This window comes from Leptinotarsa decemlineata, unplaced genomic scaffold, assembly GCF_025532065.1.
Source record: "Leptinotarsa decemlineata unplaced genomic scaffold, Ldec_3_MD MMD2_tig00000035_RagTag_RagTag, whole genome shotgun sequence".
Classification (NCBI taxonomy): domain Eukaryota; kingdom Metazoa; phylum Arthropoda; class Insecta; order Coleoptera; family Chrysomelidae; genus Leptinotarsa; species Leptinotarsa decemlineata.
In genome coordinates this window covers 332091-476269 of record NW_027412540.1, presented here as the reverse complement: position 1 = coordinate 476269, position 144179 = coordinate 332091, and the positions used below count along the sequence as shown (strand labels likewise).

Here is a 144179-nt window from a genome sequence, read left to right as displayed (position 1 = left end):
GTGAAGCCACAGCAATAACCGTTCAACGGCTAGAGAGCGACATGTTCACTCCACGACGTGTGGCAGAGTAATGCGTATTCATCGGTCTGCTCTCACCTCCCTCGATGTAGTGAAGGATGTGACGTAACGGATCGCCCTACCCTCGCTATTGATGGTGACACGCAGGCGGGCGAGGACTGTGCAAACGTCTGCCCTCTCCGAGAGCGCAACGACCACTGCTTGCTCGTACCGGCAACTGTTATCGCATCAAGTTGGGAGATGGGCTTGGCTGTGACGTCAGGCATCTCTAGTGGATAGCAACTAGCAATGTGAACCTTTCACGGTTTCATGGTGGGGGTGACTCGCACTGTTTAATATGAAAGAAATGCCTGGCACACTATGAAATCAGTAGACGAATATATCTGCAGCAGTTAGCAATTGGTAGAGTGTTATTTAGTTCGTAATAGAAGGAAGACGGTGAGTGTATTTGTTTGTTGGAAATTGTTTATATTTTCATATATATTTTCATCATGTCCGTTTCAAAAGTAGACTTGAATAAAATTAATAATTTGATTGTACAGGAGGTTGAAATACTAGAGCAAAAGGCCTTATCATCATTGACAATTGATGAAGTGTACATAATTAAAAATATGTCAACTTATTCTACACGATTTGGTAAATCAATTTTATTAACTTTGCAAGATGTGAGCAATGATAAATTATTTAAAACATGGCTACCAAAACGTATTTCGTTGCAATTCAGTGATGACGATATATCTTATATCAACTCATCAGGTGGTAAATATACGATGATGTATTTAGGACAGAGCCAACAAAGTTTTGCTGGCATGAAAACGCGATCTCTGGTCAAATTCAATATGATTGAATAATAATAGTAATAATTTATAGTGAATTTCTTTAGGTCATAGCTTACATAGTTTTTTGGAGTGAAAACGCTAACTCTAGTCAAATTCAATATGATTGAATAATAATAGTGATTATAATGAATTTCTCATTGTTTTATTAATATTCATATATTAGATGATAATTATATGGAAATATAAACATTACTAACTTAGTTGAATACACTCACTTTGTAACTACAAGTAAAATGGGAATGTGAGTATTATATCACTGAAAAATTGGAGGTTGCTCATTGTTTTTTTTTATTCGATTTTAGTTCCACCATTTAAAGATGTGGATGCAGTACGCAAGTCAAGATTGGGTCGATGTTGTAGATGTCAAATCATCGGTTCAACATTTGTCGTCTAAATTGAAGGTGTTGGGTGATGGAGCCGAACATGCAAGCAATTATGATATGAGTGTATGCTATGATGAAAAACAAATCGAATTATATCTTCGTGATGCTGAGAACTATTGGAGTGGTGCAGAAGTTTGTAACAAATTTTTGGATAATGAATTGGAATTGTGGCAACTTTGTGAGGTTATGATTGAACTGAACCTAAGAAGATTCCTGTATAGCCTCCAACCATAATTGCCAGAATGGATTATTCATCACTTTGAATTGAATGATGAAAATCGAGAGGAAATTGAAGATGGTCGGGAAAATGATGATTATGGGGAAGAAGTTATTTTAGATAGTCTGTATGTTCCTGTAAATCATAAATAATGTCGAATAAAAAACTTTGTATTATTTTCATGTTTTATTTATTTAAATCTCATGAAATACAATAGAAAATGATTACAAAACAATAAATATGATATAAAATACAATACATGATATAAGTCAGTTACAAATAAAGAAAAAATCATAAAACAGTACATGATGAAGTGAAAAAAAAGTGTCAATATCTGCTATGAACTTAACCATCCAATGCATTGTATGTTAAAACTGTGTCATGCACAATTGATGCATATACTTTAGTGTTGTCTGGAAACTTGATCTTCCTCGTCTCAAACTCAATCTTTATATCAATAGTTGATGATTTTGTTGCATTCGGTTGATGGGAACAATCGATGACGAATAGTGGATTCTCTCTAAATTGTCCAATGTCCATCAGAGGTTCACTCATATCTTTATCATAATAACTTCGCTGGAAACTCTCAAAAGCATAATAAGCAGGAGCATCAAGTTTTTTACGAAATTCAAATTCCAACGCTCATATGGATAAACTTCAGAATTCAAGTATACTCGAATACTATTGATATCAGCAGTTGTGGATTTTGTAATATCCTGTGTTCTATCTTCAGATGTGGTAGTACTTTGGAATGCGATGATGACAAAACGAGGAGTTTCCAATGCGTTAGTTGTTTTGATGGCCCATATGTCTGAAGAAGTCCCACGTAATGATGGTAGTTCATAGAGGTCCCACATACGATACGCCAACTTGATTTTGGCATTCAGACCGCTTTTGTTTATTCTACTCAAAAGTTTGAGCTTGTGTTTATCATCTGGTACAATATGTCTTATTTTCCATTCAATTTTATTTATTTCCAAATCAGCATCAACCTCACCTATATATGAGTTTTTGAATGATCGAGCGATAATCAAAATCAATTCCTGTTTGGCATTCAAGATACTTTTGTTGTAATCTTCAGCAAAACCCATCAAATATTTCAGTGGTAATTTTCCACTAAAACATGACTGTCTGTATCCAAGATATCTTGCTTCAATTGTGAAAGCCCCCAACCAGATGTCAATAATGTGTTAGCATAAGATTGTCCAAATGATATCATGGTTTTCATTGTAGATGTTATGCCAGGTTTTCTAACAACAGCCACTTGTTCACCACCCATTTCATAACGAATTTCGTCAAAGAGAAATGCAATTGCATTATTCGAAAGATAGCATGTTTTCGCTACATCTTTGGGGGTGAATTTACCTTCTATGTAAATGAAGCTCTCGGCAATATCAAGTATAACATCTTGATTATTGATTGCAATTCTGATTTCATCCAAATTCCTGAATAGCGGTGATCCATAGGGCTTATATGTGTGCTCATGTAAACTTATGAGAGAATGATCGAGCACTGGTTCATTGAATATATTCAACTTTTCACTGTTTGTTTCGAGCACCATTGTTATTTTCTCACTTTCAATCCAATCGATTTCAAAAATTTAAGATCACTCACAGACAGAGCGTTATGTGCTAACTGTTTAGCATACTTTAAGATCACTCACAGACAGAGCGTTATGTGCTAACTGTTTAGCATACACTAGTGGAATGAGCTTCTTTTTATGCAAACCTTTTTTTTTGATAGTGCAACTCGTTTGGGATTGTTCAATGCGATTTTGTCTATTATAAATGAAACCCATAACAACAGTTATTCGATTTTCTTCAATTCCAAAATAATGAAAATCTCTTCTTCACTTCCAAAATCGATAAGGTTATTTTTTTCATCCAAAATACGCACTGTAATGTTGTGAATCAATTGACGACCTTCTGGACTGACAGGCATATATATAATACTGTGTGGTTCTTTAGTAAGATTGTAGCCAGGTTCAACATCAATATCGAATGAGAAAAGAATGTGGGATTCTTCACCATTTATATATGAACCAGATATTATATTGCAATCTAAGCGGATAAGTCTCACAGTTGTAATGTTCATTGATAATGATGATTCATGTATCTGATTAGGTGGAAATATTCCATGAGCGAACCCCATCATTTCTGCTATAGAATTTGGATGTGTCAGATCAATTTCATATTTGGATCGCATTTCACATTTGAATGTATTACTATTGGCGTGTAGATAGAAAATATCATCTGCAACGACATCATTTGTTTTTTCATCATGAAACAATCTGAACATGATATGTTTCTGTATGACGGCATTGATCTCTTCTATTTCGTAAGCACCACATGGAATTTCAATTGTCAACTTTTGGGGTATCGATGAGTTGTCATTACTGATTCTAAAACTGACTAAGTTATTAACTTCAGTTATATTATTGATTGTATTGCATCCATAGAATCCCAAAAGTCCTAATCCATAACGACTGTTCCTATCCAATTCAATTGATGGAAAAAAATCCGCACTCAAGACACTTGTCCCGACAGCTTGTAGTTCGAACTTTCGTGACATGACTGATTAATATTTTGAAACACATTTCAATTTATTATTGTACACAGCAACAGCACATTTGAGACAATTTACACTTTTTGGAAGGTGTTGTATTGTAATAAGAATCATTTTTATTGATACCGATATTCACATCCTCTATATTACAAATACAACACATAGATTTTCGAGGTATTGGACCATCATTAACATCAGAATCTGAATTTTGATCGTGGTGGTGCTCATAACAATATGTATGTTTCATTATATCGATGTCATCTTGCAGATGCTTAGGCAACTTTTCCCAAACATATGCAATCTCATGTGCAACACATGCAAGTATCACTTCCTTAGGCATATTTGCAAGCATCACTTTACCCATTTTTTTCAAAGTACCATATTTTGAAAACATTCTAAGTGAAAACCCCATTCCCTTGATAGCCTCCCGATCCAGTTTTGGTGTTGAATTCCTCGGATCGTGACACCTCACCTGATATGAATGAAAGTGGTGAAGATGTTTTGAAGAAACATTTGAATAATGTAAAATCTAGAAATCCAGCATATGATGGAACAGTTGGCGGACGTATGGATCCTATTACACAAAAGATGAAAATGGGAAGTCTAGTGGTGCATTTCAAAGATGCAAACATTTCATTTTGGGATGCTAATAAAGTGAAAAAATATGAATGCGCAGGTACTCCAGAATTGTATGATATGATCTTTTTGAAGAATCCACAAGATGTTGATAATAAAGAAACTCGTCAAGTATATTCCAAAATATTGAAAATAACGAATGCTCCATATAAACAATATCATCTGAAGAATGGTTTTAAAGATACAAATTCTAAAAAATTTCGTGAAGTTATCAAACCTTTATTAGACTCACGACAATATGCAATAAGAAGTAGAAGTAAAATTGGTGGAGCACTCAAACGAGTGAAAATGGAGAAATTATATAATTCTAAACCTGTGAATTATGTGTACTGGAATTCACCGAAAGAGTTAGTTGCTGGCACGACTATTGGTAGCTTCATAGTCAGCTGGACATACCGGACATGATAATGAAATAATTTCAATAATTGAAGAATTACGTGAAGAATATATAATATATTAATATATATCTATAAGTAATGATCACTGTCATATCATCATTCAGTGCAGTAACATTATCACTTTTTTCCTCTTCAATCATATTGAAATAGAATGACGAATGAAATGAGTGATATCAAACGACAAGTTGTTAATGAATTACATAGACCTGCAAGACGTAATTTTCGTAGAAGAATAACCACCATCAAAGGTTTTGCAGATTTATGGCAAATAGATCTAGCTGAACTACAACCTTATGCAAAAAGTAATAAAGGATACCAATATATACTTGTAGTAATTGATTGTTAGTCAAAATATCTGTGGACTGTGCCAGTTAAAGATAAAACAGTTAGTACAATAACTAATGCAATGAAATATGTACTGAAGGAAGCCAAATTATCCCCCAAACATATACAAAGCGATCAAGGGAAAGAATTTTTCAATAGAAGCTTCTCATCTCTCATGCGAGAATATAAAATCAATCATTATTCAACATTCAGCACAAAGAAGGCAGCTATAGCAGAAATAGTGATTCGTACAATAAAGGCATGGCTGTACAAGGAATTTTCGATGAGAAGTCACCACAAATGGCTTGATATTCTTCCAATTATAACTAGTAGATATAACAATAAAGTTCATCGTACAATAGGTATGGCACCCATCAATGTTGATTCAACAACAAAATTGAAATTCAAAGGTATCAATGGAATCGGAGGAGAACAAAGTAAACCCAAATTCCAATTGAATGATATTGTACGTATAAGGAAATACAAAAATATTTTTGAAAAGTCTTACACTGCGAATTTTACCACGGAGCTCTTCAAGATTGTTAAAATTAATAAAACCACCCCAACGACTTATAATCTTGAAGATATGAATGAATAACCGATTAGAGGATGTTTTTACGAAGAAGAGTTATTATGAACCGAGAATCCTGACGTATATCTGATTGAGAAGGTGTTGAAGAGAAGAAAAAATAAAGTATATGTGAAGTGGTTAGGCCTTCCTAGCGAACAAAATTTTTGGATTGATGAATCAAATATGGTTTAAATGTATCTAATAGTGTATTTATGAATAAAGTAATATTGAAGTTCATTATTGTTTTCATTTCAATTATAAGTATGTGAATTGAAAAATATTGCCCCAGCCATTCGCAACGTTCTGTGTATACCAAACCAAATTAATTGTATACTCCATTTCCGCTTATATTTTTCAACTCACGATATTGAAAACACATTCATCATTCCCAAAACTAATCGCCGTCACTTTGAAATGCAGTATCCAACTCTTTTTGCCAATTATCTCTCACTGATAATGCCGTCTCATAAAGCTTAGTCGACTCCTCAAGCTCAGCCTGAGCTTGCATTCTCGAACGTTGATGGAATTGATTATCTTCACCAATTTTTGAACGGAGTTCATCAGCATCTTTAGACATTCTAGCCAATTCAACCTTCGCTAATGCAATCTTGGCATCTAATGCTTCAAGAGTTTCATTATTAGCATTAATAGCTCGCTCACTCTTTTCAAGTTCAGCAATAGTCATCTGTGCCTTCACAAGACGGCATTTTGCTTTCCGTTTCATTTCTCCAAACCGATGGAGTGGACTGAAAGAAGATAGCGGTTCAGCTTTCAAATCACTCTCCATTTATTTAGGAGTACCTTTCGGCTTCCTCTTCGATCTGTCACTTTTCGTTGCGGGTTTTTTCTGTCGCACAACACTTTTGGATTATTTCTTTTCTTTAAAGTCAGTGACAATCGATAAAGATGCATTAGTAACCTTCCTCTTGATTGTTCTAGATTTCTTATCAACACCAAGAGGAATGGTAGAAGAGTGTTTGAGTGATGATAATTGCGAAACGATAGGTTTTTCAATAATAATTTGCTCATTTGGTTCCGGCACATCTGCAAAGTTAACGAAGTCGTTAATATCAAAATCATTTATCGAATCTCGGCTCGATAAATGTAATACTGGAATATTTTCAAAATCAGTCTGATCGATATCAACAAGTGGTGAACCATCTTCAGCAATCAATAGCGGCATAGAGCTCATGATAATGATTATTGAGGTCTGAGAAATGATATGTGATAGCAATAAAATGTGGATAGGAAAGGTGATGATGTTACTGAGACCTCACCATTTATAGAAGTAAATAAACTAGCGCATGCGCTCTTTCATCAACTGGCACATGCGCTCTTTCACTAAACTATTCACGCATGTAACAATCTCAGTCATTTGAGAGGAAAACTTTGTGTTGCATGCATGTATTTTTAAATGTGAGAAAATAATACAAATAAACTCAATATATATATATATATATATATATATATATATATATATATATATATATATATATATATATATATATATATATATATATATACATATATATATATACATATATATATATATATATATATATATATATATATATATATATATATATATATATATACATATATATATATATACATATATATATATATATATATATATATATAGTTATTAATAATAGAGGACAATAACGATAATAAAAAATATTAATATGTCTCTGTGGATGTGGAACGTTCTTTGACTCTATTCCTCAATATTTGTTGCTCATGCGTCAGACACCAAAATGAAATGAAAAAAATGAATTCTCCTATTTGGGTAGAGTTGACCAACCTTCTCACACTGATCCCAAGTACTTTTACATGTATTGCATACATGATTCCAACAATTCATGGAATATGTATCACAACGCAGACAACGTTGCAGTGTAGCTGGAACGGCAGCACAGGTACCACAAATATTTCTACAGATACCTATATTATTAAATATTATAGGTGCGGAACACTTCAGACACTGTAACTGTTGTTGACGATAATCCGATTTTGTTCGCTTCGGCGGATGAGAAGGAGGCGATAGTTGAATCCGCGACACACAATCACTACACATACCAGTACATGGATTGATTGAATCCTTACGTCTACTTATTTGGCAAAAGTAGGCAATCATTGGGTAGACACACACTTTTGGGTTTTCATTCCACTTTTTTGGAAACGGCATTTCACTAATTCGATTAGAAATATTAAGAGATGACTTACAGAAACTCTGAATGCTCTCTCCTATACCGACGATCTCTATTTATACAAATCAACATCATGTGAAAGGATAGTGGGATAACTTCTCCTTCTTTTCCACTCTAAACGAGTCAAGTGGGAGTCGCACTACCACCACTACCTATATAAGTCGACTTGCAAACCTAGAGTTCATTCATTCACTCTGCATCTGTGAGAAAACGTTAAGATAAATACTCAAAAAATAGTTGCTGCATTGAACAGAATATCTGCTATTGATACTAATAATTGGATAGACAAGACAGATGATGAGGATGTCAACATTCCGCTAGAGGAAGTGATAGTTGAAGAAGGTGTTGGAGTCGATGAAGTGGAGATTGACCTTGAAGTCATTGAAGTTGAAATTGAGGCTGAGAGCGATGAAGATGAAGACATGGTCGTTGAGCTAGTCGTGGATGGTGAAGGTGAAGATGAAGGGGTTGTAGCAGATTCATCTGAAGGTGATAGCGCTTTGAGAATCGGTCACCGATTGCTCAACATCACCGATACCTTAGAAGATCCTGCCGATTTATATTGCGTGATGAATGCGCATGTGCAGATCGAAACGATTGATGGCAGCATAAAAAAGTTATGTGGGTGCTGTTTCCGATTTTATTCAATAAGGAACAATAACGGTGGCTGGTATCAACACGTTAATATCCACGATACAGTATCTATGATGGAGATGGGTCAATATTGGTGTGAGGCATGTGAAAGACCGCTTACGAATTTCACGAGAGTATCAGCTTGCGTGATATGCAATAATGTGAAACCTGTGGCAGAATAACCCTGGACCTATTGGTCAAAAAAAAACAACAGCCCTTTTCAGGGCTACATTATTCACACAAACAGTAGTTAGTTGTATTAGTATTCATAGATTATATGACAAATGAATACTTTGACTAATAAAAAGTCTAAGTTGGAAATTTGTTAGTCTTTGAATATCTATACATTATATGACAAATAAAGGCAATGATATGGACTAACGCTCCTCATCATCAGAAACAATAATTATGGTATCGTCATCTGAATCAGACGATATTCTAATGATATCATCCTCATAGTCATCTGAATCACATGATATACTCATGATGTCGTCGTCGTCATAATCATCTGAATCAGATAATATACTAATCACATCATCCGCATAATCATCTAGATTGTTATCGTCAACAGCCATCTCAAACTCTGCATCTATGTCCTCCTGAATACCTTGTTCTACTCGTTCTGCGAAATCATCAGGAAGATCATAGATTCGCTGCAGAAATTGAGCGAAGGTTGTACTCAAATGATCAGACGTTGAATCTATTTCATGTACTTGGATGGGTCCTGTACTCGACATTTTGGAAGAATGATATAGAACTGGGATTGATACTATATTTATATTGAAAAAAATGAAACGGAGGGGGTGAAGTGTAAATGTAGAACAGTGTTTGAGATTCGAAAACATTAAGAATGACGATCTTCATGGAATTCTGAGCGATTATTATGAGAAATTCTAAGTGATTATTATGAAAAAACTAATAAGAGAAAGGGAGGAAGACACTGCCCCAGCCTCGCAGTGCCTCGTGTACACCAACCAAAAAACTGTGTACTCCGTGGAAGGAAAGGTAAGGAAAGGATGGAAGAAACGAGGAAATGATTACAAATCATCATCGGAATTGAGGACATTATCATCGATCAGGATGGGGGATGGTGGAGTACTATCCTCGATGAGGATTGGGGATGATAGATGTCTGATATCGCCAGCGTCATCGTCGTCGTCGTCATCGTCATCATCGGTGGTGTCTCCAGGCGGTGGGTCATCCCATTCGTCATCCCATCCGTTGGGATCCGGATAATCCCCGTCCGATAGGTCAGCTTCATCACTCCCAGTGACATGCTGAACCTGCATCCTGTAGTCGTTATTCATGAATCCATAGGGCAGATAGTGCGGTTCTGTGGTGGAAATGACTCGTGGTACCTGGGTGATGTCCTAGTAATTGAACTGATACCCCGGGTCCGGGCAGCTATAGAGTTCAGAGGTTGAATCAATTTCCATCTCGATGCTAGCTGATCAACTGAATGTTTCATCAGATGATTTCTACTTTTATACTTTTGAGAGGGAGTGGGAGAGGAGTGGGGATTGAGTAGGGGTAAATTGCAAAGTGACATAAGACATATTCAATGAAAGAGATACTTGGATGGATAAAATACAAATGAAATATACTTGTCGATTTCATTATGAAATATGTCTATTTTTTTAATTTTTTTGAATTTTCTTCACATGAAATCAGTTACAAGTGATTAGAGAACACAAAAATTGATGTGAGGTATTTGTCTAGAAGAACTTGGAATTAAAATAAAAAAAATCAATAATAATATGAGGAAGTGAAGAAAAATGCTCCAACCATCGCATTTTTCAATGTGTACCAAACCAAAAAAACAATGTACACCCTTTATTTCACTTCCTTTTCCTATATTTAATATAAACTTAATACTACCATAATTAAATATTCCTAACTAACCTAAAACTAATCTAATATTATACTTAATCTGCAAAAAAGGGTCCATAGCAGTCCACAACCTTTTGTGTAGCTCTATCGAAGAGGTCGCCGCTTCACACCTTTCTTCCAGAGATGTAATATCACGATCTAGTTCGGCCATTTCTTTCTCTAATTCCCTACGTCCCTTAACCCTTTCACCCTTTAGGCGGTTCATGTTAGCCAACGCGGCCTCACTAGATCGGGCAGCATGTTCTATTTCTTTGCACCTCTGTAGTAAAGTATTCATCTTTTCACTCACCTCTCCGATAGGCTGTCGCACTTGTGGCACCAACACCAGGAGAAGGCAGCCCGAAGTGGCTGCCTTCTCCTGGTCACTGGACACCGGCATGATGGATGCCACAGCATTATTTGTCTCCTGGGTATTGGTTGCCATTCTGAAAATGAAAAATAATACAAAGTTAGTTGATATAAAAAAAATAACATTGTTTACTTACTCAAAATTCAAGTTGGTCACTGGAAGATACTGCGCTATACTGGAGTGGACTGCTCTCGATGAGATGACTTGTTATACTGAATGTTGTGGAATGCTCTCCGGAGGGTATCGACATCAATGCGCGAGTGGTGGGAAAATGGTGGGAGCGCGCATGCGCGTTGAGGGTAGGGGTGTGCATGCGCAAGTGTTGGGAGTTGGGGGCGGGGCTTCGGGAAGGGGGCGGGGCTTCGGGAAGGTGGGCGGGCTCTCTGAAAAGTGGGTGGCGACGGGGGGGGGCTTTTCGGGCCACGCATACCGCCTGGGCTCCGGCCCCTGGTAGGTGGGACCTCTGGCCTCTAGTAAACGCGCGCTTCGCGCGCGGAATGCTTTCACCAATCATTCCCAACCTAACATCTAACCGAACACCTAACCTACCGTATGTGTGAACCTACCTTAGCCTAACCTAACATCTAACCTAACGTATGTATGAACCTACCTTAGCCTAACTTAACACCTAACCTAAGGTATGTATGAACTTAACCTACCCTAACCTAACACCTAACCTAACGTATGTGTGAAGCTAACCTACCGTAAATAATAACCTAACCTAACCTAACACCTAACCTAACGTATGTATGACCCTAACCTACAGTATGTATTAACCTAACCTAACCTAATCTAACCTAACCTAACCTATCGTAAGTATTAACCTAACCTAATCTAACCTAACGTATGTATGACCCTAACCTACAGTATGTATTAACCTAACCTAACCTAACGCGGGAGTAAATTCACCATGTTGGTTCAATTAATACGTCATCTATTGGTTTTGGTTCTATTATTCTAACATTTGGATCAATGTCCAGTCCTGGATATCCCAGTCTACCTGATGGCCTGACTTTATGGTTTTTCTCCAAAACTTCAACTCTCTGTTTCAGTACATCATACTTTTTCATTGTAGTCGCTGTTATGTTAGACATAGCATCAAATTTTTTATTTGTAGACGCTGTTATGTCAGACATTTTTATGTCTACATCATTTGTAAGTTTGTCAAATTTACGAGTGCAAGTTATTCGAGCCTCTGCAATTTTACCGTCAAATGCTTGACGGGCATCGCGAGCAATATTGCCTATTGTGGATTTTATTGCAGCTTGTAGGGCTAGAAGTATAACCTCCTTTATTCCGTTAATGTCCCCCTCAAGATATGATACAGTTACACAATCACTCTTGTCAATTGGCTCACTTGTATTTTTCAATATTTTTCATAATGACCATCTTTTGTTAATTTAAAACCAATCCCGGGAGGACCTCGAATGACCTTACCACCCAATTTTCTTTTTCTACCAAACTTATCGATTGTTTTAGACATTGTGCACTCTATGATGATTCTTTTCAAACTGATATTTCTTTCATTTACATTATGCTATATACTTTGCAGTAATTGGTTAGGAAAATAGAAATGAAACAAATAATATTTTTATCATTTTTTATTCATCTAAGTAACTTGGTGAAAGTGATACATATACAATACATAATACAATAATCACAAATAATCACAAATAAGAATGTTCCGGTTTGGAGGAATAAGCAATAATACTTCGAATTATAATTCAATTATTCATCTCTACAGTCAACAAATTAATTAGTTGGTTTGAGGCGCTCTCTTGAGAAAAAGAATGAACGATTTCAGACATCCAACGAATGTTATCATTGGGATCATTTCGATAAAACTCTATATCGCTATGACCCCATGGAAGAGTTCGAGTGGTATTCGGAATGATGAATCTCTTGTCGTCATGATACGATAAAGCGACTTTATTTTTCAATTCAGTGTAAATATCATGCAATACGCTTCTGAACGAGTTCATCTTCCTGAATATCATACCTCCCTCTTCAATGATTTTTTCATAGTCTTCACATGTCAATTCATTCTTTATAACAGATCGTTTCACACCTTTGGCCTTCTTCAGTTCACCATCAACAGATTTCACGTAATACGCTTTAGCACCTGTACCGTAAAAGCTGATTATTGGATCATTTGGGAATTCATCTTTGAAATTACACAGAACTGACTTCGTCACTGGAATATTGAATTGATTTCCTATTTTATAATTAGATGTATCGAACTTATTTATATTATTTTTGATAAATTCATAGAAATTGTCTGTATTTACTTTGAGAATGAGGGAGTCGGTATCAGTGTAGAGTAAGGACGCATCTTCTCCAAACTGTTGTTTGATACATCCATAGAAAAAATCATACATAACTGTTTTAGATAATTCTAGAATGGAAAATCCTAAATATAGTGGTTTATCATAATGAACTTTTACTCTAGCCAATTGAATGGCAACAAAATTTTCTGTAAAAATAGAGCATTTTTTTAATTTTGGTCGCGATATGAAACAACTAGCACCTATAGTTCTTTTTATATTTTCCCAATGTGTAATGAGTCTAACATCAATTCTATTGTCTACGTTTTCCATTGTTTTTACATAGACTGCATTATTCATTAGTTTGTAGAAATCTTTTTCAGATTTGTTATTAGACCTATTACGAATTTCAGTATTTAAATCTATATAAGGCTTCATCCAACATGATTGCTTAAACCTCAATACTCTCTGTGTGTTCATCACTATCAAACCATGATTGACAGCTTGCTGTAAGTTTCATAGTGAACAATATATTTTCTTTTGTCGTTTAAATTTGGAATTAATTTGGGAACTTTCGATTTTGCATATGGAGGTATCAAACGTTCAACTAAGAATGGTAAATCGGAATGTTTATCATGGAGTTTTTTTTTTGTGGCCGTTGGACGCATAGTCCATAATAGCCAGCAACTAAACGTTAGTTTTTCTCTCAATTTTTCGAAAGCAAGGGAACGGGCTTTAGGATATTACTTTTTACACCCAGGGGTCGATCAGGGTGACTTTCCACAGAAAAGGTAGACCACGGAAAGAAAGGATTTTGGGGATGGGAACATGAACACATAGAATTCACATCAAGTATCCTCTACAACTTCAGGTTACAATCATTCACGAATTTCATCATAGCATCTATTACTTGTGGTTTGTTCAGTGCCAGTAAGTGCAGTATATTTAAGGGTGGTATTATTTTTTCCCGTCTTAATGTTTCCATGAAATCTTTGGTTTGTTCCTGATGTTCAGAACAGTTAAAAAATATATGATCAATATCAGATATTACATTACATGTGGCACATTTGTTTGACTCAACGATTTCTATTTTGTAAAGATGAGCTGGATAACATGCATGTCCAAATTTCAGTCTGGTTATTGTAACAATTGTTTTCCGTCCATACTTCATTTTTTTGTGTCATATTTCCGCAGGGATTTTTGGTACTAACCGGGTATACTGCGTAGCAGAGTTTTTACAATACTCTTTCCATGCTGTTTCCCAATTTTCCTTGAACCTACTCTTTGCTAAGATTAGACATTCCTCAGCGCCACTTTCATTCTCAAGGCGTTGTCCTGTTCTGATGCCTGTCTTTGCCAGTTCATCAACTTTCTCGTTGCCTATTAAGCCTGCATGAGCTTTGATCCACATTAATTTGATATCAAAATTAGCTTCATAGAGCCTGCTGATAAGAATTTTCAATTCCAGAATATGCGAGCTGAGTTGATATGTAAGTATGTCAATAGGTTGTGATATTTTTGATAGTACAGACAGTGAGTCAGATATTATTATTGTTTTTTTAATACACTGTTGTTCTATATATTCAAGTGCTCTGGTTATAGCAATTGCTTCTGCTGAAAATATGGAAGTGAGTTGGTTCAGTTTGAATATCTCACTCACATTCGCAATGGGAATATAATATGCACAGCTAGTTCCTTCACATTGTTTGGAAGCGTCTGTATAAATGCATGTGTACTCTGGAAATTTATTTATATAACTCTTCAGGATGCAATTGTTTAAACTTGGTTCATCACTATATACAGGGATTGTGATAGAGAATGAATTTAGGGCATATTGAAATTCTTTCATGTTATTTATGCTACCTTTATTCGGGTTTTCCATTATATTATGTGTGTTTCTATATGCAGTACATAGCGGCGGGGATGGTTTTTTCTCCCAATATTTGTTGGTTAGGTCACACATGTTCAATTGGGCTACTTTTTGTATGATACCAGGATTTTTGATTTCCGATTTAATGATGAATTTTTCTGCCAAAAATTGTCTCCTTAATACAAGTGGTGGTTCTAACGCTTCTACACGTAACGGTTCGATGGGTGTTGAACACATGGTACCTAGACAGAATCTTAAGGCAGAGTTTTGCACAATGTCCAATTTTTTAAGAGTTGATAAGCTAGCTGATCCGTATAGCGTATTGCCATAGTCAATGATGGAACGAATGTATGCTCTGTAAAAAAGCAGGCAAGTCTGCGGGTCAGCCCCCACCATGTCCTTCGTATTAACTTTAAAAAGTTGATTCCTTTTTGGCATTTTGTTGCGATGTGTTCAATGAAAGGTTTCCATGTGAGCTTTTTGTCTAAAATGATTCCAAGGTACTTAATTGTTGGAGACACTGGGAGATCGGTATTGTTAACTGTGATGTTATTCATGTTTGGTAAATTGTGCCTGGTAAAAAATGTAATATAGGTTTTTTCGGGGGTGAGGGTGAATCCCAATAAGTTAAACTTCGTAATCATCGATGCGATGGAAGATTTCAAAGACAATATGCAGGTTTGTAATTTTTTTCGGTGTTATATACTACAAAATCGTCTTCGTACTGAATGAGTTTATAGGAAGTATTTTCCTCGTATATATTACTTGTAAAAAATATTAAACAGTAATGGTGATAGGACGGATCCTTGTGGTAATCCCATGGAGACATATCGAGGTCCTATAATCGAATTATTTGCTGTTCTAATGTACACTTCTCTTCGCGATAATGTTTTATATATTAAATTAGCAACTCTTTCGGGGATTGCAGTTTCTATTAATTTTTGTCTCAGCATATGGATACACACCGAATCGTAAGCCCCTTTTATATCCAAGAAGGCAGCACCTAGGTAATGATTTTTTGAAAAACATAACTGAATATCGGTTACAAGATGTGAAACTGCATCAATGGTTCCTAGTCCTTTTCTAAAGCCGAACTGTTTTGAAGGGAGACTAGAATTGCAGGTCAAGTAAAATTCTAATCTGTGTTTGATGATTCGTTCGAATGTTTTGTATATACATGATAATAAAGATATGGGTCGGTAGGATTCATGTAAGTTAGGGTTTTTCCCTGGCTTCAGAATTGGTACCTCAATGCTTTTCTTCCAGTCTTCAATCTCTTCGTTTCCAGTCCAAACATCATTGAATATTTCCAATAAAAATTTTTTAGCTGTAGGTGGTAGATTCCAAAGCATATCATATGTTATTTGATCGAACCCAGGTGACGATTTGTTTGAGTGTTTCAACACAAAATCCAGTTCGTTTAAGGAGATTGGTGCAGATACTATATCTCTATGTGATGATCGTTGGCTGATATTTGGGTTCACTTCGAAATCTGTTTCCTTGTTTACCCAACATGGTGTGATTCTTTCGAAAAACTGTTCTATCCAGTCACTATTATCGTAAGTTGTGCTTGTGGAAACAATTCTATGCATTCGTCTTGCTTGTTGCCATAAACTTGCGGAGGGTGTGTTTTCATTTAAATTTTCACAATAGGATATCCAATGTATTCTCGCTTTTGTTTTTGAGCGTTTTTTTGTTTTTGCCATTTCTTTTTTGACAATCATATAATTTTCAATTGTGCTGTTTCTTCTGTACTCATGTAAAGCTTTTTTTCTGTCTTCTATTAGTCTGTCGCAGTCTGCGTCCCACCACGGTGGAGGTAGGTGCCTTCTTCTTTTGAACGGTTTGTTTTGCGGTATCGAATATGTTCCTGCTTCTCCAATACCTTTGATGAAAATTTGGTATTTTTCATTCACTGAGTAAGAATTTTGTATATAGCTAGTGAGATATCGTTCTAATAAACTTTGATATTTTTGCCAATCTGCTCTCTTTGTGTTCCACTTCGTTTTTGGAAAAATAACTTCGTCAGTTTGGGTCTTGCGTATCTTTGAATTCATGAGTATTTGGAAATGGTCCGATCCCAAAGTGTCATTTATTACTGTCCATGTGACTTTGTCAGCGATTTCTGGTGATGCAAGCGTTACGTCTACAGCTGATTTATTTGCTGTCCTAGATATTTTCGTTGGAGATCCGTCATTGAGCAGTATTGCATTCGTGTTGTTCAACGCATTTACCATATTGTTTCCAGAATTATTGTTTTTGTAAGAGCCCCATAATTCATGATGAGCGTTGAAATCTTCTCCAATAATCGTAGCATTATGAATGTTTCCAAATAGCTTCTCATAGGTTTGGGTTTTGATTGTTATATCTGGTGGACAATAAACAGTTATGACATTTATACTAGATATGTCGTCATAAATGTTTACAGCACATACTTGGATTTCTTCAGGAATATCTTTCAGTGATATTTCCTTGAATTATATGTTATTTTTTATTAGGATAGCAACTCCAGTTTTTCCATCACATCTGTCTTTCCTTATTACCGGGTACCCATAAAAATTGTACTGCTTGTTTGGTTTAAACCAAGTTTCAGATATCATAGCGATGTCAATTTTAGCTTGGGATAATGCCTTCATTAGACTATTTTTATTCGAAACTACAGAACGTGCATTCCATTGAAGAATATTTAGCTCTTTAAAATTCATCATCGACATTTTCGTGGTGATTACCGGGTTGAGTAAACACGATTTTTTTTATGTTCTCAATATCTAATGAGGCTAGTTCTTCAAATGAATCAACTACGTTGTGTATTTTTTGCAAGACTGAAAAAAACCCTGCTATAAATTCTTCTCGTTCATTGTTTATGTTATTTTCTGTGGGAGGTAAAGAAATGGGATTCTCTGGTCCAAATCTGAATGGAAACATAGGCGGGTTATCTACATTTGTAAGAGGTGATGACGCTTTTCGTTTCTTTTGCACGTTTCCTATTTCCGCAGTGGTATGGGTGTTGTTGGGAATTTGTGTTCTTGTTGTGGTTGTATACTGAGTATTTAGTCTTTGTGATGTGGTCGGTTGAGACATGAATATACGTGGTGTATAATTTCTCCTCGGTTGGCCACTGTGAAGAGGTGGAAAATCTTGATCTGAATTTAAATCTAAAATCTGACGACTATTGTTTGTTTTTAATGTGGAAGCATACGTATTGCGACTGATAGTTTTTGCTTCGAAAAAAGTAATATTTTCTTCGGCCATTTTTTTCTTGATTTCCTCTTGTTTTTTAAACATTGGACAGATCCTGGATATAGATTTATGACCATTCGTTTTACAATATATGCAACAGTTGTCTTGCGGATCCCGGCAAAGATGTGATTCATCCTTTTCCTTTCCGCAGTTTATACATAATGTGATGGTGCTTCGGCATTGTTTAGAGACATGCCCGTATTTCAAACAATTGAAACATTGTGTGACTTTATGTACATACTGTTCAACGTTGCATGCGACGGAATTAATAAATATTCGAGATGGTAAAATATTACCTTCAAAAGTTACTATGATAGTTTGTCTCGGTACTACTATGTCTTCTCCATTCCTATTAATTTTTCTACTGATTCTTTTCACTTCAATTATAGTAATAGGGGATAGAAAATTCGAGAAAAGATATTTTTCATCAAAACTGGTGTCTACCTGTTTGATGACTCCCTTTCTGTATAATAAATTATTAGGAATATATGCCTTTAAATTTTCTTTTGGAAGTTCTGTATTCATAACTAATTTATTAGCATCCCTGATGCTGTTCATTTGCACTCTTATTCTATTTTTGCCTACTCTATCAATTTTTTTGATGTTTTGTAATCTCAGTTTTTGATGGAGTATATGACCACGGCCATGGGATGTAATTTACCAATATTTTGGTCATTGACCTTCTCAATGAAAACATATGCCATGTCTGAATAGACGTTGGGTTTTTGTAAATTGAATACCTTACTTTTTTGTTGTGTGTTTTCATGTGTACTATCAGATTCAGTGTTTAGTTCCAATTGTTGACTGGTTGATTTTGGAAACTGCGATTGCTGAATCGATGAATGATCTTCGCTGTTTGGACCCCCTCCATTGGGTGGTGGTTCGTTGTCCATGTTGGGTACACTGACACTTCACAATTTTAATGTATTTTATAATCAACTCACTTGATTCTATAGTAACACTTCGTCAGAAAGACGAGGTAAAATAGCACATCTACACTGTATGAGGAACAGATGTTGACTGTTGTATCATGGAGTTCTTGGGGATAATGTATATCCACTTCCAATACATATCAATAAGGACTATCAATATCCACATTCATTATATCAAGATTGAGAATTTCATGAGGTGCTAACCATGAAAATTCACCTGTTGGTAATGGTTGCGACATGCTATGACCATATAGATTTGTTGCATCCAAATATGAAATGAATGAAGATGGTTCATTTGGATTATAATTCGGTAAAAATTTATTGTTTGCTTTATGTTTTCTTTCACTACATTGACTTATTCCACTACGAATACCTTTTTGAAAGAAGTGAACCATATCAATATCAGTTAGTAATTCCAATTCAATATTAATATATTTCAACATGGCATCCCACGATAATCCGGGTGCAGTGAAGTATTGTGCCGGATCCAATTTATATTTATCAACAAATATATTTCTAAAGTTTTCAAAAATGTCACATAATAGTAACACATCTGACTTTGAATATAAATCAGAGTATTCACCCAAATCCTGACATTCGAATAATTTCCAAACAAGTTGAGCTCTCCCATAATCATTATCTGATATATGTTCACAATTGAGTTTATCATAAAATTGATTTTTGGTTGGAAGTCTTTCTTTCTCATCAAATTGAAATTTTCAATTTGTGGGAAATGTTTGCGCATCTCGATACACTGATCAGATGTTAAATTTGCACCTAAATTCTCCAAATTACTAGGCATGAATCTGAAAGTATCAAATCTCATTTTCAAATAATTCTTCTTCACCCTGCCATCTTTATCCGTATAGGAGTGTCTAAAGAGATGTATTGTGAAAGATATATATTTCTCATTAGTTTGTGGGATGACATCCACTTTATCTTTGTTTTTATACAATTCCTTTATGAATAAATGACAATCATATCCACTCAGATTGTGAAAAATTATAGGAATGGAATTTGGTAATTTAAAATTCAAATTACAAGATGAATGAGCAGCAGGGGACCTTTTTTTTCCTGTGAGGTGACAATGATCCCTCACTTTGACTTCGCCATTATCAAATCGTTCAGAACAAATGCCACAATTTGTGGCAGAAGCAAACTGTTCCTCTCCCTCAGGAGTTTGTACATCCATAGGAATAGGAAACCTGAGATGATTTTCATAAATATTTTTCAAATCATCTTCGATTTTGCTAACGAATTTCTGGGGTGCATCCACACCCCTATACGAAACAAATTTTGATAAATCATCATTGTATGAACATTTAATCAAATAAGCAAATGAATAAGGCTCATGTTTGAATGTCTTGATCGAATACGAGTATTCAGGATTTGGTTTAGTGGTTTGAATCGGCTTCAGTACTGATTCAAAATCGGCATACACTACAAATGGTACCTTCATTTGTTTCTCAAAGTTTTCAAAAGTTAGTATATTTTCAGGTTCCGTTTTCCCATATTTATTGACTTTGAAATTGGTTGATGGTGTTGTAGTACTCAAGTGATTACAATCATTTATCTTATGACGCAATAGTAATTGTTCATTAGAAAAATATAATTAACAGTCATCACAAAAATATTTCTTATGTTCATGAGCCGATAATTGGCTTGAAACTAATCTTGAAAGATCTATGATCCAACAATAATGATTATTACCGAAATCATCTGTGATAAGTAACAAATTGACATGTCTTCTAAGTCTTCTCTGAGAGTAACGTAATGGTCCAATTATTTCATACATTATTTTACCCTTCTCGAATTTACTTTCTAAACCGTTCACATTAACTGAAATATCATTCTTGTCTTTAAATTTCACAATATCCTTCAACTTTACCGGAAAATTCATACCTGTTAAATCTATGACTGTACTGAAATGTGGATACGATGAAACTTCTGACGTTCTATCGATTGCAGGATGTAGTGCTGAAGTGATAGCCCATGCAAAACAATGCTGATCTTCATTACGGACATTAACCACGGCCTTCCTACGCTCGATACATTCAGGCAGCTTCACATATGAACATCCACTGAGCGGGCTGAATTTATTAATGTTCAACTCCAGAAACATGATTTTAAATACAAAACAAAATTACTAATCCATCCAATTGAAACTTGGTAGAAATGCTTACCTGAATCACGTTCCTGGAATTCTGTAGTTTGAGCGATAATCCCATTTCAAAATCCATCAAATAAGGAATTCAAATCAGTAGATTGATCAACTTTTCTATTCTGTGAATTGAATGATTTGGTTTCCTTCAGATCTAGTGTTTCTAGAATATAACTCCCAAATACTTCCATATTCACTTTGATGATTTTGTGAAGCCTGATGGCCGATTCCCATAATTCTATAACTTTCTGCCTTAAAGAATAACATGTGATCGGTGGAAACAATGGAAGTCTGCACCCTGTATGTCGCAATCCGACGGCGCTCTTTATAATTTGAACACCATCACTGAATTGAACACATATATTATTCTTATGTTGTAGAGTTCTATTGTGAGAATTTACTTGAGTCAATGGAATCATCACATCACAACAATTACATGTGTACATAGGTGCTGCAGCGTCATCTAATCTCACTCGTTTCACTGATGGACCTCCTTGGCAACTCTGGAGCTGATGACGACGAAGGTTGTCACTACGACTGAAAGATTTACCACATTCACAAGAATACATTTTCTATGATATGTTCTCACTAACTCACTCGATGAAAAATGACATAATCAACACTCACCCGTTTCTTAAATACCACAGTCCACGCTGCCTGCGCATCACCGTCGAGAGTGAGGGTAGGTAAAGAGATGCCTTACGTCACAGCCAAGCCAATCTCCCAACTTGATGCGATAACAGTTGCCGGTACGAGCAAGCAGTGGTCGTTGCGCTCTCGGAGAGGGCAGACGTTTGCACAGTCCTCGCCCGCCTGCGTGACACCATCAATAGCGAGGGTAGGGCGATGCGTTACGTCACATCATTCACTGCTTCGAGAGCGATACGAACAAGCAGTTGTCGTTGCGCTCTCGGAGAGGACAGACGTTAGCACAGTCCTCGCCCGCCTGCGTGTCACCATTGATGGCGAGTCTGGGGCGATGCGTTACGTCACATCCTTCACTACATCGAGGGAGGTGAGAGCAGACCGATGAATACGCATTACTCTGCCACACGTCGTGGAGTGAACATGTCGCTCTCTAGCCGCTGAACGGTTATTGCTGTGACGTCACTCCACTACTAACTTGGTACCCTCACACCGATGGAGCATTCATTACTTGGAGGATCTTCGAAGTATGCAGACGTATGTTTGTACATAGACAAACAAGCACATGATGAAACCCTGTACCGGGCATTCTCTTACACACACACACGCACATACACACACAAAATCTCTTATGAAAAAAAAATCTGAACGATCCATACACCAGACACTTCAAGGTCACAACGCCTTGACTTCACTGCACAACAAAAAAAAGCAAATAACAGGTCGTATTGGTGGGGGGAGGATTAGAACCGGGAAAAAATTTCTGAACGATCCATACACCACACCCTTCAAGGTCACATCACCTTGACTTCACCAAACAACAACCAATAAAAAAGCAATTAATACGTCATAGTGGTGGGGGGAGGCTTAGAACCGGTTCAAATCTCCTACTGTCTATAATACAACTGACATTATAATATTTATGCCTAAAAGACATAGGCAATTTTTTTCTTATGGAATCCTTATCTAATGCAACAATAAAAGGTTGCATCAAACTAGCTATCTGTGGTCGGAGAAATAGAAAAATCATCAGAAAGCTCTCTGAAACTATTATTTGATTTACTTTTTTTCAAGCACATTAGTATATGGTGTGTGGGAATATTTAACTTTGTTTCAATAAAATCTATTGAATAGTAACAACTTTCAGGAACTCCAATGTAAGACTGCGGGTTATTCACTATTTTCTGCAATGTATATCCCAAAATTCTTGATGTCTCTTGTTTCTTATCATCTTCAATTAGTTCGCTGCAGTCTGAAGACGACGGTGATTCATTATGTGCCACAGATGGTGTGTATGAAATATCACTGTAAGAATCTGCCTGTATAGCAATTAATTTCTTGGTACATTTCTGTAAGGCGGATGTTGATGGTTTGGCAGTTTTGCTTCTTTTGATTTTAAATGGTGAAGTGAAAGCAGACTGACAAAAAGGTCTCAACGGTGATGTCATCTGGTCTAATTGATTAATTTCTGTTTAAACAGCTTCACTTCTGAATTTATTTGTAATGTATACTTGCATGGATGTATTTGCCATCTTAGGTGCATCTTGTGTATTTTCCTGCATGACTGATGTTTCGGGTGAAGGGTATTTGAGTTCTAACTGTTCTGTAGCAATAGTTGTAGTTGTAATTTTTTGTAATTCCTGCTCAAATTCTGCAATTACTTCTTTTCTTTGTTTTTTCGCAATGTATTCTGTTTCGTTAGAATCGGAAATTCGTTTTCTTCTGTCGGGTTGACAATGAGATTTTAAGGGAACGCACCCTAGTTTCATGCAAATCTGCGACACTGACCCAATCAAATGATATTCCATGTAATTTTCCATATCATTTGGAAACTGAAATTGAAATAATATACTTTTATAATAGCTCATTGAGGATGTAAGAGATTCCTAACATCTAAAGAGTTTGTTTCTCAAAGTTTACATCATCTAATACTGGTCACATTTATTTAGTATCAACATGAAATCTACAAACATAAAGTAAATACTTATGTCAAAGTGATCTTCACAAAAATAAAGCTGAGTAGTGGGTAATATTACTTTCAAATCACGTCTTGCAAGTTCAAACCACTTATTTCGTAGTGTCTAGTTGAAAGAAACGAAAATAAATAGCTTCTCGGAAGTTTTTATGGACGTGTTAGTACACAGTGGGACGACACACCACCTATACGCTTTCGAAATCATGTTCCCAGCTGCAATTTCGAAATTAATCAAGAGCGTCTCAATGTTGACAACTGTTGAGTGGACCTTATACTCTAATATACGTTGATAGAGCTAGTTAACCAAAAAATCCATTTCTTATGTATTTATAGGTCTCCTATGGGTGACACTGATATCTTCCTGAGTGCATTAAATAAAGTACTCGATACGATACCTTATAATAATTAAGTTGTTGCGATTGGCGACTTCAATTTAAATTTCAACAACATAAATGTAAACGATTGTATAAATATTTTCCTGTCATACAATTTAGAGGAAAAAGTTAATGAAAATACACGAGTAACCAGCACTAGAGCTACAAAAATAGATTATCTGTTTACTAACATAAACGACTTGATCCCGGGAGTAATTGAACCGCATATGTCAGACCATAAAGGCATTTTTTTCTCTATTGTAACAAGTTCCACATCTAAAGATAAGTATATTTCATGCAGACCCATGACTGAACATGGTAAACAACAGTTCATAGAATGCGTGAATAATGTAAAGTGGGAAATATTTTACGAAATAAACAATCCTGATGAATCTGCAAACTTCCTGGTGAACACGTTATCCAAATTGTATAATAAATGTTTTGTTGAGAAAATTATAAAAATATCCAAGCAAGATGAAAAAGAGTTTGTTTTCGATAATGATATGCAACAATTAAAACGCACCTTGGATGTTGTTCATGTAATTGCTTGTTCAACTAAGAATAATGAAGATTTTCATGTAAATAAATAACACTTCGAAGAAGGACTAAGTACAAAAATAAAATTAAACAAAGAAAATTGAATGCAAATAGTAAACGACTCCTAACTGCTGATAACAAACAAAAAACAGCATGGGACATAATTAATGAAAATATAATTAATAAAAATTCTAATGTAACGTCTAAATTGACAGCTGATGATTTCTCGGATTACTTCTCTGATGTTATAAATAATTTAATGAATAACTTCAACAATGTAGACAAAGCAAAGTTTTCAACATTTTTGAATCAAGCACCTAATGCAAATCAATCATTTTTTTTTTTGCAATTTGTGATATAGGAATTAAAACCAGATTATCACAATTAAAAAATAAGAAATATAAAGACAATTTCAACCTAAATAGTGAGGTTCTGAAAATGGTAGCTGATTCACTTGCTAAGCCTAGTGCACATTTGATAAACACATGTATCAAGAGTGGAACTTATCCTCAAATATTCAAAATAGCTCTAGTTACTCCTATTCATAAGAAAGGTGAGTTCAACAACACAGACAGTTACCGGCCTATTTCCATTATACCTGTTATCTCAAAAATATTTGAAATTGTACTAAAAAATAGATTATTACAATATTTTCAAAAAAAGAACTTATTAGGCAGTGCTCAATTTGGTTACAAACAGAGGAGATCTACTATCGGTGTAACCTGCGAAATGTATAATAATATTCTAGAAGTTTTTGAGGAGCATGAATTGTGTTGTGCGAAATTTTATGACATGTCCAAAGCGTTTGATACGGTGGACCATGGTGTATTATTACAAAAATTAGAATATTATGGGATCAGAAGAAAAGCTCTAAATCTATTTACATCCTACCTCGCAGACCGCCAAAAACGTGTTAAATTCAACGGTGACATATCAAAACCTTTAAAAATCAATTATAGAGTACCACAAGGTTCAGTCCTGGGTTCTGTATTATTCATTATCTACATTAATGATATGACTTTCAACGTAATGAATGTGTCTCCTATAATGTACGCTGATGATGCAACTTTCTTGTTGAGTGACACTTCGCCTCACAATCTACTTTCTAACGCTAATGCATCTGAAACCTTTTTAGCAAGCTGGTCTAGAAGCAATTATCTCACTATAAATGATGATTAAACCAAAACTTAGATTTCTCAACTAAGAATAATATAAAAAATAATGAACCAGTTGTTTCCGCCACGCCTACAGTCTGCGCCGGTACGAATCTACCCCCCGATCGCCGTGTCTGGAGCGAGAAGAAGAGTTTCACTATTCTATCAGTTACTTCACAACAGAGTCTAGCATTGAGTGTCGAACTATAAGGACCATCGGTCAACGGCATTCAACTCATTCAATATCAATATATGTATTGAGAGTATTTTATTGTAAATAAATCTGTTAAACTCAGTGCTCAATATATACAGTCCACCTATACCACTCATACGAAACAACGAAGGATAAACATGGTTCTTCGAGCCGGATATTCAAGAAATCCAACTACAAAAATAGCAACTCCACACATTCGAAGTCATTACGGCCAATATTTGTGTACCTCCAGCCCTACCTGCCTTGAAGCCGGGCAATCGTTAATCCTTATAGACGACCCGTAAACGCATCTTCTACGAAGGAAAAATTGGGAATTACCAGGATTATACGTAGTACTACTAAGAGAGTGAGTTCATTCCATTTTAACCATATTTCACATATAATTAGTATCCATAAAATTGCCTCTAGCGTATTTTTTAAATTTACAAAGTCCAAAATGTCTGAATTAGCCACGTTAATAAGAAAGCGAGAAATGAAAAAAGGCTTGTTAAATTCATTCAAGAATCATCTTGACAAAATATTAATCAAACAAGAGATAACAATTCTCGAATTTTCTATTCTTAAAGACAGGTTAGATAATATTCTAAAACTATTTAGCGAGTTCCGCAATTTGCAAAACGATATAGAAATGGCTTGTACATTAGATACTTTAACCCAACAAACTGTGGAAAGAGATGCTTTTGAGGAGAAATATTACGAATTAACCAACAAGGCTAAGATATTTTTGTCAAAACATGATTCTAGTTCACAAATGATTGCCCCGTCTTCCGTTAAATACGAATGGAGCGGTATAAAGTTGCCTGAAATTGTTTTACCTAAATTTAACGGCAATTTTGAAGATTGGCTAGAATTCAGAGATATATTTGATAGCTTAATTCACAAAAACGAATCTCTAACAAACATACAAAGGTTTTTCTATCTACGGGGTGCGCTAGAAGGTACTGCTGCAGCGTCAATAAAAAACATACAGTATACCTCAGACAACTATTCAGTAGCGTGAGACACATTGTGTGGGAGGTTCAATAATACTAAAAAATTATTACACGATCATTTAGCTGCATTAGTATTTTTTGAACCGTTTCAAAAGGGTTCAAGCGATAAATTGCAACAAGTAGCTGACAATATCACGCGACATTTAGGAGCTATAGAACAACTAGGTCAATCTGTAAATAACTGGGATTGTTTACTAATATTCTGGATCTCACAAAAAATCGATAACCCCTCTCTAAGTGACTGGGAGCGGCAACAACGAAACAGAAAAGAGTCACCCAGTATAGACGATTTCCTAGGATTTTTACGCGAGCGAGCTAATTTTGTTGACTCCCTAGACTATAAATGTAATCAGTCGCGCGATAAATGTTCCAATAAACCAAATAGGGTGTAAGAAGGAAAACTACAGCTTTAGTTTCTAACCACTATACGTGTACTTTTTGTCGGGGAAATCACTCTATATACACAAGCGAGGAATTTCTGAAGTTATCAGTAAAATACAGAAATAAATACGTTAAAGAAAATTCATCTATTTGCGCTAACTGTACAGGAACACTCTGTACATAAATGTAAATTAGGTTTTTGTAAGAAATGCAGAAATCGTCATAATTCTCTTTTGCACGAGGATATCAGGTCGGTGCAGCCCACTGAAATTATTAATGAGTCAGTTACTAGTGCTAATGCTCTTAGCAGCGGCGTGCTTCAATTTTCGATAGGGCAAACAATATTGTTCACGGCTCGTGTATTATTATCAGATAACAATGGTAAATTCCACTCAATAAGGGCCCTTCTAGATTGCGGTTCTCAAACGTCTTTCATTACGGAGCATCTACAGAAAAGATTAAAGATTACTAGCCACGCTAGTAATCTGTAAAAAGAAAATGTGACGATCAGATTAACCACATGATCACCAATTTTCTGCAAATTTGATCTGCTATATTTTACCTGTAATAACTAGCCATATACCCAACACGGTAATCAAAACAGAAAACTCGAAAATTCCTTCTCACATTATCCTAGCCGATCAAGAATTCTATGAGCCCGGTCCTGTCGATATGTTGATCGGTGCTGATCTATTCTGGCAGCTCCTAGGCGACGATTAAATCGTCCTAGGCAAGTGCGGTCCCTATTTACAGGAAACGAAACTTGGCTGGATCGTTTCGGGTCCACTTGGTGCATGCAGCCCAAAGACAGCCTCCTGTAATCTGAGCCTCAATCAAGAACTGCTTCAAGCCCTCTCGAAGATTGAGGAGATTGAGAAGCTGTCAAACAACAAAATACTTTCTCCAGATGAGTCTCTTTGCGAAAAGGTATTCTCCGAAACCAGTTCTAGAGATCACAATGGGCGGTTTATAGTCAATATGCCGCTCAAACAAGAATCTACCATTTTGGGAGAATCGAGGTCTCAGGCGCAGGTCAGATTTCAAGCGTTGGAGAAACTTCTATCTAGAAACGAAAAACTTCGAAACATGTACACAGGTTTCATGGACGAGTATATTGCTCTTAACCATATGTCAATAGTCAATAATCCAACTGCTGACCAAAGCTACTATATGCCGCATCACGGTGTACTAAAGGAGTCAAGCCTCACTACAAAGCTTCGAGTTGTATTCGATGCTTCGGCCCCAACTAACAATGGAATCTCACTAAATAATATCCAAGCTATAGGGTCGGTTTTACAAAATGAATTGTTCTCCATAATTATAAGGTTTCGTCAATATCAATATGTCATATGTATGTACCGTCAGGTATTGATTAATCCTGAACAGCGGCCACTACAGCGGATACTATGGCGCGATAACCCTTCCAAACAGCTATGCACATATGAGCTCAATACGGTCACTTACGGCCAAGCTTCGGCTAGCTTTCTTGCTAAAAGATGTTTATTTGAACTAGCAAACGAAATTCAAGACACCAAACCAACCATAGCTCGTATTATAAAGCAAGATTTCTACGTGGATGACATGCTTACGGGTGCGGACCTTCCTTTCGAAAGATTTTTTAGCTTCAATAAAATGCGCAATGTTACGGCATATATATTACGCTTTAAGGAGAATAGTTTCAAAACCAAAAACAATAGACCTAAAGGTAGTCTCACATCCCGGGAACTAGGTCTCGCTACCAAATCGTTAATTGCAATATGCCAACATCAATGTTTCTGTAGCGATATGCAAGAATTACAGAAAGAAAACAAATTGAAATCATATAATGAGCTTTCGGGTCTCAACGACGGTATTCTACGTGTAGGAGGGAAACTCAAATACTCCAGCTATGATTTCGGTAAGAAATATCCTATATTGTTGCCCGCGAAACATCAGTATACTAATTTATTATTTATTAGGGAACATTATCGGTTATTACATGCAGGACCCCAGCTACTTCTCAGTATAATAAGAAATAGCTACTGGCCTATATCAGGACGTAATCTAGCGCGTTCCACAGGACGAAAGTGTATACGCTGCTTTAGATTTCGCGCCAGTACTATAAAACCTATAATGAGCGATTTGCCAAACGACAGAGTAATGCCTTCTAGCCCCTTCTCAATAGTGGGAATCGATTACGCTGGCCCCTTTTCTAATCAAAGACCGCAAGTACGCGGAGGTAAAATAACAAAATGTTATATGGGATTGTTTGTTTGCTTCTCAACTAAAGCTGTTCATCTGGAACTGATCTCTAGTCTCTCTTCCGAAGCCTTTCTCCAATCATTAAAGCGCTTCATCTCACGAAAAGGTAAACCTAGTAAAATTTATTCCGACAATGGAACTACTTTTGTAGGCGCCCAGAAAGATTTAGGAAATTTTCTAAGGTCTGCGCACAGCATCAACAATATTAAAACATTTTCCTCTAAAGAATCTATCAATTGGCAATTTATACCGCCCTATTCGCCTCATTTTGGGGGACTCTGGGAGGCCGTAGTGAAAAGTTCAAAACATCACCTCAAAAGAGTTTTATCCAAAACACATCTTGTTTATGAAGAGTTATCCACTTTATTATGTCAGGTGGAGGCAATTTTAAATTCCCGTCCATTATCCCCCCTAAGTTCTGACCCAAATGACCTTAGTTCTCTTACCCCTGCTCACTTCATAATCGGCAAGCCCTTAGTAGCTGCTCCTGATGAAGATGTTACGGACATTAAGGTCAATAGGCCAAACCGTCTCCAATTGGTTCAGCAGATGTCGCAGCATTTTTGGAAAAGATGGCAGACCGAATATATCTCCGAATTGCAGCTCCGCCGCAAATGGCGAGAAACCCAAGGCAGACTTCTTGAAAATGCCTTAGTTTTGCTCAAGGACAATCAGACCCTACCCACCCAATGGCAGCTAGGAATCCTCCATTTACATCCAGGGCTTGATGGCGTTTGTAGAGTTGCTACCATAAGGACTTCCACCGGAATCATCAAGCGAAGTTTCCAGAAAATCTGCCCTCTGCCTCTAGAAGTTTGAAAGAGGGTTTTTTCAAGGTGGGGAGTATGTTTCCGCCACGCCTACAGTCTGCGCCGGTACGAATCTACCCCCCGATCGCCGTGTCTGGAGTGAAAAGAAGAGTTTCACTATTCTATCAGTTACCATCACAACAGAGTCTAGCATTGAGTGTCGAACTATAAGGACACTCGATCAACGGCATTCAACTCATTCAATATCAATATATGTAAATAAATCTGTTAAACTCAGTGCTCAATATACACAGTCCACCTACACCACTCATACGAAACAACGAAGGATAAATACCAGTCAAGCTTCTCGTAGTGTATTTTGACTCATCTCCGAATTTCTCTTCACATATTCACAAATTATCAAAGCGACTATCTACGTGTATATACATGATAAGACAACTTAGAAACATAATAACAACGGATTGTTTAAGAGTAGCTTATTTCGCCATTTTTCACAGCATAATGACATATGGACTAATAGTTTGAGGTTCATCATGTCATCTAGATATAATATTTAAACTACAAAAAAAGCAGTAAGAATTATGGGACAGGCTAAATATGACGATCATTGTGAACCTCTTTTTAAAAATCTCCGTATATTAACTCTGCGATCTTGCTTCATATATGAATGCCTGTGTTATGTTAAAAATTTTAATGGGTGAAAATAAATTGACTAAGCAGGAGGATGGTAGTGTATACCATGATACCAGGGCCAAAACAAATGTATGGCTGCCCAAATATAGGTTAGGTAAATCGCAAAACTCTTATTTATATATGTCTTTGAAATTTTTTAACGTGTTCCCATATGAGTTTCAGACTTTGGACATGAGTATGAACACTTTTGAAGTGAAAATTAAGAATATTCTTTTACAGAATGCCTTTTACACATTCGAAGAATATTTTAATTATTTCGACTCATCAACAAATTTTTTGCGTGTCTAATAATATATTTATATATTTATACAACAATATTTACGTATTTATTTGACCGTATTGTGTTACATTTTTTATACATTTATATACAATGTATCCCATTGACGTATGCGACTACTTCTCATGTATGCATTGCACGAATAAATTCTATTCTATTCTAACGTGACGTAGCAAGTAGCAAGTAGCAAGTTATGTTTTTCGTAATAAATATATAGTTCTGAACATTATAAAACAGTTTCTCAAAATTTGTCATCATGCCTATTGGGGCAAAGTTGCTCATTTACCTGACTAATAATATGCCGTTGAGAAAGTTCTGAAATTCCAAATGTATCCGGAGATATCCAAAAAAAAAACAGAAATTTCGGAAAATGGTTTTAATTTTTTTCTGGTTTTATTTTTTGAAGGATTCGGAAATGAATTGCACTTCAACATTGCCACTTTTTCCCTGCTACATAATGGTGTTTTCAGATGTGCTATCCCACGTTTCATCTTCCGGCCACCATCATCAACATTATTTTTTCTAATTGGAGCTACTTTGGATTCTTTGTGTTTTTAATAGAACCAGATTTTACCTTTTCAATGATGTATCATAAGTTATCATTGCTTTTCGAATGATAGGTATATCAATCGTATACATATATTTGACCCGAAGGTAAACCAATTCACAATTGAACTTAACGAATGAATCATCACCCGTTTTCCGATCTGGATATAAACAACTAAAATAAATAACAATGTTCTCGCCTAGCTCGTTTGAGTTGACTGACTTAATTTCCATCAATTCTCTCGGGCAGCGTGTTTTTTCGGGTATCGCGTTTTTTTCGACCCATGTCGATAGTGGTTTCTTACATGAAGATATTGAAAAAAAATAATTCTTATCATAATAGGCTCTGATTTTAATGTTTCTAAATTTGACTTTCAATTCGCTACACTTAATGACATTTTGTTATTGTACAAGTCATTGAATTTTTGGCAAAAATGGCTTTCACGAATGAATAAAAAAGAGATATGATACAAATTTATCACAAATACAATAAAAACAGTGTTAGGACATCGGAAATGTATTTAAACTTGTATCCCTGAAGACGACAACCACGACGAATTATGTTCAAGTTATTGAATCAAAATCTCACCGAGTTTGGTCATTTTGAAAAGCCAATGAAAAAATATGGAGACAGAATCAACAATTAAAATTTGATAAATGAAAACAGAACTTTGAACAAATAACAATAATTAACTAAAATGTAAAAACAAAAGTAAATCACAGCAAATGCTCAAAATGCAGGCCTTGTTCACGATAACACAACTGTGTCCTTCTTCGAATATTAATTGTACGATTAATTTCCCTCCTTCTCAATCTTCCGAACTCTCTAACAATGCTTTGTGTTGAAGGTCCTCAATATTTTGATATTCCCTCTAACCATAAACTCTATTTTTCAGTGTACCTTATGAGAATGTATCCAATACACTTATGTCTGGAGACCTTGCTGGTCACCTCACCGACCCATTTTTCCCTATCTATTTTCTGTCAGCAAACTTTTCAGTCAGGTAATTAGAGACTTGTCTGGTAGTATGTGGTGGAGCACCATCATGTTGAAACCAGATGTTATTATGGTTAGCCAAAGGTAAATCATCCAAATAGTCTTTGAAAATTGACATTAAAAATTGGAGATAGGTTTCTCCATTCAGAATTCCGTCTAATAAATGAAGACCCACAATTTTATCTTTGTAAATTCCCGCCCGCACGTTAATACTAAATCGCACTTCGTTATTGAATATCCCACAATTCGTAAAAGTGCTTTCATCTATCGAAATAACATTTTACAGGAAAAGAGGAAAATCAGGTCTTCTTATTAGCCAATTATGAAATTCTAATCGCCTTTCGGGATCACCTGGATGCAATTTTTGAGATATGTGCATTTTGTAACATTTTAAACCGCTTGAGATGTCTCCAAGCACGTGTATGACAAATAATAATTTCGGAGGAAATTTGACATGTAGATTTCCCCGGGTTCATGGCTTATCTGCAAATTAATAATTTCCATTGAAAAGGACACAATGTCAAACTTACCTCATACATACCTCACTTATCAAATTTTCTTCAGTTTCCTGGTGCATTCTGTCTCCGTATTTTTTTCTAGACTTTTCAAATGAACCATATTGTAAATGGGATGGATTCTTATTCATTTTATCGTTTAAAAAATAGGTTTTGAATTTTCTCGTAATGACTTATTAATATTATATCAACAACTGAACTCAACTGGATACAATAGATACAAAACAAATCAGAAAACAAAATTATTCATATAGGGAGAAAAAATATTAATATCAAAATAATATAATGAACAATTTCAGCATTCTCTCCCCATTTTGCAATCTGATTGCAAAATTATTCCAACCCAAAACGCTTCGATATCTTCACTTTTCTTCTTGGTGTCTTCTTTCATATTCATTTTCTCCCTCTTCATCTTATTCTTGCTGTGTTACATTCTCATAAGTGCTATTGTTTTCTCTGCCTTGATTTTCTGGTACCTCGTTAGTATCCACTTCTCCAGTCTTTTCTAATTGGTTCGCCGTGTCTGCTTCAATTTCTGATGGAAACAATCGCTGCAGAAGACGAATCACTTTCTCTCGTTCTGTTTTAACTCGTGATATTCTTTCTATGCCATCTCTTCCTCGAAACAGTTGTAGAATTTTCACTAATGGCCATTTCAGTCGTTTCTTGTTGTTACTTCTAATGAGTACAATATCTCCACCCTCTTTGACCAGTATGGACTAAATCTGCCAGATATTCCTTCCTAAATAGACTGCGAAGGCTCTCTCAAAGTTTTTGCAGATATGTACTTGTGTACCTTTTCAGTAGATAACCTCTGTTAACCTTATCGAACTCGGGAGTATCGATGCTTGAGTTTGAACTAATAAACATCATGAGTACTTCATAATTCAACGATGATTTTTCCAAATTACGATGCAATAGATCCTTTATAATTCTGACTATTCGCTTCCACCATCCTCCCCACTAAGGAGCGGTCGGAACATTGAAAATCAATTCAATAATAAGTTGATCCATTTCTTTTTCAGAATCAAAATTACATAAACAGTTATCTGCATAAAACGATTTTTTCAACAAATTAGGTGTTTCTTGGAATTAGATGAACAAGGCGGGAACGAGACCACTTCAAGGTCGTGCGTCGCTGGTGAGTATTTCAGAGAGAAACTTTAGTGAGTGGAAGAGAGAAACGTGTGACGTCATCGACGCAGGATAGAACGAGTATCGTAGCGATTCAAGCATGGAACTCGGCCCCCTTGGTACTCCGCCTCACCTATCAGCCCCCTTAGGACTCCGCCCTCGGTCCCCTTGGGACTCCGCATCACCGCTCAGGCCCTCTTGAGACTCCGCATCACCTCTCGGCCCCTTTGTCTCGTGCCAGTCACGTGATTCTAATTAAAAAAGTTTATAGTTATGAGATTGGAACCTGGATCGTCCGCGCAGTAGACATCGTCCTTAGCATCTACACTAACGTAAGATATTGAAAGTAACTGCGAATGTTGGGTATTTACAGCGTAAGATTTGTCGGGACCAAAATTGACTCATTTTATATACTTGACAGCATTTTTTTTATTTCCGTAGAATGTAATTTTCATTATCATATTGAAGATAGGAAAATATACTCAGATTTGGGAAATAATTAATATTTCATGTAAAGATGTGTATGTGTGTGTAAGAGCGAGAGACGCGTGTGACGTAATCGATGGTATCGAGATTTACCGGTTGCTAGTGCAAGCAGGTGTTGCCAGTTGTACAATAAATCATTGTTTATGGAGTTTATACGACTGTGTACGGGATGTCCCACAAATACATCATTTAAAGAAAAAAACATGACGTCGAAGTGTACAGGGTGCGTCAAAATATACCATTTAAGAAAAAGCATGTCAGTTTAACAGAAGTCTTGCATACCAACATGCCAAAAGGGCACTAATTCTCGTATCTTTGTTAACCAAGTTAGCATCATCAGGAGAAAAAGGACACCCAAGAGTGTCAAGGGGTTACGCGTTGTAGACTCAACGTGCGGGCAATGGGGGGGGCGAAGTATTCGACAATGACATTTCAAAATACGTGGTTTTCCATAATTTTCGACCGTTTTCCATGCGTTTTCGATCGTTTTTCGTGCGTTTTCGATCGTTTTCGAGCGTTTTTCGTGCGTTTACGACCGTTTTTCGTGCGCCCGTTTCAATTGTTTTTCGTGTGTTTTCGATCGTTTTTCGTGCGCTTTCGATCGTTTTTCGTGCGTTTTCGATCATTTTGCATACGTTTTTTTTCTTGTTGAGGGTATCATAAGGTGGTGAATATTACTGGAGTTTTTCCCCAACACCTCGACACGTGTTTTGATCACCAAGTGATCATCTTCAAAGAGGAAGATTAAAACTAAGGACTAGTGCGAGCTAATCCTATTTATGCTATAAAGGTAACTCATACAGGTAAACCATCCAGGCATACCAACCTAAATTAATTTTACAATTTTTCCTTATCTATTATTTCTCAATATATGTTTACATGAAATCATTTTTAGCTATATAAAAATTAATTTCACAATATTGCCTATCCAAATTTATTTTTTCAATGTGTCCTTATGTAGTAATCAGTAAACCCAACATTATTTTAATTTTAACAAGCTATATAGTATGCTCTTTGGCATAAGCCGGTGAAGGTAGATAAAAACGAAAAAATGAATTCGAATAAAAGCCACAAAGCCAGAGGAATACCTCAATCCGTGAATGTTTCGCTCCAACTAACAGGCGGTACGACAATCTTCTTTACTCTTACTGGAAAATGATCTGTTTGGCAGCAGTAAAAAGTTACTACACTGAATTCCAATCCTGATGGCTATTTCTTCAGGATGGAGTTTTTGCTCGACGGTGAAGCCTTGAATATCTACAACAGCTATTCTCATGTTGACTCTTCGAATGATACTGAAGCAAAATCACATGTTCAGTTCCATTTTTTGATCATTTCGCTAAGTGGGAGGTTCTATGACAGTGCCATGCACATTTATGCAATAGGCTATAGTATTTTGAGGAAATCCCTCGGATGCTTCGATTTCAAGTTTTATATCAACACTGGAACTTTTGATGCTCTCATCCCTTCTGGAACAATCGATGACAGAGAGAGCTTTGTCCGTAAAGACGGTGGAAGTGAGAAGAGGATTATGTTGATTGGTCATTTTGTAGCTGAGACCAAATTGTGAGTAGTTGAAATAAGCTTGCGAAAAATTCCCTTTTGCAAAATTCAATTGCATATTTTCCTTGGGGTAATTCTCACCGTTCAGAGTGAGCGTTATATTGGTGATGTTCAAATGATAGAATATTGTTGGATCATTGTTGACTTTAGTGTAGTCACGATTTTTTTGGAAACATACAATCACATAGCGACGGCTTTCGAGGAACGAAGAAGTCTTGACGGCCCATATTCCATTTTTTGCACCTTTTGTGAGAGCAGGCAGCATATGAAGTTCCCATTTTCTGAACGGTATGAGAATAGGAGTGTCTGCTTGGATAGCTTTCAAAAGTTGCAATTTAATTTGATCATGCGTTCGTTCAACTTTCAGTTCAATATTTTCAATTTCCAATTCAACTTCCATTTTCGGCGTAAGTGCAACAGGAGTCTCTTCTATTTTGAAACAGTTGCTATCATCTTCAGCTAGTACTAATCGAATGGTATGTTTACCGTAGGAAACACACTGATAATCGTTGAATATATTCAAAAAATGTTTGATGGGTATGAGCATGTTGAATGTTAGATGAGTTGTGTTGATGACGCCTGTATTGTTGGGAAAAGTCCAACCGGAGGTGGCCAAGTGTTTGATATCTTCGTCGGCGTAGATGAGAAAGCCTCTAACAGTACTAACAATTCCAAGTTCACGAACTGCTTTCAATTCCTTACCACTCTGCTCATAACTAGCAGATTGAAACATGAAAGCACCAGCATTTTTTACGAATGACACCTTACCGTCCCCTTTGGTCTTCTCAACTTTTCCACTTATGAACAGCAGACTATCGTCTGCTGTTCATTAGCATAACATCATAATAACATCGTTGTTGCGAAAAGATTTGACATATGGATAGTAGGTTTGCCATTCTACCTTCTGTATGGACTCATCGATTTGCGGTCTTCGGAAAATGTTGAACACTTGATTGGACAACATGATAACCAAGAGATTCCAGAAACAATTTATTTTCCGTTGTCAATAGTTGTCGACTACAGAAGGTCTTGGTGAAGACTGACTTGGGGTACGGAGGTGAATTATTTTCATAAATATTCAGCACCATACTTCCGCTTCAATTCCAAACGAATTATTATTTCTTCGTTTCGGAAATCAATGAGCCTAGAATGTTGGTCGAATACTCGCAGAGTAATATTGTTTATTTCGTCTCTATGTGCAATAGGTAGGTAAATGGGGTGTAAAATAGGTATTTCGTCAATTGCATACCCAGGATCAACACCAACAGCAAATTCGTATATCATATGAGTCGGTGTGTCATTGTAGAAGGCTCCAAACGTAATGTTGCTATCTATGTGTATGGTGCGTACTTTAATGATATCCACAGGTAGATCGGATTCGTAATGTTCGTTTGGTTTGAGAAGAGTAGATGAAAACCCCAGTATTTGAGACAAGCTATTTGCAGGTCGAAAATCAATCGAGTGCTTTAGACAGAATATTTCACTTTTCAGCGTATTATTATTCGGTTTTAGATAAAGAAAATCCTCAGGGTTTTCCTTGAACGTTTTAGGCGTGATGTATTTGTTTAATAATTCTTCAATGTCACCAATTTCGTAAGATCCAACAGGGATATCGATGCTTTTTTGTTTATTTTTGTCAGCGTTTTCATAGTAGCAGAATTTCGTACCTTCTTCAATGTTGGGTATACTGTTGTACGAATGGAAACCGAGCAAAGACAACGTATATTCAGGATCAGAATCTAATCAAATGGGTGGATTGAAATCGATGGAGAGCGTCGAAGAACGACTCGTTAACGTTAATATCATAGACATGACTGATATAATGTCAATATGACATCTCCTTAAATAATGATTGAAACAACAACAACATTTTGAATAGAAATGATTTATTTCTACAATGATAACATTCCATTTGTGAACTCACAGGACCATAATACATTGCATTTTGTAGCGATGACGCAGCTGATGTAGGTGGTGGTACCTCATGTCGGTAATGGATGAAACATGGTAAACCAATCTGCAAAGCAAATCGATGTTGGTAGTCCTTTGGTAATCTATGCCAAACATCCAATAATTCCCAAAAGCTGCAGCTTTTTCACCAAATCTAACGTCTTTCGATTTAAAGCGTTCCCAAGCTGTATTTTCCAACACTTGATCTGCTTTATGACAATCTTCTAATGAGTCGCTTTGGGAGTACGCGATATCGTGATCTTTACGATATTCGTCCAAAGGATTTACACCGGTGTCACCATGAACGTAGAAAAATGAATGGACTCAGTTATTTACCTCATTAAATGAAGCCGGTGAATGGGAGCATTCTAAGATCACGATGTGGATATGGACGTTGCCATATTGAATCCGTGATAATTCTTTAATGCCACCAATGCTGTGCGGAACTTCAAAACTAGCAAATTACATTCAACAGCATGAAGTTATGACCTCTATCATGAGGATAAAATAGACATCAAACATTTCAGAACCTAAACTAGTGCCACATTCACCTCGAAAATATTTATCATCACCATATAAATCGGCACAGTTCGTTACAATTCAACTCGTGGCAACACTGTCGAATTTGTCGTTTGGAAGCCTACTACCTGCCTTTCAGTGATGCCAATCTGCCAGTAATTACTGCATTTGCAAGTAATCCGATTATTCAGAAATCAAAATGCAGTAATAAAGATATGCAAGGAATTTGTAAGGACTTTCGATATTCTGCAAGGATTTTGGATATCTCTCTTTATATTGATATATTTAGTGAGAGAGAGAGAGAGGGAAAGAGAAACAGTTGATATAACAGAAATAGAATAATTACATCGGCGACAGATTGGTATGCATTTTGTACAATTCCCATTGGCAACACTGCTGCCTTGTTCTGTTTGTCTATATTATCCTCGAGGGTTTACTGTTTCCCTCCACTTCGTGTTGACATAGTTTGGTTTGTGATATTTATTGAAAATAGTGAATTTGTTACTGTGTTTGGTTTATATATAGTTAAATAATAGATAGAAACTAATAATGGTGCTTTGCAAGCAATCCCAATGTTCAAACCAAAAATTGACCTTACACAGGTGAGTGAATACAGGTTTTTGCTCATAGGCGTCACAATGAGTTTCGAATTGCTATAGGTAGGTACTTCAAAATGAAACCGAAATTCATTTTGCATGGCACGCAGTGAAATGCTATGTTTTCAGATGAAAACATTTTAAATATACAAATTCTAATAATTTCTATCTAAAGGTGCCCGTCCTTTGTCTTTTAATCAAGAGTATATTCCTCCAACTTCAAGGTATAGTAATCATTCAACAGTTATCATTTTCTAACAATATTTTTTTCGTAACATAAATTAACTTTTTTCAGAAAGGATGACTCATCTACAGATTCAACAGTAGATGGTATTATGCTAATAATCAAATAATGATCTTTTATGCTCACGGAATTTTGTACTCTTAGTGCTAAAAAAAATATCAAAGGAAAACTGAATTGGTTCCAATGTTTCCTGTGGGATTTTGAAACTAATTGTGTTTTCTATTTAGAAATTGGTCTAATCTGAGCATTCTATAATTTTTAGATTAAGAATCAATGTGCAGACTCATCAGACCGAAATATCTCATACTCTGACTCCAGAAATGGGCACATATTCAAAAGGAGAATATAAAAAGTGTATTGATTCTAGCTCAGAAACATTGACTACATCAGAAAGTGAACTAATCCATAACTTAGTCACAGAAAAGGAAACAGACTCGCCCACAAATTTGCAGAAGAGAAAGTAAGTGAAAAATAATCTAACAGAGAAATAGTTTTAAGAAGTTATCACAAGCAATGGGTAGCAGTATTTGTAAGCTAATTTCAACCACAATTCCCAAATCTGTATCCGTCAATAGTAACAATATGCGTTCAATAAAAATAATAATGATTTCAGTTCATTTTGATATTTTAGGCCAGTATTTTTCTGCTTGTCATTCCAATGTAAATTAATTATTGTTGATATTTGCAGTCAAATCTTATAGTTTTCCAGAATATTCAGAATTCATGTTCTTTGACATGTGTCTGCTTGTGAATACAAATAACAGCTTGAACATTATTATTATTATTATTCTTTATTAATCCCAAGAAACATGAACATGTTCATACTAAGGAAATAATACTAAATTAATAAACTTCAATATAAAAATTTAAAAAAAAGATGAACAGTTTTTGAAAAAAAAACTGAATTTTATTTATATTCATTTCAGAGCTCCTGATGACCTAGCTACCAGTGATTTTTCAACTCCTCGTAAGGTCAGAAGAAATCTGAAAACAATGAAAAAAATCTTGACAGGCCAGAAAACTAAAATTAGAACTTTACAACAGTCAGTGCGGAGACTGCGGTCCAAGGTGACAAACTTGAATTCACTGATAAACCATTTGAAAGCTAAATCTTTGGTCCGTGGAGATTATGGAAGTTCATTGAGAGTGAGTTAATAAGGTTTCAATCCGTTTCACCAATGAAAACTCATTTTAATCATCCTGTTACGAAGGAAAAGGTATATTTATTTCTGGATCCATGTCATATGATAAAATTGGTAAGAAATGGTTTGGGATCTTAGAAGAACTTGCAAGACTCTGAGTGAGTTGGGATTATTTTGACAAATTAGTTAACATTCAATATAATGAGGGGTTGTTACATGCTGCAACAAAACTGCGAAAACGTCACATACTGTGGACTAGAGAAAAAATGAAAGTCAAAATCGCCACATAAACGCTAAGTAAAAGTGTAGCAGATTCTTTGATATATCTATGTAAAGATTTATTACTGCCTGAATTCCAAGGAGCGGAAGCAACTGCATTGTTCGCCCGTTACTTCAATGATTTATTCGACATTTTCAATGCATAAAATAGATTTGCTAAATATAATTATAAAAAACCTTTGTCTCCTGTAACGAGTAAGCAATTTTTCGACTATCTTGACATTAAGGAATATATATTGCATCTGTCTACAGGAAAAGTTGAGGTATTGAAATCGAAGAGAAAAACTGGTTTTTTAGGATTTCTTATTTGTATAGAGGCCTTTACAAATCTAATGTCGAATCTGGAAAACTGAAATATATTCTAACTTATGATATATCCCAGCATCATGTTGAATTGTTCTTTGGAGCAGTTAGAAGTTGTGGGGGATTCAATAACAATCCAACTGCTAGACAATTTGAGGCAGCTTATAAAAGGTTGATAGTTCATTCAGAAATAAAAGCTGGAGATATGGGAAATTCTTTGAATTCAGATGCAACCTCGATATTATTTTGTAACAGTGGTCGAGTTACCATCAGTCAGAATGGGGAAGATCTTTCTTCGACTACTGACCAAGCAATATTTGAGAATAAACTAGGTGAAGACATACGAGCGTTGGATTTCCTCCATTCTTTTGCTTGGTGTTTAACAGATTATGTTAATGATATTGTCTGTTATATGGCGGGTTATGTGTCGAGGTGGCTGGAAAATATTGTTTCATGTTTTAGGTGTAAGTCACTTTTATTTGATGAAAATAATGAGACTACCTCTACACTGCTTATAAGAAAGGAATATCGAAACCTCACTAAAGCATCAAAGTTAGTAGTAAAAGTTTGTGTTGTTGCTGAAAAGTATTTAGATTCTTCCATAAAACTATAGTCTATTTCAAAAGAGTGTAGAGTAATAAAATCTCATTAAGTATTCAAAAGCGCTACAGGGTGATCCGTCAATAAATTCTGTCACTTCCCTAGTCCGCATTGCAAAATTATGTCGTTTCATAAAGAGCAGGTAGGTATCACCCTGTTTTAAGGGATTTGTCCATTGTTATCGACGGATAAATACTGAGCCAGAGGCGCGCTAGTGGGATAATTGCCAAAAGAATATGCATTCATAAAAATTATATTAAAGGAAATAAAAATTTAATACAGCAGAACAGTGTTATTAAAAAAATATAAAATGTAACAATAAAATATATACGAACCGAAATCGGGAAATACTCACAAACACACACGAACGAACTTTACGTATTGAAACACTTGTGGGGACTTTAAATCAATTTATTCACAAAAACGACAAGAACTTTACTGGATACGTTATTACAATTTGACACTTGAACAATACTAAAACTGTGAACTTCCCTTAACGTTTAACAACACTCTATTTATACCCTAATTGAATGTTCTAGAGATTACTAGGTACAATTTTCGAGAACCTTCCGAGAAAATAATTATTCAGACTACCCTTAATTCTAAACCCTAACCTAAGCAAAAGTGTCACTGTCACTGATACACTGGTCTCTGTCCAGATTGCTTATCCCACTACAGTATATTTACAATTCAATTAAATTATTCTACATCAGTATAGTCTTCATCCGAAGAACTGTCATCATCCCCTGGTGTTATAATTATAGGGTCAACCACCTGATCGACCAAGTTGTCCAGTTCCCACATTTTATCTTCCTCTTTTAAAACATGCTGGATTGCTTTTTGCCAGTTTTCTGATGTGATTTCCATAATGGCTTGATCAAACAATACCTTGACATCTTTCATTTTAAATGTGGTATTGTGCCTTGCAACATATCCTTTAACTTGTGCCCATATAAGTTCTATAGGATTTAATTCGCAATGATATGGCGGTAGGCGCAGCACAGTTACTTTATACTTTTCTGCTACATCTTCTACGGCATATTTCATGAAGCGAGATTTATGTTGTTTTACTATGGCTAGTAGTTCCTTCTTTACTGAATTCTTCTCAAACTGAATACCTTTATTTGACAGCCAGTTAATAATTTCTTGCTTTCTCCAAGCTGAAGTTGGTACCTTCTCTAAGCGCCTTGAATGGTAGCTTGCATTATCCATAACCACGACCGAATCAGCTGAAAGAAATTTTAACATTTCCCCGAAGTAGTCTTCGAAGACATCCGAATTCATGTCCTCATGATAATCTCCCGTCCGGCACGACTCAAAGCTTAACAAACCTTCTTTTAAAAATCCGTCTTCGCTTCCAATGTGAGCAATTATAAGCCTCTTCCCTTTTCCCGAAGGCACTTTAATACCCGTCGAAAGGCCTTCTATGAAAGCTTGGCGAGAACTTGTTATATTTTTATCTTGCCACATTTTTTTGACTATATAACCTTCGTTTATCCACGTCTCATCAAGATAAAAAATTTTCTTTTGCTCTCTGCGGTACTGCTTTATAGTTGTCAAATATTTTCGTCTCCAGCAAACAATTTCATCACTTTCCAGTAATAGTGCCTTTCGATTGTGCTTTTCCCAGGCAAAATTCATACTTTTTAAAGTTTTCCATAAAAGTTTTCTGGATATCAAAGGAATATCGTTATCTTGGCTTATCTCGATAAATATTTTTTCAAGAGTGGGTATTTCCTTTTTAAAATAAAACGAATGAACTTTTCTTCGAATGTCACATTTGGTGTCTTCATCTAAGATTTTTATTGGTCTTCCTGATTTTCTCTTGCATGGACTTACCTGGCCTGATATCTTTCTTTCTCGCAATAATTTAAAAATCGTGGACTGTCCAATTCCAGTCATTCGGGCACATCGCTCAACACTTTCTTGCACAGACAAACTAGGGTGATTGTGTTTTATGCAATCATATACATTTAAAATTATAACTTTTTCGCAAACAGATAGCGGAGAATTTTTTACACTTCTTTTCTTTGGAGTAAATGTCCCCATTTTATAACTTTTTCACTATTTCTATATCACAATATCACTGTACGTTTAATTGGTGTAGTAACAATTACTATTATAACTCGAATGTTTAAGACACCATTACAATATATTTAAACCCTTTTTCTTAATTACCTGGGTTTAATAGGTATTGCATGATTGGTGGGCAGGGTCAAAAAGGGATTATTATAATGACATGGCACCTCGGAACTAAGTGTTAACCCTTTTTTGAGAAATCATGCTCAAGTATATGAACCCAAATTGCATATTAAATAAGTTTACAAGAACCACTAAAATTAATCTTAATCTTTTTTTAAGAAATTTTACTTACCTAAATACATGTAGGTACTTAGTTTTAGACCAAATTACTTCCCAAAAATGGCCTTTTATTATTATCTATGTCTGTAATTTTTAATTTACTTTAATTATTAAGTTTAATAATCCTAAGATTTGCCTACGCCCATGGACGACAACGAAATTCAGGCAAATTTTATGACACTTCATGATTTATTACTCTACACTCTTTTGAAATAGACTATAACAACATATTCAGTAATAGAATAAAAAACCTAATGAATGTTTTGGTGAATAATACTCTGAAAAACATGCCACCAAAAATATATGATTATTTTGGTGATCACTTGTATGATGAAGATGCCATTGGTGGTCATTCATTGCAGCTATTGAAACTGATTTCAAATAAATATTTCAACATTGGAATTCATCATGAAACATCCTCTAAATTGGATTCATCAACAAAACGAGTTAGGAGTACTTATATTGACAAAAACTGTTTTGTTTCGAAATCAATAAAACTCTTAGAAACTTCGGAGATGAAAAACCAAACACCAAACTGGAATCACTCGCACTCGACGCCCGTTTCACTAACCAAGTTAGCGCTAACTTGGTTAACGAAACGTATGTAGAGTGCGAGATTCCAGTTTGGTGTTTGGGTTTTCATCTTCTTCGAAGTTTCTAATTTCAAACAACTATTTCTGAAAAATATTTCCATTCATATTATCGAGTGGGTTATTTATCAAAATTATTGGGTAGTTGTTTCAATACGATTATATAATACTATATAATTGTAAAAGCTTGATTTTTAATTGACTAGTTTCAATTGTGAACCGACACTATTTTTCATATAATATTATTCGGTATGGATTCATGGATATATTTATATTTGGTTCCTTTTAAAATTGTAATAATTTTTTTTATTGTTGTTATTTTCGTTTATTTTGTATTTTTTCATTTGTTTCATTACAGTTATTCTTTAAACTCGAGTTGTTTAATTTACAATCCTACCTCAGAACAAGAAAAAGATGCCATCTGACATGCAAACAAAGACTTCCTCTTCGTGCAGGAAGCCGAATTCAAGCTTTTGCGAAAGCCTTATGAAGTTGATATAGTTGCAAAATATATCTGGTGATAGCACAAAAATAATAGTTGATGTAAAATCTAACAATGAGTTTTGATTTCAAAGAGAGGCAATGACACTTTTGATGATTTTCGTTGTTAGAGAGAGAAACTCTGCTACGACAAAATAATGGTGGGTTAAAGAAAATTAGACAGTCAAATTGTAAATTCAATCAAAAGGTGAATATTATCTTCTTACTAATTACTTTAGTAACCCATCTACTCCTAAAATTATAAAGAAATACCGTTTTGTGATTGTCATTTTGTACCTTCAATATGATAGAACTAGAATAGATGAAAATACTCAATTCAAAACATTGTTCCTTTTTCCTCTTTTTTCAAATAATCAATTTTCAACAGTTTTTTAAAAGAACCTACTTTTTCGAGTAATTATATTTATTTCGAATACAATGAAGTTTTCCTGTAAATGATATCGGAAATATCTCTAATCTCTAACAATAATTGATGAATAGATCTCTGAAGTTCTCATTAGTATATAACATTTTGCATATTTTCGTTTACATTGCCCATATTGAATTTATTGCGTGCGCCACTGTCGTTGGAGGGTATGTCACAGTCTATCGTAAGATTCCTCCTTCCCCGTAACCCGCTCGCCGCCGAACCGAGCGGCTTCAAAACTTTCTGTGTTGAAGGTATTGGTTTGCCGAGTCCATTTATTTGTCTACGTCCATGGGTGTCACCGCGTTCCAATCTCTTTCTCAATTTGGTGCCTGGTCCGCAAAACTGATAACCAGGTAGATGTAATTCGAACGGAATCTTATTGATAATCGAATTGACGACACCTGCACCGGAGTAAGTCAACATTGAGAATGATTGGGTGATGACTGTGATGTTTTTATTTATAACCGGAGCGCACTCATTGTCCAACATCACATCATGGAAGTCGTTCAACAAGACAAGACATTACCTATTGAAAATTTAGACATTTTGAATGAAGCCAACAATAGTAGTGTAATTGGGAAGTGTCATGTATTCAGTAGAAGCGGCAACACGGCAGCGAATCCAGTTGTCAATCACCCATCACGATGGTGTGCACCTATTGTATACAATCACTATTATTATCCATTATTAATAAATAAAGTACATCAAGGAAGTGATATAGAGAGTTGTCAATGATGCCCTTATTAGAAACAATTATTATTTCACATGGTGACAGCGGTAAAGTGCTCTAAATCACTTGTTTTTGTGTTTGTGCTGCCAGGTTTGGAAATTATTAGGTCAATTGTTGTTGAACAATAGATGTTGCCAAATTTATCCGTTGAAGTCGGCAGTTGATAATAAAAGGGGATTTTAGTAAATTCCTAAAACAAAACTATAAAAGTTTTAACACAATAGGTGATCAAACCAGAGCTCCGGAAGAATTCAGTTTTAGTGGTGATCTCAGTGGAAACTGGAAACTTTGGAAACAAAAATTTGATCTTTACCTAATTGCGAGTGGAAAAAACCTCCAAAGCAGATCCTGTTAAAATAGCTATCCTGTTAAATTTACTTGGAGACGAAGCTATAAAAATCTATAATACTTTCGAGTACGAAGAGGATGAAGAAAGAGAAAAATTGGCCACTATTTTATTAAAATTTGAAGCTCATTTCAATCCGACAAAAAACCTTGTTTACGAACATTTCAAGTTTTTCAAACGGGAACAACTTTCGTGTGAAACGATTGACCAGTTTATCACAGCCCTAAAGCAACTAGCATCTACATGCGACTTCAAAGAAAAAGATGTTCTAATTCGTGATCGGATTGTATTGGGTGTAAAAGATCCACGTATCCAAGAAAAACTTCTTCAAAGCCCTGACCTTAAGCTAGCGGAAGCGATTAATATTTGTAGATCCATGGAAGCGAGTGTCGCCACTCAAAAGGAAATATCGAAAGATACGGTGAGTGAAATAAAAAGGCGTGATTGGAATAACAGTAGAGGTGACAGTGCAGTGTCCTCTCATAGATATAGTCAAGAAAGGGGTTATCAGAGACGTCCAGGCAGCCAAGGCCGATATAGGGGTTCATGTGAAGAAGCCGGTAGCAGTCAGACTATTAAGAATAGAGGTAGTATAACTTGTAGATGTTGTGGCCAACAACATGAACAGGGTAAGTGCTTGGCGGCAAACCGTTTCTGCAATTTTTGCACTCAAAAAGGACACTATCGCAAGTATTGCCCTCGTAATAAAAACCGAGTTTATGAAATTGTAGAGGGTGAATGTGATGAAATTCTTGAGCAAAATGATGTAAACTATCGTGAATGTAGTAATGACTCTATTATTTGGACTATTAGGAGCTCAGACATTAATGCAATTGAATGGTTTGAAAATATTTCAGTATGCGGTGTCAAAACTAAAGTTAAAATGGATAGTGGTAGTATGGTTAATACCCTCAATAAAAATGACTTTTGTGCTTTGAACATACCGTTAGAAAAACTTTCAGACCCTTCAACTCTGTCCTCTTATTCAGGACACAAAATTGATGTATTAGGACAAATTTATCTTGATTGTCAATATGGTGAAAAAATTGGAAAAATTTCATTCCATGTATTGAATTCTAAAATTCAAAGTTCAATTTTGGGACTTTCTGCCTGTCAACTTTTTGGAATTCTTCCAGAAAAATCCCATATTATGTCCTCCATAACTAATAATGAAAATGTTGAAATATTATTGAGTTCATACAGTACAGTATTTTCGGGTATAGGGAAAGTTAAAAAACATTATGATATAGTTTTGTCAGAAAATGCCATACCACATATTAGCGCCCCTAGAAAAATTCCTTTGGCTTTGAAAGAGAAAGTTAAGCTAAAATTGGACGAAATGGTAGCTCAAAATATTATTTCACCTGTCACTGAGCCAACTGACTGGGTACATCCAATTGTTGTTGTTCCAAAACCCAATGGCGATATTAGAATTTGCATGGACCCAAGAAAACTTAATCAGTACATCAAACGGGAAATTTTTGAAATTCCCACACAGGACGTGTTATTTTCCCAATTAGTTGGTGCCAAATATTTCAGTCTTTTAGATGCTTCATCAGCCTTTCTTCAGTTGCCATTAACTTTAGAAAGCACATTTCTGTGTAAAATTACTACCTGTTTTGGTAAATATCGATACCTCAGACTTCCATATGGAATATCTTCAGCTCCAGAAATTTTTCAAAGATGTATCTATGAAATTTTAGATGGCATTCCAGGACACGTAGCATATTTTGACAACATTTTGGTATATGGTCGTACACTTGAGGAACACAATCTTAACCTTAAAACTGTATTACAGAAAATCCAAAGTAGTGGACTTACGCTTAATCGTGAAAAATCACAGTTCTGCGTCAGAAAAATACAGTTTTTAGGACACATCATCAGTGACAAGGGAATATCCCCTGATGATAATAAAACCCGTGCTATCCGTGAGATGAATCCGCCAAAGTGCAAAAAGGATTTGCAACGTTTCTTAGGAATGATAGTATACCTTTCAAAATTTATTCCTAATCTCTCTAATGAAACAAATACATTAAGAAAACTCTTGAGTGACAAAAATGAGTGGGTCTGGACTTTGAACGAACAAAAATGTTTCATTCGTTTAAAACAATTGATTTCTAATGCAACAACGTTATCCTATTTTGATCCTTCGAAAGATGTAGTACTTTCCGTTGATGCTGGACCATACGGTCTCGGTGCTTTCATTAGTCAAGATAATCAGCCTATCGAGTTCGCAAGTATTTCGTTGACTCCATCTCAGCAACGATACAATCATATCGAAAAAGAGCTCTTGGCCATTGTTTTTGGTTGTGAGCGATTCAGATACTATTTATTTGGCTTGAGTGGATTTAAAATTGAAAGCGATCATAGACCACTACTAGGACTTCTAAAAAAACCTTTCGATGACATGACACCGCGAATTCAAAGACTTGCTATGAAACTACTGCAATACAGATTCACACTTACGTTTGTTCAAGGAAAAAATATGCTAATTCCTGATACATTGAGTCGTGACCCAACCGAAGAAACTATAAATACAGACTATCTAGAAACAAATTTGAAGGTATTTTCTGTAATAGTAACCAGACCAGAGAATCAAAAAAGATTACAAGAAGCAATAAATGATGATCCTGAACTCCAAAAAGTTAAATATTATGTCTTGAACGGGTGGCCAAAACACAAAGCGAATGTTCAGTGTGAAATAAAAAAGTACTGGGATATCAAAGATGATATTTTTTCACACAAAGATGTGCTTTTTTATAAAAAGCGGATTATCATTCCACGTAGCCTCAGACAAGAGTTTTTGAACTTGATGCATCAATCTCATCAGGGTGTAGTTGCCTGTAAAAAACGAGCGGAGGAGGCCATTTACTACCCTGGCTGGTCTAGAGATATTGAAAAGCTTGTTCTTTCTTGTCCATTATGTCAATCATATATAAAGTCTAACCCTAGAGAACCTTTAACGCCACACGATATTCCTAGCCTCCCATGGCAAAAAATTGGCATAGATTTTAAATCTATTGGTTCCCAAGATTTTCTTGTCGCCGTAGATTACTTCAGCAAATTCACTGTTGTACATAGAATAACTAATAAGACAGGAGAAACTGTGATTTCTACTTTGAAAAATATATTCTCAGCAAACGGACTACCTCAAGAAATTTTTTCAGACTGTGGACCTCCTTTCACGTCATATGAATTTCAACAATTTGGTAGAAAATATGACATCGTATTGTCAACATCTAGTCCATACTACCCAAAATCTAACGGAATGGTTGAAAGAGCCATCCAAACTGTCAAGAGCTTACTTACTAAAACCATTCAAGATGGAGGGGATCCATTCTTGGCGATTCTCAATTATAATATCACGCCAAAACAACATTTACCTGCCCCTTGTGATCTTCTCATGGGACGTAAACTAAGAACAACATTGCCAGTAAGCCAACAAGTTCTTGCTCCAAAATATTCAATTCAGGGTATAAGAGAGAAACTAAAGTGTCTTCAAGAAAGCCAAAAGACTTACTATGATGTTGGCACCAAAAAACTCAACGATTTTCATTACAATCAGCCAGTATTAGTTCAAGAAAAATGTCGGAAATGGAAACAGGGAACTATTTTGAATAAAACGGGCCCCAATGATTATAATGTTGAAGTTGATAATGCTCATTATCGTCGAAATAGGCAACACCTTAGACCATTACGAAAATCGACATCTCCTACTGAAAATCCCCAACAAATTATCATAAATAATGAAGAAGTTTCCGAACCGAAATGTGAAATTGGCATCCATAAAACTGAGTTCACTAATCAAAGTGAAATCACAACTAGAAGTGGCCGAATAGTTAGAGCTCCTGATAGATTAATTTTGTGAATTTTTTTTTTCCTTTTCTTTTTTTTTTCCACACATGAAACTACCGATTTTTTCATCATATTTGATAAGACTGCTTCAACAACTTTTAATTGTGATATGTGTAGATATAAATTCATGTGTGTATATGGATATTCATCCATTTATTATCTAATTTCATTTATAAATTTCATAGACATACATTTATGGGATAATTAGAATTTTGCTTTCATTTTTTTTTTATTTTTTATGAAAAGGGGCATGTCATGTATTCAGTAGAAGCGGCAACACGGCAGCGAATCCAGTTGTCAATCACCCATCACGATGGTGTGCACCTATTGTATACAATCACTATTGTTATCCATTATTAATAAATAAAGTACATCAAGGAAGTGACATAGAGAGTTGTCAATGATGCCCTTATTAGAAACAATTAGTATTTCACACGAAGCATGGTATATTATTACCCAATTCGTTTCGTACAATAATTTGTGGGCCGAGTGGTTGTGGAAAGACAAACGCTATCTTAACATTGCTATTCCACCCGAATGACGCCAAACTTGAAAATATCTACGTATATTCAAAATCATTGTATTGAACTAAATATAAACTGGTTCAAGAAATTTTCAGTGAAGTCAAGGGGTTGGGATATTATCCGTCCAGGGAAAATGATGATATCATAAGCCCTCACGAAGCCAAATCAAATTCCATATTCATTTTCGATGATGACGCATGCGATGGCCAACAGAAAATTCGTGAATATCATTCTGTATGTAGGCATAAGTACATTGACGCCGCCTATCTTTGTCAGACATATTCAAAAATCCCCAAACAATTGATACGAGACAATTGCACTTTTCAAACAGGATGAAATGAATTTGAAACATGTATTCGATGAACACTTCTCTCCCGACATGTCTTTCGATGAATTCAAGAGAATGTGTGCCGAATGTTGGCAACATCGATATGGAACCGTTGTAATAATGAAAGATTTCGATAAGAATGGTGGACGTTATCGTCAAGGATTCGACAAATATATAAGAAAACACAGTGTGTGATGTAGTATCATTCACCATCATGAAACCGTTGAGCAAAGAAGTTGAAGTTATTCGAAAGAATAAAATCAACGAAATTGCACGCATCTTTCGAAAAAAATATTTGGCTCTGAAATTGGGCAAATCCGAAGAAGATGAGTCATTGCAAAGATTTTTTAAACCTCTGTCTATTCCATTGAGGAAAATAGCGAATGAAACAGCAACACATTCAGCTACTACCCCATTGAAAACTGAGGCAAAAACCGAAGTCAAACCAGAGACAGTGGAAGAGCCTAAAACGACTCCATTCCAATCCCTCGTACATGTTGCAGGTACAGATGAGGATGACGATGATGATGAAAACGTCTTTAGTGGGTATGCAGAAGACGAACAAGATGACAATGTTGCGTCAGGCATAAATGAACAAGTTTTAGAAGAATATATCGATCAATATCCGATAATGTCTCAACCGTACATTAAAAAACATTGGAGAAATGACAAGGAAATCGACAAAGTATACGGTCCCATATATGATGGTGTATCTTCAAAATGGTTCCTAGGTCAAAAGGAAACGATTTTGACAAGCGTAGCGGATATATAAAATTGGCTGGGTATCACTGGAAAGGAACACCCAGTATATATGAACTGTCATTTCTCGACATGCCTGAAAATTATAACACTAAGGATTTGAATGTATACAAAAAGATTTTGAATTTATCGAGCTCCCACAAGAATTCGGCTGGGCATCTAAAAGGCACACAGAGATACAAACAAGTACACTAACATAATCAAACCGTTGTTTCCCACAGCAGGAAATCGTCGTAAAACTGGTACTGGATTTTTTCAACCTAAAACACCTCTTACTAGTACTACTGCAATGACATCATGTCTACGTCACCTCTTGCAATGACATTCAATACGAAACCCATTGAATACATTTATTGGGACGATCCCAACGAGATATGCGAACGTCTGAAATTATTGCTAGCCTCTCGAGATGCAGGAAATACTTCACACAACAATGAAATCATTGCCATTTTGAATGAACTCAAAGAGGCAAAAATAATTCTATAAGATACACTACGTTCCCCAATACATTATTATTTACAAAATGGTTATCGATAAGTTTGCACGTAGCGACAGCAACAGAAAGCGAAAATTGCCACCGCCCTCTGGAGGATGTTTGTTGCATTATACCTCTGATGGTAATATTCATTGTGGTGATGTGAAATTGTGTCATGTGAAGAGCCCCACCACTGATTACGATGTTGCTAATGCAAAGTATGTGGATGGAACCGATAATGAACTTGCTTCATTTATATATCAACTACCCAAGAAACACGAAAAAAAAATGATCCAAGTAAATGAAAAACTAACCAAATTTCAAGGTGAAATCTCCAAACAAATTACCGAAATAAATTCTAAGGTACAATCTACTATCAAGGAAATCAAAAAGATACAAAATGAAGTTCAAGCATAACCATAATAAAAGAGCGGGGTTCACACACCTTCACCATCAGTCGTCATGACTTCCAAAGACAAGATTCAACTTGTCAATGAACTACATAAACCAATTAGAAAAAATTATCCTCGACTCCCTACAGTTATCAAAGGAATAGATGACTTATGACAGATGGACTTGGCTGAGATGAGATCGTTCGCTCACCAAAATCGAAATTTTAACTGATTCTAGTCGTCGTAGATTGTTTTTCGAAATTTGTGTGCACTCGACCACTGAAATCAAAAACGGCAGAGGAAATTACGAAAACGTTTGCAGATATTTAGAAACATACGAAACGTTGTCCAAAAAATTTACAAAATGATCAAGGTGAAGAATTTCACAACAATAAGTTTCAAACTTTGATGAAAAAACATGGAATAAATCACTACAATACGTACAGCATCACTAAGGCTTCTATGGCTGAACGTATCATTAGGACGTTGAAAGAAAGACTTTTCAAATATTTCAGTCTGAATGGCACCTACAAATGGTTGATTGTCTTTCCTGAAATCACAATCCTACAATGATACGCGACACTCGAAGACAACCTTCGAAAATCACCAAAACTAGCGAAAAACAAATTCTCAAATCAACATACACCCATCTGAAAATAGCTGGACCGAGAAAATTCAAAGTCGGTGATGTTCTACGAATCAGTAAGACAAAACACGTTTTTAAAAAAAGCTATACGCCCAATTGGACTATGGAATTATTCAAAATCATCAATGTCAATATTACCAACCCCGCCACCTTCATGCTAGAAGATATGCAGGGTGCACCTATTAGGGATGCTTTTTATGGGAAAGAATTACAAAAAACTGCAAATCCTGATATATAACTCGTGGAAAAAGTCTTGATGAAGAAAAATAAAAAATGTACGTGAAATGGCTGGGTTTAGATATAAAACACAACAGCTGAATCGAAAATGCCGATTTTGTATAGAATCTTATGGAAAACAAGCACACTGACAATGCATTGGGAGGGCCTTTTGTGAAGAAATAATTGTTTGCTCAACAAACGCACAATATCTGAAATGGACCACGTGATCTGAAGCTATAAGAGCGCATGCAAACACAGATGGATATACAGTTTGAAAATGTCTCTCGATAATGGTTACGGTAGTGAAGTTGAAGTAATGTTCGATAGTGATGGTGAAGATTACAATGGAACTCTAAATGCAATAGTTGGAGCAATACGAAATGGCTGCTCGAAACGAACATCAATTGCTCTTGATGGCATTCCCCATGTCATCTTATGAAATTCGATGTGGCTTAAGTCCATGCAGAGACTTCAGCCCATGCATAATTTTGAAGTAGCAGTTCTCTATTCGTTCCATCAAATTAACAAGTTATAAATGGGCGACTCTCATTGACATCCTGCAACAAATAGAGGAAAATTTCTTTGAATCACAAATTGATGAATGTTTAGACGAATATGATCCACTTACAACACGTTGCGGGGATTACATTTACGTCACACAGTACATCGAAAGTAATACCAAACAAGTTTCCATTTCCAAGGACACCACGAACATGGAGCTGTTTCAACGAGATGTAAACGAGATCCTGAATACTCACCTAGGTGTGCTCTCTGACCGTATCGGTATGCTAGATGCTTTGAACTTTCGCGATTATTATCGAGGTGTTTCCAATATAATAAAATCATGGTTACGTGAAAATAAAACTAATTTAACTTTGGAAGAAATCATAGAAGGTTTTTGTCAAGCCTCAGCTTTAGATAGTCTGTATGCTAAGGCTTTACGTGAATATTTATTTTATTATAAACAAAAAATAGTGTATGATTTATATAATAAATGAGAAAATGTTGTAACATTTGTTTCATTCAATGTATAAGGTGAAAAAAAATTCAGCTTCAAAAAGTTATTTGATGGAATGACTATAAAATTTCAATATATTTCATTCAAATTATATCAACGTGTACATGTACAATAATAAATAGTATACAAAAACTGAAATACTCAAACATATTTCTGTTTACAGTCAATTCTTGAAAAGTTGGTGGTCCCCTACCGCTGTTGAAAATTCTCAGAGTAACACACACCTATCAGTCATATTCAAACAAGGACAAAATTTATCAATGATTATTAATTAATTCCATCAATAGAAATAAAATCCAAATGATAAACTCATTTCAAGCTATAGGGTCCCCAAGGTAAATTGGGGGATTAATTTTCGTTTATCGTCGTGTGGACTCAAGCCTATTTTCACCTGCTTGATACTGAAAACGTTGTGAGCGTATGATCCGATAGTGAACTGCTCACATATTTTTTCTTTAAAATTTCTGAGACAATCGATATAATTTTATTTCTGACTACATTATATCGAATTCCCTTTAATTTTTTGATAACTTTTCCACCCTGCACTTTGTAGGTGTACATTTTGGAACGTAACCCTGCAAAGAGCGAGTTAAGTTACTTTGAAGTCGAAAACCGTTTTTAAAAACAATTTATTTTATTCAACGAAAGTCATTTTTGTGGAGGAAAAAATCAGTTTTTTATCGACCTTTTTTGGGTAAATGTTACATTCCACAATCTTTTACGTTTCCGAGGCAGATTGTGGAAGGTAACAATTACCCAAAAAAGGTCGATAAAAAACTCATTTATTTTACTCAAAATTACAATATAAAATTTCTAGAGAACTTCTCACATCGAGATCTGCAAAAAGAATGAGTAAAAAGTTATGATGATAATCGTTTCTGGATCCGGGGTGGGAATCTGCAAGCACTACATTTCCTTGGATATTCTGTAAAATCTCTTCACATAACTCCTCCCTCCTCAGTAGAAAACAATACGGATAAAGGGTTGTTTTCTTTAGGGTCCTTCTGTCGGTTGGTATTGCGATGGCCATTCTTCTTTTTCATCCAAAACCAAAGTATGGCGAATCCGGTAAGAAGTAGAACACATATAGCTACACCGGGTATATTCCAAATTGCTGGGTGTATTAATTGGTTAAGGTATGGCGTTTGGAGTAGCTTGGCTTCTGTTTGAAGTTCTCGTATGGATTGGAAATTGATTGACTTCAGTATCAATGGCTTATTTTCGTGTTGGTCATCATTAGATTTGGAAGCTATATTCCATCTCAGTTTGGGAAGAATAAGTGGGTTTCCCAAAATAGTTTCTTCTTCGTTTCTATAGGTGAAGTTTTTCACAACATCACTGCAGCCTTCTGGAATTTTCAGAAGAGTATTTGTTTCGATTCTGTGTACACTTCTTTTCTCGCAATCCGCTTGGGCAATAACGGATTCACTGGATGGCAGGATTAGGAGAAATCGGTCATTGATTTCTTCTATTATGGGGTGATTCAGAATGGCTTCATTCGTCAGGCAATTGGGTTTTTTGTCTTTCATCGGAGCAATAATACAGGTGTCGATTATAGTTTCGTCATGATGTTGGCACAGGAACACACCATCTATTTGAGGGCATGGTTTATCTTCAAGCTGGTGATATTCGGTACCGAGTATGAGGAAAGGTTTATAGGGGGTGATGATTGTATTTTGGTATGGTAAACTAATAAGATTATAGGTTCGGAAGTCGTCTTCTAGGCAAATTAGTATATGTATTGCAAAAATAATTTTGTATTTCTCAATTTTTACTTGAGTTCCTGCCAGCTGGTGATAAAGGTATGCATTTTGAGTTTTGAAGATCTTTTTATGGCCATAGATATTGGCCATGTGTTCGATAGCACTTACTAAATCGTTAAGTGGAATTACTGAAGGATAGAGATAACCTAAGTTGGCAAACATGATTGCATTTTCTAAATTGTCAAGAAATGTTATCAAACTTTGGCAATTTTCTATTATTTGGCTAAATGCCCCCAAGGATGCAAAATAAGAATATAGATTATTAGTTCGGTTATTGAGCTCTTCTCTTAGTTGGTTAAGTTCATCTCTCAATAGGATTCGATTATTGTGAAGTTCAGTTATGGTTTCATTGTAGTTTTTTATCAGTTTTTGATCAAAAGAAGTCTGTAGTTTAATTTGATGATTGAGAGAATTTTGATTTTCAAATAATGTTTCAATTTGTGAATCGTATTTAATTTCGTCATCATGGTCTAACGTTTCGAAAAGCCATTTACTTGATATGCCTAGACCAATAATTAGTCCGCGTTTTTTGCGATTACTTGAAATTATATTTCTCAATTCAGTTTTTGTAGTGGTAAGGAAATATTTAGCTTGATTAAATGAATCTTTCAGAATGATCTGGTTCTTTTCCAATTCAGTTTTATTATTGATCGATATTATTAGTCTCTCGTAGAAAAATTCAATATTTCTGAGTTGCATTTCTAAGAGAGGGGTTTCAATATAATGTAAAAATGTATGTTTTGTTTGAATGATTCTTGATTTTCCGAGTTCTAATGGTAATAGTGGAGTGTCGAGTTCTTGGATTACAATTTCTTGGCTGTTTATTACCTGGGTCATCACGAGAAGTCGAAGGGATACTATTAGGATCGGTGTTGTCCGTTCTGTCATCCTGTAAAGAACGTCGAGAGTGAATAGGTGGTTTTCTTATTTTTGATTTATGAATTATTGCTGCTGTTGTTGTTTTAATTTTGAGTCCTAGGTCTTTCGAAACTCGTTTTTTAATGTGTCTAGGTTTAGCTTTGTTACGAGCGGCTTCGCGATTTTGCACAAATATATCTTGATTTTCTGTGAACTCTACAGGGTCTTCGCGAGTCTCGTTTCTTTTATCGATGACACGTTCTTTATTATTTTGACAACGTTTCTGGATGTTCTCGTAGGGTGTAACCAACCTACTTTTCCTGTCATTTATGAAGTTATTGATTATGTGTTCGTCCGTTAAGTCAAAAGGGTCTAGTGATTTTGTATTACCCAAGACTACATCGTAAGGGGAGTATTTTGTCAAGGAATGGATTGACGAATTGCACCCTATAATCGCTAGTTGGATTAGTTGTTTTATGGGTGTGTTGGGATGTTGTAGTTTCAGGACGCGAGTATTTTCAAGAAGAGATAGGTGAAATCTTTCAACAGGGCTATTACTGTTCGAATTGCGTGGGGTAGTAACATGAAGTTGAATTTTGTGAAGTTTGCAAAATTCCATAAAGACTTCTGATTTGAATTCGGTTCCACTATCACAAGTAATGGAACATGGTACGCCAAAATGAGTGATGAAAAGGTATAGTTCTTCTATTACGTTCACGGTGTTGACGCTATTTGAGATGTATGCTTGTCCGTACTTAGAGAAGGAATCGAAGATTGTTAGAAATTTCGTCTGTAGAATCTGAAATATATCAATATGTATCATTTCGAAGGGTTTAGTGGGTGTGAGAGTGATGGAGTATTTCATTTTCGGAGGGTGTCTATCATATTTGGCTTGTTGGCAGATATCACAAGCATTTATATACCGGATGATATCCGTTTTCATAATCGGCCATTAATATTTATTTCTTAATGATTGAAATGTTTCGTTTATGCCGCGGTGACAAGATTTACTCTCATGGTGGTATTTCAAATTTCTTTTTATCTCATCTGAGTTTGTTAGGTCTTTGACGAATTTCTTTGAAATAACCAAATGATAGGAATGATTTTTAAATGTATTTTGAAGTGTTCTTACAAGCGTTGGAATAAGATGTTCGATTGATTCTTTGACATAAATACAGAATAATTTTTTCGGGTCAATATAATTTTTGAAGGTGTCAATAATTTCTTTCTCGAGGTTTTTGGTGAAGTTTAATGTCAATCGAGATTTTGAAATGAAATGTTTGCTTTTTATCATATAGAAAGCTTTAGAATCGATCTTTCTTATTATTATTTGATTATTATATGAATTTGTGACACTTTCAGTATACGGTATTTCAAGAACAGGATTCTCTGCATTTGAATGGACCGTTTCGTCAGTGGTAACCTCCTGCTCAACGGAGTTTTCGGGGATCTCTTGTATTTCTTCGTTGTTGGGTCTCTCGTCTAAGGGTTCACTATTAGTATTGTTCTCGATTGGCGGTGGAATTTCATTCGGGTCTATTCCTAATAAAGCATCCCGTATATAATTTTCAATTTCTTCATCGATGTCGCCTGGATTGCAGATGGATTCGTTCTCAATAGCATTTATTTCAACACGTGAAAGACCATCATCAGCATTTGTGTTTCGTTTGCCACTTTTATAATGGATGTCATAATCGTGTGTAACGGAATGTTTTCCATCGTTTTCCCAAAAATGGCATTTACCATTAGTTTATATAGATTTTTGCCAAAAGAACTGGTGGCTGCAGCCCTAAGAAGAGTATTCAACTCGATGTAGCGACGCAGCCATGCAGATTGTTTGAATTTCACAACCCGATGAATTTTGGTTAGAAAAAAACCGTTTTTCAACGCTTGTTTCAAGTTGCGATAATGCAAAATATATTTGTCTTTATTATACAGGGTACCCATTAATTTTTTCTGTTTGAAATTTGGTGGTGCTTGATGCTCTGGACAAAACGGAAAATCTTTATGTGAATCATGTAATCTCTCAGGATATTCCAAATCAAGTTCCAATATGTAGCCTTCTGAAGCATTGTCAGGAATTTCAGTTGAATCTTTATCAAAATTTTCCACCCACTGAAAACCGTCGTAAGGTAAAAATTCTGACATTGTCCACCCATATAAATTATTGACGTCTGAATATAAAAGATATTTTGAAGGTTTCTCGGGATTTTATGCTTCCATATATTTATTATTTGCTTCAGAATATCTATTCGAACAAACCAATATTTCGCCCCTTATCCCCTTTTCTACAAACATAATCATGTCAATGTCTTTTAAAATTTGTGATTTACATTTCGTATACTTCAACATGGCATCCCACGTGTACCCAGGCATAGTATAATACCATGCGGGATCCAACCCTTATGGGTTGCTATGCTTTTTTGACGAAAATTTTCAAAAACGTCTGCCAGTAATAAAATATCTGTTTTCAAAAATGAGTCCGCATACGAAACCAAATTTATAATTTCGAATTCCTCTCGTGATGGTAACTCGGTGATGTTCAATTTTTCCATGCTATCTATATATTCATATGGAAATACTCCCTTCCTGGTGAGAAGAGCGAATTTTTCATCATCTAAATGAATAAATTCTTTTTTTTTATTTCCAAATCATTTTGATCCAATTTGGATACTAATTCATCCAACGATGTTCCCATGAATCGAAAAGAATCTATGAATCGAAAAGAATCTATAAATCGAAATTTAATTTCAGTTTCAGCATCCTTGTGTGTAAAGGAAATGTATTTCTCTTTATTTGAGGGAAGTATGCTCACACAGCCTTTTTTTGCAATATCTCTGATAATGAAGTGACTGTCGTATCCTGAAAGATTATGAAAAGTAATGAGTACCACGAATAAATTTCGAAAATTGTCATTACAGGGGGCTTGATGCGCAAAACCGCGGAACGCCCCCGTATAGTGATCGTGATCGTACACGATAACATCTTTGGGGGCGAACGGATTTTCGCAAATATGATAAGTCATTGCAGCACCGATATTATTCAAACGCACTGTCATCAGCTCAATGTTCCTAATTTTGGATTCAACAAATTTTGCTTAGATATGTTTCCGTTACATTTTTCCAACAGAGACTCGAAATTAGCAAAAATTATAAACGAACATTTTTGTTTATAATAATTTCGAAATTTCACATACTCGTATATAGGAAAGGAAATTTTACAATCATTCACTTTTTCGCACAAAACAGTATGATCATTTAATTTTTGTTTACTTGAAAAATAATTGAGGCATCTATCACAAATGAATTTTCTGTCTTTTTTTTTGTTCAGTTGGTTACCTAAGAATCGGGAGATGTCTTTGATTCAACAATAATGGAATTCAATTTCAGTCTCGTCATCGTCATTAATGGGTGGAGCCTCATATTCGTTCAATTTTGGAAAATATTTGTCTTGAATTAATAGCAAATTAACATGTCTGTCTCGTTTTGTTGTCGTGAGTCTGGCAGGTACTACTGCATAAAATGATTTTTCCTTCACTTGATTCAATTCCAAAGTGTAAATATTAACAAAAATATCGTTAGGTTTTCAAAATTTGGAAATTTGATATAAGTCCATTGAAGTATTCAGCTCTATAGTATTCAAAACTGTAGAATAGTGTGGATATTTTGACACTCTATTATAATGTACTGCTACAGGATACAAGGCGCTAATAACACTCCAAAAGAAGCACATTTCGTCATCGTTTCCTACATTAATGCATGCCTGCTTTCTTGCGAATTCTTGCGGCAGTGGAATGAAAGAAGAACCGTTACCAATGACATATTCATTAATTGCTACTCCCAACAAAAGAATTTTATTCAAAGCCCACCCCGACAATTGTTCTTCAAATTAATTCAATATAACATCCACAGCGTTTTCATTGTACCAAGCAGTCAAGTCCGTACCTGAATCGTTAACTTCATTTGGTGTACTGAAATATTTACGATCAACAATTTCCCCATCATTCGACTTTTTAATAAAATCCCCTGATAATGTGAAATTAACTTTGAGATATGACATTTGTTTTAAAATTTCGGAAATCTCAGGCATGAATAATGAAAAAGTATCGCCTAGAAACTTTTTAGGATCTTTATGAGTTGAATTGATGATTAACCCCGTTGTTACTCTATGATTGAAACTATTGTTTTAACAATTTGCCACTTTACCCTGGTGCTTCGTCGTTTCAAACCCGAGCCTATATGTTTATTATTCAACATTTTGATAATCACTTTGAAGCGTTTCAATTCCCCAAATTTGTAATTATTTTCTTTTTTTCCCCAACCAAAAATCTAATTTTTTTCATAGCTGAAACACATTTTCTTATATGTTTATTGATAAATTGTATAGCTTGTTTGGCAATATACTCTGAATAATTGTCTCTAATGACTAAAATGTAATTATCAATTACCGACTTGGTTTTTGGAAAATCGATCATTTGGATTTTATTTATTGACATGACTCACCGATATTTTGTTCACAAATGAAATTTTTAGTGTGATGAGTATATTCTGGAAGCTGCAGAGAATTGAATTTCGTTCTGTGGAAACTGTTGGAAGCTGCTGTGATCTGAAACTCGTTGTGGAAAAGATTGCTAAGACGATTTTGGATGTAGTTGTTGAGATGATTCTGAAGTTATACTGCACACGTTGATGTAGTGTTCTGAAATAAATGCAATCTTCAATACAAACATACACCAAAGAAAAATAAAATTCAATAGTGGGGGTAATGTTTTTCATGGAGTGATTGTGAAAAATGAGCAAGCTACAGTTATAATTGAAAAAATCAACTGTCATTCAAAACAACGAATTCAAAACACATATTTTGCAAGTACTAAACACATAAAAAATATTGAAAACACTTCTTAATGCGGATCATATCTATGAATGAAAAAATTTTTTAGTCGAACAAAAAATAAAGTATACAACCACAAACTCTATACATATATTGAACAGAGAAAAAAAGCAGTACTAACCTTAATTTCGTACAATTTCAAATGAAACAACACGACAGCGTATTTTCTAAATGCTTCTCACGATGTTGGCTGTCAATATCCTCTGCGGCGTCTCTACAGGTGAATCTGCTATTTTGTTATTTGATTTTCTCTTCACGACTGAACTTGAATTTCAGGATATCCACCTGCGAGAAACCAAAAATAAAAAAACAATGTTTCAAGTTATACGAACACTCTCTCAATAAACGACAACATGAATGAAAGTTATTCGTAACTTACTATGCGTCTTATCCAACTAGAAAGCTGCTCACAAAATGAGCTTCTGTTTACTACATAATGAATGTGTATATAGACAAGATATGGCAATGTCAAAGGCAAATAGATAAAATACGAGAAAAACTCTTATTCAGCTTGGATGATTCTCGAGTAAAATTCATAATCACGTTTTCTGGTTCTGAGGCTGCCATCTAACATCAAAACAAATTGTACGATACAATAATTACTGTAAGAGATAGTATTCGAGAGAAATGGATGTCAGCAATTTTTGGTTCTTATCTTTTATTCATTATTGAAGATTGAGAAATATCAGTAATTCTCATTTCTTATCTTCTGATGTTTGTAGGATAAAAATAGTAGTCCAGGGTTGGCTTGAGGAATACGTAAATACCTCTGAACCGTTTTGTATTACAAAATAATTGAAAAAAACGTTAATCCTCAAAAAGTATGTATAAAAAAGCACTCAAGTATAATAACCTTTGAATTAAATTAAATTTGAATAAATTCTTTTGTGAAAAAGTCAAAAACGTATAAAAAATCTTGCAATAAAAATTCATGAAGTGAACGTGTTAGGAATCACACGTTAACAGGTAAGACCTCGTTAATCCTTAGCTCGCACAAGTTTCGACTTCTGAGGGTTGTCGTTCGTAGGGGTGCGACAGCTGGTTAACGGAAAAACAGATTTTTTTTTAACTTACTTTCAGATAAAATCGTTGCATTTGTTGTCACTAGTATCACTGATACAACTAACTTATCATTTCGCCTAGCAGGAGATATTTATAGGAAAATAAGTGATGACATATTTCAAAACCAAACAAAGAGCTTTTGTTCCGTCGCTTCGAGAACTGCATATCTCTGGGTGCTGATTCAGCATTGACAGTGATCAATGTCATCTTGGATAAGAATAGGAAAATAGGTGATGACATATTATGCAATCAAACAAAGAGCCTTTGTTTCGTCACGTGTCTGGCTTTATCGATGAGTGATAGGGATAATTTTGCATACCTATATTATATATTTTCACCAAATTGAAATAAAACAAAAAATTTACTGTTTCAATCAAAATATTCATTTTTTTATTAAATTCCATAATTGTTGTACAAGTCTAATTTGAATACATGCTGACATCGTAGATTCTATGATAACTCTATAAACGTCAAATTCCATTTGTGACTATTTTTTCTCCTGCCTCGTTGCGTGTTCTGGAACAAATTCAACAGCTTTTTTTGTATTTAAATGACGAAGATCTTGGAATATCTTTTTCAATTCACATTTGAATGGTGTATTCTTTGGAATTGCGCTTGCACAAATACTGCTAACTGACCCTCATTGAATGATGTCGAACGAATCGATTTCCATTGTTTACCCTAGCCTTCACGCATATTTCCTTGGAATTTCACCCACATTCGGTACGTTTACATATTAAACAAAAATTATTGTAGTCGGAAGTACAAAATTTGTTTTTCAGCATCGTTGACAACATATTCTACACTCTGAGGCTGGAACACTTTGTCTTGAATGTGTAAATTATTCAACTGCTTGAGAACCATTTTCTTTTCCTCATATAATTGTATATCAATACTTATTTGTTGCACACGTCTTTCAAATTCCTCTACTTTACGTCTGTATTCTCTGCATATCATTATAATACTAATTTTCGTTTACCAATGACGTACGGAATATCGTTTTCCTTCGGAACTTATGCAAAACAACGAATTTTGAAATGTCATTGTCGAATACTTCGCCCCCCATTGCCCTTACGTTGAGTCCACAACGCGTAACCCTTCGACACTTTCAAGTGTCCTCTTTCTCCTGATGATGCTAACTTGGTTAACAAAGATAACGAGAATTACTGCCCTTTTGGCATGTTGGAATGCTAGACTTCTGTTGAACCGACATGTTTTTTCTCAAATGGTATATTTTAACGCACCCTGTACACTTCGACGCCATGTTTTTTTCTTCAAATGATGTATTTTGAGACATACCGTACACAGTCGTATTCCTAACCCTTCATTTTCAAACCGGCAACGCTACATTGCCCCATAAACAATGCTTTATTGTACAACCGGCAACGCCGAACCTGCCATGCTGGCATTGGCAGCGTATAACCTCGATACCATCTCCATCTCTCTTTGCCTCGATTACGTCACACGCGTCTCTCGCTCATAAACATCTTTAGATGAATTATTAATTATTTTCCAAATCTAAGTATCCGGCAATGCTACATTGTCCCATAAACAATGATTTATTGTACAACTGGCCACACCTGCTTGCGCTAGCAACCGGTAAAACCTCGATACCATCTCCATCTCTCTCTTTGCCTCGATTACGTCACATGCGTCTCTCGCTCTTACACACACATACACATCTTTACATGAAATATTAATTATTTCCCAAATCTAAGTATATTTTCCCATCTTCAATATGATAATGACAATTACATTCTACGGAAATTAAAAAAAAAATGCTGTCAAGTATATAAAATGAGTCAATTTCGGTTCCGACAAATATTACGCTGTAAATACCCATCATTCGCAGTTACGTTGGTGTAGAGGCTAAGGACGATGTCTACCGCGCGGACGATCCAGGTTCGAATTTCATAACTATAAACTTTTTTAATTAGAATCACGTGATTGGCACGAGACAGGAGGCCGAGGGGTGATGTGGAGTCTCAAGAGGGCCTGGGTAGTGATGAGGAGTCCCAAGGGGGCCGAAAGCGGAGTACTAAGGGGTCTGATAGGTGAGGCGGAGTACCAAGGGGGCCGAGTTCCATGCTTGAATCGCTACGATACTCGTTCCATCCTGCGTCGATGACGTCACACGTTTCTCTCTTCCACTCACTAAAGTTTTTCTCTGAAATACTTACCAGTGACGACCTTGAAGTGGTCTCGTTCCCGCCTTGTTCATCTACTTCTGGAGGTTTAAAAAAAATCTGTTTTTCCGTTAACCAGCTGTTGCACCCCTACGAACGACAATCCTCAGAAGTCGTAACTTGTGCGAGCTAAGGACTAATGAGGTCTTACTTTTCGACGTGTGATTCCTAAAACGGATTGGATGATAGTAAGTGAAAATCGTTAGTTCAGCCTGGGGCTTTAACCAGCGACCAACACGGCGATCGATTTGAGTAAGTGAACAAAGCACACACGTCAAACGCCGCTACCTACCGTGATCTATATAATTGGTAGTTAATGGTTGCAGCTGAAAGGAATGGACTACATTTTAAATCAAAAACTACTTGACGATGCCTTAAACATTTGATTTTTTCATATGACTCATCTTGCCACCAAAGAAATCTCAAAAAATCCCAATCCTTTTCAGTAACACTGATCTGTAAAAATGCTTTCTCAATGTCAACTGTAACTTCTATCTTTTCTAATCTGAATTTAACTAAAAATGATGGGATTAAACCAAACATATTTGGACCTTTTTCAAAACACCCATTCAAAGATACACCTCTCTTATCAATTGCTGAAGCATCAAAAACCGGTCTCACCTTTGGGGTCATACTGACTTTTTTAATGACAGCTTATTTTACTTTCTCAATCAGTGCCAGTGTTTCCCAGTCAAGAAAAACATTTTTGTATTCTTGTAATTTATATATATTTCTTGACTTTTTTGTAGTAGACACCAACCGAGAATTGGCTATTTCTTCATTTCTCGTTATTTTCGGATGACCTTCAATCCAGGTTAGATGAACTTTATATCTGTTCTCCTTCCAAGCTATCGTTTGATTAAAATTCCTAAAAAGTTCTTCTTCATGTTCATCTTTGGTTTTGAAATGCGCAACATTTTTATTTCTATCACATCCAAATTCCATAGATCTGCAATGGAAAATTCAGTAAAACCGGCAAATATAATAGAATATATCGAACATTCACTAATTCTTTGACCCATTATTGTCCAACCTAAATAAGTTTCGAGAGCAACAAAGCCATTCATCAAATTTTTGATTTTCAAGAGCTGACCAAAAACATCCGCTCCTAATAATAATTGTATTTCATTTGACATCAAAGTTTCTAGTATCACTCAAAATTATATTTTTATGTTTCAAATAGTCTTGTTCCACCACATTCACCTCTGTTTTAAACGTATTATTTGGATTTTGAATGATAATATTATACACATCATGTATTTTTGGTTCTGATTGAAACCCTCCAAAAACACCTTGAACAATTTTTTCCCGTCGAACAATATCCAATCGTTTGCAATAAAGTTTCGTCTGAAAAATTGTTAGTTAAAGTATTTTCAACCTTATTGTTTGGATTTTTATCATCTAGATCAGTGATACCTTTCTCCACATACAAATCAGAAAATAAAATGGGGTGATGTTTCTTTGAACATATCAAACATCTAACTACAGCTCAACAATTCTCATTAGTGTGATTCAATTTCAAACAACAAAAACATCCACGTTTTATCATTATCCTAGATTTTCTTTCATTAATTGGAAGTCTTTGCGCTTTCAAACAATCATAACTTGCATGTGAATTCAAATCGCAGAATAAACAATTATTTTCCTTATCTTTTTTCAGATAATCTGCTATACAAAATGCTTGATTTCGATCTGCCTCGGGGCCTGGTCCGGTGGATTACGTCCTTTCTGAAAGGCAGAACATTTCAGGTCCTAGTTGAAGGAACCCTGTCTCCTCCTCCTGTCAGGGAAATCCAAGCTGTAGTACCTCAGGAAGCTACACTGTCTTCACTACTGTACAGTCTTTACGTGAGCGACCTTCCAAGATTCGACCACGTGAAGGTTTCCCTTTACGCCGATGACACGGCTCTCCTCGCCTCTTCCATGGGTCGAGCGTTGGCGGTCGTCTACATGCAACGCGCATTGGACGACTTCGAACGCTGGAACCTTGACTGGAAGATCCGGGTGAATCCAGAAAAAACTCAGGCGATAAATTTGAGGAGTCGTAACGCTTCTTCAGACGTAAGGGTCACGATCTCAGGCAGGAAGATCGAATGGCAAACGCGAGTCAAATACCCGGTTGAATGGTCAAACCACCAACTCTGACATAAAAACTTGGCAGGTTGGCTCGGGTATCTCTTCAATAGGTGGTTCAACTCAAATCTCACTTGCGTTCACGAAATTATTTTCATCAAGTACTTTTCTTGGTTATTCACATTTTGTCTTCAATCGAGGACCGCCTGCCCGGTACTGACGATGCCCAATAGTCTGAAACAGCTGTCTACCGGTGGCTCTTATATTGAAATCAATATGGGAATGATCAGAATAGTACTTATACAGCAGCTTGACAGCATTAACCTTTCTCAATACCATATCATTTCCAGAAAGATGTGGATTCATTTTTCAATGGTATTCCACTTGAGTCTCGCTTGCGTTTACGTAGTTATTTTTATTAATTTCTTTTCTTGGTTATTCACATCTTGTCTTCAATCGAGGACCGCCTGCCCGGTACTGACGATGCCCAATAGGCTGAAACAGCTGTCTACCTTTCCGTTATACATGCTTCAATGAAAGGTTTTTCTTATATAATGATGGATTATTCGACTCAATTATCATTATGAAAAAAACATTTTGTTTGATCTTGGCATTTGTTCAGACTCTCAGCAATGTCATTGAACACCGCTTTGACGAATCGTTTCATTGTAATATCTAGTCAGGCTAGAGTCAAAACTTTTTTTTTCATTTTACTATTGTCCTTATTTGTATCGCTCAGAAATACTCGTGGATATAGCGGCTGAACCCTATCGGATGCATGAGGTTTCCTATTTATTTTATTTATTTTAGGAAGAGGATCTTCATTATTAAAAAGATTGGTAGAAGAATATACACATGCTATCAAGAAAAAATGGATGAAATATCTAATTTTACCTGTTTGAACTCCACAGGCACAACCCAGACTGATGATTTACCCACTTTTGAATCTTGATCATACCAGCTGGTCTTGTGCAGCCAAGATTTTTGTCGTTTCAAGTTTAAAAAATCTGTTTAAAATCTGTTTATTTCGTTATTCAGCTGTCGCCTCCATACGAACGACAACTCTCTGAAGATGAGAAACTTGTGCGAGCTAAGGACTAACGAGGTTTTACCTTTTAACGTGTGATTCCTAACACGGTACAGATTGCTATTAATTTTCGTCTCATTTAATCCACACAGGGATCTCCCTGAAGATTAATGGTACACCAGATAGCTACTGAAGATAGTTTGAAACATACTCACCATATTTCCTGCTAGATGAGTGCTCTGTGTTCTTCGTTGAATCACCTTTCTGAAGCTGGGATTCAACAATTTGGATCAATCCAAAACAAGCACTATTTCCAACCCCTAGAAATGCAATACTCTTCTCGACGCGCGTTTCACCAAGCAAGTTGGCGTTTTCAATTTTTTTCATCTCTCGAAGATGCCAACTTGGTTAGTGAAACGCACGTTCAGAAAAATATTCCATTTCCGTTGATTTAAAAACGTGTTCGTTTTGGATTTATTCTAAGCTAGAGGTTCCAGTTTTAGCTTTTATTAGTTTCAATTTGAATAGCTCGTAGAAATGTTGTATGAATTAAGTATAGCTCTTTTTATACCTTATCCTGGATGGTTGAATATAACTTTCATTTCTGATGATTTGAAAAAGTAATTGTTTTGGATTTATTCTACGCTAAAGGCTCCAGTTTTACCTTTCATTATTTTGGATTTAAAAAGCTAGTAGAAATGTTGTATAAATTATGTATAGGTATTTTTCTACCTTATTCTGAATGGATGAATTTAACTATTTCATTTATTGACTGAGTCCATATTTCAACTTGCAGTACTTGAAAATATTCTCTATTTTTTAATTTATCACTTGTTTGCCAATTTCACCAAATTTTCTAAATTAGTTTCTTTTTATAATTTAACAAATAATTTTAAAATTTGTATGATCTATTCTAAATCAATTGCAACATTTTATTTTATTTTTTTTTTCTAGTCAATCACCCTCTATTTTTATTGTTTGTTCTTGGTTTTGTTATAGTAAATTTCAATTTCTTATCAAGAAAAACTTTTCTCATTTTTTCTAGATTATTGATATTCATAATATTTATTGATTCCTCACTTTTTTTCTACAAAATATTAATGGTGTTTTTAAAGTAGACTGTTCAAAATCAATGAATTCAATCCGACGAGGTTTTCAGATAGTTTTTCCGGCCCGCATAAGGTGCAAATATTTCAAAACCAGTCTGGAATGGGATTAATTTGTCATTTACTGGAGGTCATATACAATTTTTTTAAACAGAAGACATCGCGTAGGTGTCGTTCGAGTAGATTTCAACTTTAAATATAGCATTAACTAGATTTATTGTTTTTTTCACTCATGTACCTACCAAATGTCCCCAAAAAATTGTCTCTATACCTATTCAACAACACTGAATTGTGATTATGCATAATATTCTTCCGATGGTTTTCCATGATAATAAATAATAACGGCGTTATTTATGTATCTTATTCGAAATTTCAATAGATTATCAGTCCTATCGCTAAAATGTCATAAACATTTTTTATTTATTTTATTTGTACAAGAGTTAATATGGATTGTACTTTGCGAGTCTATTAACATGAAATAATAAACAAAAATCAATCATAAAAACAAGCTTTTCTTAGAAAAAGGTCTGGCAAAGCGAATGTCAACAATATATGAATATGGACTAAACAAAACGGAAGATTATTCATTTGAACGTGGTTCACATTCACCTAATAAAATTAATTCGTCAGTTATAAATTTTGGTAAAAATAATAAACTAATTTCGACAATCCTTAGTTGGTTGAAGTACTTAACAATGTTTGTTGTAGGTGCATCAAAGCAGATGAATTTTATTATACCATCTCGTAAGAGAAACCTGAAAGAAATGTTAGTTACGAGGTCAATAGACGATCTCAAGGTCTCCTATATCTAGCTCACATAAGAGCAAGAACAATATAATATATTGATATTCCTATAAAAGAGCTATAAATCAAACTTCACCATTGCTCAATATCAATAGTCCAAAGGTTCACCGTACGAGGAGCGATCATCAGACTGAACACCATTAGTAAACGAATAGGAAAGTTCTTTGGGAGCGATTAAGAACAGAACAATTCATCTTATAGTTCACAAATAATTAATTATTATTAGGTAGATCAAGCGAAAGGAAGTGTGAAAATTGAACTACACATTGACAAAAAATTAACTTATATACTAAATTACGAAAAGTATCAGAAGAGTGTGTTTAATTTAAATTAAAAAGGAGATAACTCACGGACATCACACTCTTGAAACAAAATCGCGGACACGTGTTTTTGCCTAATTGGCTTCATTAGTGCAGTGTAGTCAAGTGCAAAGTTAGGTAACACCTGAAGGCTGAAACAGAAGAACGTCAACTTTCGGAAAACTTTGAAGGTATCCCAGAGAAATTAAAATTTGTTTTTGAAAATGCATTAAATGGATTTTGAAATATTAAATGAAATTATCCGCATTGTATAAATGTGTCTCATGAAATGTTAGATTATATTTCTTTCAGATCTCGGAAGTTTAAGCATCTACATATTGAATTGAACCACAAAATCGTATTGTTAAATATTCAAATGTATTGAGCTTAACTGTGTTCTTTCCCTTTTATTATTATTTTTTTGTTATATATTGAATAAATACATACACATCACACAAACACTTCACTACTGATCTATCAACACAGTTTCAATGTTGGATATTAACTACTTACTTATCAAGTGAAAGTATGCGAGTAGGTATAGTCGAAGTAATCTTTATTGTGAATAGTTGAAGATATCGGCATCTCAAAGGCCAAAAAAACCCATACAGCGAAATAATGCCGCTACGAACTAGTCCACGTGAACTGAAGAATTGGCGGTTCGTATTGGATAATTTTAACTAACCGAGTTTTATGAATGGCTGAAGAGTCATAAAATTAAATTTGAAGTCATGTTACGTTGACGAATAGAATATGGGGATGTGCAGTTATGATTACTTAAAATTTTTGTTATCTGTTTAAAATGTGGCATCCTTGGACAAGTACTAATAGTAATAAGAAGTGTGATTCAATAGCGCTGGTGAAGAATACGAAAAAGATATACCAGTGAATAAGATTCGGATGCATTTGAAACACAGAGTGATATCATTGGTGACAGCTCATCAAAGTACCGAATAAAAATTCGAGGAAAGATGAAATACAAAGTTTTTCAATGGATAACAATTTGTATTTTGAAGATAACTATACCAAAAACCAACTACTTGAAGTTCTACAGACAAAAACATTCGAAAAAGTGTATGTTCTTGAGAGTATTGCTGAAAAGTATGGACACACCATACTGAGACTTCCCCCTATTTTTGTATTTTCAATCCCATCGAGTTGATTTGGGGAACATTGAAACAAAGCATCAGGCGTAAAAATAATTTTACAAAATTTGATAAGAAGGTAATAGAGCTAGTTAAAGAAAAAGTATCTAATATTACCGAAGAAGACTGGCAGAAACGGATTGAAAAAGTAATTTTAGTTGAAAAAGACTATATGGAGATTGGATACTTCCATATTGATGGTGGAAATATATTCATAATTGATTTAAATGACGACAGTGATAGTGAAACAGAGTTTCACTTCGAACTTCGAACGAGTGGAACACAGCAAGCATAGAGCTAGTAACGAGACTTGGGGACAAGTGATTCTTGAAAATGGCTCCAAAGCAGGAGTCGGAACGTCGAGATGATGAGAAATGATTATTGAATAACAAATTGAATAGCTCCCTAACTAAATTATTAAAGGGGAACTTGATGGAGGAAGGTAGGTTGCTCTATATCGTTTACTTGAACTATACATTATCTAGAATGCTGGCATCATTAGACCCGATATCCAGGGTCGGATATGTTTATTCCATTGTCTAATACCCTCTCATAGAACAAGTGAAAAATCTGACAAAAACACAACTCCATTTTATTGGCACACTTTTCATTTGATACTTTGTCAGAGTAAGAAGTTTCATTAATATTCAGTTGTGAAACTGTAACATAATTTACATCACGTCTGTAGTAACATGCATTTTATCAACAGACACTCCTCGTATACATACTAGTTACACAATCCTCGTCCGTATTATGCATTATAACCAATAATTCCGCCCATAAAATGATTCCCATCGAACATTCATCATAAATAGCTGTAATCGGCATCAACAAATACACGAATCTTTGAAGTAATTATACTCAAAAATCTCGGAAGGTAATTTATATTAATGTGTTCCTCAATTGAAGCAACTTATAGAGCTGTCAGTCATGATTGATACCACCTAACAAAACACTAAGCGGATAAGAGATGACGCCATGTTGCCAAATGTGTTACTTGAAATACCCAACAAGTGTTTATTCATGATTATTCGTTATCAATTTCTCTAGAATTGATTGAAAACTTTTTCTTCGAGTGTTGACTTCGATCTGAGAATAATAATTGCTATTGAATAGGTTTCAGCGAATTGAAAAATATTGTTATTGGTTTCATCATTGTTATCTGATTGCTCCCTGTATATCGTTTTTCAGTTGACCTTTTGTTAATAGTGATCAAAGTTGATGTGAAAAAATAATGACGTCTGGTTTTTCAGAAAGATCATGAAATTCCGTTCTTCGACACGGAATAAATAATTTACAGGTAATTCAAAAACATATGGTCCTTCGAGATATGCAAAGAAAACACTAAGGATAGCATGAATTCAAAAACATCTGTTTAAAACCTGAGGTACATTCAATGGAAATAAAGAGAAGCTAAAGGCTGAATCTGAAGTTTTCGTGACTGCTGGTGAAGGTCAAGGAGCAATCTGAAAATCTCTTTCCAAAGCAAAAGGAAGCAGTAGAAATAGAAACTGGAAATTGAAACAGCAATAAAGGAGAAAACTCTAGAAAAAGAGTTTTCAGACCTAGAACTAGCCCTGAAAGTAGCAGAAATTGTCAATGTCAATGCATGTCAATGGACAAACGGGCATGACGATGAGGATAAACATTAGATATTTCTGGCAAAAGAAGATGAATTGATAAAAGATTCTCATTTCAAAAATAGTCAGGAAAAGTATACTACCCCTTTCTTTGCGAACAATATGTGTCTTCCTTAGATAACAAAAATATTAACAAGGCAATTTCTGCCACGAGAACTCCCATTTTTGAGAGAAATCCAAATGATAATTTTAACGCTACTTGTGGATTCTCAAATGAGAAGTGGCTAAAAGGATATGCCAAAAAAATTGTTCAATCCGTTTTAATAATGCCACAAAATGTTGACAAGGTTATTAATTTACTAAAAAATCGTTTTGATCGGCCAGATCATATAATGATGTTAAAAATTTTGAAGCTACTATAGAATCGCTCAACAAGGAAGAACATTTACATAATTCAATTTTAGTGAATGAAATAATGAGTAAATTACTAACCTCATATCAGCTACTATGAGTAGAACACTTTCTAAGTTAGTAAAACTACGATTCAAAGTAGTAGAATTAGGAAAGTGGCTTGATGAAAAGGAAAATGCGGCTAGGCTAATTCAAATTCTATAATATAACATTCCGAAAATACGTCAAAATCAAAATATGTCGAAAAAGCAACGAGTGAGGAATCTTGTATTTGCTGTTAGAAGAATGTGCATCATCTTACAGAGTGTTCTGAATTTTTGTCAATGCCAGTAGATAGTAGGTGGTCAATAATAACGGAAAATAAGATATGCTTTTCATGTTTGAGTTTTATCATAATTACAAGCAATGTAGAAAACGAAAGGTATGTGGATTGCAACACTGTCCAAAGTGAAGTTCGTCAGTTCGGACTTATATTGTCTGATATTATATAAATTGATTTGAAATCCCTGAAATAAATAAAAAATAAGAATTAAAAATTGAAGAAGAAGAATAAAAATGAATAGCTGAAAAAACAATTATATTAAGCAAAAAACCTGAAATGAAATAATGGTGAAATAAAATACAAGTAAAAATGGAACAAATTGAACAAAAAATATATTAAATGAAATTAAAAAGTTAGGAGATTCCAAGCCAAGTTAATTCACGACGTTTCGATTGTTAGTATCCACAATCGCCTTCGGGTGATGACTGGACCGATTCCTCCGTGAGCTGATTATTTATAGATCATTTGAGTACTTTCACTTATCTCTGCTTTATTTTTTCCGCTTCACTGGTTTTAGTGGGGGATGACCGTTTGGCGGGAGTTGTCCATTTTTCGCTTGATTATGGGTTTCCATATTTTGGGTATCTCTACGCTGGCTTGGCTGAATACATTGTTGGATAACATGTATGCGGTTTCTTTGAATTTCCTCCTGAAACAATATTCCTCTTTGTGTATGATCTCAGCTTCGGATCATTCGATGTTATGTTGAGGAGTCCAAACATGCTCTGCTATTCCTGATTTGCTGGTTTCCCATCGATGTGTGTGTTTCTTGTGCTCGGCAATGCGAACATTCAATGGCCTCTTAGTTTCACCGATATAGGACTTTCCGCACTCACAGGATATCCGGTAAATGCAATTCTTGGAATCGCAGTTCTCGTTTTGTGGCGTGGTTTTCGGTTTTCGTGAGGTTGCTACGGATAGTGTTTCCGGATCTGAAGCAGGTTCTGATGTTGTACTTGGATCCAATTCTTCGTATCTTTTCCGATAATCCTCTGATGTAGGGAAGTGCAAGCACTGGTTGTGACAGCTTCTCTTCCTTTCAGGGCTTCTGCTGTCTTTTAACGAAAGTCTGTTCCACCATCGCTTTCGTAGAGCCATTTCGTTGAAGATCATTTTTGATGATGCCTAGTTCCTTCTCGAGACCTTCCTTTGTATTACAAAGTCCGAAAGTACGGTCTAATAGAGTTTAGATGATTCCTTTTTTAGTCGATTGATTGTGGTTGGATTCGTGGTTCAGATACTGTCCCGTGTGAATGGGTTTTCGGTATACAGATGTTTCCACTTAGTGTCGGTCCTCTTCACCAATACGTCTAGGAATGGCAATTCGTTGTGGCTTGGAATCTCTTAACTTTTTAATTTTATTACATTTATTTTTTGTTTAATTTGTTCAATTTTACTTGTATTTTATTTCACTATTATTTCATTTCCGGTTTTTTGCTTAATATAATTGTTTTTTGTAGCTATTATTTTTATACTTCTTCTTTAATTTTTGATTCTTCTTTTTTGAGTATTTCAGGTATTTCAAATAATTTTATATAATATCAGATAATGGAAGTCCGAACATCATAAGTTATTATATAAAGACGTTCCCCAGATTGATGATGAAGCTAGTTATTTTGATGACCTGGAACAAATTCACACGTTTCCAATGATAAATCCGTTCTACTGAAAATTTCACCGGTAGTTGTCACTTGTCGAGGTGAAACAACTGAAATTTTTGCACTTCTGGATGACGCATTAACAATGTCTTTGATTGATGAAGAATTAATTGACTTGGTCTTGACGGTCCCATACAAAGTCTTCCTTTACAATGAACTAATGTCGATTTGTTTCATCAACAATGATTCTGAAGTTGTTTCATTTACTAAGGCCCACTTGTATAGGTTCAGTTCAAACCACAAGTCTCAGTTAAACTTTGGTTTAATGAATAAAGTTCGTTGTATAGGTGTTTGTGACTGTCATTCGGACTTTAACTGTCAACTGATGGATGGAGGGGCAGTAGAACTACAAGCGTCGGTTAAACACATGTTCGGATTGAATACTGATGTGTCAACTATTTGTGGTAACTTTATGTATTATAACCTATGAATATTTGACGCGTCCAGATATTTTCATGTTTTCATAATGGACATATTTGAAATATTTGAAGATGTATTATTTGAAGAGGAAGATGAGATAGATGTTTGTTTGAAGGTGATTGACAATGTTTCGTGATGAATTTCACTAGTTCGGACTTCCATTGTCTACTATATAAAATGATTTGAAATCCCTGAAACAAGTAAAAAAGAATAATTAAAAAAGAATAGTTGAAAATAACAATTATATTAAGCAACAATAAACCTGAAATGAAATGATAGTGAAATAACCTACAAGTAAAAATAAAATAATTGAATAAATGAAAATTAAAGGAATGAAAAAAGAAAATAATAAAAAAATAAAAAAGTGTAGAGATTCCAAGTCACGTTAGTTCACGACGTTTCGATTGTTGGTATCTACAATCGTCTTCGGGTGATGACTGTCATCATCCGAAGACGATTGTAGATACCAACAATCGAAACGTCGTGAACTAACGTGACTTGGAATCTCTACACTTTTTTATTTTTTTATTATTTTCTTTTTTCATTCCTTTAATTTTTATTTATTCAATTATTTTATTTTTACTTGTAGGTTATTTCACTATCATTTCATTTCAGGTTTATTGTTGCTTAATATAATTGTTATTTTCAACTATTCTTTTTTAATTATTCTTTTTTACTTGTTTCAGGGATTTCAAATCATTTTATATAGTAGACAATGGAAGTCCGAACTAGTGAAATTCGAGATAGATGTTATGAATATTGTGAAAAACCCAAGAAGACTGCGACTTTTCCTACCGCGAATCGACACCATGGACATTTGGATAGACCAGGAATTTATCAATAGGTTCAAGATGTCGAAAGCATCTGTATGGGTATCGATTCAAGAAATTGGCCTAAATTTGCATAGGAATACGCCACAGTGAGTATTTCTTTTGAATTACAACAATGAATAATAATCATACATTATCTTTAAGTGAGCACATTGCATTATTTCATTTAAGAAATCATGCTCTTACTCAATTGACACAAATTCCGGTAGCATTTAGTTTTTATGCTACAGGCATCATGCTGAATGTAGCGGCAGACTTTGGAGGAATTGACACCAGCACAGCATCACGTGTTGTTCGTGATGTATCAAGGGAAATAGCGAGATGCCTATGACGAATGAGGAACTAGAGGAAACCCAAACAGACTTCCAGAATATTGCCAATTTTCCTAATGTTATTGGTGCTGTGGACTGCACCCATATTAGGATTCAATCTCCAGGTGAGAATATATAATATAAATAATTCCTGAGATATGTGTTCGTGAATACAACTCCATATTCTCTAAAAACAGAAACTGGTCAATCGAATTAAATATTTTTTCAGGTGGAGAAAATGCTGAAAACTTTCGCAACAGGAAAGACTACTTTTCAATCAATCTTCAGACTGTGTCTGATGCAAACTTATACTTATACAGGAATATACTTGCTCGCTGGCCAGGTTCAGCTAATTATAGACTCATTTACAGTAATTGCCGATTGAAGGCTCAGCTCAACGGTGGGATGTATGGAAATAGTTTCATTGTAGATGATTCAGGCTATACCCTGGACAATCATGTAATGATTCCAGTAACAAATCCAAACACTGCTGCTGAAAATCTTTATAACGAATCCCAAATAAGAACCCGTAATGTTGTAGAGCGACAATATCGAGTATGGAAAAAAAGATTTCAAGTTTTGAGAATAAAAATGAATGAGCTACGGGGGTATTACATAATATTGCTCTCAGCCAGAATGATCCTGACCCACAAGACGACAATCCCATTGAACAAGAAGCAGATGTGGAAGACGATATTGAAGAACAAATTCAAAAAAATGGACATTTTACCAGACAAAACTTGATAGATAATTATTTTATGAATTTGATGAATTAAATGTGATCGCAGCTCTCTATTTACTAATATAATAAAAAAACACTCTTTCTGGTATGATTATTTTTATTTCAATTCTGGTTATGTAAAGCATACTTTCGTTTTGGCTTGTATTGCCGATATTTTGACAAATCATCAGTTTCTAAAACTGATCTTCATATCAGGTGAATGTAATTCAAAAACCCTTTAAAAATAAAAGCTGAAGATGTTCTGAAAAACTTTGCGATATACATGATTTGTTAGAGAAGATGTAACTCTCTAGAGCCTAGCATAGAATAGAAACATTTTTTTTTCAAAGGGGCTGATATATTAAGCACTGTGATAATGTAAAACTGATAAATCACAGAATTTCATTTTATTATATTTTTAATATAAACTAACAATACAAATGAATTACATTATTTATTTAAAAGTTTCATTTTCAATATCTTCAGTTCCAATTTCTTTTTTTCAATCTCATAGGAATGTAGTTCCATCATTTGCAACGTTTTCAAAGCATGTTCTTCTGCAGCTCTTTCTTGGTCATCTTCCAGACTGCATCGTTTGCAGTTTGAGAAAATCCAATTTAGCTTCTGAAACACTTTTAATTTTCTGCCTGCAATCCTCTGTTAGTTTTGTTTTCTTCGTTTGTTTTGGTTCAGCTCTCCCTGTTCAATTTGTGAAAATATTGTTAATGAAATGATGAGTTGGGAAAATAAAACCAGACTACCGCAGTAAACTCTTACACGAAAATTTGAAGCAATATAAAGAAGAAAAGTTGCACAGCATTATGATTTATTAATTATAGTATTCTCAATGTTACAAAATGACTTGACTACCCCTTATTACATTTGTATTTAATCAGGGTGATTCGATAGTTTTAATTCTCATTTTATTTTCTTTTTCCACCGAAAAAAAAAAGAATTCAGGGGGATAATTTGGGAGATATTTATCATATTACTCATTGATGAACTATTACCTGCAAGTTCTTCGGATAATTGTCTTTTTAATTTTGTAGGCGTCCATGCAGCCCAAGTTTCTTGTGTGGTTGCGTTATTTTTAGGACTTAGGTCTATTTGTGTTTCACAAACGACATCAGTTTGATCGTGTTTAAAATTTTTTTATATATTTTGTAGCAACAATCATACCCAGTAATAGTAGATAGTTTACCTTTAATGTGGGATTGTTCAATTTTGTGGTCTTCAGGAATTTGAATTGAGAAGTAGATGGCTCCTTTTGATCTGAAATATCATTTTTCAAATGTTACCTAGGTAACGATTTATAATGTCACATAATCACAATTCTATACACCCATATATCTTGAAAGAGGTCTCTTGAAATTCATTGAGGCTTTTAAGGGTTCTGATCTTTGGACAATCTCATTCTGAACATTTTCGAATGTGACCCTTTTCTCTGAAAAACTCATTATTATTATAAATTATCTCACATTAAGTGTTAACTTCAGACATCACCCTAGTATACACCAATCAACCTACCTTCTGTGTTGTCAAAAATCAATTCGATTTTCGAGCTATCCAGAGTATTCAGTACTTCTGGCTCAATAGGTTCACCAATATAATCACCGTCAAAATAGCCCTGCAAACCCGTAACAGCAATGCCCATGATCTCCTTTATATCATCATCCTGTGTTGTAATGTAGGGAAAATTTCCTTCTCCTCCTCCTGTTCTGTAAATTTCCTCTTTCTCTGCAGCAAATTTTTTCTTGGTGTTCTTTTTTACATTTTCCCACTTTGCCTTGGGGACTTCGGAGGTACGGGGTTCTTTCGTGTTCTTGCTTGTGTTAAATGCCAGACACAATTACTGCCAACATTCCTCCTTTTCCCTCCATGTCACGGCGTCACTTTTCTTGGACTCCAGAATGTCCTTATGCATTTTCACCAGCCGTAATAGCTCCTCCACTTCCTGCTTGGAAAAATTGGATGACCTCCTGTTAGTGTAGCTTCCGCAATACATTTTATTACAGAGTCAGAATATGAACTCATGAAACAAATTGCATATGGCATTTACGACATTTACGTCAATGTACGACGGCAGGTCAATTTCAATTCACTTGTCACTTGTCAATGTTGTCGTGTCTACGAGTCTTTAACTGGAAGATATACAAAAGATATTTTAGCATTTTATCGGTTTAAACCTTGAACCCTTGAAAGCTTGAACCCAAGTTTAAACTGAACTATAAACGAGACATATACAACTGGTCCTAATTGTTCCAAAGAAAATGGTTCTAGTTTTCAGATGCGCCATGTACGAACAACGAAACTTTCTCTTCCCTCGCAGACAATAAATTTTGATTAAATCAGGATGAAGTATCCATACATCTAGGACAAGATTTCACCGTTGAAAAATGCTCAACCCATAATACTCATCGCACAAGATAATTGGCCACTTCTAGTTAACAGAAAACTCATTTCTGGATCATGGAATGGACCCTGAGCAAAATATTGTTGGGATGGGTAATTCATGGAAATTTGGATGTCTCCACTAGAAATCAACATGTCGTCTGCCATATCAGTACTCACGATCTCCAAAAGGAGAAGGATGATTTGGATATTCTACACGAAATGGTTGAAGAAAATTGGAAATTTGAAACTATTCTGAATATGCCTGATTGAAGATAAGAGAGCACAGTATATTTTGGACAAAACAATGAAACGAAGTGAGGAGAGATTCGGAACAGGACTTCTATGGAAAAAAAGATAACATTGTGCTTCCCGAAAGCAGAACAAATGCGCTAAACAGATTGAACTATACTGAAGGAAAAATGGATAGAGAAATCCAAGTGAATTTTCCACTTTTCGGGGTAACGAATGTGAACAAACCGAAAACATTGAGTCACGGTGTGAGTCTAAATGATGATTTATCGACAGGTCCCGATCTGCATAACTCCATGAATGATATTCTGTTGAATTTTAGAATCAGAAAATATGCATTCACAGCTGGCATGAAGAAAATGTTTTCACAAGTTAAAGTAAGAGAAAGATTGCTCTCTGCTCAACCAAAACTATGGTACGTATGAATAGACGAATTGAACCTTATACATATGGAATTGTTGTAAGTTTTAGATCGACCTATGGACCTTGCATAGCCCAGGAGGCTTAAAATAGAAATACTGGAAACTTTAGAGAAGAATTTCCAGAAGCAGCAACCGCCATCATACAATAACACAATATGGAAGACAATTTGGAATCGGCAGACACACTCGAAGAGTCAATAAGCCTTATTGAGGATGTGATTCATATACACAAAGCAGGAGGGTTTGTTATTTTTAACTGATGTATTGATGTTTCACTCTTAACTCAAGGTGGAAAGAATATGGAAAAGAATGGAGAATTCGTAATGAAAATAATTTTTGAAATCCTTATGACGAGACGTTCATGTTTCAGATGAAATTTCAGAAAATTGACAGCGATATTTCGGAACACCTCAGAAGACCGACGGAAAGGGATATCTTGGAAGTTTTGATATCCATCTTTGATCCATTAGGATTCTTGTCAAATTTCTCAATTCAACGCAAGATTTCATTACAGGACATCTGAAGGAGTCAAGTTGGCTGGGATGATGAAATTTCAGATTGCGTGGATGGAAAGTGGCAACTGTGGCCTGCAGATTTGAAAACTATCCACAATTTCAAGATTCACAGACAGTACTTCACCTTGAATAGACAAAAAAGTGAAATTCAACTTCACATGCCTATTTAAGAATTCAACAAGAAGAAAATGTTCAAACAAGTTCCATCACTGCAAAGACAAGAGTGGCATCTTTGAAACTTCTTTCGATACCTACCTAGGTTAGAGCTATAAACTGCACTGATGGGAGCGCGCATATGCTATTTGGTACTGGAGCGCCTCTGAAACAGTTTTGTATTGGATACGGTCTGAAACTAGAAGATTCAAAGTTTTTGTTGCCAAAAGATTAGGAGGAATACAAGACTTGACGAATTCTTCAGAATGGAAATAGATCAATTCAAAAGAAAATATAACTGACGAAGTTACGAAGAGATTGAAAAAAATCACCACCAGATCATTGGACAAAAGAAAAACTGGAAAGGAAAGTAGAAATTAATCATTTGGAAGAACGACCTTCTGAATTTGTATTCTATCATTTTATTCGAGATCATCTCACAGTACTTGACCCGAATAGGTTTTTTTAATGGAAGAAAGTGTTACGTGCAACAGTGCAACAGCCTATGTCATTAGGACCAGTCAATTCAGTTAACCGAATTTGCAAAACGTCCTATAGTTCTAAATCATAACCCCAGAAGAACCAAACTTCTGATTCAACATCATCATAAAATGATCACCATGGTCAAAAAATGGTAGTGAATAATTTTCAAATGAGATTTTGGATGAATTTCACTAGTTCGGACTTCCATTGTCTATTATATAAAATGATTTGAAATCCCTGAAACAAGTAAAAAAGAATAATTAAAAAAGAATAGTTGAAAATAACAATTATATTAAGCAACAATAAACCTGAAATGAAATGATAGTAAAATAACCTACAAGTAAAAATATAATAATTGAATAAATAAAAATTAAAGGAATGCAAAAAGAAAATAATAAAAATAAAAAAGTGTAGAGATTCCAAGTCACGTTAGTTCACGACGTTTCGATTGTTGGTATCTACAATCGTCTTCGGGTGATGACTGGATTCCTCCGGAGGAATCAGTCCAGTCATCACCCTGGATTCCTCCGGAGGAATCAGTCCAGTCATCACCCGAAGACGATTGTAGATACCAACAATCGAAACGTCGTGAACTAACGTGACTTGGAATCTCTACACTTTATTTTTGTTATTTTCTTTTTGCATTCCTTTAATTTTTATTTATTCAATTATTATATTTTTACTTGTAGGTAATTTCACTATCATTTCATTTCAGGTTTATTGTTGTTTGATATAATTGTTATTTTCAACTATTCTTTTTTAATTATTCTTTTTTACTTGTTTCAGGGATTTCAAATCATTTTATATAGTAGACAATGAAAGTCCGAACTAGTGAAATTCATCACGAAACATTGTCAATCACCTTCAAACAAACGAGATTTTGGATATTAAAAATGAGAGAAGCGGTGAGAAGTTCTTGAAACAGCTGCCAACATTTGTAAAAATCAAAGAACTATATCGAGAATCCCAATGAGTGGACAATTACCTCCTTGTATGTAGGATTGAATCCACAATCAAGGCCTTCATTGAAATAGGCGTTGACTATTTTGGATCAGTAGAAGTATCAGTCAAGAGAAACCGAGAAAAAAGATATGGTGTTATTTTCACCTGTATGGTGGACCTTGCAAAGCCCAGGAGGCTTAAAACAGAAATACCGGAAACTTTAGAGGAGAATTTCCAGACACAGCACATGATTCAAGTATGAATTCAATTATAATTGAATTAATGTTTTTCTTCGATTTGAATGTCGTAGGAGATTTCCTAAGGAATTATATAGTGGTAATGGGAAAAACTTCACAGAAGCTGATAAAGAAATATCTCAAGAACTGAAGAAGTTGAATCAGAAACAAATACTACGATTTTGTGCAACGATAAAAAGGAAATGCTTTTTCAATCCTCATCTAGCACCCCACCTGGAAAGATGTTGGGAACGGCTCATCCAAAGTATAAGAAAAGGGTTGAAAAGAAGTTTTTAAAATCACAGTACCACCCAGAACATATTCTGAGAACTTTTTTGATTGAATGAGAATATATTTTAAATTCTAGGTCTTCAATATATATTTCGTTGGACTCTGAAGATGTGGAGGCATTGACTCCTAATCACTTTCTCATCGGTCCGACGTAAGCTGCACTCTCCTGTACCGAAATCAGCGATAGGGATATAAATTTGATGTACAGTTGGCGTACTGCACAGAAATTCATCTGAATCATTCTGGTTTAGATGTTGTTTTAATGGTAGATCCCAATAGACCCACAAATATTTGACAGAGAGGTATTATCAACGAAGTTGATAATACCTGAAGTTTGTTGATGATACCTCTCTGCCAATGATCTGCCGACGATCCTAATTTTACCAAAGATGGTTTTTAAGAGTCACCGTTTTAGATGTTGAAAAATCGTAGTAATTTGTTATAATTCAATTACTAAGGGGGAAAATGTTTTTTTGATTGCACTCTGTATATCGTTTATTAGTGGAACTATTGTTGGCAGTGATCAAAAGGTTGATGTGAAAAAATTAGTTTTGAAAAAAATAGATTAATGAATTTAATATGTGTGATTGATGAATTGTTTACTTTATGGTAATTCTTGATCACTTAATAATACTTGAAAATGGGGTCAAACCCGAAACCGGTCATATAAATCAAATATATCTGTGGTATTTAGACAAAAGTGTTTTTATTAATTTCATTTAAGTGATGAATGAAGTTTTTAAAAGACGTCTGACTTTTCTAAAAGGACATAAAATTTCGTTCTTCGATGTGGAATAAATAATAATTCACAGATGAATCAAAATCAAATATGATTATGAAAAGTGATTCTGAGAATATCATCAAACTATGGAGGTAAGATGTGACATGAAACATAGAACTCCTTGGACTTGTTTTCCTTTTCTCCACATTGCCCTCCATTGCTTGCGCCTTTGCTTTGTTCCTTCTCCTTTTTTAGGATAGTTTCAAAGTTGATTTTCATTCTTGTCTGTTTCTCTGTTCCTCATTGGTGATTTTTTTCATTCTTTGTTTCTTCGACAGCTATTCTGTATAAAATGTTACTGCTCTCACATAAAAACGACCAGTGAGATGCTGATCGTCTTAAGGCACCTTCTGGCACTGGCGATGATTCATGAATAATCTGAGTAGCATCTGAATCAAAAGCTATTCGATTACTTGGGACTGCCATTTTTTTTCGTTGATAGAGTTTTAAGGAGTCAGTGGATTCTTTAACATCTGGAATGAAGCTAGTCGGTGTTTTGAGACTGCTGATTCTTATTTCGCCAGTAGAATTCTGAAAACGGGCTTTGGTTTCTTTTGAAACCAAATCCCAACTTGCAGCTGCGTCTTCAGCTACAGAAACCTTTTTGTTATAATACGTAGGGTTTCAGGAATCGATTCCGATGGAATATTGGTAACACCAGTAGGTACTTTTCTTGTTGAGAAACAAGGAAAAATCTAATGTTATATAAAGTATTCCAGTCGTATTCTATCGGGAAAAATAACGTTACATAAAAGTGACTGCAGACTCATCAAACGAAACATGTTATCTCTCCAGATCATGTTATGGATTATGAAAATACAAAAATGTTAAAAGTTGAGAATAATGAAGTAAAAAGGCTTTCTCTAGATATGGTTCACATAAGTAAAAATAATAATAATTCAAAAAAAAATCAGAAATACAAAATTTAAGTCAAATGTAGAGTCCAGAAGACTACCCGTTCAACTCCGGTTCTCTCAGTTCAATGGAAATTGTCAAATGAGTATAATAGGGTGGTTTGGTACAAAATTCAAAATAGATTTTTCAACATCAAATTTACAATTATATTTTAACTTTTGATCAATAAAATTAAACAAATAATTTCAATATAAGAAAAATTATAGATCACTTATAATCACTTATAATCGTCGTATCAAGTACTTTTTTGGTTTTTCTCATTTTGTCTTCAATCGAGGACCGCCTGCACGGTACTGACGATGCCCAATAGGCTGAAACAGCTGTATACCATATTGAAATCAATATGGGAATGATCAAAGAGTACTTACCTATCTATCTATTTTTTGATTTTCATGGAATTATTTTCCAGCAGCTTGACTGCATTAAGCTTTCTAGATTTCATATCATTTTTAGAAACATGTGGATTCGTTTTCCGATGGCATCCCAGGTTAGCTTCCCAAATTTCTGCTACCGCAGTTGTCGGTTGATTGGTCAAATCACCAACACTGACATAGAAACTTGGCAAGTTGACTTGGGTGTCACACCAATAGGTGGTTCCACTCATGTTTCGCGTTTACGCAACTATTTTTATCAAGTACTTTCTTGGTTTTTCTCATTTTGTCTTCAATCGAGGACCGCCTGCCTGGTACTGACGATGCCCAATAGGCTGAAACAGCTGTATACCGGTGGGGAATGATCAAAGAGTACTTATCTATATATATATATATATATATATATATATATATATATATATATATATATATATATATATATATATATATATATATATATATATATATATATATATATATATATATATACATATATATATATATATATATATATATATATATACATATATTTTTTTACCAAATTTTCTTTGGGTGATCAGCAGAACGGAAGTGTACTCTTATAATACAAGTTATTCAATATTTCGATAAAATTTATTATCATCTTCAGGGAAACGCTACAAAATTTGTATGATGGTGATACAATATAAAAAATTTATTAAGGTCACAACTTACCGTTAGTGAGGTTGGCCGTGTCGAAAAGAATGTTATATTTAAACAAATGAAACATGTCAATACAATAAACAAGTCACTAATTAAAAGGGGTTGACTCCTCACAGGATACAAAGAAGAATATCACATTAAAATTTTCTAAAAATCGTTAATTGTTTCAAAATTATGGATTACCGGTAAAAGCCATGAGGTTGAAGAACAAAGAGATTAACACAAAACAATTGACAATGTCAGCTGTCATGTTATTCAGTTTGAAAAGGTGTGTTTGTTTGTAGATGTTTAGTAAAACCTCTGTTAGCGATCGGCTTAAGCTTAAGTAACCCAGATATTTAAATTTCAAGTCTTGTATCAGGTAAACAGGATTAATGCAAACTTTCCCAATATCTAGACTTCATTTGGAATCGAATTGTTTAAACCGTATTTAATTATTTTTAAAATAAAAATAAAAAATGCATAATAGAAGCCTCTTAATCACTAGCGCAGGTGCAAAGATGAGGTGACGAAACAAGAACACCTTGAGCAGGTATATTTTGCAGTTGACGAAACAAGAATAAAATGGGTCACGAATTGATTTTCGTTGACTGTTTATGTTATGATCAATAGTTCAAGAACCTACCAGAACTGATAGGCTTGCGATACCAATCAATGAGTAAAGTATTATCTCGTGTTCTGATAGCCTTAGTGTCGAGGAATGGAACCCATTGTTCGTTGTTCTCAGTTTCGATGGTGAACTGTATGTAAGGGTCATAACTATTAAAGATGTCCACAATCTCAGATATTCCATCTTGAAGAAGGGATATAATAATGTCATCGACATATTTTTTTATAAAGAAAAGATTGAAGGGAAGTACCTGAAAGACCAAATCTAGCAGGTCATCCATGACATAAGCTGCTAAAATGGGGCTAATCTTAGCTCCCATTGGAGTACCAAAAGTTTGTTTATGAATTTTACCATTAAATGAAAAATATGTGTTATTAAAAAGGAAAATTATAAGTTGGAGGAAATCGTCTTTTTGAATGTCACAAAATTGACTAATAGGTCCCGACTTTCTATCAATAGATCTGAGACAAGTGTCCAAATAGACATTACTGAAAAGAGATACAACATCTAACCTAACAATAACATAATTGTTAGGTAGTTTCATTTTATTGACAATTAATACTATATTAAAGATTCTTTTGATGTTTTTTCTACATTCAATGAAATGGTAGGGAATATAGTGGTCAAACGTCAAGATTACTCAAAGAAAGAATTAGCTCACATAAAGGTAGATTACATCCTGAAAAATGTGCTCTTAGTAATCATGTGTCCAAAGAAAGTCATAAAATGGACTATAATTCAACAAAAATTTTATCAACTGAAAGAAATACATCTAAAAGATTTTTTTTGGAAATGTCATATATTTTACAATCTAATAATTGCCTCAATGAAAGATCAGACATTGATAACCTCAGTGAAATCTATGCAGAAATTGACAAAAATCTACATGAATTCCAATTCTGGTTTTTCATTAATATTATATCATAATTATCAAACATTTTCTCTTTGGTTGTTGCACACAGAATACTGCGTGGTTGGGGCAGTATTTATTCCTTCAATCTAGTCATGTTCTAGCCATGTTATTTAACATGTAGAAATTAATTACAGAAATAGTACACCCAGTGGCAGATTAACTCATTTGCCGCCAGTGAGCTATTCAAATTTTGCCGCCCCTTTCTCACCTCTGCATGGACAAAAGACGGTAGACGAAAATATTTCAGAATTAAAAGACTGAAAAATGATTCTTTGTTTTTAAAAAATTCATATCTTTTGAAAAATTAAGACCTGATTACAGTCATTCTAAACCTGTCCAGTAAATTTTCAAAACTAATAACATTTATTCTAAACTAGTTTAGTGAATTTTCTGAGCTTCTAAATAATGTAATCCATGAAATCAATCAATACTAACATACAGCAGCATACGAATCTCTAGTAAGTAAAATACTTATCTAAAAAAAATCTGTTTTTCTGTTAATCAGCTGTCGCCCCCATACGAACGACAACTCTCAGTAGTTGAGAAACTTGTGCGAGCTAAGGACTAACGAAGTCTTACGTTTCAACGTGTGATTCCTAACTTTGTGATATTCAACATCATTGGATTCCAAAAATAACTGCACAGATTCTAAACAATTGGTATACTCATCACAATTATTAAACTACATTAGAATATTTGTACTAATTTTTGGTAAATGGTTGACAAAAAAAAGATGAATAGTTTGTAAATTCACTAAGCCGTTGATTTCCCATAAAGCTAGATCTTCATTTAGATTCACTGTTGTTTGCACTTGGCCATTACTTGTACTTGGCGTGTGATACTGAGACGCATCTTCAACTGTGATACATATTGATGATTCCTCTACCGCGACTACCGCCTCTTTGTCGAAAAATACATATCCGTTTTTTCAAAAGCAAATTGTTCAACAAATCCCAGTTGTTGTTGGGCCGCAGAGTTGAAATCAGTTTCATCTTTTTCAGATTGTAGTGTATCACTGCATGTGGTTGAAGTTCTTGGTCTTACAATACTGTTTCCCCTTACACTTTTAAGAATGTCAATTTTCATCGTTTTACTGATAACCTGTTCTTATTCTTCTTTCTTCATTTTGGCGTTTTTTCTATACACAGCCCCACTGAGTCGCTTTCTTCCATCACTCATTCTCACAATTTCTTATTCAAGAACTGAAAAAAAATACATTAGGAGTCTTATTTCGCGTAGGTAATTGTCAGTTTCTTTTGTTCAGATTTCAGATTCAGACTTTGAATAGTTACCTAATATAAGCAACAGAAATTTATTGAAATATACTACAACAATATAATAATATACTTAACAAAAAAAAAATTAAATTTGCAAATATTCTAAAAGAGTAATATAAGTTAAATAAATTACTGATTCGTTATGGATGATTTATACATTAGGATTACTTACCTGCAATAAGTTTGTATTGTGGTCTTCACTTAATCGGTGTATATATATATATATATATATATATATATATATATATATATATATATATATATATATATATATATATATATATATACACTAGTAGTATCTCTCATTTCTGAACAGATTATAGCAGATTGACAAACGTCAAATTCACCACTTTGACAGGTTCAGTTAAGTGGTGAAATCTAATAACATTGGTATTTATCAATATTTTATTCCTGTAAGACAAAAAAATGTTTTGAGACAAATTTGCCGCCCCCTAAAATCCGCCTCCCTAGGCTCAAGCCTATTCAGCCTGCTGGTAAATCCGCCACTGAGTACAACCTATTTAAGTATTCATTTGGAATATGAGTTAGTTCAAAATAAGATCAAAATTTCAAAACAAAAAAAAGGAATTGAAAGGAAGGTGATTTTATCTTGGAGAAATAAACTTTGCATGGTGGGACTCATGAATTTCATTAATAATGAAGAAACTAAAAACCTTGTTCCATCTCTTGGCATTATTCAATTCGAATATGGCGTTTCCATAGATGAATAATGAAAGATATTATCCATTAGAGTGGTTCAACAAATAGACGTTATCATTAGTTAGTATGTTTGGAAAACAAAATTATCACCAAAATGACGGCTCATAAAAATATCAATGAGTGATATTAATAAAAATGGAGAGAAGCAATTTTTACTTGGTTAGTGTGTTTTAAAATGAAATGTCGTTTGAAATGAAAAAAAAACGAGCGAAATGGGGGAAAAAAAGCAGGCCCGCGTATCAAATCAATCCGCAGATACAATGCGATTTGCGGTTTATTTCGCGGTTCAATTAGAAAGGCGGCGGCGAATTAATTTAATTCGCGGGTAGAAATAAAATTTGAATTTTCGAGAAGCATTATCCGCGATTTATTTTGCAGATTTAAAAATTCATACACATACTTTTTGTCTATTCATTGTCGTAATGAAATCATGTGTTCATTTGTTCATCATACGAAAATTATTTTTTAAATACAACATTGCATAACCTCCACCTATACCCCACTACCACCCCTTCACTTAAAGAGTATAAATGTAGGAGTTCCTCAATGTAATATTCAGTTGAGTAGCTATCGCCAACATGTCAACAACTCAGAAAACTGATTCCACGACCGGACCCCAGTTGGAACCCCAGCTGGAACCCCAGTCGGAATCTAGAGCTTCTGACTGCAGGATCCTGCCATTCCAATTGAGTGACGATGACGACGACGATTCGAACGTGGACATGGAAGTCGATTCCACTAGAGAGCCACATAGAGGTCCTTCATCGTCATGCAGCCTTGATTACCGGGTTCAAGTGCTTCATGTCACAAGCACTGACGACAGGAAAAGGTCGGATATAGAGTATCCGGATAATAATATGGATACTGATCCAGATGCTGCTGCCCGGTGGTCGAGAAGGCAGGCTTTCATGTACTTGTGGGAACTCTACATCAATTCTGATGACGATTTGTAATCGTTTCCTTGTTTCTCCCATCCTTAATCCTTTCCTTCCTCGGAGTACACACTTTTTGGTTGGTGTACATGGGACACTGCGTGGTTGGGGCAGTGTCTATCTCCCTCTCCCTTATTAGTTTTTCATAATAATCACTAAGAGTTCCATGAAGATTCTTTTTGCTTCCAAATTTGAAAAACTAAATTGTTCTACATTTACACTTCACCTCCTTCATTTTTTTCAATATAAGTACAGGGTCCACCCAGGTACATGAAAGAAATTCAACGTTCGATCGTTTCAGTACAACCTTCGCAGAATATCTGCAACCCATTTATGATTTTCCTGATGATTTCCCGGAACGCATAGAAGAACGTATGCAAGAGGAAGTAGATGCAGAGTTAGAGATGGGTGTCGACGAGTTAGACGATCTAGAGGATGATGAGCTAGATGATTATGTGGACGATATCATTAGTATATTGTCTGATTCAGATGATCATGAGGACGACATCATCAGTATATCATCAGATACAGATGATTCAGATAATGACACCATCATCAATGTTTCTGATGATGAGGAGCGTTAGTTCATACCATTGCATAGAATAATAAAAAACAACAGCCCTTTTCAGACTCAAACAAAAAAAAACAGCTCATTTCAGAGCTATCATTATACTTCCAAACAGAAATAGGTTCATATCATTGTGTGTGTGTGCGTGTGTTTGTGTATGTGTGTATCGACCCTTTTCATTAGGTTACAATTATAGTCTCAAACAAAATGTATGTAAAAGTATCCTTATCCCACTCTGCAGTACTCATCATTATATGCACAGATATTCAATGACTAACAAATCCCCAACTTCGACTTTTTAGTCAGAGAAGTCATTTGTCACATAATATGTGAATACTACTACTACTACTGTTTGTATGAATAATGTAGCCCTGAAAAGTGCTGTTTTTTTACCAGTAGGTCCACGGCTAATGTGTTACAGGTTTGACATCATTACATACTATACATGTCAACACTCGGGTGAAGTTTGTTAGGGGTCTCTCGCAAGCATCGCACCAATTCTGTCTCATTTCCATCATAGAAACGGTGTTGTGGGTGTTGATATGATGATAACACCCTCCATTGTTGTTTCTAAGAGAATAAAAACGGAAACAACACCAACATAGTTTCTTGATGTTGTCATCGATTGTTCTGATTAGCACGTGTGCATACATCGCGCAATATACATCCATGGGATCTTCTAATGCTGCTATATCCGTCTTCTTTGTGCTAAATGTTGAATAATGATTGATATTATATTCTCGCATGAGAGATGAGAAGCTTCCCTTGATCGCTTTGCATATGTTTTATCTTTAACTGCTACAGTCCACAGATATTTTGAGTATCAAACAATCTCTTCAAGTATATATCGGTATCCTTTATTACTTTTTGCCTAAGGTTGTAGTTCAGCTAGATCTTTTTGCCATAGATCTGCAAAATCTTTGATGGTGGTTATTCTTCTACGAAAATTACGTCTTGCAGGTCTATGTAATTCATTAACAACTTGTCGTTTGATATCACTTATTTCATTCGTCATTCTATTCCAATATGATTAAAGAGGAAAAAAGTGATAATGTTACTGCATTGAATGATGCTGTGACAGTGATCATTACTTGTGAATATGTTAATATATTATACCTTCTTCCACGTAATTCTCAAATTATTGAAATTATTTCATTGTCATGTCCAGTATGCCCAGCTGACTTTGGGTGAATTTCAGTACACATAATTCACAGGTTCAGAATTATATGTTTTCTTCATTTTCACTCGTTTGAGTGCTTCACCAATTTTACTTCTACTTCTCATTGGATATTGTGATGAGTCTAATAGAGGTTTGATAACTTCACGAAATTTTTTAGAATTTGTCTTTGTATAACCTTTCTTCAAATGATATTGTATATGGAGCATTCGTTATTTGCAATATTTTGGAATATACTTGACGAATTTCTTCAGTACCAACATCTTGCGGATTCTTCAAAAAGATCATATCATACAAGTCTGGACTACCTGCGCATTCAAATTTTTTCACTTTATTAGCACCCCAAACTGAAATGTTTCTATCTTTGAAATGTACCACTAGACCTCCCATTCTCAGCTTTTGTGTGATAGGATCCATACGTACACCAAATATTCCATCATTTGCTGAATTTCTAGCTTTTACATTATTCAAATATTTCTCAAAACACCTTCACGACTTTCATTCATATTAGGTGAGGAGGCAAAATCCGAAGAATCGAGGGTGGGACGATGATGATGTTCCGAATAGAGGTGTTTTCATATCGTTTTAAAGTGTGTTGGTGTCACTATTCACAGATGATACACTACCAAAAGATTGTTTTTTTCCTATTGGAGTACTCATGGGATAATTTGAAGTAGATTGAACATTTTCATGGTTTGACGATAACACTGATGATTTCGAAATAGAGTTTAATGATGAAACATCAATGGTTTCGTTATGAGCTCATACAATTTTTCGAGTTCCGTCCGATTTTCAATATTATCATCCTTGATAGAGTTGAATTTCTGCCTGACAGCTTCTGTTGTCTCAACTAGCTGACGTTTCAAATTCATTTCATTGTTTTTATTTTCAGAATCATTTTTTGTATTCATATTTTCTTTTTTAAAATATAGCTTAATTCGTTGAAGTGACCTCTACAATACTCAGTGATCAAATGAATTTGAATAACAAGATCATGGATATATAAAACTATCGAATCCTCTGTTATATTTACCTTCATCTATTATTCTATTCTTATCAACGACTAGAAATCCATATTGGTCCTCCCAGCATTCAACACACATCAATTGGTATTGCTCAAATGTTACATCGGGTGATACATGATCTGAATAAATGTGGTGTAAATTAGTCTCATTTTGTTTGAACATTATGATGGAATTGGTATTGTCACGCACTAACCGTTTGGGCACCCGTGAACATATCTGTGCGAGATAAAAACAATCAGCATCCTCATTACGTCCCATACAGAAATGTGATCTAATACTATTCTGCTTTTCACATATCACATCATCGAAAATGAAAACAGAATCAAGCTTACCATCGGAGGGTTCTACTATTTCTGCAGTATTGCTGAATGTATAAAAACCTAATCCTTTTATAGGTTCCAAAACATTTCGCAAGTACTGATATTTAGGTTGATCGAGTGATTTCGAATAGAGATACACATTTCTAAATCTCAGTCCTTGTGGATGTGTTAATAGCGATATCATTGCATTCGTTTTTTCACAATTGGGAGTCCTCGAACTGATGTTGAAAGTACTGGACACCCAAATTTCTCATCTAGATTATCTACAGCAAACTTTTCTTTCTGTTTTACAATGCGCATCGTGCCGTGGTTGGAGACTATATAAATGTTATTAGCTTATTGATTTCAATGTGTATCATCAAACGATACGGACGTATTGAAAGTGATCGTAAAATTAAAAGAGGTTGTGTTTTTGTTGATGATTTAATAAACAAACTTCCTTTCGAATTACATATTACCGAAGGTTATCAATACTGTGGACCGGATACAAAATTGAAACAACGTTTAGCTCGCAACGATCTGAATGCAAAATGAATGCAAAAAACACGATATTCAATATTCCAAGCATCCATCCGATCTTGCAGTAAGACATTTAGCCGACAAAGATCTTGAATACAGCGCTTGGGATAGGGTTGAATCGAACGACGCGAGTATTGGGGAAACAGCAGCTGCATTACTTGTCACCAACATCATGAAAGCAAAAAGACATATGGGAATGGGTTGTAGCACCAATAAGAAAAAAATAGGAAAAAACAAACGAAGAAAAATAAAATTAGAAAAGTTGCATTTGGTGCAGGGATAGTCCATAAAGTGCGAAATGTATTGAAAAAAGCTGGCAGGGATCAGTTTGTGACGAATCACATTATTGACATCTGACTGGGGACTTTCACAATTGAAACAAGATATCTTGAATACAAACAGTCATGTATTTAGTGGAAAACTACCACTCAAATATTTGACGAGTTATGCTGAAGATTACAATAAAAGTATCTTGAATGATAAACAGGAGTTGATATTGATTATCACTCGATCATTCAGGTGAGGTTGATGCTGAGGTGGATGGAATGGAAAATAAGACATATTGTACCAGATGATATTATCATGCTCAAACTTTTGAGTAGAATAAACAAAAGCGGTCTGAATGCCAAAATCAAGTTGGCTTTATTGATACTATTTCATTTTTCCACTCTATCATGTACTGTTTCATAATATTTTTTTTATTTGTAAAGTCCTTAATTCTACTTCATATATATAAATATATATATATATATATATATATATATATATATATATATATATATATATATATATATATATATATATATATATATATATATATATATATATATATATATACCAAGTAACGGGCCCTCGAAGTTACAAAATGAAAAATGTTTTTCTTTGATATCTTTTCAAGTGAATATTCAAAATCATCCAAATTTTAGTAATTGACTGAACAAATGAATTCCTTCGATGAGCTTTCATGCAGGAGTCAGTTGTTTTGCTACAAAGTCAGGAACGGACTACCCCCGATGGTCCACACCCCAAAACTTTGAAATGACAGATATTTTTCAATATTTTTCAACAAATTAAGGTTACTTGGACAATTTTATGAATAAAAGTACTCGTGTGGAAAATCGATCGGAGCAACGAGTCTTGATAAAAATGTAGTTTCACTCGACGACATCAAACCCGCTCGTCCACCATTATTTGAAATGAATAATTATCAAAGCAGAAATAATAATGATAACGTTAATTCAACAACATTTATCCTGAGATGTCTACCATTATTCGAAAATATTAGTTTTTAAGGAAAATGGAAATGATAGGTAAAATGTTCATAACGAATTTTTATAATGCAAACACGTTTAACTAACGAAACTCAAGAGCCTCAAGAGCAAACAGAAATGAAAAATCCGCTACAGAAACTGCTCGATATGACCACCTTCTCTCTCTATACATTTTCTTAGTCTGCGAAGACACCCTCTCTGTACTTGGAATAGCATTCCAGGGTCGTTTCGTATGGCTTCACAATGTAATGTTATTCTATTCAACAATGCATCTCTTGTGTGAATAGGTGTAGCGTAAACAAGGCTTTTTAGATGCCCCCACAGAAAGAAATCCAATGGATTTAAATCCGGAGACCGCGATGGCCATGAATATGGCCCACCTCTACCAATCCATCTATTGTGGAAAATATGGTTCAGATGGTCACGCACAATCAAACTAAAATGAGGAGGAGCGCCATCATGCATAAACCACATATCTCTTCGGGTTTGCAATGGAACATGTTCCAAAAGTCCATTCAAATCGTTCTGAATGAACTCCAAATAACGTTCTCCATTCAATCGGTCCTGTAGAACGAATGGTCCTATAAGATGGTTTCCTATGATACCAGCCCAAACATTCACGTTGAATTTCCGTTGGTGTTTGGTTTGCAATATCCCATGGGGATTTTCTTCGGTCCATATTTGGAGATTATGAGAGTTGATAACTCCATCTCTACTGAAACCTGCTTCATCAGTGAATAAAACTCGATTAATAAAAGTCATATCCTCTCTTTGCCTATCCATGAACCAATTGGCATATTCCAGTCGTGCTGGAAAATCTTGAGATGTCATGGCATGTACCTTCTGGATGTGAAATGGATGGAGCAGTTGTTCCCTAATTATTCTATGAATAGCGGACTTGGATGTATGGAACTGTTCTGATAGATTTCCGATGCTCATTGAAGGATCATCAGCGACGGCTTCCAAAATATTTTCCTCCAATACAACGGTACGTACAGTCCTAGGAGCGCCCTCACCACCTCGTTTTGGCAAAACTGTACCTACAATAATATCGAAATAAAACAACGTGCTCAAATTAATTATCAATTATTACATACCTGTCTCCCTCAAGCTGCGATCGACACGCTCGAATGTTTCTCTTGACGGTACCGTTCGATTGGGAAAATGCTCGGAATACAGACGACGAGCTTCTGCAGCATTACAAAATGCTCGTCCATATAATACATGCATATCTGCATATTCATTGAATGTAAACTGTTCGGCCATATCAAAAAAATTCAAAATATCCTATAGAATATTGACAATACAATGATAGTCATATGACAACGCACCACTCAACAAAACAAAATCGCATTCCAGTTTCTCATTTTTTATCAAAACTTTCTAAAAGGTTTTTTGTCAACTTCTGTGAAAGAAATGGAACATAATTATTCCCTGGATATTTTTCACCTGATCATGTGCAGCCGTTTTTGTAGTTCATTCGTTTGCTTTTTATTAGTATAGTAAATATTTTTTCCGATGTGCGTTTTTTCAGCTAAATTTAGATTCTTGTTAAAAAATTTCTCCCATAAAATTATAATTATCAGTGAAACTCCTCAACAGTTTAGCTGTGAAGAAGAATTTGAAACATTCGAATGTTGAGTTTCATGAGATTCAGATAACTGATCAACACGAAACGTGATTATTCCACACGTATTATGTACATACAAAATATGGAATGAATTCGATATTTCATAGTAGAGTAGCTTGTTAGTTTGAAAACACCACGAATCTACAGAACTTGATATTTCTTTTGAAAAAATATCTGCTATCACAATTGTGACTTAAACTTCTATATAGGTACTGTACTTTTTGTTTACGACTTCATTTTAGCATACTTTGTATTATTCCTGTTATAAATGTTGTTGAATTAACGTTATCATTATTATTTCTGCTTTGATAATTATTCATTTCAAATAATGGTAGACGAGCGGGTTTGATGTCGTCGAGTAGAACTACATTTTTATCAAGACTCGTTGCTCCGATCGACTTTCCACACGAGTACTTTTATTCATAAAATTGTCCAAGTAACCTTATTTTGTTGAAAAATATTGAAAAATATCTGTCATTTCAAAGTTTTGGGGTGTGGACCATCGGGGGTAGTCCGTTCCTGACTTTGTAGCAAAACAACTGACTCCTGCATGAAAGCTCATCGACGGAATTCATTTGTTTAGTCAATTACCAAAATTTGGATGATTTTGAATATTCACTTGAAAAGTTATCAAAGAAAAACATTTTTCATTTTGTAACTTCGAGGGCCCGTAACTTGGTTACGAAGACTTTTAGGAAAAAAAGTTATATGAAGTACTGGTGATATTTTGACCCCATCTATACATTCCCGAGAGGAATATATATATATATATATATATATATGTATATATATACAGGGTCCTGCAACAGTGGCGCGGTGTTCCATATCTCTATATAGGAAGCAGATAGAAATCTAATTTTCTATAATATTACCTTATTGCTCGAGCTCGACAAAATAAAAATATTGGCGGTCACACAGGGTGTTCGATTTTTTCTGGGCGGATCCCAACTGTGTCTTTTTAAATGGCAACCTATATTTTTTATCGCTTTTTCGGTTTCTTCATAGAAAATAAAATAAACTTTATGTATATCTGCACTTCGAAAATATTGACGGTTTTCGAGATATCTAGCATGACAGGTTTTTTTTTCTAATATTCGTCACTCAGAATATTTGAAATTATAAAGTGGTGCCAAGTCCATTCGAAATTTTTTTTGGTCGAATATTCTACATTGGTAACTCTCTCAAACGATATATCTGAAATCGACCTGTGATATACAGGGTATGAAAAACCGCTTGCCGAATATTGTAAATGAAAATTTTCAAAATCTTCCTTAGATTAAATGGAACACCCTGTATATTATTGATCCATAAGAAGCGCCAACGAAACCTCTACAAATTTCATTAAGTATTCCCTATGGCTAAGTTCAATAGTTTTTCTTAAATGAGCATTTCTTTCGAAAAATGGTCATTTTTTCAAAGCGAAATCCATTTGACGACTGATAAAAATATACGAAAGATATCTTGTTTCAATTTTGTACATTAGAAGGTGTCCAAACAAATATTTTTTAACGAAATAAATGTATGTACCTATCACTTTTTGCTAAATGGAAAATTATTTTTTCATTGGATGCAGAATTTCACTCATAAATCGTGCAATATCAAACCAAACAAGTTAAAAGAAAGAAACATTATAAATAACTATTTTTTTCATGTTATTATATTCATTCAGAGCTTGAGTTTTAGATATTCAAATTTGTCAACTGGCAAATTACAAAACTACAAAAGGGGGAGTTTAATTAAGGTTGATAATGAAACTTTTATAAAATATGTTCAACATGTCTTCCATTTTCTTGAATGCAGAGCTGAAGTCTATGTTTGAAAGACTGTTCTACCCTGCGCAAGACAGCTGGTGTAATGCTGCGAAAAGCATTCGTTATTATAAGTCGCATATTTTCGGGAGAAGTTGGTGGCTCAACGTAAACCATATTTTTTATGTATCCCCATAAGAGAAAATCTAGTTTCGTCAAATCTGGTGATCTAGCGGGCCACCGTACAGGCCCATTCCGTCCTATCCATTTATTGGGAAATACTTCATTTAGATGATCTCTCACTTCTGCCGAATAGTGAGCAGGTGCACCATCATGTTGTAACCACATTCTATTGCGGAGGTCAAGAGGAATATCATCTAACAAACCTGGTAAATCATTTCGTAAGAAATTGAGATACATTGCACCATTCATATGTCCCTCAAAAAAGTATGGACCAATTACATATTCTCCAATGATGCCTCCCCAGACATTTATCGACCACCTATGTTGATAATCCACCTGTCTCAATAAGTGAGGATTTTCTGTCGCATAATAGTGGTAATTATGTCGATTTACAAATCCATTTTTATGGAATGTCGATTCATCCGACCATAAAATATTATTGAAAAAATATTCGTTTCGACGAATTTTGTTCATGGCCCAATTGCAAAATCTCACTCTTTTCTCGAAATCAGCATACAGTAGTTCTTGATGTAACTGAACGTGGTATGGATGCAAGCGATGTTTCTTCAATACTCGTTACACTGATCTCTCACTTATATCCACTATTTCCCCAATTTGTCGTTGACTCCTACTAGGATCTTCTTCAACAGCAAGAAGAACTTGCAATTCATTATCTTCATTAGTAGCTGGCTTGATGCGCTCATGTTTGGAATAATTAATAGATCCAGTTTCAACAAATCGTCCCAAGACCTTTCGGAAAGATCTTTCATCTGGATGCCTTCTATCTGGATACCGTTGAGAATAAATTCTACTTGCCAATAAACAATTCCTGTCTGATTCACCTAATATGAAAATCATATCAATCAAATCACTTTTTGATAACAACATTCTGATGAAATTATACCGACAGTTCAACTTCACGATTGACTAAAAATTTCAATATTCATTTGTAGCCAAATATTTTGTTCTGTCATTTGCCAGACTACTTGATTTCCAATAAATATTTCATTCGCTGAAAGGTTGTTTTAGACCGAAAGAATATGGCACAAATTCCGAGATTTTTGAAATTATTGTAACTATTCAAGAACGTCCATTTTGTGGTGTAATTCGCAACTTGTTTATCTAGCAACAGGTAATTTTAGGAATGGGCGATATTTTAAGGAAAGGGTATTTTTTGTATATTCTTATCAGTCGTCAAATGGATTTCGCTTTGAAAAAATGACCATTTTTCGAAAGAAATGCTCATTTAAGAAAAACTATTGAACTTAGCCATAGGGAATACTCAATGAAATTTGTAGAGGTTTCGTTGGCGCTTCTTATGGATCAATAATATACAGGGTGTTCCATTTAATATAAGGAAGATTTTGCAAATTTTCATTTACAATATTTGGCAAGCGGTTTTTCATACCCTGTATATCACAGGTCGATTTCAGATATATCGTTTGAGAGAGTTACCAATGTAGAATATTCGACCAAAAAAAATTTCAACTGGACTTGGCACCACTTTATAATTTCAAATATTCTGAGTGACGAATATTGGAAAAAAAAACCTGTCATGCTAGATATCTCGAAAACCATCAATATTTTCGAAGTGCAGATATACATAAAGTTTATTTTATTTTCTATGAAGAAACCGAAAAAGCGATAAAAAATATAGGTTGCCATTTAAAAAGACACAGTTGGGATCCGCCCAGAAAAAATCGAACACCCTGTGTGACCGCCAATATTTTTATTTTGTCGAGCTCGAGCAATAAGGTAATATTATAGAAAATTAGATTCCTATCTGCTTCCTATATAGAGATATGGAACACCGCGCCACTGTTGCCGGACCCATATATATATATATATATATATATATATATATATATATATATATCCGTCGGTAGGATTTCTGAACCTTCAAGGAGAAGTAGAACCTAGAGAACCCGAGGAGTCATCACTTGAAGAAATCCACGGAAAGAACACCTAGTGAAGCCCCTGGTGGAAAACTTCGAGAACAAGACGAATCACCCATGAAACAAATACTGTAAGTCAACAAAGATTCATCTCGTTTATTGTATTGAATTTTTTTTCATTGCAATAATCATACAGATTGATTAGTAGCTTATTGTAAAACCAATTGTTGATAATTGCACAGATCAATCATCATCAAAATAATCGTACTGTTCGATTATCTCGAAGGTATTGAGTATTGCTATTATTGATTTATTATAGTCCAGTGAATCGATCAATTGAGCGATATGCCTGACAACGAAAATGCCCCTGAACCAATCCCTGAACCTATCTCCGAAATTGAACCATATAAATTGTCAGAGATATTTTCAATCGTCCCTGAGTTAGAAGGAGACCAAATATTTCTAACAAACTTTACAAATGCTTGCGATTGTGCATACCAAATGTCAACTCGCGACCAAAGAAATCTTTTGACGAAACACATTAAACACAAACTTCGCGGAAGAGCTGCCCAACTTATAAGCTCTCGAAACCCCGAAACATATCAAGAGATCAGACACCTACTAAATTTAAACTTTGGTGATACCCGAGATCTCACCTCCTTAATCCAAAACCTGCAAAGACTAGAACAGCTACCAAATGAAACCGCGTTGATATTTTTCAACAGATTACAAGTATATAACGCCAAAATGCACGCTTGTATTCAAAAATCTACTCTCACTGCCGATCAAAAAACAGCTCAATCGAGACTCATCGAAACCATGACACTGAATTCACAACTTACCAGACTTGAACCCAGATTAGGACAAATCATACGCGCTGGAAACCCCAGAGACATGCTTGAAGCACATATGCGAATCAGGAGAGAACTTCAACTTTCGTACTTCGAAAATCAAAAGCATGACAAATACAACCAACCGAAAAACAACATTCCCAAAAGACCCCAACAACCTCAGTCTTCAAGAACGTGTAACTTTTGTGGACGCTTTGGTCATTTGTCGAACGAATGCCGCCAAAGACAACGACCACCACCAAATAACACAAATTCCTTCCAAAATACGAACTTTCCGAAACCAAATTTTCCCCAACAAAACCGTCCTCAAATGAATTTTCAAAACAATCAACAAAGACCACAATTTCAAAACAATCAACAAAGGCCGCAATTCCAAAATACCCCATCTAGGCCAAATTTCCAAAACCAAAACCAGAATCGTCCTTCAGTAATTCAACGCAACCCCAACTTAAATCAACAAAAAACACATTGCGTTAAATATGAAGAATCTCAACCTCTCCAAGATTATAATACAGAGTATGAGAACTACTGTACAGCTAGTAGCCAAGAAAATGACTATTATACTGATAATGGTCAATGCCTGCAAGAATATGATCAATACAACCAATACGATCAATATGACCAAAATGACCAACACGACCAATATATAAACATTCCAAATATCTCACTTCCTACACAACATCACCCTCCAGATTTCAGTCAATCCCAAGACATAACATCGGACATTCAAACCCAAATCCAATCGATGAACCCAGAAGATTATCACCCCGATCTGAACTTCCCGGAACAACGCTTCATGTAAGTTCACTTCACTACATGAATTCAAAAAACTTATACTATATCAAAGACCTTTCGATATTCAAACCAAAAACTTGTGGAAAATACCTTCACCGATTCCCAGAAAATGTAATAGTCCAGGGAATCACGGACCAAAAAGTTTTAATCACTGAATCGACCCTGATCAATTTCAAAGATAATGATCCCCACAAAGTCTATGTTCACAACCTTGATATTGAATTCGATGGTTTATTAGGATCCGATTTTCTGGAACATTATAATTGTATTATTGATATAAAAAACAAACAATTAATTACAAATTTCAAAACAGTTCCTTTATTCAAAGTTATAGGTAATGAAGTAACTGAAAATTCGAAACCAAACCAAATTTCAATTGAACCCAGAACAGAAAGAATATTCAAACTCAAAAGTAACTCTAAAAATACCGACGCTATACTGTTAGCGCAAGAAAAAGAAAAAGTCAGAATACCAAACGCTCTAGTAAAAATCGACAAAAATGGTGAATTTTTGACATCCATCATAAACGCCAACGCAATCCCCAAAACAATCAATTTTGAACTTTAACACCTCTCACGATGATTTACAACAAATTGACAGAACTCAAGAGATAAAAAACCAACTCAGACTTGACCATTCAAACCATGAAGAAGAACAAATGATAACCGAATTATGCCTAGAATTTTCAGACATATTTTATCTTGAAGGCGACAATCTCACCTTCACAAATGAAATAAAACGCTCAATCGAAACTAACAATGCGAGACCCGTGTTTACAAAATCTTACAGATACCCTCATATTCACAAAGAAGAAGTCAAAACCCAAATTTCCAAAATGCTTAATCAAGGTATCATTCAACATTCGACATCCCCGTGGTCATCCCCTCTTTGGGTAGTACCGAAAAAGCTAGATGCTTCAGGAAAACCCAAATGGCGTGTTTTGGTTGACTATAGAAAACTGAACGAACTGTCAGTAGCCGATAAATATCCGTTACCCAACATTTCCGACCTGCTAGATCATCTTGGATAATGTCAGTATTTTACCACCCTTGATCTTGCGTCAGGATTTCACCAGATCGAAATCGACACAAAAGACGTTCCAAAAACAGCTTTCTCTGTTGAGAACGGTCACTATGAATTTGTCCGTATGCCTTTTGGATTAAAGAACGCACCATCCACGTTCCAAAGAGTGATGGATAACATCTTCCTTGGCATCCAAAACGAGCGCTGTCTTGTATATATGGATGATATCATTATATACTCACCAACGATCCACAAACATATTTCAAGACTGACAGAAGTGTTCAAAAGACTAAGGAAAGCCAACTTGAAAATTCAGCCGGACAAATGCCAATTTTTAAGGAAAGAAGTCGCTTATCTTGGACACGTCATCACGAAAAATGGCGTTGAACCAAACTCCTCCAAAGTTGAATTCCCCCAATCAAAAAACCCAAAAGAAATCAAATCCTTTTTAGGCTTAGCTGGTTATTATCGACGCTTCATACAAAATTTTGCCAAAATTCCCAAACCACTAACAAAATAACTACAAAAAGATACCCCATTTAAATTCGACTCAGAATGTTTGAAATCATTCAACGAATTAAAATTAGCCCTTACTTCTAGTCCAATTTTGATTTATCCCAACTTCGAAGAACCTTTCCTCTCAACGACAGATGCTAGCGCATTTGCAATAGGATCTGTTCTTTCACAAAAACCGATAGGAAAAGACCTTCCCATAGCATACACCTCCAGAACACTATGTAACGCTGAATCAAAGTACTCTACGATTGACAGAGAACTTTTAGCGATTGTGTGGGCTGTGAAACACTTTCGACCATACCTGTTCGAAAGAAAGTTCAAACTCATCACTGACCATAGACCCCTCACTTGGCTTTTTTCAATAAAAGACCCAGGTAGTAGGTTAGCACGTTGGAGACTCAAATTAGAAGAGTACGACTACGAAATAGAGTATAAACCTGGCAAAATAAACAAAAATGTCGATGCCCTATCACGGATCAAAATTAATCACTTCAGAGAATGTGTAAATTTTCAGGGAAAACTTACGATACTCGCTTCGAACGAAATCGATGGAACGAACAAACCAACAGACACCGAAACACAAGACACAAAAACACAAGACACAGAAACACGAGACAAAGAAACACAAAACAAAGAAACACCAGAACACGAAGAAACCCCCTTTCGAACAAATTTTACAAGAATACGAAAATTTCAGTCACTTATATGAAACTCGATCCCTGATTGACTACTCAAAAATCAAATTTGACAAATCGCAACTTTTAGACAAATCACATAAATACATTATCACTTCTTTCTGCCAAAATAAATTAGAAAATCTTCATCATGAAATCATAGATGATATATTCGAGAAAAATGCCGAATTTTACAGCGATAGAATCAATATTATCTCAAGTAAAACCGTTAAAGACAGAAAATATTTCATAATCGCTTTACCCTTCGATCATACCCCAGCCGTAGAAATTCTATTCTTCATCCTTTATAAATGGACAAATGAAATAGACACTTCCAAAATGTACTTTGTCGAAAATAATTTGGATTTACCAATTTTGGAAATTCTTTTTTTCATTTCAGCTGAAAAAGAAATTAAGATAACAGTATGCCAAAATCTAACAAGAACTCCCGAAGAAGACCAAATTCCCATCGTAATGGACTAATGCCATTCAGGAAAAAATAATGTACATCGAGAAATTAACGAAACGGTTAGACGCGTAAAAGAAAAATATAATTGGCCAAATTTAATCAAAGACGTAGAAAATTTTGTGAAGAACTGCAAAACTTCCAAAAAAGCAAAAATTTGCAGACAAAACCTTAAAAGCCATTTAGTCATTACAGAAACTCCGAAAACACCATTCGAGAGAATAAACATTGACATTATTGAAATTCCCACAAAAAACTATATACTTACAATTCGAGACGAACTCACCAAATTTACCCAAGCTTACCCAATTGAAAATGAATCAGCAAAATCAGTAGTAAACACTTCACTGCTATACTTTCAACACTACGAAACTCCACTCAGAATTCATTGTGACTTCGGTCGAGAATTCAACAACGCCCTACTGAAAGACCTTTGTACACTTTATGACATCAAACAATCATTTTCTAGTGTGGACCATCCGCAATCAAACAGTTCCTTAGAACGTTTTCACGCGACCCTTCTAGAAATGATAAGAACAAATAAAATCGACAACCCTGATGAACACCCCTTAGGTATTTTACCATACGCAATAATTTGTTACAATAACACCAAAAACAAAATACACGGATTCACCCCTTACGAACTACTATTCGAACACACCCCTAGTAGACCACCCGAAACTCTTTACAACCAAAAAGAACTCATAACCAAGTACTTACGAGATTTAAATAATAAAATCTCTTATTATTATAAAATTGCTCGTCAAAGGACACAAGACCAAAAAGAAAAATCCAAAATTCGATTCGATAGAAACGTTGCACAAAATATACCTGAGTATAAGGTAGGAGACAATGTTTACGTTAAAGAATCCCAAATCAAAAATAAACTAGAAAACAAATTTGATGGCCCATTTGAAATTATAGAAATCTACCAAAACTCAGCAATGCTAGTTAATTGGAAGACAAGACAAAAACAAAAGTAAATTTTGATAGACTACGACCTTGTATTGAAAATTGATTTCATTCTCAGGATTCTCCTGCTGATTTCAGCAACACACACAACACATTCCCAATACTCCGTTCAACCCATTAATAACACAATAGGAATTTTTCTTCACGAAGAAAGCACTTTGAAAATTTCCAATGATAAATGGACTCTTCTCGTCTACAAAGACTTGGACTCCATAGAATTTGCCTTAAATAACAACAACAAAATTTTGGAGAACATGCTATATACTTTTGACCAATCAAACCCTAGAATGTTATCCTCCAAAACCGAAGTGAAAACACACATTAGTTCATTGACCCAAATATCTGAGTCACTCGACTTGAAATATCGAGAAATATTTGCAGACACCCAAAATTATTAATGGAATTAATGGAATAGGTACCTTCTGGAAAGCCATTACTGGTAATCTAGACTCGTCAGATGACGAATATTACACCAACTGTATTAATAAACTCACTCAAGACGAACACCAATTAGAAAACCTTTTAAAAAATCAAATATCGGTGACCACATCAGTAATTAGAAATTTCAACACAACTATTCAAAAACTTCAAATCGATGAAGAAACCTTCAATCGAGATATCAAGCAAATAGAACAATCAATCTATAACATTTCAGACGATCTTGCATATTATGAAGCACAATTGAAAACATTGGAAATATGTGAAACATTAATGGAAAGCTATCTTTTCTTGGAATCAACCCTTGATGACATATTGAATTCAATAACATTCGCTAGATTGAAAATACTTCACAGTTCAATTATCACTCTTAATGACCTAATGAACTCACTTCAGGAAATTTCTCAATCACTCCATAAAAACAATCTACCTTTACCCACAATGCTCTCACATGTTGCTAAATATATCGAAATCATCGAACTTGAAGCATATCAAGTGGACAAAAGACTTGTTTTCATATTAAAAATTCCACTGGTCGAACCAGAAACATACACTCTATATCGACTTTTACCAATACCAATTCCAGATAACAGAACGGGACTTCATCACATATTATTAACTGTTCAAAAATATATTGCGAGAGATGACGAATCCTTGTTGAACATTTCACTTCAAAATTTAGAAAACTGTAAAACTCTGAATCATGGCGTAAGAATCTGTTCCGATCTACTACCCTACCCGATTGATAGCGAAGCTATATGCGAAGCCCAACTATTGAGAAGATTGACCGTCCTCCCGAAAACTTGCCAGTCTTCACTGATCTACGCTACGGAATGAAATATCCAGGAACTGAGTCTAAATTTGTGGCTCATAACAATATCTGAAGTCCTACCAATCACCATTAACTGCGAAAATATGGAATCAGTTACACGAGTGATCAAAACCAATTTCCTGCTAAAACTCCAACCCGGATGCAGCTCATTCGTTGGAAGCACTAGAATTCACTCCAAATACTTCGTCGATAGATCACATATAAAAACCATGCCGTTCGAATACCATACAGCTGTTGCGATCATCTTCCTGAAAAACGACATCTTCCAGAACTGAAACCGCTGAAACTCAACAAAATCAACGTTGACGAGTTGAACATCGCTCAACATAAATTAAACCAATATTCCGAAGAATTGAATAAAGTTATCAATGAGCCGTTTGTGAACAAGCACATATCATGGTTCACATATTGCACTATAACATTGATCATTGTATTAATCATACTTTACATCTTTTGCGATGTAGACGAAAAGGACCAATACGAATCGGTATTATATCCACTTCGAATCAACCACCCCCGGATCATCCAAGATCAGACAGACAACCATCCCGTATCTTAACGAGATTCATCCCCAGGAGAAGACCAAGTATCAACCTCCAGGAACCTATAGAAGAGGAAATCCAACTCAACACCAGTTTCCACAAGGAAAATGATAACTTTTGTATCAAGGAAGGGAACCCTTCAGAACACCAGATAACACTCTACGCATAGATTGGTATCGCAAACCTATCAGTTCTGGGAGGTTCTTGAACTATTGGTCATACCACAAGCAGTCAACGAAAATTAATTTGGTCAAACAAATGAAGAATCGCATTCTGCAGATTTCCGATCCCTCTTTTCATAAAAAAAAATTTAAATATACTTTTCCAATTATTCATTAACAATTCCTACCCAGATCCTCTACTTAAGAAGATCTTATTTAGCACGTCTACCATGGACGTGCAAGTCAATAATAATAACCAGTTGGATGAAAATCCTTTAGTGTCTGACAATGTCACAATTGGGACTGATCCACCTCCAGTTCCTATATTATTCTCCTCTTTACCATACATAAGCGATATGACACCAAAGCTATGCAGAATTTTCAAAGATTTAAATGTAAAAATAGCCTTTGGAACCATTTTCACCATTAATAAACTATTTTCTAAACTTAAAGATAAAACTCCTATCAACCTTCAGTCTAATCTAATTTATTCCATTCCTTGTCTAAATTGTAGTAGTGAATATATTGGTCAAACGTCAAGATTACTAAAAGACAGAATCTCGTCACATAAGAGTGACAGTAGATTACATCCTGAGAGATGTGCTCTCAGCAATCATGTTTACAAAGAAGGTCATAACATGAACTTTAATTCAGCAAAAATTTTATCAACTGAAAGAAATACATCTAAAAGATTGTTTTTGGAAATGTCTTTCATATTACAATCAGATAACTGCCTTAATAAAAGGTCTGACATTGATCATCTCAGTGGAATCTATGCCTTCTTATTAGACATTGATAAAAATTTACATAATTTCCAAATGAACAATAATTCTGGGTTCTCTTCTCCAATATAAATTCATAATATTTGATATTGTTTCAACAAAACTTCCAACCTCCCTAAGGCAGGGTTTTATTTTGATTAAATATTTTCTTCATTCCATTCCTCAAGACCACTGAGGATTTTGTTAATTAATTAATATATTTGATTTTGTGGATTTTCTCTCATTTATTTACTTACAGAACAGCAGATGTCTCTGATCACACTTGTTCCATAATCAGTTCCCTTTGTGTTCCAGATTGTTATCATATACAAACAAACAAACCTTTATAATATAATGACATGACAACTGTCATTGTCAAAATGTCAACTGTCTTGTGCCTCTCTCTCTTGTTTCTGAATGCACATGGCGTTTACCGGTATTCCCATAATTTTAAAACAAATAACGATTTTTATTAAAAGTTTTAATTCATTATTCTTCTTTGTATCCAGTGAGGTGTCTACCTCTTTTAACTTGATGACTATTTTATTGTATTGACATGTTTCAATTGTTTAGATATAACATTCTTTTCGACACGGCCAACCTCACTAACAGTAAGTTGTTAAAAAAAAATTTTTATATCATTATTAAAATAAAAAAAAACTTTTTCATATTGTATTATCACCATAAAACATTTGTAGCTTTTCCCTGAAGATGATAATAAATTTTGTCGAAATATTGGAATAACTTGTGTTATAAGAGTACACTTCCGTTCTGCTGTCCACCCAAAGAAATTCCCAAGTTTTGTTCTTAACTAGTCAGCAAAGACTGTCCTTCAACTATATATATATATATATATATATATATATATATATATATATATATATATATATATATATATATATATATATATATATATATATATATATTGTTTTTATGATTTACAGGAACAGACTATCTAAAATAACTTCTTCCTCATAGTCATCATTTTCGCGACCATCTTCAATTTCCTCTCGATTTTCATCATTCAATTCAAAAAGATGAATAATCCATTCTGGCAAGAATGGTTGGAGACTATACAGGAGTCTTCTCAGGTTCAGTTCAATCATAACCTCACAAAGTTGACACAATTACAATTCATTATCCAAAAATTTGTTACAAACTTTTGCACCACTCTTATAGTTCTCAGCATCATGAAGACACAATTCGATTTGTTTTTTATCATAGCATATACTCATATCATAAATGCTTGCATGTTCGGCTCCATCACTCAACATGATTTGAGATCTACAACATCGATCCAATCTTGACTGGCATACAGCATCCACATCTCTGAATGGCGGAACTGATATCGAATAAAAAAACAATAAGCAACCTTCAACTTGTTTCCATAATATAATACTCACATTCCCATTTCTTTTGTAGTTATAGAGTGAGTGTATTCAACTAAGTTAGTGATGTTTATATTTCCATATAATTATCATTTAGATCATCTAATATATGAATATTAATAAAACAAAAAGAAATTCACTATACATAATTACAATTATCATTCAATCATATTGAATTTGACTAGAGATCGCGTTTTCATGCCAGCAAAACTTTGCGGGCACTGACCTGAATACACCATCGTATATTTACCACCCGATGAGCTGATTCAAGTTATATCGTCATCACTGAATTGCAACGAAATACGTTTTGGTAGCCATGTTTTAAATAATTTATCATTTTTCACATCTTCCAAAGTTAATAAAATTGATTTTCCAAACCTTGTCTAATAAGTTGACGTATTCTTGATTATATATACTTCATCAATTGGTAATGACGATAAAGCCTTTTGCTCTAGTATTTCAACCTCCTGTACAATCAAATTATTGATTTTATTTAGGTCTACTTTTGAAACGGACATGATGAAAATATGTATGAAAATATAAACAATTTCCAACAGAAAAATACACTCACCGTCTTCCTTCTATTACGAACTGAATAACACTCTACCAATTGCTTACTGCTGCAGATATATTCGTCTACTGATTTCATAGTGTGCCAGGCATTTCTTTTATGTTGAACAGCGCGAGTCACCCCCACCATGAAAGTTTCACATTGCTAGTTGCTACCCTGTAGAGCTGCCTAACGTCACAGCCAAGCCCACCTCCCAACTGGATGCGATCACAGATGTCGATACTGCATCCAAAGATGTGGAAGATTGGGTCGATGTTGTAGATCTCAAATCATCGGTTCAACATTTGTCGTCTAAATTGAAGGTGTTGGGTGATGGAGCTGAACATGCAAGCAATTATGATATGAGTGTATGCTATTATGAAAAACAAATCGAATTATGTCTTCGTGATGCTGAGAACTATCGGAGTGGCGCTGAAGTTTGTAACAAATATTTGGATAATGAATTGAAATTGTGGCTACTTTGTGAGATTATGATTGAATTGAACCTGAGAAGATTCCTGTATAGCCTCCAACCATACTTGCCAGAATGGATTATTCATCACTTTGAATTGAATGATGAAAATCGAGAGGAAATTGAAGATGGTCGCGAAAATGATGACTATGAGGAAGAACTTTGTATTATTTTCATGTTTTATTTATTTAAATCACAATATACAATAGAAAATGATTACAAAACAATAAATAATATGGTATATATGAATTTGGAAAAATTACAATACATGATATAACTCAGTTACAAATGAAAGAAAGAAAAATCATAATACAGTACATGAAAGAGTGGAAAAATGAAATAGTATCAATAATTCAAAGAGTGTCAATATCCGCTGTGAACTGAACCATCCAATGCATTGTATGTTAAAACTGTATCATGTAAAATTAATGCATATACTTTAGTGTTGTCTGGAAACTTGGTCTTCCTTGTCTCAAACTCAATCTATATATCAATAGTTTATGATTTTGTTGCATTCGGTTGATGGGAACAATCGCTAACGAATAGTGGATTCTCTCTAAATTGTCCAATGTCCATCAGAGGTTCACTCATATCTTTATCATAAGCAGCCTAATAAGCAGGAGCATCAAGTTTTTTATCGAAATTCAAATTCCAATGCTCATATAGATGAACTTCAGAATTCGAGTATACTCGAATACTATTGATATCAGCAGTTCTGAATTTTGTAATATCCTGTGTTCTATCTTCAGATGTTGTAGTACTTTGGAATGCGATGATGACAAAACGAGGAGTTTCCAGAGCGTTGGTTGTTTTGATGGCCCATATGTCTGAAGAAGTCCCACGTGATGATGGTAGTTCATAAAGGTCCCACATACGATAAGCCAACTTGATTTTGGCATTCAGACCGCTTTTGTTTATTCTACTCAAAAGTTTGAGCTTGTGTTTTTCATCTGATACAATATGTCTTATTTTCCATTCGATTTTATTTATTTCCAAATCAGTATTAACCTCACCTATATATCAGTTTTTGAATGATCGAGCGATAATCAAAATCAATTCCTGTTTGGCATTCAAGATACTTTTGTTGTAATCTTCAGCAAAACCCATCAAATATTTCAGTGGTTTTCCACTAAAAACAAGACTGTTTGTGTCCAAGATATCTTGTTTCAATTGTGAAAGTCCCCAGCCAGATGTCAATAATGTGTTAGCATGTGATTGTCCAAATGATTTCATGGTTTTCATTGTAGATGTTATCCCAGGTTTTCTAACAACAGTCACTTGTTCACCACCCATTTCGTAACGAATTTCATCAAAGAGAAATGCAATTGCATTATTCGAGAGATAGCATGTTTTCGCTACATTTTTGGGGGTGAATTCACCTTCTATGTAAATGAAGCTCTCGGCAATATCTAGTATAACATCTTGATTACTGATCGCAATTCTAATTTCATCCGAATTCCTGAATAGCGGTGATCCATAGGGTTTATATGTGTGCTCATGTAAACTTATGAGAGAATGATCGAGCACTGGTTCATCGAATATATTCAACGTTTCACTATTTGTTTCGAGCACCATTGTTATTTTCTCACTTTCAATCCAATCGATTTCGAAAATTTAAGATCACTTACAGACAGACCGTTATGTGCTAACTGTTTAGCATATACTTGTGAAATGAGCTTCTTTTTATGCACACTTTTCTTTTTATGCCCACTTTTCTTTTTGATAGTGCAGCTCGTTTTGGTTTGGTTGGTTCAATACGATTTTGTCTATTGTAAATGAAACCCATAACAATAGTTATTCGATTTTCTTCAATTCTAAAATAATGAAAATCTCTTCCAAATCACTTCCAAAATCGATAAGTTTATTTTTTTCATCCAAAATACGCACTGTGAATCAATTGACGACCTTCTGGACTGACAGGCATTTATATAATACTGTATGGTTCTTTAGTGAGATTGTATCCAGGTTCGACATCAATATCGAATGAGAAAAGAATGTGGGATTCTTCACCATTTATATATGAACCAGATATTATATTGCAATCTAAGCGGATAAGTCTCACAGTTGTAATGTTTATTGGTAATGAGGATTCATGTATCTGATTTGGTGGAAATATGTCATGAGCGAATCCCATCATTTCCGCTATAGAATTTGGATCTGTCAGATCAATTTCATATTTGGATCGCATTTCACATTTGAATGTATTATTATTGGCGTGTAGATAGAAAATATCATCTACTACGATATCAATTGGTTTTTCATAATGAAACAATCTGAACATGATATATTTCTGTATGACGGCATTGATCTCTTTTATTTCGTAAGCACCACATGGAATTTCAATTGTAAACTTTTGGAGTATCGATGAGTTGTCATTACTGATTCTGTAACTCACTGAATTATTAGCTTCAGTTATATTATTGATTGTATTGCATCCATAGAATCCCAAAAGTCCTAATCCATAACGGCTGTTCCTATCCAATTCAACTGTTGAAAAAAAAATCCGCACTCAAGACACTTGTCCCGACAGCTTGTAGCTCGAACTTTCGTGACATGACTGATGAATATTTTGAAACACATTTCAATTTATTTTTGTGCACAGCAACAGCACATTTGAGACAATTTACACTTTTTCAAAGGTGATGCATTCGATATTCACATCGTCTATATTACAAATACAACACATAGATTTTCGAGGTATAGGACCATCATTAACATCTGAATCTAAATTTTCAACGGGATGGTGTTCATAACAATATCTATGTTTCATTATATCGATGTCATCTTGTAGATGTTTAGGTAACTTTTCCCAAACATATGCAATCTCATGTGCAACACATGCAAGTATCACTTTCTTGGGCATATTTGCAAGCATCACTTCATCCATTTTTTTCAAGGTACCATATTTTGAAAATATTCTAAGTGAAAACCCCATTCCCTTGATAGCCTCCCGATCCAGTTTTGGTGTTGTATCCATTTTTTATTTAGAAAATTATTCAGAGAGAAACTGTAAGCACAAGTGACCACAGAGAACTGTATTGAATTTCTGTTGACGATCATAGTTATATTTGATTTTTACATTCGAACATTTTCGAAAGAATCGAGTCAATTCCAATGGTGGGGGTAGATCTCCAAAACTATCGAAATATGCGACTTCTTTCCCGCATTTTTTATATGCCACCCAATGTGTTCCTGGTTTACTTATTCCATCTAAATTAACAATAGCTGTCACGTTTTGTCTTGGGCCTGAAGAGGGTAATCTGTCACGCATAAAAACACCACGAAAATGTGGAATTTTCATTTTTTGTGCATAATAACTGAGATCGAGATCATTAAGAGGCCTCTGAGGGGTTCAATTAGTTTTTTGTTTTGTTTGCGGCTTTGTATGGTTTTAAATATAGTCCTAAACCTTTACGGTACGGTTTGAGGTATATTCCACTTCCGCGTTTGCCCAATGCTACAGCCTCCATGGTTTTATTGTGGCGATTGGCTTCCATTAAAGCCGCTCTGCTAGCTCTTGCTGAATTCACGGCCTTGGTATTATCAGCAGCGGCTTCCGCTAAAACGGATAGTCCAGCAGAAATTGGTATGAATGGCAAGAGTCCACCGATCTTGGGAACAGGAATTATGCGTGGTGTGCGGATTTTCTTCTTTCCACCGGCAGCTTTGGGATATTTACGTGCCGCCTGCAATGCCACAGTGATAGCTTTTTTGTTATTATTCGTCAAAAATTGATCCCCACCAGCTTTCTTCAATATATTTCGCACTTTATGGACTATCCCAGCACCAAATGCAACTTTTCTATTTTTATTTTTCTTCGTTTGTTTCCTCTTACTTTTTTCTTATTGCTGCTACAACCCATGCCCATATGTCTGTTTGTTTTCATAATGTTGGTGACAAGTAATGCAGCTGCTCTCTCCCCAATACTCGCGTCCTTCGATTCAACCCTATCCCAAGCGCTGTATTCTAAATTTCTCTGTCTAAAATTCTTTGTCGGCTAAATCTCTTGCTGCAAGATCGAATGGATCCTTAGAATATTGAATATCGTATTTTTTGCATTCAATATCTAATTTATTGATTCCAGGATCGTTGCGAGCTAAACGTTGTTTCAGTTTTGTACCCGGCCCACAGTATTGATAACTCTGGGTAGATGTAATTCGAAAGGAAGTTTGTTTATTAAATCATTATCAAAACCACAACCTCTTTCAATTTTACGATCACTTCCAATACGTCCGTATCGTTTGATAGTACACATTGAAATGAATAAGCTAATAACATTTATATAGTCTCCAACCATGGCACGATGCGCATTATAAAACAGAAAGAAAAGTTTGCTGTAGATAAAAAATTCGGGTGTGGATTGAAAGGACAAAGGGTATTCAGACATGGTCCACTACTTCCATCATCAGTTCGCTGACTCATTATAGGACCTTCAAATTGTGGAAAGACGAATGCAATGATATCGCTATTAACACATCCACAAGGATTGAGATTCAGAAATGTGTATCTATATTTGAAATCACTCAATCAACCTAAATATCAGTACTTGCGAAATGTTTTGGAACCTATAAAAGGATTAGGTTTTTATACATTCAGCAATGATGCAGAAATAGTGGAACCCTCCGATGCTAAGCCTAATTCTGTTTTCATTTTCGATGATGTGATATGTGAAAAGCAGGATATTATTAGATAATGTTTCTGTATGGGACGTCATAAGAATATTGATTGTTTTTATCTCGCACAGACATATTCACGGGTAACCAAACAATTAGTGCATGACAATACCAATTCCATTATAATGTTCAAATAAGATGAGACGAATTTACATCATATTTATTTAGATCATGTATCACCCGATGTAACATTCAAACAATTCCAATTGATGTGTGTTAAATGCTGGGAGGACCAATACAGATTTCTAGTCATTGATAAAGACAGAAAAATAGATGAAGGTAGATATCGCAAAGGATTCGATAGTTTCATATATCCATGATCTTGTTATTCAAATTTATTCGATCACTGAATATTGTAGAGGTCACTCCATCAGCGAATTGAGCTATAATTTAAAAAGACCATTATGAATTCGAAAAATGATTCTGAAAATGAAAACAGTGAAATGAATTTGAAACGTCAACTAGTAGGGACAACAGAAGCTGTCAGGCAGAAATTCAACTCTATCAAGAATGATAATATTGAAAATCGTACGACACTTGAAAAATTGTATGAGCCCATAACGAAACCATTGAATATTTTATCAACAAACGCTACTTCGAGATCATCAATGTTATCGTCAAACAAAGGAAATGTTCAATCTACTTCAAAATTATCCCATGAGTACTCCAATAGGAAGAAAACAATCTTTTGGTAGTGTATCATCTGTGAATAGTGACACGAGCACACTCTATTCGAAACACCTTCATCTTCCCACATCGATTCCTCGGAACATATATGAATGAAAGTCGTGAAGATGTTTTGAATAATGTAAAATTTAGAAATCCAGCATATGATGGAACATTTGGTGTACGTATGGATCCTATTACACAAAAGCTGAAAATGGGAAGTCTAGTGGTACATTTCAAAGATGGAAACACTTCATTTTGGGATGCTAATACAGTGAAAAAATATGAATGCGCAGGTAGTCCAGACTTGTATGATATAATCTTTTTGAAGAATCCGCAAGATGTTGATAATGATGAAACTCGTCAAGTATACTCGTCATATAAACGATATCATCTGAAGAATGGTTTCAAAAACACAAATTCTAAAAAATTTCGTGAAATTATCAAACCTCTATTAGACTCACGACAATATCCAATAAGAAGTAGAAGTAAAATTGGTGGAACACTCAAACGAAAGAAAATGGAGAAAACATATAATTCTGAACCTGTGAATTATGTGTCCTGGAATTCACCAAAGAGTTAGTTGCTCCCCTACGACTATTGGTAGCTTCAAAGTCAGCTGGACATACTGGACATGACAATGAAATAATTTCAATAATTGAAGAATCACGTGAAGAAGGTATAATATATTGATATATCCACAAGAAATGATCACTATCATATGATCATTCAATGCGGTAACATTATCAACTTTTCCCTTCAATCATTTCAAAATAGAATGACTAATGAAATAAGTGATGTCAAACGACAAGTTGTTAATGAATTACATAGACCTGCAAGATGTAATTTTCGTAGGAGAATAATCACCATCAAAGGTTTTACAGATCTATGGCAAATAGATCTAGCTGAACTACAACCTTATGCAAAAAGTAATAAAGGACTCAAAATATTTGTGGACTGTAGCAGTTAAAGATAGGTAGTACAATAACTAAAGCAATGAAACATGTACTGAAGGAAGCCAAATTTCCCCCCAAACATATACAAAGCGATTAAGGGAAAGAATTTTTTAACATAAGCTTTTTAACATAACGTGTTAGGAATCACACGTTAAAAGGTAAGACCTCGTTAATCCTTAGTTCGCACAAGTTTCAACTTCTGGGGGTTGTCGTTCGTAGGGGTGCGACAGCTGGTTAACGGAAAAACAGATTTTAAACAGATTTTTTAAAACAGATCTCTCATGCGAGAATATAATATCAATCATTATTCAACATTTAGCACAAAGAAGGCGGCTATAGCAGAAAAAGTGATTCGTGCAATAAAGGCATGGCTCTACAAGGAATTTTCGATAAGAGGTCACCACAAATGGCTTGATATTCTTCCAACTATAACTAGTAGATATAACATGAAGTTTATCGTACAATAGGTAGGGCACCCATCAATGTTGATTCAACAGCAAAATTGAAATTCAATGGTATCAAAGGAATTGGAGGAAAACAAAGTAAACCCAAATTCCAATTGAATGATATTGTACGTATAAGCAAGTACAAAAATATTTTTGAAAAGTCTTACACGGAGCTCTTCGAAATTGTTAAAACTAATAAAACCTCCCCAATGACCTATAATCTTGAAGATATGAATGAATAAACTATTAGAGGATGTTTTTACGAAGAAGAGTTATTACGAACCAAAAATCCTGACGTATATCTGATTGAGGGGGTGTTGAAGAAAAGAAAAAATTGAGTATATGTAAAGTGGTTAGGCCTTCCTAGCGAACAAAATTCTTGGAATAATGAATCAAATATGGTTTAGATTATCTTCTATTGTATTTATGAATGAAGTAATGTTGAAGTTCATTATTGTTTTCATTTCAATTATAAGTATTTGAATTGAAAAATATTGCAGCGGTAAACGTTGCCCCAGCCATTCGCAACTTTCTGTGTATACCAAACCAAAATAATTGAATACTCCATTCTCGCTTATATTTTTCAACTCACGATATTGAAAACACATTATCATTTCCAAAACTAATCGCCGTCTCTTTGAAATGCACTCTCTAACTCTTTTCGCCAACTATCTCTCACTGATGATGCCGTCTCATAAAGCTGAGTCGACTCCTCGAGCTCTGCCTGAGCTTGCATTCTCGAACGTTGATTGAATTGATTATCTTTAACAATTTTTGAACGAAGTTCATCTGCAACTGTACACATTGTAGTCAATTCAACCTTCGCTAATGCAATCTTAGCATCTAATGCTTGAAGAGTTTCCTTATTAGCATTAATAGCCCGCTCACTCTTTTCAAGATCAGCAATAGCCATCTGCGCCTTTACAAGCATTTTGCTTTCTTTTTCATTTCTCCAATTCTCCATTTCTCCACCCTTCATTTCTTTAGGTGAACCTTTCGGCTTCCTCTTCGATCTGTCACTTTTCGTTGTGGGTTTTTTCTCTCGCACAACACTTTTCGATTGTTTCTTTTCTCTGAAGTCAGTGACAATCGATGAAGATGCATTAGTAACCTTCCTCTTGATTGTTCTAGATTTCTTATCAACACTAAGAGGAAGGGTAGATGGAGGGTGTTTGAGTGGCGATGATTGCGAAACGATTGGATTTTCAATAACAATTTGCTCATTTGCTTTCGGCACATTTGCGAAGTTAACGAAGTCATCAATATCAAAATCATTTATCGAATCTTGACTCGATAAATGTAATACTGGAATATTTTCGAAATCAGTGTGATCGATATCAACAAGTGGTGAACCATCTTCAGCAATCAACAACGGCATAGAGCTCATGATAATGATTATTTAGGTCTGAGGAATGATATGTGATAGCAATAGAATGTAAATAAAAAAGGTGATAATATTACTGATATTTCACCTTTTATAGAAGAAAATAAACTAGCGCATGCGCTCTTTCACAAAACTGTTCACGCATATGACGATCTTCGTCATTTTAGAGGAACACTCTGTGTTGCATGCATCTTTGAATTGGGAGAAAATAATACAAATGAATTCAAAATAATATATTTATTTATAACAGAGGACAATAACGGTAATGAAAATCAAAAGTGTTAATATGTCGTTGTCGATGTGGAATGTTCTTTCACTCTCCTCCTCAATATTTGTTGTTCATGTGTCAAACACCAACATTGAAAAAAATGAATTCTCCTATTTGGGTAGAGTCAACCAACCTTCTCACATAAATCCCAAGTACTTCTACATGTAGTGCACACATGATTCCAGCAATTCATAGAATATGTATCACAACGCAAACAACGTTGCAGCGGAGCTGGAACGGCAGCACAGGTACCACAAATATATCTACAAATACCTATATTATTCAATATTATAGGTTCGGAACACTTCAGGCACTGTGACTGTTGTTGACGATAATCAGATTTTGTTCGCTTCGGTGGATGAGATGAAGGCGATAGTTGAATCAGCGACACACAATCACTACACATACCAGTACATGGATTAATTGCTTCCTTGGGTCTATTTATTTGGCAAAAGTAGTACACAATAGCCCCGGCAATCATCATTGGGTAGACACACACTTTTGGTTTTTCATTCCACTCTTTTGGAAACGGCATTTTACTAATTCGAATATAAATATCAAGAGATGACTTATAGAAACTACGACTGCTCTCTCCTATTCTGACATTCTCTATTTATACAAATTAACATCATGAGAGTATAGTGGGATAACTTCTCCTTCTCTTCCACTCAAAACGAGTCAAGTGATAAGTAGGAGTCGTACCACCACCACTACTTATACAATTATATAAGTCGACTTGCGACCCTGAAGTTCATTCATTCACTCTGCAACTGTGAGAAAACATCAAGATGAATAATCAAAAAATAGTTGCTTCATTAAACAGAATATCTGCTATTGATGCAAATAATTGGATAGACGAGTCAGAAAATGAGGATGCCAACATTCAACTAGAGAAAGTGATATTTGAAGAAGGTGTTGGAGTCGATGAAGAGGAGATTGACCTTGGAGTCAACGGAGTTGAAAATGAGGCTGAAGAAAACGAGGCTAATGAGAGCGATGAAGATGATGACATGGTCGATGAGTTGGTCGTAGATGGTGAAGGCGATGATGAAGGGATTATAGCTGATTCCTCTGAAGGTGATGGTGCTTTGAGAATCAGTCTCCGAATGCTCAACATCACTGACACGCTAGAAGATCCCATGGATTTATATTGCGTGATGGACGCGCATATGCAGATCCGAACGATTGATGGCAACATCAAAAAGTTATGTTGGTGTTGTTTTCGATTTTACTCGATACGGAAAATTAACGGCGGCTGGTATCAACATGTAAACATCCATGATACGGTCTCTATGATGCAGCTGGGTCAGTATTGGTGTGAGGCATGTGAAAGATCGCTCACAAATTTCACGAGAGTGTCAGCATGCATAATATGCAATAATGTCAAACCTGTGACAGAATAACCATGGACCTATTGGTAAAAAAAACAACAGCCCTTTTCAGGGCTACATTATTCACAGATACACAGTATTCACAGATTATGTGACAAATGACTACTTTGACTAATTAAAGTCTAAGTTGGAAATTTGTTAGTCTTTGACTATCTGTGCATTATATGAGTGATTACCACTTTGACTGAAAAGTCGAAGTTGGGAATTTGCTAGTAATTGAATATCTGTGCATATGATTAGTACTACTTTAACTGAAAGTTGAAGTTGGCAATTTGAATATAAATATATATGCATATAATGATGAGTACTACAGAGTGGGATGATGGTACTTTAACTTGCATTTTGTTTGAGACTATAATGTTAACCTAATGTTAACAATGGTATGAACCTGTTTCTGTTTGAAAGTATAATAATGATAGCTCTGAAAAGAGCTATTTTTATTTCAGTCTTCAATTGTAGCCCTGAAAAGAGCTTTCTTTTCATTAATCCATGCAATGGTATGGACTAATGCTCCTCATTGTTATCAGAAACAATAATGATGGTGTCGTCATCTGAATCAGATGATATACTAATGATGTCGTCCTCATTATCATCTGAATCAGATGATATACTAATGACATCGTCCGCATAATTATCTAGATTGTAAAACTCTACAACAGCCATCTCAAACTCTGCATCTACTTCCTCTTGCATACCTTGTTCTATACGTTCTGGGAAATCATCAGGAAGATCATAGATGCGTTGCAGAAATTGAGCGAAGGTTGTAATGAAATGATCAGACGTTGAATCTATTTCATGTACCTGAATGGGTCCTGTACTCGACATTGTGGAAGAATGATGTAGAACTGGGATTGATGCTATATTTATATTTGAAAAAATAAAATGGAGGGGTGAAGTGTAAATGTAGAACAATTCAGTGTTTGAAATTCGAAAACACCAAGAATGATAATCTTCATGAAACTCTGAGTGATTATTATGAGAAACTCTGTGTGATTATTATGAAAAAAAAAAAAAAGGTAATAAGGGAGAGGGAGGAAGACACTGCCCCAGCTCCGCAGTGCCTCGTGTACACCAACCAAAAAGTGTGTACTCCGTGGAAGGAAAGGAAAGGAAAGGGTGGAAGAAATGAGGAAACGATTACATATCGTCATCAATCAGGATGGGGAATGGTGGAGGACTATCTTCGATGAGGATTGGAAATGGTTGAGGTCTATCCTCGAATTCCTCGTATTAATCGTCAGCGTCATCATCGTCATCACTGTCATCGTCATCATCTGTGTCTCCGGGAAGTGGGCCATTCCAATCGGGATCCCACCATCCGTCAGGATCCGGGTAACCTCCATCCGAAAGGTGCCCTTCATCGCTGCCGGTAACATGCTGCACCTGCCTTCGAATATCATGATTCATGTGTTCATACCCAAATGCCGTACGGTGCCGTCGTGGAGTAAAAGATATGTACTTGGATGGAGGCGTAATGAGGTGGCTGATTCTCTGAGACACTAAATGGTTCAGTAGTTGAATCAGGTTCCATGTTGGAGGTGGCTGATTAACTGAAAATTCCAACAGATAATTTCAACTTTTATACTTTTGAAAGGGAGTAGGGGAGGAGTGGGGATGAGAGGGGATTAAGTGGGAATGATTTGCAAAATGACATGAGCTATATTCAAAGAAAGAGATAATTGAATGGATAAGATACAATATGAATTATATGAAATTATACTTAATGATTTCATTGTGAAACATGTCTTCTAAAACTAATAAGGGAGAGGGATGAAGACACAGCCCCAACCTCGCAGTGCCTCGTGTACAACAACCGAAAAGTGTGTACTCCGTGGAAGGAAAGGAAAGGATAAGAGAAATGATTACATATCGTCATCAGAATTGAGTTCATTCTCAATTCTGCGTAAGAAAGCCAGCCGCCTCGACCACTGGGCAGCAGCTTCTGGATCAGTATCCATATTAGGATCCGGACCTTTGCCTATCGTCAGTGCTTGTAACATGAAGCACTTGAATCCGGGAATCAATGCTCCAAAACGTTGAAGGACCTCTATGTGGCTCTGTAGTAGAATCGACTTCCATGTCCACGTCCGAATCGTCGTCGTCGTCGTCGTCGTTGTTACTCCTGTAGTCAGGAGCTCTAGGTTCTGACAGAGGTTCCAACTGGGGTCCTGTCGTGGAATCAGCTTCCTGTGTTGTTGACATGCTGGCGATAGCTACTCAACTGAATGTTACATTGAGGAACTCCTACATTTATACTCTACAAGTGGAGAGGGTGGGAGTGGCGGGTAGGTAGGGGTTATGCAATGTTGTATGTAAAAATGAATAATATGAGATATACTTATTAATTTCATTATGAAACATGTCTTTTTCCAAGAGATTATTTACAAGAGATTAGAGAACACAAAAATTAATGTGAGGTATTTGTGTAGAAGAACTCGGAATTGAAATTAAAAAAAAATAATAAGACGAAGTGAAGAAAAATGCTCCAACCATCGCATTGTTCAATGTGTACCAAACCAAAACAATGTACACCCTTTATTTCACTTCTTTTTTTATTTTTCTAAAATTACAAATATAAACTCAAAACTACCATAATTAAATATTCCTAACTAACCTAAAACTAATCTATCTTTTTCACTTAATCTACGAAAAAGTCCTAATAAATGTCACTAACTTTTCATACGTCTCTATCGAAGAGGTCTCTGCTCTACATTTTTCCTCCAGAGATGCATACTTCCGATCTAGTTCGGCCATTTCTTTCTCTAACAGACTTTTGGCGGTTCATGTTAACCAACGCGGCCTCACTTGATCGGGAAGCATATTCTGCTTCCTTACATCTCTGTAGGAAACCGCTCAACAGTTCACGTTTCTTCAGAACTAACCTAACCTACCCTAATCTTACCTAACCTAATTCGCGCGCGGAATGCATTCACCATGCCCGTTCAACTAATACGTCATATGTTGGTTTTGGTTCTATTATTCTAACATTTGGATTGATGTTCAGTCCTGGATACCCCAGTTCGCCTGATGGTATGACTTTATGTTTTTCCTCCAAAACTACAACTCTCTCTTCCAATGCATCATATTTTTCCATTGTAAATGTTGTCATGTCAGAAATTTTTGTTTCTACATCACTTTTTAGATTGCCATATTTACGAGCCAAAGTTATCTGAGCCTCTGCAATTTTATCATCGAATGCTTGACGTGCATCGCGAGCAACATTACCAATTGTGATTTGTATTGCAGCTTGTAGGGCTAGAAGTATGACCTTTTTTGTTCCATTAATTTCCCCCTCAAGATATGATACAGTTACACAATGACTCTTGTCAATTGGTTCGCTTGTATTTTTCAATATTTTTCTTTGCATGTCATAATGAACATCTTTTGTTAATTTAAATCCATTCCCGGGAGGACCTCGAATGACATTACCATCCCATTTTCTTTTTCTACCAAACTAATCTATCATTTTAGACATTGTGCACCCTACGATGATTCTTTTCAAACTAATATTTCTTTCATTTACATTATGCTATATACTTTGCAGAAATTGGTTAGGAAAAATATAAGTAAAACAAATAACTTTTTGTTTGTCATTTTATATTCATCAAAGTAACTTGACAAAAGTAATACTTCAATGTAAAAAAATCACAATGAAATAATCACAAATAATGAATGTTCCGGTTTGAAGGAAAAAGCAACAACACTTCGAATGATAATTCAGTTATTCATCTCAGCAGTCAACAAATTAATTAGTTGGTCTAAGGCGCTCTCTTGAGGAAAAAAATGAACGATTTCAGACACCCAACGAATGTTGTCATTAGGATCATTTCGATAAAACTCTATATCGCTATGACCCCATGGAAGAGTTCGAATGGTATTCGGAATGATGAATCTTTTGTCGTCGTGATATGATAATGCGACTTTATTTTTCAATTCAGTGTAAATATCATGTAATACGCTTCTGAATGAGTTCATCTTCCTGAATATCATACCTCCTTCTTCGATGATTTTTTCATAGTCTTCACATGTCAATTAATTCTTTATAACAGATTGTTTGACGCCTTTGGCCTTCTTCAGTTCACCATCAACAGATTTCACATCATACGCTTTAGCACCTGTACCGTAAAAGCTGATTATTGGATCATTTGGGAATTCATCCTTGAAATTGCCCAGAACTGACTTTGTAACTGGAATATTGAATTGGTTTCCCATTTTATAATTAGATGTATCGAACTTATTTATATTATTTTCGATAAATTCATAGAAATTGTCTGTATTTACTTCGAGAATAAGGAAGTCGGTATCAGTGTGGAGTAAGGACGCATCTTCTCCAAACTGTTGTTTGATACATCCATAGAAAAAATCATACATAAGTGTTTTGGATAATTCCAGAATGGAAAATCCCAAATACAGTGGTTCATCATAATGAACTCTTACTCTAGCCAATTGAATAGCAACAAAATTTTCAGTAAAAATGGAGCATTTTTTTAAATTTGGTCGCGATATAAGACAACAAGCACCTATAGTTCTTTTTGTATTTTCCCAATGTGTAATGAGTCTAACATCAATTCTATTGTCTACGTTTTCCATTGTTTTTCCATAGACTGCATTTTTCATTAGTTTGTAGAAATCTTTTTCAGATTTGTCATTAGACCGATTACGCATTTCAGTATTAAAATCTATATAGGGCTTCATCCAACATGATTGCCTGAACCTCAATACCCTATGCGTGTTCATCACTATCAAGCCATGATTGACAGCTTGCTTAAGTTTCTATAGTGAACAATATATTTTCTTTCATTGTTTAAATTTGGAATTAATTTGGGAACTTTCGATTTTGCATATGGAGGTATCAAACATTCCACTTAGAATGGAAAATCGGAATGTTCATCGTGAAGTTTTTGGGGATAAGGTATATCCACTTCCAATACATATCCATGAGAACTATCAACATCCACATTCATTATATCAAGACTGAGAATTTCATGAGGTGTTAACCATGAAAATTCACCTATTGGTAATGATTGATGCATCCAAACATGAAATGAATGAAGATGATTCATTTCGATTATAATTCGGTAAAAATTTATTGTTTGCTTTATGTTTCTTTTCATATGCATTACTCAGCCAAACGCCGTGGAGTGCACATCTAGCTCTCCTACCCATTGAACGGTTGTTGCTGGAGATAGAGCGATGCGTTACGTCACAGCCTTTACTGCATCGAGAGAGGTGAGGGCAGACCGATGAATACGCATTACTCAGCCACACGTCGTGGAGTGAAGATCTCGCTTTCTTACCGTTGAACAGTTGCTGCTGCTGTGACGTCACACCACTACTAACTTGGTGGGCTCACACCGATGGAACATTTATTACTTGGAGGATCTTCGAAGTATGAAGACGTATGTTTGTACATAGACAAGCACATGATGAAACCGTGTACCGTGCATTCTCTCTCACACACACACACACACACAAAATCTTATATGAAAAAAAAATCTGAAGATCCATGCACCAGACACTTCAAGGTAACATCGCCTTGACTTCACTAAACAACAACAAAAAACAATTAATACCTCATAGTGATGGGGGGAGACTTAGAAACGGAAAAAAAAATTCTGAACGTTCCATGCACTAGACACTTCAAGGTCACATCGCCTTGACTTCACTAAACAACAACAAAAAAAAGCAAATAATACGTCATAGTGGTGGAGGGAGGCTTAGAATCGGCTCAAATCTCCTACTAGTTTGTGATTCCAAAGAATGTAGCTTTGTGAAAAAAGATTAAATTTCTATTTTTCATCAGAATAGGTTTTTGAAATTAGTATATTTGATGCATTTTATGCTTGGCCATACTTCTAGAATAGCTTTTTACGTAAAGAGTTGCGAAAAGTTTAATTTTGTGTAACGAGCACAAGTTACAAAAAATGAAATCCTATCGTATTACATACAAGATTTTTTTAATTTCATTGAAACATTGTTTTCATTATTTTTCGATGATGAAGTATCGAATCTACAAATATTTTCACTAATCAAGGATGCTATTCATCACATAGCTTGTCACTTTGGCGTCTTCTATACATTCATTTTGCTCCATTTACTTTGAGTGATTTCATAGAGGCAGGAGATATAGAGTAATGACAGATTAGAGTTCTGAATGGAAATTTGTTCTTTTGTTGTGTGTTTTCCGAGTTGAAAATCACTGAACCCAGACAAGAATTAGTGGATGATATAAAAATATAATTATAAAAGGCACATTCGGTAATCATTTACAAAAAATGAAAGATGTCATGATTGTTTACGAGAAGTGAGGCGTTTCGTTTTCGTTAATTTCATAAATATATTTTTTATATCATTCGGCGATTCTGAACAAGGTTTAATCATTTTTCCTCACTTTTCAACTTGGAAATCACTCAACGCAAGTACAAATTCTTATTCAACACTAGATACAGTAATTTTTTGTCTTTTTTCACATTTCGAAATCACTTGAAACGAGTTGAATGAATTTATAGAAGATGTCAAATCGACAAGTTATGTGGTAAACATAATTGATTATTGGAAATGAACTGTGACTCATACTCAAAGAGTTTCATTGCAAACAATAAAATATAACGTAGAATGAGCGAAAAGTAAAATAAATCACATTTCTGTAAAACATATATTTTATTGAATTTCATTAGTTCGAACTTCCATTGTCTGTTATTATATAAAATGATTTGAAATCCCCGAAAGAACTAAAAAAGAATAATTGAAAAATTAAAGAACAAGAATAAAAATGGATAGCTGAAAAACAATGAAAACCAATTTAGACTCACCCGATTTGAGACAAAATTATAAACAGATTTATAATGAAATATTGGACACCTTTTCAATGCAAATCAAAGTTAGATTCGAAGATTTACTTAAATTGAACTACTTTGATTTGTTGTTGTTTGAAAAATGTTCGTCCTACACCAAAGAGTTTCACCAAAAACTTTATAACGACTTAATAGCTCAGTATCCATTTTTCGATGTTATTCAACTGAAAAATAATTAATCGTAATGTACAGCGACCCTCAAATGCTTAAAAATTGCAAAGCTCCTTCAGATTAATTGAATTTTATGTTTAAAAATGATTTGAGAGATTGCATGCCTGAGTTATATGAACTTATATCTATAATTGTGACAATTCCCTTAACAACAGCGTCAGTTGAGAGAAATTTTTCAGCTTTGAAAATAATTAAATCCTTCAGTAGAAATTCCATAACTCAAAATAGATTAAGTGATATATCTCTTTTTTCAATTGAAAAAGAGTATATAAAAGAAGTGACAGGTAACCCCCGATTTTATGAAGAAGTAATTGACTACTTTGCCAATTTGAAAAATAGAAGGATTCCTCTTATATTCAAAGCAGAGTAGGTGATTCAAAAAGTCTGTATATATTATATACAGACTTTATATATATATATATATATATATATATATATATATATATATATATATATATATATATATATTGTTATGGTATATTTATTGTTTATAAGAATTTTGACCAATGAGACTAGTTAATAAGTTTGTTCGTTTAAAATACAGGTTAGATACGTTACCTTATCTTTTGTTCTCAGTGAAATGGTTACGCACACAATGTAACAACTAAATCATTCCTTAGTTGGTTTCCATTGAATTTCAAATGTCACAATCCAGTATTGAAAAGATCAGTCACCAGATATATACTTTCCTGAAACACAAAAACAAATTAATAAAACCATTTAGATCAATAATAGAAAACAAAATAACATCACAACTTTATTAAAATTATCCAAATCAATATTTTGAAAGAGTTTCAAGTTGTGAAAGGAAAAACACTCAGTACATAAAAAAACCATGTAGCAAAAATATTGTCTAGCCTACTAGGTGAGAGAATTGGAGAAGACCTCATGAATTTTGCCAAATGCAAATTTCAAAAATTAATTTTGTAAAATACAGAACATGAATTGTTATAAGACTACCGATATTGTAAATATTAGATATTAGAGTTTGTTTATGAGTACAAATGGTTAATAAACTAAGTGTAGTTTGAGTGAGGTGCCAGAATTCACAAATTAGAAGGTTTTGACAGTATCAAGGATTTTCCAAAATTGGTTGCCAAGGAGATTTGGAGTTTGTTGAAAGGGGAAGCTGAAGGTAGTCGATGATCAACGCTGGAACGAGAAGCACGTACAATTTTTGAAAGTTTTGAAAATTGAGTAAAAATTGAGAATCAATGAATCAAACCTATTAAAATACATATAGATTGAATTATAAATAAATATATATAGTGGAGAGCAGATAATTGAACTTACTCATAGAACCAATTAGGAAAATTGGGGTTAAAAGAAAAAACATCCTGATCAATTCACCGCACCAACAAGGAAAAGTTCAAGGTATTTATAAATCATTTATAAAACTCAAACCGCCATTTACTGAACCTGTTTGCTGGAGAGACATTTCAATTTCTCAGTGTTTGAAAACTCACTGGACATTCATTCACCATTTTAAAAACACATTGAGAACAATAACCATTTGTAAACTTGATTTAGTAATCTGTCATAAGGCAGAGAACGTTGTAGCAGGTTATTTTCAACAAGGTTGTACCACGGAACAGCAATTATTATAGAGTAGTACTTTTTTGTGTAATTCCATTCAGGATTTAAATTTTAAAATATTTTTCGCAGGTGTAGGTAGGTTAAGGTTGATTGTACTAGTGCCATAATTTTTTAATTCAATATTATATTTTTTATCCTTTTGAAATTTTATTTGGCACAATATCTTTGTAAACATACAAGACTTTTCCAAGAACTCTACCTGTAGAGAGAGAGGGCGCTGCATGCTTATATAAATCCGACTGAGCTGAGCTAATCAAGGTAAGAAGTATCTGTAAGATAAGGTATCTACCTGAAGTATATTTATCAAATTTTATTAAACAAACAATAAAAATCAAAACTCTAATAATAAAATTCTGAACCATTTATTGAATTCAAATTAAAAATGATACAAAAAAAACAAATTACTGATTATCAACATCACCAAAAATTATATATATATATATATATATATATATATATATATATATATATATATATATATATATATATATATATATACAGGGTGTTTCAGAATTCGACGGACAAACTTATACCACGTCATTCCTCTTGCAAAATGATGAAAGATGAGGTAGGACATGTGTGTCCGGAAATGAGCCGTTTCAGAAATACAGGGCGTTGAATTTGCAAAATAAAAAGACCCTTTTCGTCGTAGCTCCCGGACTAAAAGGAATAAATTAATGAAACTCAGCAAATCGATTACGAGCTAGAATGTGCCTCCTCCAGTGGTATGTTTGCTTCAGTATCAGTAGCCAGTGGCGTTCCAGCGGGGTAATAGCTTATATTTCCCCCCTTATTTTTTACGCCACTGACTTTATATCCACAACCGTCTTTTTTTTGAATTCCTTGATCAATTTTACGTAAAAACCAAATAAACATTCACTATGAAAAAACCAGTCGTTTTCGAGAAAAATTGAGTTGAACTGATACGTGCATTCTTATATGGGAATAATCGATTAAAATAATCGAAATTCCAAAACCAAAATTATTTGAACTCTTTTATGATTTCACCATTAATTCAGCGCTTGCAAGTGATGGTAATTATTGTGGGTTTTCTATCATCGTACCAATTTTTGTTATGTTTAGCATATTGTAATGACAAATCATAACTCTTGAGGCTTATTTTCGTGCTTGTCAATAGATTTCATTGTTGAAATGTTTTCATTGTTCTCAGATCTTCGAGTGACTTTGTGATTTGAAAAAAAGTGACCCCAAATAAAATTTGCGATCATTCGGAATCTCGACTGAGTTAGGCTCCAATAATCCTAAAATAACACCATTATTCTGGATTTTGGGAAAATTATTTTTTGTTCACAATTATCCTGTCTTTCCCATTCGTGAAATCACACTTCTCTTTGTAGAATCGTAAATATCTTGAAGAATATTAATTAATAAGAAAATGAAAAACATTCTCAAAGTATACAGTGTTTCCAAATTTTCACAGATGAAGCCGAAAAACAAAATTTTACCAGTAGACTCTAATTATACGCCTGAAAAAAAGAAATGTATTTGGAAGAAGTCAATTTATTTGAATAACCATCTGATAAGATCTTCGCTAACTCTAGTCAGTAGATGAAGTTTTTTAAATAAATGAAGAAATGGAAGTTGTCTATTTACAGCTAATTACATAACTCTTGGTTGGATGTCGGTACTCATAATTCATCTTTGAGTAGAAATATCATGTTCAAAATATACCTTCTTCTACACATATTTTAGATAATGTGATAAGAAACAATACTGTTGAAATTCTAGAACAGTGAGTCATAAACACGAATTTCTTTTTGAAATTTACATTGAAAATTCAAATGTGCTTTTGAATAATAATGAGAACATCTGATGAGTAATCAATAGGGTAATTGTTCGAAATTTTTTCCGTCAACACTTATATACGATCTGCAACGGCGCAACATAGAAAATCGCACTTTTTCAAATGATTCTAAATTTTCGGCAATCGTTATCGATGCAGCTTGAATGCGGGCGACTAATTCTTCTTGGCTTTTTGGTTCTGTTTCATAAACCAGTGACTTCATATGACCCCAAAGAAAATAATCAACAGGATTCAAATCTGGTGATCTGGCAGGCCATTTGTGGGGTCCACCTCGACCAATCCAATTGTCACCGAATTTCCGATTTAGGTACTCTCTAGCAGCTAACGAAAAATGAACAGAAGCACCGTCGTGCTGAAACCACATTCCATTCCGGATATTCAGAGGAACATCTTCTAACAATTCAGGCAATACTTCTTCCAAGAAAGTGCTATAATTTTCCCCATTCAAATTATCTGGTAAAAGATAAGGACCAACTAAACGGTTTTCTACTATTCCTGCCCAAACATTCAATGAAAATTTTGTTTGATGGCCATGAGGATGAATAGCTATAGATCTACTACTTTCAGACGGATGTTCAGCAGCATAGTTCAACATCTCCTCTTCTGTGATATAATTTCTTACAGTTCTCTGTATACCTGCATTCCTTCTGGTAATTAAAAAACTTCCTGTTTCCCTGAGTCTTCTGTCCACGTTTTCGAACGTTTTCCAATTAGGAATTCTATTTCTTTCAGGAAAATTTTCACGATACATTCTTTGTGCCAACCTTCCTTTTCGTCCCGATTTTCCATAAATAAGGTGCATGTCCGCTAACTCTTCGAATGTAAAATTCATTTTTATTATACGAAATACACAATCAAACACTTTCTGACAGCTACGTTAACTACGAAGTGTCATACGAATCTCATTTCATTTCCACAGCCCCCTAACAAATTTATTGTTGTCAATGAATAAAGTAATCCTCATTGCTTAGGTGGATCAAAGATTGTTATAAGTCACGTGAATGTTTCTGAAACTATTCAACCAGTGGCTGAAGAACTCGAGAATATCGGTACAGTTATCTAACAAAACTATAATAGATATGCCCAGAAACATTGTAGATGGCTAAGGTTGAAACAAGTAATGGTATTTTGGTTAATCGATAAAACTTGGATTTTTACCCAGTGAGAGAAGATAATTCGATAAAACATTCTGAGTTCAGTTTTGCCAACTATTCGTAATTGTCTTTGAAAACCGTTTGGATGGAACATTTTATTAAAAAATAAATTTCGAGTTAAAGCCATTCAGTAGGTCTGCAAAAAAAGTTGGTAAAATGGTAGAAAATCCGCAATATGTTGCCGAAGTCAATAATTTTTCAAGCACACAATGAATGGTAGAAGGATGAAAGAGTTCAAATAATTTCGGTTTTGGAATTTCGATTATTTTACTCGATTATTAATATTCCCATATGAGAATTCACCTATCAGTTCAACTCAATTTTTCTCGAAAACTACTGGTTTTTTCATAGTAAATGTTTATTTGGTTTTTACGTAAAATTGATCAAGGAATTCAAAAAAAAGACGGTTGTGGATATAAAGTCAGTGGCGTAAAAAATAAGGGGGGAAATATAAGCTATTACCCCGCTGGAACGCCACTGGCTACTGATACTGAAGCAAACATACCACTGGAGGAAGCACATTCTAGCTCGTAATCGATTTGCTGAGTTTCATTAATTTATTCCTTTTAGTCCGGGAGCTACGACGAAAAGGGTCTTTTTATTTTGCAACTTCAACGCCCTGTATTTCTGAAACGGCTCATTTCCGGACACACATGTCCACCTCATTTTTCATCATTTTGCAAGAGGAATGACGTGGTATGAGTTTGTCCGTCGAATTCTGAAACACCCTGTATATATATATATATATATATATATATATATATATATATATATATATATATATATATATATATATATATATATATATATATATGTATATATATATATATATACATATATATATACATATATATATATATATATATATATATATATATATATATATATATATATATATATATATACTATATATATATATACTATATAATGTATATAAAAATGCATATTTTATTTATTTAAGTTAAGCACTTAGCCAAAGATATTACCAAATATTAGAGTTATGCTTTATTTATTACAGTTTGTAACTCAAACAAAGAATTTTATTTTTATGTTTTTGTTTTTAATTTTATTCTGTAATTTGTTTTTTTAAGCCTTTGTTCGTCTTGGTTAAGAACGAATGTTATGTTTACTTTTAGTTTCTTTTTTTATTTTTTTCGTTCCTATCGAAAATTACAAAATATACCTTTCAATTCACCTTTCAAAATACGGGACCCTCACAGACTATATTGAACTTGAATGACCGTCGATTAAAAGTAGTTTGCAGGTGCCTTGTGAATTCACTTAAACAAACCAGATTTAACCTTCCTTCCTACCCCATCCTTCCTTTCCTTTCCTGGCAAGACACGACTCTCACCTCACCGTTGGTTCTTGCTGGACAATAAAATTTACTTTCAGACCTGTTTTTATAAGAATAATTAAGTACTTGTGCTTATAAAATATTTGTAGCAATTTCTTACAAAACTGTTATATTAGAAGAGAAAAGTATTATTTATTGACTGAGAAGAGTTCATTTATATTAGAAATAACTCGAAGACAACCTTTTTTCCATGTTTTTTTACCGGTCAGTTTTATACGTATAATTTTCGGCAATACACAATTTTTGTTTGCATTCATACAAATATTACGTATTTTGCTTTAAATAGGTGCGGTACCCCAAAAAATGTTCGCGCTCCCGGCGGACTTTTCTGTGTGTATATAGTCTTTATGACTTTAGCCTCCCCTGTTCTCCAATGCACGAGCAGTCACTGGTAGAGACCAACTACCCTAATATAAACTGACATTATTTGCATTCGACGGGCGTTTCGCTTACAGCGATGTTGCCAAACCCTTCTCTGCTCTAATATGGGTGCAGTTTTTATCAGATGGCAGCATTTGACGGGTGAAAATTCATTGAATTAGGAAAACACGTTTTATAGATCAGTCAAACATTATTCCATATTTTATTTCGTAAAGAAGTTGACTATATTTAATCGTATAATTTCGCTATCTCAAAAATTTTGAAATTCGCCAAAAAAGTTGAAAACATTTTTTGAAAAATAAATGGAAAAAAATGAGTTAGCGACATTCTTCGTTACATAATCCATAACTTTCCCCTATACATATTTTTTATATAACATCTTATTTCTTCACTAAGTGTTTTCGCGATTTTCAATATGGCGCTGCCACTCCATAGGCCTCTTAATACCCATATTGAGGTAGTTGTGTAAAAATATGTAGTCCGCTATTTTGTATCTGCGGCCATCTTGGATTTAAAATTATACAGATTTCATTTAATTGTATTGGCCTCGAAACTTAATGTATTCACCAAATATTGGATCAATCTGTCAATTACTAAATTTGATTCAAACAAACGAACAGGGTAAGTTTATTAAAACCGTTTGAAAGAACACATGATCATTGACATAAAGAGGTGAGGACACAGAGGGAGAAATCATTTGAATTGTTTCCAGCATGTATTTTTGTAACGTAAGTAAAGGGGCTATGCCGCTTCGGCCTAAAAATCCCATGCTTTTTTTATGTAGGTTCATTTTGCACTTATTCAGACCCATGAGCTGAACCTTCTTTGAGATAAGTATGCCGTGTCTAAGAGTGAGACAAACTGCAACATGCAATGACGTCAGTGTGGAGTAGAAAAATATCTAACATGGCGGTATGCCAAAAGACCACTGAGTCATATTTTATTTAATAATAGGCGGATCATGACCTGCAGCACATCAAATGAAAGGGAAAGAGCTGCAGAATTCATTGACTAAAAAAAACAAAGATTGCAGCATGCCAAAAGAACACTGACCTTAATCTTAGTCAATGATAGACGGATTGTGATGTGCTTGCTGTATATGAAATGAAAGGGATACAAAAATGATTGTGCAATTCCAAAAGAGCATCAAACCGTATCTTCGTCATTAATAGTCGGCTTATTACGTGCAGCACTTCAAATGAATAGGAAAGGATGCAGAATTTATTGACAAAGGACAAACAATGATTGCGACATGTTGAAAGTGTACTTATAACGTAGCTTTGTTAATTATAGACGGATTGTGACATGTAGCATAAATGAAATGAAAGCGAAATGCATGCAATATTCATCAAGGAAACAAAGAATGAGTCATGCCAGAAGGGCACTAGGGCCGTATTGTGACGAATCTGAAGCTGGCCCTGACCAGTACGCCGATCGACTCATGGAACAAACACATGACATCATCTCGAAAGAATGCAGTCGGGAATCGCCGGTAAAATTCTAGTACCGAACCGATTACAGAATTCTAGAAAGGACCGTTACCGATATAAGCACGTCTTCTCGACCCAAAAGGGCAGTTCAGAAAGCAAATCGAGCGGCTAAACAAGAAATTCAAATAGTGGAAATAAATTAAACGTTAGTTGCCATGTGTTTAATGAATAAATTAGTTTGTTATTATTGCAATTGTGGGAAATCAATTTGTTTAGGATAGTTGATTTATTAATTTGTCACAAATGGTGATCAGAAGTGGATTTGTAAAATAAACCTGTGAGCGCTTGATGGAAAATCTTTGTATTGCGGGAAATTGACTATAAGACTTATTTGTTCGCGCATAGAGGCAGGTGATTCGTTGTGTTTCGCGGAATGAACAGTATCGGACTACGGAAATATAAACTGATAGACCTTTCTCACGAAAACTAGAATTGTGAAAGTAAATGAGTGTTTTCGGATTCGAATAAAATAAGTGGACATATACAGTTTTGTGGAAAATAGACAATAAGAGACAAAATGTGTTCGAGGAAAGTACGCCTAGTGGTCTTGAAAGTCTCCGAATTGAAGCAAGAATTGAAAGAGAGAGCTAGATTGTTCTGGAAAGAAATCGGTACTCCTGAAGAGATTGTGGTATAACTTGACTGAATCAGGAGAAGATCCCGAAATATATTTATTCGAAATTTCTGGGGGTGATTTGAGTTCAATAATGAGCAAACTCGATGAGAATACCAAATCGCTGAAAGATGAACTTCAACAAAATTTTGGAAGTTTGGAAGTTTTATGGATCCTGATGGCCGATTCCAGTAATTCAATGACCTTCTGCCTAATCTCATCAAAAAATGACATGTAGTCAGTGGATACAATCGAACTCTCCACCCTGTATGTAGCAATGCCGCAATTGAATGCATTCCTTATAAGTTGAGCACCTTCAGACAATTGAACACATGCATTATTTTTATGACTCATGGTTCTTCGGTGAGAATTCACTTGGGTCATAGGAATTGTTACAATACAACATTTGCTTGTATACATAGGTGTTGCATTACCCACTCTATCCGTTTCACTGAAGACCCTCCTTGGCAACTCTGGAGCTGATTCCGACAAAGATTATCAGTACGAGTGAAAGATTTACCACAGTCACAGAAATACATTTTCTATGATACGTTCTCACTAACTCACTTGACATAAACTGACATAACCAACACTCGTCCGCTTCTTGAATACAGTCTGATCGGGTCCGTCAAAACGTCATAGCCAATCCCACCTCTCAGCCACATGCGCCAACCCAACCTCTCAGCTAGATGCGTTAACAGATATCGATACGAACAGATAGTGGTCGTTGCGCCGCCTGCGCGTCACCATCGACAGCGGGGGTAGAGCGATACGTTACGTCATAGTCATCTCCGCATCGAGAGAGGTATGGAAACACCGATGAATACGCATTACTCAGCCACACGTCGTGGAGTGAACATCTCGCTCTCCTACCGTTGAACGGTTGCTGCTGTGACGTCATACCACTAAATTGGTGGGCTCACATCGATGGAACATTCATTACTTGGAGAATCTTTGAAGTATGCAGATGTATGTTTGTACATAGACAAGCACGTGATAAACCCTGTACCGTGCATCCTCTCTCTCTCTCACACACACATACACACAACAACCAAATTTAATTACGTCATTATGTCACGCACACAAAATCTCATACGAAAAAAATTCTGAATGATCCATGCACCAGACACGTCAAGGTCACATCGCCTTGATTTTACTAAACAAAAAAAAGAGTAATCAATACGTCATAGTGGTGGGGAGAGGCCCAGAAACAGCTGTTATCTACTACTAACACGCAACATTCCATCTAAATATTTTTTTGAAGCGGTCTAGGTACCAGCATAAGGTTTTCCTATTGAAAATTTGGAATCAATCAGTTTTCTTCAAAGATTTTCTGATTGTATTTGCCCTGATACTTTGTTCTAGTAACATTGTCGGAAATCCTTCATTATGTTTCCACCGAAAGATGCTAGGCCATAAGAGAGAAAAATATTTTTTTTACCGGGAGCCATCAGCTATCTAACCGATTGAAACTTTCTTTCCCTGCGTGTGATAGATAACACATACCTAATAGTTACTTTCATAGTGTGATTATTTAGGTTCTGATATGAACTATTCTTATATATTCCAAAAGGGTAACACTCTTCCCGAAACGTGTGTCACCAACCAAGTTGATTGGAATGCACTCAATTAATAATTTAATGAATAATAAGGAGTGAAGTTTAATAATTTGGAACTTTATTATTCTCTAACACCTAATACCTTCCTAATTATTCTTGATTCAACATACTTACATATTTACATTTTTAGAAAATATTCTTGATATATTCATATATACTACCCGCAGTTTATTCATTATCTCATGCATTCTCCAAATTTTATTAGCTTCTGGGAAAAATAACTCATTAACTTTTCCACAGTATACAGTATATATAGGTACTCATAAATGGATAATTGAAAATTCTGTATCTCATTGGAACAAAAAAATCACAAAATATGGTTTTATTAATGTACTTGTAATTTACTTTATTCGTCGTACAGAACCAGCCCTAAGCGAAAACAAAATTTGCGCCCTCATCAAATTGCAAATTTTCAGTGTTACAGGCAAATGCAAACATTATTTGAGAATGGGGTGAAATGAGGTGTATTAAAGGACTGAAAATGGTTTATTTCATTAGTTCGAACTTCCATTGTTTAATATGATATAAATTAGTTTGAAATCCCTGAAAGAATCTGTAAAAGAAATTAGCTCAAAAATAACAATTATATTAAGCAAAAAAAACCTGAAATTACAATCTTCGGGTGATAACTGGACATATTCCTCCCAGATCTGACTATTTATAGGTCATTCGAGTGCTTTCACCTATCCCCTCTTCCCTCTTCATCGGTTTTAGCAGGAGCTGACCATTTGGCGGGAGTTGGTCGTGTTCCGCTTGATTACAGGTTTCCATATGTTGCGTGTCTCTACGCTAGCTTGGATAAATACGTTGTTGAACAAATTCTTCGAATTTTCTCCTAAACCACTGTTCCTCCTTGTGTATGATTTCAGCTTGAACCCACTTGATGTTATGTTGATGAGTCCAAATATGCTCTGCTATTCCTGATTTGCCGGTTTCTCCACGAAATATTGTCAACTACCTGAGGAACTAAATATATCTAAGTGTGATGAGTTCTGTATCAACACAAAAAGTACTGAACAACATGTATCTAATATAAATAATAAATTTGTAGTTCACCATCAGAATATTCAGTTTCTGGGCAATAAGATTGTTCAGTTGGGTAACGGGAATTACCTTGTTACTTGTTATTCTTTTCTGAACATTGGCAAAATAATGATTAACTGGTTGTAACGTAGCTGAAATATTTCAGTTTATGTACTAGTTTCTGTAGAAGGGAAACCAAAAACGGCGGTGTAGCAATTTTTTAAAATGATGCTGTCCTAAACCTGAAAAACGTATGTCTCGAGGGTGTTCTTGAATGCTGCGGCATCAGATCACAACTAAATAAAACTATATTTATCTATATGTATAGACCACCAATGGGAGATTTCCAGTTGTTCTTAGACTTATTTGAAGGATTATTGACACTAGTTTGTAGGGATAATGAAAAAGTTATTGTAGGAGTGGGTTTCAATATTAATTTTTTTTAAAGGTGGCTCAAATGTGAACCAACTAGAGGATTTGATAGCCGCGTACAACATAATGTGTACAATATATGAACCAACCCAAGTGACAGCCTCCTGTAGCACGTGCATTGATAATTTTCTCATAACCCAAATGACAGATTACGAGGTAAAGATCAAGGATTTTCATTTGTCAGATTACTATGGACAAATAATTGAATTCCCAATAGAAAATACCACCAATAACTCCAATGTTCCAAGTTCTTACTATTTAAGTATCTCAGAGAAAAATATCTAAGATTTTAAAATACTACTAGGAAACGAGAACTGGCAGACTGTGTACAAGGAAACATCTACTAACGAAGCATATAATAGATTTCATGAAATCTTTCAATATTACATTGAGGTATCTTTTCTACTCAGACAAAGAAAACAAAGAAAGTCAACTCTAACCTCCTTACACCCGAACTCTATAACCTGAAGAACATGGTTTCTCTATATTCAGAATGCACGAGAGTGCGACAGTATACGAAAATTTCAAAGATAATATGTCGCCAAGTAACTATAACTTAGTAAGTAAAGTAGGTAGAAGTGCACACGTGTGTCGCAGGAGCTCTGATATAAAGTGAAAATTTCAAATTCAATATCAAAACAACCGTCCCACACAGCACCAGATATTCATGGAATATTCCCTATATATTATAAAACGAACGTATATATTCCAAATATTCATAGAATATTCTTGGAATATATACATGCCTTTAGAATATTCATAGAATATGCTTGAATGAATATGGCAGGATTATTCCCGAAAGAATGTGCATAGAATGTCTATAAATGGATTATTCTCCCTTGAATATTCTAAGAATATTGCCGATCGAATATACCATATGGTATATTCTTAGAATATATCCCCACGGTATATTTTGGAATATTCTATACAATGGAATTTTGAATTATCTTATAATAACGTATTCAAATGATTCAATATTATTAAAAACGAAAATATTTGAAGATCTTAATCGAATGCATAACCTAATGTATATAAACCTGATAGTGTTAACCAGTTTTTGAACTCAACGCGAAGATTCTGGATGAATTGCTCCAACAGCAACTGTTGGAAACGACAAAAAAATTTGAATGGGCCAATAAATGAACCAATTGCATCAATAAATTGGTTAATTCTCATCCTATTTGTCTTTTTGTATTTGAAATTATTCAATTACAAAGCGAAAAATCCTGGAAACAGAGAAATGGGGAAGTGAAGAATTGGAGTAAACGTTTCTCATTGGTCAATTGGAGTATAGCGCGCGACAATCGAATAAACTCTGTGAATGCGGCTGTCCCTTAATGCTTGGTACCTTTGCGTTAAATTCGACATTTGATTCAACATGGCGGTTGACGTGGAAGGTTTGCGTGTGTAATGCATGGTGTGTTGGTGTTATTATCAAAGTATAATTCTGTCACGTTCAGTGTACCATTTATAATTTGGGGTTGTCCAATTTGCAGGACAGCGAATAGTTTGATTTTGGATCTTCAAACAGGAGAGTTGCAAATATTCAGTCTTTAAGGAAAGTAAGTAAAATGCAATAGTATCGATAGTAAAGTCATGGTGATCAACCTACTATACCTCATTTTAGGTTCGAGAAGAGTTGGTGTGTGGGATTTGTTGGTTTGACTAAGTACATGTTTGAACTAGAGTGATTTCAGTTGTGTATCTTCAATAGAGAAAAGTAAGTGAATGACACATTCTTTTGTATCATTTGTTTTCATAATTTTTATCACTCGTTTTCAAGATAGTATCAATTTGCCCAAAAGGAAACAGAGTGGTACCTGGTACAGGCAGGTGCGCCAAGGAACTGAAAACGTAATGAGTACTTTTCAACAAGACAATGCAAGTTGCTCTCCAAGTCATAAAATATTGTAAATGTTCATGAGTAATCTATGCGAAAAATATCTATTTGAGTTGTATTCCTGTTTTATTGTGCCACTTTCAAATAGTGATAATGAACGTTAATGTACATTTTGTTCCAGGTATTACTATTGAAACACTGGGTGATGCATTGTTGGACAAATATAAGGAAAACTATTCTGGTGAGCAAAGTTTGGATAACTTTGAGTAAGTAAAAACCTAACCTAACCTATTTCTTGATGTAATACATTTTTTCTTTTTCAATGAGATGATATATTTATTATTTTTTAATCAGTGCTGATGAATTCACAGAGTTGTAATTTTAGTATATTTTTAGTATACATTCGTTTGAGAGTATTCAACCAATGAATATTGGTTGAAACGTCAAATATTTCAGTGTATATTGTTTTTAAAATATATTTGTTTATGAATATTATGTGTTTCATTACTTGTGTGAATCTTGCATCAAAATGCAATATATACATGCCTAATAGCGTTTACTCGTCACATTCTTGGAATATTCCAAATATTCCTAGAATATTCATAAAATATATTTAAAGAATATTCTATGGTGTTTCCCTATTGTATATTCCTACAATAAACTAAGAATATCCTGAATATTTTATGAATATTCCTCGGGTTCTATTCCTGGAATATTCTTAATAGAATATACCTTACATATTCTAAGAATATTATAAGATATTCCAAGAATATTCCCAAGGAATATTCTTAAAATATATCAAAGGTTCGCCAGGAGCACTTCCAGGGAATATTCTCCAGAAGATATATATATATATATATATATATATATATATATATATATATATATATATATATAAAGCGATGGGTAGTCTTGACTGACTAGTTAAGGAGAAATACGAAATAATGTTGGGGATGCAGTCAAAAATTGCTGGGCTGTTGTTTAAAGAATACTCTTTGTTATATGGTCGAGCTTTCGAGAATGTTTATTCACTTTATCAAGACATCTACGATATCTGAAAATGGATACAGTGCTGCCAAGTACTCATAAAAGAAGTGAGTAACAAGACTCAACACTACCTCCAAACTCACAC

At 34.9% G+C, this 144179-nt stretch overlaps 1 protein-coding gene and 2 long non-coding RNA genes across 4 annotated transcripts; 1 reads left to right on the top strand and 2 right to left on the bottom strand.

The window, feature by feature from the left end:
* Nucleotides 1-25469: 25469 nt before the first annotated feature.
* LOC141481099 (uncharacterized) lies at nt 25470-27399 on the top strand. The gene is made up of 2 exons (XM_074172211.1): nt 25470-25584; nt 26966-27399. The coding sequence occupies exons 1-2, from the start codon at nt 25470-25472 to the stop codon at nt 27397-27399; spliced, it is 549 nt and encodes a 182-aa protein (XP_074028312.1).
* A 34100-nt stretch (nt 27400-61499) lies between these two features.
* LOC141480947 (uncharacterized) lies at nt 61500-64106 on the bottom strand. The gene is made up of 3 exons (XR_012464657.1): nt 63671-64106; nt 63413-63576; nt 61500-63099 (listed from the first exon to the last, which is right to left on the bottom strand). It is a non-coding gene; the product is annotated as an uncharacterized lncRNA (long non-coding RNA).
* A 25440-nt stretch (nt 64107-89546) lies between these two features.
* LOC141480946 (uncharacterized) lies at nt 89547-143885 on the bottom strand. 2 transcript variants are annotated; one of them, XR_012464656.1, is made up of 3 exons: nt 140366-143885; nt 130276-130406; nt 89547-90404 (listed from the first exon to the last, which is right to left on the bottom strand). It is a non-coding gene; the product is annotated as an uncharacterized lncRNA (long non-coding RNA). The 2 variants fall into 2 exon arrangements; XR_012464655.1 differs by lacking the exon at nt 89547-90404 and adding an exon at nt 123686-124242.
* Nucleotides 143886-144179: the final 294 nt, after the last annotated feature.

What these genes read in the sequence shown, in the direction of transcription:
- LOC141481099 (XM_074172211.1), top strand. Translation starts at nt 25,470, where the DNA reads ATGGTAGCTGATTCACTTGCTAAGCCTAGTGCACATTTGATAAACACA. An exon ending in TACTCCTATTCATAAGAAAG is followed by an intron (nt 25,585 to 26,965) that starts GTGAGTTCAACA and finishes CTATTCTTAAAG; the next exon opens with ACAGGTTAGATAATATTCTA.